The 112,500-nt window shown below is 42.8% G+C and overlaps 5 protein-coding genes across 7 annotated transcripts; 2 read left to right on the top strand and 3 right to left on the bottom strand.

Moving 5' to 3' along the window:
- Positions 1-12,899: 12,899 nt before the first annotated feature.
- On the bottom strand, positions 12,900-22,728 carry LOC129862026 (troponin I, slow skeletal muscle-like). Its single transcript, XM_055933315.1, has 4 exons — positions 22,610-22,728; positions 14,664-14,753; positions 14,113-14,283; positions 12,900-13,990 (listed from the first exon to the last, which is right to left on the bottom strand). Exons 1-4 carry the CDS (start codon positions 22,718-22,720, stop codon positions 13,907-13,909), a joined length of 456 nt encoding a protein of 151 aa, XP_055789290.1. The 5' UTR covers positions 22,721-22,728; the 3' UTR covers positions 12,900-13,906.
- Positions 22,729-31,316: 8,588 nt separating this feature from the next.
- On the bottom strand, positions 31,317-44,362 carry LOC129862024 (troponin I, slow skeletal muscle-like). Of its 2 annotated transcripts, XM_055933312.1 has the most exons (8): positions 44,119-44,362; positions 37,348-37,376; positions 35,925-35,979; positions 35,057-35,188; positions 34,798-34,887; positions 33,781-33,954; positions 33,492-33,575; positions 31,317-31,886 (listed from the first exon to the last, which is right to left on the bottom strand). In XM_055933312.1, exons 2-7 carry the CDS (start codon positions 37,356-37,358, stop codon positions 33,495-33,497), a joined length of 543 nt encoding a protein of 180 aa, XP_055789287.1. In that variant the 5' UTR covers positions 37,359-37,376; positions 44,119-44,362; the 3' UTR covers positions 31,317-31,886; positions 33,492-33,494. The 2 variants fall into 2 exon arrangements, with proteins under 2 accessions (XP_055789287.1, XP_055789289.1); XM_055933314.1 differs by lacking the exons at positions 37,348-37,376; positions 44,119-44,362 and adding an exon at positions 36,649-36,847.
- A 1,935-nt stretch (positions 44,363-46,297) lies between these two features.
- On the bottom strand, positions 46,298-51,853 carry LOC129862023 (troponin I, cardiac muscle-like). Its single transcript, XM_055933311.1, has 6 exons — positions 51,809-51,853; positions 50,714-50,845; positions 50,308-50,397; positions 49,776-49,946; positions 49,409-49,499; positions 46,298-49,103 (listed from the first exon to the last, which is right to left on the bottom strand). The coding sequence occupies exons 2-5, from the start codon at positions 50,816-50,818 to the stop codon at positions 49,413-49,415; spliced, it is 453 nt and encodes a 150-aa protein (XP_055789286.1). The 5' UTR covers positions 50,819-50,845; positions 51,809-51,853; the 3' UTR covers positions 46,298-49,103; positions 49,409-49,412.
- Positions 51,854-64,418: 12,565 nt separating this feature from the next.
- On the top strand, positions 64,419-80,420 carry zgc:136858 (uncharacterized protein LOC678543 homolog). The gene is made up of 20 exons (XM_055933310.1): positions 64,419-64,505; positions 71,757-71,839; positions 71,962-72,062; positions 72,194-72,308; positions 72,638-72,812; positions 72,913-73,024; positions 73,614-73,720; positions 74,220-74,346; positions 74,550-74,670; positions 75,420-75,505; positions 75,719-75,858; positions 76,009-76,068; positions 76,171-76,234; positions 77,789-77,883; positions 78,097-78,225; positions 78,615-78,729; positions 78,987-79,124; positions 79,408-79,574; positions 79,722-79,804; positions 79,906-80,420. The coding sequence occupies exons 2-20, from the start codon at positions 71,829-71,831 to the stop codon at positions 80,105-80,107; spliced, it is 2,148 nt and encodes a 715-aa protein (XP_055789285.1). The 5' UTR covers positions 64,419-64,505; positions 71,757-71,828; the 3' UTR covers positions 80,108-80,420.
- Positions 80,421-80,530: 110 nt separating this feature from the next.
- On the top strand, positions 80,531-97,060 carry LOC129862021 (CCR4-NOT transcription complex subunit 4-like). Of its 2 annotated transcripts, none has more exons than XM_055933309.1 (13): positions 80,531-80,794; positions 82,641-82,847; positions 83,487-83,684; positions 86,074-86,160; positions 87,890-87,991; positions 88,294-88,419; positions 88,823-88,950; positions 89,092-89,322; positions 91,654-91,711; positions 91,966-92,224; positions 92,767-93,321; positions 93,753-94,013; positions 94,466-97,060. In XM_055933309.1, exons 2-13 carry the CDS (start codon positions 82,674-82,676, stop codon positions 94,855-94,857), a joined length of 2,571 nt encoding a protein of 856 aa, XP_055789284.1. In that variant the 5' UTR covers positions 80,531-80,794; positions 82,641-82,673; the 3' UTR covers positions 94,858-97,060. The 2 variants fall into 2 exon arrangements, with proteins under 2 accessions (XP_055789284.1, XP_055789283.1); XM_055933308.1 differs by having other exon boundaries at positions 93,753-94,016.
- The last annotated feature ends 15,440 nt before the right edge of the window (positions 97,061-112,500 follow it).

The following is a 112,500-nucleotide window of genomic DNA, read 5'->3' as shown; positions in this document are numbered from 1 at the left end:
CCTGCTCATTATGTGTAAACCCTGCTCATTATGTGTGAACCCTGCTCATTATGTTATGTGTGAACCCTGCTCATTATGTGTGAACCCTGCTCATTATGTGTGAACCTGTGTGAACCCTGCTCATAATGTGTGAACCTGTGTGAACCCTGCTCATTATGTGTGAACCCTGCTCATTATGTGTGAACCCTGCTCATTATGTGTAAACCCTGCTCATTATGTGTGAACCCTGCTCATTATGTGTGAACCCTGATCATTATGTGTGAACCCTGCTCATTATGTGTGAACCTGTGTGAACCCTGCTCATTATGTGTAAACCCTGCTCATTATGTGTAAACCCTGCTCATTATGTGTAAACCCTGCTCATTATGTGTAAACCCTGCTCATTATGTGTAAACCCTGCTCATTATGTGTGAACCCTGACCATTGTATGCAAACCCTGCCCAAATGTAGCCTACACGTTGTGTGCTCTTGTAGAAAAGCAGTAACTCCCCATTGCCGACCTATAGTTATTTATTACTGGGCTAATAACTCGCTAACTAGCAAAGAATATCAACAAATGTGCGCACGCGCGACTCTGTGCTCTGATCTGAAAAGCGCCTTAACTCCCAGGTGATTGAAAGACCACTCGTGGACTACCACAGCCAATATAATTCTACTCCGTTGTGCTCTGGCTCTGCCTACAACAAAGTCACAGACTCAATCTTGTAAAATTAGATTCGTTTTGTTGCATTGAAAAGGGGCTGATACAGTGTTGATTCGATCACAGAAAAAGCGCTGATGTATACAGTCCAAACTGGTAGGAGAACTCAGTGAAGTTCAATCTATCTCTTGCGTCTCTGCGCTGCATGACATTTATTTTGAGCGGCAATCTTCGAAGAGGTGCGCGGCCGCGAACGTGCGCAGCGTAGAGGGACATTGAACAAAACTGTTTCAGTCAATATAATGTGTTACAGCTTTTAGTAGGGATGAGGGAGGGTGTCAGCATCTCATCCTGAACTAAACATGCAATTAAATTCTAATTTCTAAGCTGACTTTATGACAGTGACACAATGAGAGAGAGCAGTCTCAATACTGGTGCACACTGAGGAGAGAACCACCTGAGTTCAGAGTTTCACAGGGGTTAAACACACCTGAGACCTGAGACCTGAAGACGTGCAATAGGCAGAGTTGCAAAGAAAAAGCCATATTTCAGACTGGCCAATAAAAATAAAAGATTAAGATGGGCTAAAGAACACAGACAAAAGAACACAGACAGTGGACAGAGGAACTCTGCCTAGAAGGCCAGCATCCCGGAGTTGCCTCTTCACTGTTGATGTTGAAACTGGTGTTTTTCGGGTACTATTTAATGAACCTGCCAGTTGAGGACTTGTAAGGTGTCTGTTTCTCAAACTAGACACTCTAATGTACCTGTCCTCTTGCTCCTCTTTCTATTCTTGTTAGAGCCAATTTGTGCAGTTCTGTGAAGGGAGTAGTATACAGCATTGTACGAGATCTTCAGTTACTTGGCAATTTCTCGCATGGAAAAGCTTTCATGTCTCAGAATAAGAATAGACTGACAAGTTTCAGAAGAAAGTTCTTTGTTTCTGGCCATTTTGAGCCTGTGATCAAACCCACAAATGCTGATGCTCCAGATACTCAACTAGTCTAAAGAAGGACCGTTTTATTGCTTCTTTAATCAGAACAAGAGTTTTCAGCTGTGCTAACATAATTGCAAAAGGGTTTTCTAATGATCAATTAGCCTTGTAAAATGATAAACTTGGATTAGCTAACACAACATGCAATTGGAACACAGGAGTGATGGTTGCTGATAATGGGTGTCTGTACACCTATGTAGATATTCCATAAAAAAATCTGCTGTTTCCAGCTTCAATAGTCATTTACAACATTTATAATGTCTACACTGTATTTCTGATCAATTTGATGTTATTTGAGTGGACAAAAAAATTGCTTTTCTTTCAGAAACAAGGACTTTTCTAACTGACCCCAAACTTTTGAACAGGAGTGTACACTGCTGCCATCTAGTGGCTAATATCAAATTTGCACCTAAACTGGAATAATACAATGTGGCCTTTCTCTTGCATTTCAAAGATGATTTAAAAAATATATAAATGTGCTTTTTTCTTTGTATTATCTTTTACCAGATCTAATGTGTTATATTCTCCTACATTAAATTCACATTTCCACAAACTTCAAAGTGTTTCCTGTCAAATGGTATATGCATATGCATATGCTTGCTTCAGGTCTTGAGCTACAGGCAGTTAGATTTGGGTATGTCATTTTAGGCGAAAGACGCAAGTTTGAACAGGTTTGAACAGGTTTGAACAGGTTTGAACACTAAGACACAGGTTTAAACAATAAGACAGCGGTTTGAACATTAAGACACCGGTTTGAACACTAAGACACCGGTTTGAACAGGTTTGAACAGGTTTGAACACTAAGACACCGGTTTGATCAGGTTTGAACAGGTTTGAACACTAAGACACCGGTTTGAACAGGTTTGAACAGGTTTGAACACTAAGACACAGGTTTAAGACACTGCCAAAGGCGCTTCAACAAAGTACTGAGTAAAGGGTCTGAATACTTATGTAAATGTGATATTTCAATTTTTTTCTAAAAATCTGTTTTTGCTTTCTCATTATGGGGTATTGTGATTAGATTGATGAGAGGGGAAAAACTATTTTAAATAAGGCTGTAACGTAACAAAATGTGTAAAAGAATTAAGGGGTCTGAATACTTTCCGAAGGCACTGTATATGCATGCAAAGTTTATACGTAAATGAAGACGTCCCTGTCCTGCAGAAAACCAAGGTCAGTTGTTTATTTATGTTCGAAGTCAGTAGCTTGGGAGAGACAGTTGGAACAGTTTATTTATCCACTGGCTACGGAACGCGTTTTGGCTCCTCCTGTCTCTATGATGTTTAACATTCATTGGCTATTTCTCTATACTTGTAGTTCACTAAGTGGACGAGAGACAGTTGACTTAAGGCCTATTATGAAACACTCATGGTGAAAGCATTAATAAAGAGCTTTCATTTATTTTACTTCTAAAAAAGTAAATATTCCTTTCTAATATGATGAAGCAACCTTATCGCCACAATTGAACTTCAGCAATCAATTCCAAAATATTTATGCATGAAAATAAATAAGAAACATAATATTGGAAGACTTTCTCTGGGCTCAACTACTTGTAAAGAAAGTTGGCACTATCCCATCAGCCTTGGAGCTATAGCTGCCCATATCCTGTAGCAGGCTTGGTGACGGATGTTAATGTAGAAAAATCTGGCAGAGCAATGAAAACAATCCTATAACTCTGTCTGATTCCACACCTGCAAAAACAAGAGAGGGGATCCGTGATGCTGTCCAGGTGGAAATGTCTGATTCTCCCTTTAAACAGTTGAAGGTAGATGGGAGATCATACAACTCAAAGAGCATTGGGTAAAACCTCAGGGCTTTAAATAAAGATGTGGGTAGGCTAATAACTAGTTTATTCCCATCAGGTCCGTAACCAGGGTTTGAGTATTAGTGAGGCTAATAACTAGTTTGTTCCTATCAGGTCCGTAACCAGGGTTTGAGTATTAGTGAGGCTAATAACTAGTTTGTTCCTATCAGGTCCGTAACCAGGGTTTGAGTATTAATGAGGCTAATAACTAGTTTGTTCCTATCAGGTCCGTAACCAGGGTTTGAGTATTAGTGAGGCTAATAACTAGTTTGTTCCTATCAGCTCCGTAACCAGGGTTTGAGTATTAGTGAGGCTAATAACTAGTTTGTTCCTATCAGGTCCGTAACCAGGGTTTGAGTATTAGTGAGGCTAATAACTAGTTTGTTCCTATCAGGTCCGTAACCAGGGTTTGAGTATTAGTGAGGCTAATAACTAGTTTGTTCCTATCAGGTCCGTAACCAGGGTTTGAGTATTAGTGAGGCTAATAACTAGTTTGTTCCTATCAGGTCCGTAACCAGGGTTTGAGTATTAGTGAGGCTAATAACTAGTTTGTTCCTATCAGGTCCGTAACCAGGGTTTGAGTATTAATGAGGCTAATAACTAGTTTGTTCCTATCAGGTCCGTAACCAGGGTTTGAGTATTAGTGAGGCTAATAACTAATTTATTACTATCAGGTCCGTAATCATATTCAAAGGACAGTATAGTAGTCTACATATACCTATGTCTACATCCCTCCAAAAGCACCACGATCTATACAGACGTGGGTTCAAATAGCATTTGAAATCTTGCTTTAGCCTTTCTGGAGTGCAAAGGTGGGTGGGTTTTTCATTTTTGGGACTTTTCTATTGTTTCCATTTCAACAGGCAGCTCAATCAAGTGTCTATACCCAGAGTGATGGTTTCTGGCATAGTCCCTAAATCCACTCCCTTTCATCCACTCCTTCTGGGCACATAAAACAGTGCGGAAACGCAGGGCAGCTCCTGCCTGTAACCGTCCGTAGTTCTCCTGACCATGAGATTAATTTGTCTGGGCTATGCTCATTTCAGATCACTTAACTGTATCATGATTTATTAGGAAAAACTGTAGCTCCTCCAACTGGTAGGATACAGACATTTATCATTATACACTACTGTACACTTAAGTTCCACAAGATCCATATAACATGACCATACTGTCACATCCTTGCCATTATTACCACAAAAAAAGAAGCAATCCGAGACAATTACTGAAAGAGGCATGTTTTCAGTTCCTTTATTTAATTTCCACCATACAAGCCATGAAAAGTCAAAATGTTCAAACTGAGTCCAATACTTCCTATCGTCATCATTTAGGATGACTGTGGGTATAACACATTACAGGACTACAGTATCAATATCATTTACACATTTACAGTTTTAGGGCTTAACTAAATGATAGTCAGCATTTCCTTAAATGACCCAAGATAATAACCACTATGACAGATGGATAGAGGATAAACATTTAAAAAAAGAGTTTCAAACACGAGACACACCAAACATTCAGTAGCATACATGCATGTCGCTCGTGTAAAAAAAAAAAAAAATCAAGCATCTCAATAAATGCCCCATAAAACCATGTAAAACAGATGTAACATACAGTACAACATTCATAAGGAGTGAATCATTTCCCCCTACATTAACAGTGGATAAAATGTATTACAATCACTACAAGTGGTTGTTGTTTGGTCATCAATTCACAATCATTTTTGTTATCGTCAACCTCTGAAATGTAATATATTAAGTTACACAAGAAAATATGATTTAAAGTGGATTTGTCTAAACATGTGCATCAGTCAAATCTTTAAAAACAAGCCACTATATTAATAATTGTACCCTCATAAAAAGGTGCCATCTTTAGTAGCACTGTATTTAATTGCAAATGCAGTGGTGTTCAGTGTAGAGCATGACCTAAACTATGTTAAGTATACTCTTAAGTTAACACTTGACTCAAATGTTTGTTGTCACTAAATGAAATAAGTCACAAAAAATGACATTGATAAGTTGGGTAGAGAAGAAAATGTATGATGGGGATATTTTCCTTTGAACAGTAAAAATTGAAATAAATGATACAATGATACAGCAAATCCTTAATCTGACTTTATTACAGCATGTAAATGTAGGTATTTTATGAATAAGCGCTACAGTTATTTCATATGAAAGTCTCTCAAACTAGCATGTAGCCTATAAGACGACATCACAGGAAGTTGGTGGCACCTTAATTGGGGAGAATGGGTTCGTGGTAATGGCTGGAGTGGAATGGTATAAAATACACCAGACACATGGTTTCCATGATTTTGATGCCATCCCATTAGCTCCGATCCAGCCATTATTATGAGCCGTCCTCCCCTCAGCAGCCTCCACTGGAAGACACGTTCTTATCAAGTTTGACCCATTGGTTTCAACAACATTTACAGCAATTCTATACTAAAAAAGCTTCACACAATCACCGCTCTGTCTTGGAAAGAATAGCCAGGCTGTCAGTCACACTGAGGTAATACTTGTTATAAAAAGGTGCTTTTAAAGAGTTCTGAGAAATAAATTAACCTGTACTTGTTAGTGCTGGCTCATCACCTGCTTGATTCTGTCAGTCATAATTCCCCTGTAAAAACTAGCTACATTGGCATTGCAAAAGTCCTACAGAAAATATTGGCAATGAAGGCACGTGCGACAGATCTTTCATAAAATTGTTTTGTTGGGGACACATCTTCGTATTTCCTCAATTCCAAAGAACCTCAATACAAGGGTCAGCCTATTATCTTGTTAATGATAACTTTGAGGGTTATATCTTGGCAAACAGAAGTTAAATCTAGTAAGCACAGCACTTAACAGGAAGACAAACTTTCTTGTTTCCACGTTGTACCAAATAGGGTCCAGTCCATACCACAATGATGCAGTCAGTTGACTACAATTCAGAATGACTAGAACCCAGTTGACTAAATTCTACAATCCAGGATCTAGAATGACTATAATCCAGTTGATTAGATTCTACAATCCAGAAAGAGTCTAGTCATTCTAGATTCTCGGTTCTCTAATCTAGCCAAACAGATTCTAGTCAATTTGGCTAGCTTAAAGAATTGATCATCTAAAATGACTAGAATCCAGTTGAGTATATTCTACAATCTAGAATGACTAGAATCCTGTTGACTATGTTCAGGCCGTTTGTTTGACCTTACCCTGGTCCTCCACCTTCCTGATGGCTGCCTGGATGGCTTTCTGGTCTCCCAGGAGCTGCATGGGTTTGGTGGGCCGGAAGTTCTCATCCAGCTCAATCAGAATGGGTGTCCCAGTGGGTAACGTCACATTGACGATATCAGCATCTGAAATACCTGTTGATATAAATATTGAATGTTGTGTTCTGTAAACTACAGTAAAACAACCATAAACAATAAAAGCGTTAGCACAGCTTTCGCCCATGCTGTTATGTAAAGCGCTAGCAACATGACCAATTAAAACCAAAATACACAGATAAAGTTATTCCCTTATTATGTGTACATCTAGATCTTTACACATTCGCAATTTTTTTGGTCCAGCTACATAACGTCGATAATTTATAACATAACGGCCTATAAAGTAACTGGCTGGCCAGCTACGACAACCGTTATCTCTATAAGCCTGTGGGGAAGATTAAAGGTCAAATCAAATCAAATTTTATTAGTCACATACACATGGTTAGCAGATGTTAATGCGAGTGTAGCGAAATGCTTGTGCTTCTAGTTCCGACAATGCAGTAATAACCAACAGTAATCTAACCTAACAATTCCACAACTACTACCTTACACACACACACAAGTGTAAAGGGATAAAGAATATGTACATAAAGATATATGAATGAGTGGTGGTACAGAACGGCATAGGCAAGATGCAGTAGATGGTATAGTGTACAGTATATACATATGAGATGAGTAATGTAGGGTATATAAACATAAAGTGGCATAGTTTAAAGTGGCTAGTGGTACATGTATTACATAAAGATGGCAAGATGCAGTAGATGATATAGAGTACAGTATATACATATGAGATGGGTAATGTAGGGTATGTAAACATTGTATTAAGTGGCATTGTTTAAAGTGGCTAGTGGTACATTTTTACATAATTTCCATCAATTCCCATTTTTAAAGTGGCTGGAGTTGAGTCAGTATGTTGGCAGCGGCCGCTAAATGTTAGTGGTGGCTGTTTAACAGTCTGATGGCCTTGAGATAGAAGCTGTTTTTCAGTCTCTCGGTCCCTGCTTTGATGCACCTGTACTGACCTCGCCTTCTGGATGATAGCGGGGTGAACAGGCAGTGGCTTGGGTGGTTGTTGTCCTTGATGATCTTTATGGCCTTCCTGTGACATCGTGTGGTGTAGGTGTCCTGGAGGGCAGGTAGTTTGCCCCCGGTGATGCGTTCTGCAGACCTCACTACCCTCTGGAGAGCCTTACGGTTGTGGGCGGAGCAGTTGCCGTACCAGGCGGTGATACAGCCCGACAGGATGCTCTCGATTGTGCATCTGTAGAAGTTTGTGAGTGCTTTTGGTGACAAGCCGAATTTCTTCAGCCTCCTGAGGTTGAAGAGGCGCTGCTGCGCCTTCTTCACAACGCTGTCTGTGTGGGTGGACCAATTCAGTTTGTCCGTGATGTGTACACCGAGGAACTTAAAACTTTCCACCTTCTCCACTACTGACCCGTCGATGTGGATAGGGGGGTGCTCCCTCTGCTGTTTCCTGAAGTCCACAATCATCTCCTTTGTTTTGTTGACGTTGAGTGTGAGGTTATTTTCCTGACACCACACTCCGAGGGCCCTCACCTCCTCCCTGTAGGCCGTCTCGTCGTTGTTGGTAATCAAGCCTACCACTGTAGTGTCATCCGCAAACTTGATGATTGAGTTGGAGGCGTGCATGGCCACGCAGTCGTGGGTGAACAGGGAGTACAGGAGAGGGCTCAGAACGCACCCTTGTGGGGCCCCAGTGTTGAGGATCAGCGGGGTGGAGATGTTGTTACCTACCCTCACCACCTGGGGGCAGCCCGTCAGGAAGTCCAGGACCCAGTTGCACAGGGCGGGGTCGAGACCCAGGGTCTCGAGCTTGATGACGAGTTTGGAGGGTACTATGGTGTTAAATGCTGAGCTGTAATCGATGAACAGCATTCTCACATGGGTATTCCTCTTGTCCAGATGGGTTAGGGCAGTGTGCAGTGTGGTTGCGATTGCGTCGTCTGTGGACCTATTGGGTCGGTAAGCAAATTGGAGTGGGTCTAGGGTGTCCGGTAGGGTGGAGGTGATATGGTCCTTGACTAGTCTCTCAAAGCACTTCATGATGACGGAAGTGAGTGCTACGGGGCGGTAGTCGTTTAGCTCAGTTACCTTAGCTTTCTTGGGAACAGGAACAATGGTGGCCCTCTTGAAGCATGTGGGAACAGCAGACTGGGATAAGGATTGATTGAATATGTCCGTAAACACACCAGCCAGCTGGTCTGCGCATGCTCTGAGGACGCGGCTGGGAATGCCGTCTGGGCCTGCAGCCTTGCGAGGGTTAACACGTTTAAATGTTTTACTCACCTCGGCTGCAGTGAAGGAGAGCCCGCAGGTTTTGGTAGGGGGCCGTGTCAGTGGCACTGTATTGTCCTCAAAGCGGGCAAAAAAGTTGTTTAGCCTGTCTGGGAGCAAGACATCCTGGTCCGCGACGGGGCTGGTTTTCTTTTTGTAATCCGTGATTGACTGTAGACCCTGCCACATACCTCTTGTGTCTGAGCTGTTGAATTGCGACTCGATTTTGTCTCTGTACTGAGACTTAGCCTGTTTGATTGCCTTGCGGAGAGAATAGCTACACTGTTTGTATTCGGTCATGCTTCCGGTCACCTTGCCCTGGTTAAAAGCAGTGGTTCGCGCTTTCAGTTTCACGCGAATGCTGCCGTCAATCCACGGTTTCTGGTTTGGGAATGTTTTTATCGTTGCTGTGGGTACGACATCGTCAATGCACTTCCTAATGAACTCGCTCACCGAATCAGCATATTCGTCAATATTGTTGTTGGACGCGATGCGGAACATATTCCAATCCGCGGGATCGAAGCAGTCTTGAAGCGTGGATTCAGATTGGTCGGACCAGCGTTGAACAGACCTGAGCGCGGGAGCTTGTTGTTTGAGTTTCTGTTTGTAGGCTGGAATCAACAAAATGGAGTCGTGGTCAGCTTTTCCGAAAGGGGGGCGGGGGAGGGCCTTATAAGCGTTGCGGAAATTAGTATAACAATGGTCTAGTGTTTTTCCAGCCCTGGTAGCACAATCGATATGCTGATAGAATTTAGGGAGTTTTGTTTTTAGATTAGCCTTGTTAAAATCCCCAGCTACGATGAATGCAGCCTCAGGGTGTGTGGTTTCCAGTTTACAAAGAGTCAGATAAAGTTCGTTCAGGGCCATCGATGTGTCTGCTTGGGGGGGAATATATACGGCTGTGATTATGATTGAAGAGAATTCCCTTGGTAGATAATGCGGTCGACATTTGATTGTGAGGAGTTCTAGATCAGGTGAACAGAATGACTTGAGTTCCTGTGTGTTGTTATGATGATCACACCACTTCTCGTTAATCATAAGGCATACCCCCCCGCCCCTCTTCTTACCGGAAAGATGTTTGTTTCTGTCGGCGCGATGCATGAAGAAACCAGCTGGCTGCACCGACTCCGTTAGCGTCCCTTGAGTTAGCCATGTTTCCGTGAAGCAGAGCACGTTGCAATCCCTGATGTCTCTCTGGAATGCTACCCGTGCTCGGATTTCATCAACCTTATTGTCAAGAGACTGGACATTGGCGAGTAGTATGCTAGGGAGTGGAGCGCGATGTGCCCGTCTCCGAAGCCTGACCACGAGACCGCCTCGTTTTCCCCTTTTTCGGCGTCGCACAGGGTCGCCGGCTGGGATCAGATCCATTGTATTGGGTGGAAGGCAAAACACTGGATCCGTTTCGGGAAAGTCATATTCCTGGTAGGAACGATGATGAGTTGACGTTAATCGTATATTCAGTAGTTCCTCCCGACTGTATGTAATGAAACCTAAGATTACCTGGGGTACCGATGTAAGAAATAACACGTAAAAAAACAAAATACTGCATATTTTCCAAGGAACGCGAAGCGAGGCGGCCATCTCTTTTCGGCGCCGGAAGAGAATCAATGTGGATCCAATGTGGATCTAATGGCAGTAGCCTGATGTAACATAAACCTAGTGGCCTTTTTGTACAAGTTCAACCGCGTGCCATTTCTGGAACTAATATACAGTATATTCCTCTCATCCAAATGAGAGTGAATGATAGTTACGAACTAGGTCTAAAACATGGAGGGCCTAGCAAACTCCAATACAAGGGCCTTTGTGGATTCAAACGCAAGTGAAAGTGGCCATGCAGCTCATACTAAAATCTGCATGAACAAAAGAGAACAATAGCAGTGCAGCAAAAGTCAATGGTAATAATGGTACTGCAACTGATGCAGTCCAGCCGAGCAGGGTTGGCACACAGAGACACACACAGACACACGAGGAGCCACCAGGCATACCTTCCAGGTGTTTCAGCAGGGCCCTGCAGCTATTCCCATGCCCAGAGATGAGCACCAATTTCCCCTGTTTGATCTCCGGCACAATAGTGCCGTCCCAGTATGGCTGGAGCCTCTCCAAGACATCCTTCAGGCTCTCCGACTTCGGAAGATCCTCTTTAGACACGTCACAGGTAGAATACCGGCGGTCATTGTAGATCTCCAGGAAGTACGGGTGTGATTCGTCGATAGGGGGCGGCGTGAGGTCATAGCTCCTCCGCCACTGTTTCACCTGCTCCTCACCATGGTTTAGGGCCATCTCAGCTCTATTCAGCCCAATCAGGGCACCATAATGGCGCTCGTTGAGTCTCCACGTCCTGACCACGGGGACCCACTCCTGCCCCATGGCTTCCAACAACAGCCAGGCTGTGTGGATGGATCGGCCGAGCAGGGAGGTAAATACTACATCCAGGTGGTAGCCTGCTTCCTTCAGGAGGTGACCGCACGCCAAAGCCTCCTTGACCCCGTCCTCACTCAGCCTCTGGTCCACCCAGCTGCAGAAGCGGTTCTCTTTGGTCCAGGCTCCTTCTCCATGCCTCATCACAAAGACTTTGTACTTGGACATCCGGAACGACTGTCTGGCAGCAGCAGCCTATACGGTACACAAACAATGGGTTTACAGTAACTAGATGAGGGTGATGCTGGACTAGTGCAGTCACATATAGTACTGTACTGTGGCCAGACACTTTACCACAGAAGTGAAAAACATTATTCAACAAGTCTCTTGATGAGTTTCATCGACCTAAATATCCAACAATATTTCAGTGGTGTTGTATATTATTAGCTATACACAACTCCACTCACTAGAGCCTAATATTTTACTGTTACTATGTAACTGCTGTTACTAAGCTTAATGTCAGAAGCAGTAGCCATGTCATTTATTCTGCGGCTGAGGGGGTGGGTCTAGTGGGGTCAGCAAATGTCCGGCATTTCGAGTGGTTAAAAGGCTACATGCCAACACAACGGGTTATATTTAACCCCAAATTAAACAGGGTAATTCAGTAACTAAACATGGAAATGTGGCTATTGCACATTCCATAATTAATACCTTTTACATCACATCAACAGTCAAATGGTTTAAATAAATAAATAAATAAAAAACAGCTAGCTGGGATGCCTTATGCACTTGTCATCTCATTGGTAGGCTGCTGGCGGGCATGCGTTTACGCGCAAGACTGTAAGACGGCAAGCTACAAAACATACATGTACCGGAACATGCATCATAATAATAGCATGAATACTCTCTTACCCTGCGAGTTACAAGTCCGTCCCAATAGTAGTTCGTGTAGTCGTGACTGTTGACAGTAATTTGGACAACCATCGAGAGCATTTAAGAAGTCCGCGATTGAAAGCTTGTGGTCCAATCGAAACGGAAAAGCTCACGTTTAGGGCGGGATTTGTGTCATGTGTGCTGCCCATATGTGGAGAGATGACAGAAAAGGGCTCTCTGGAACGGTCGTCATGGGGAAGAAGGCGTGGCATGACGGATTCTACTAGCTACATTGTAACAGTCACTGAACGTGGCTAGACAGTAAAGTATATTCTATGTCAATGTTTTGCTTGCCAAAAACTACAGTATGAACTATGATTGATCCACAATGCAAATTACACGCACACGCACACACACACACACACACGCGATCAACTTTGTGGAATAAACTGTGTGCAGCTGACGGTTGACCATACATGTGTCAATGATAACACAAGTAATTTATTGTCAGTAACACAATCATATTTGGATAACTTCTAACATCCAACATTTTGCGTGTCCATACCATATAATATACACTACCGTTCAAAAGTTTGGGGTCACTTTAGAAATGTCCTTGTTTATGAAAGAAAAGCACATTTTTTGTCCATTGAAATAACATCAAATTTATCAGAAATAGAGTGTAGACATTGTTAATGTTGTAAATGACTATTGTAGCTGGAAACGCCTGATTTGTTTATGTAATATCTACATAGACGTACAGAGGCCCATTATCAGCAACCATCACTCATGTGTTCCAATGGCACGTTATGTTAGCTAATCCAAGTTTATCATTTTAAAAGGCTTACTGATCATTAGAAAACCCTTTTGCAATTATGTTAACACAGCTGAAAACTGTTGTCCTGATTAAAGAAGCAATAAAACTGTCCTTCTTTAGAGTAGTTGAGTGTCTGGAGCATCAGCATTTGTGGGTTATAGGCTCAAAATGGCCAGAAACAAAGAACTTTCTTCTGAAACTCGTCAGTCTATTCTTGTTCTGAGAAATGAAGGCTATTCCATGCGACTAATTGCCAAGAAACTGAAGATCTCGTACAACACTGTGCACTACTCCCTTCACAGAACTGCGCAAACTGGCTCTAACAAGAATAGAAAGAGAAGTGTGAGGCCCCAGTGCACAAATGAACAAGAGGACAAGTACATTAGAGTGTCTAGTTTGAGAAACAGATGCCTCACAAGTTCCCCACTGGCATCTTCAATAAATAGTACCCGCAAAACACCAGTCTCAATGTCAACAGTGAAAATGAAACTCCGAGATGCTGGCCTTCTACAACATTAACAATGTCTACACTGTATTCCTGATCAATTTGATGTTATTTTAACGGACAAAAAAAATAGCTTTTCTTTCAAAAACCAGGACATTTCTAAGTGACCCCAAACTTTTGAACGGTAGTGTATATAATAACAACATTCCATAACATATTACATAAAGATAATACATTATTTACCATTGAGTGACTATAATTATCATATGATATAAATGTGATTTGGGTGCACACACAAAACATATGTACACATAACAACGCAAGAGACTCTGTAGCTACGTAAAACCATACAAACTAACTTTGTTCCTTGACTGTCATAATGTAAGTTAAACACTGAGAAGTCATAATGATGTCATCGTTCCACCCGTGGCTATTAGGATGCAGCAAACATCTTCTTTCTGCCCTCCATGCCAGACATGGCATCCACATTCTTACGCCAATCAGTCACTTCCTCTTTCTGTGAGGATGACAGAAGTATTGCACACACAGTTGTATTGCAGGTGCACATTACAAAAAAAAAAAAGTAATGAAAAGAAAGCATTGGGACAGGCTGCACTGTGCAGTGAATGTCCCTCTTACCTTCTCCTCCTCCTTCTTGACAGTCTTGAGGTTGGCCTTGAAGTCGACAGACTCTTTGATCTTGGCTCCCAGCAGGGCCCCCATCATGGCTTCAGCTGATACTCTCACCCTCTTCAGCTGAGGTCGCTTCTTGCCCTTCAGCTCAACGATCTTCATGGTCAGATTTTCAATCTATATTGCCACATAGCAAGGTGTCAAAAAAATAAAAGTCTCCATTTCTAAATAAAAGTTCCACATATCAACACAAATATTCACTCTGTGATAAAATTTCACATTTCACATAACATTTGGTAAGATTACCTGACTCAAAGCCACAAGAGGGTAGAACATATTTCAAACGTTGCTGTCTGTACATTGATTGTAAAAAATAAATGCATATGTTGGCTTTATGGTAAAAAAATGTTTTTACAATATCGACCTGAACAAAGGTTTATTATATACTATTCTTCTTAATAAGATATCCCATACTTGGATAGAGTATGCATTGAAAGATAATACATTGATGTGAACTGTTTGTAATATTTTAATTTGAGAATCTGTGGATCGGGTACCTCTGCGTCACTTTTGGAAACTTTCATTGCGACGTCGTACCGCTCTTCATCAACAACATCAATTTTCTGGTGCAGTTCTTTACAAAGAGTCTGTGAAGAGAAAGCAGATTGATATCTGAATATACCCTACTCATACCCGTTGTATTCATAGTACTTTTCCTGAACATAGCTAACTATACTGTAATCATACTCATAGTAACCTACAGATTTGGTCATTTTGATCACTCTGTTGTCCCAGAGAATTTTCCTGAGCCAAAGGATTTACCTGAATTCACTGAAAATCTGCAGTTCTCCTTCTCTCTCTCTCTCGCTCAAATGTTAAGCACCAGACCAAATACATGTCCTACTACTGTAGGTCCTATCAAAACGCATTTCCTGTTAGAAATTAATACTTTTTTTGAGAATAATCAAATCTTCCTGCGGCAGAATTACTTTACTTTACCAACCATTCCAGTGTTTTTTTAGTTTTTATTTTACTTGCTGTGTTGTACTCACTTCGCCTCCATGGCCTTTTTATATTTTATTTATTTATACATATATCTGTTTGCCTTCACCTCCCTTATCTCACCTCACTTGCTCACATTGTATATAGACTTATTTTTTTTCACTGTATTATTGACTATATGTTTGTTTTTACTCCATGTGTAACTATGTGTTGTTGTATGTGTCGAACTGCTTTGCTTTATCTTGGCCAGGTCGCAATTGTAAATGAGAACGTGTTCTCAATTTGCCTACCTGGTTAAATAAAGGTTAAATAAAATAAAATAAATAAATAAAATAAAATACTTCTGCGATGAAACTGATCAAATTAAGATCTGACACCTGTACATAAATATACCTGAACATTCCTAAATATACTTATACTCATAGTACTGTACCTGAATAAACATGACTATACTCATAGTACTGTACCTGAATATAGATGACTATACTCATAGTACATCATCTAAAGCAGAACATGTCAGCAGCAGCAGCTGAAAAGATGAGCTCCTACAAATATTGAAATTTAAATGTTTTTTTAGAGTAAAGTACATCGAAAAAAATCAAAAGAAAACTGCAAACTGAATAGGAGACCAAACAAGCAGCAAACAAAGAAGAAAGGCTTTTGAAAAAGTAACAATTTTTTCATAAAATTATACCGTTTTCTTAGTTAGCTAAGTTGTTTACCTGTTGCTAGGCAGTTGCTAGGGACATTCCTGGAAGAAGCTAGCTAGCTAACAAGGAGTGTCTAGTTGGCAGAAGTGAAGAAGGGACAAAGAAGGGACCAAGTGGGACAAAATAAGGACAGAAGAAAAGGGAAAGGGGGGAAAGGGGACATTAAGGTGAAGCAGTCCTCTAAAGACACAAAAGTCAATAATACAAGAAACAACACTTCTATTGCCTCTCCCTCTACGATACGCACTTCCGGGTTGGAGCGAGTAGTTGCATTCCGCTTTGCTCCACAGGTAGTATTACATTTCATTTCATTACAGTACAACAGTTTGATTTGTTTGATCTTAGCTGGCTACATAGCCGTCTTTGTATCCAAGATAATTGTGTAGTCTAGAGTAATTGTCGAGGTTACCTAGCCAGTTAGAGGTTACCTAGCCAGCTACACTTTCAAACAAAGTCAACAACGCAGCCACTGCTAGCTAGCCTATTTCACCAGCCAGCAGTACTATATCATTTTAGTCAATAAGATTTTTTGCAACGTAAGCTTAACTTTCTGAACATTCGAGACGTGTAGTCCATTTGTCATTCCAATCTCCTTTGCATTAGCGTAGCCTCTTCTGTAGCCTGTCAACTATGTGTCTGTCTATCCCTGTTCTCTCCTCTCTGCACAGACCATACAAACGCTTCACACCGCGTGGCCGCTGCTACTCTAACCTGGTGGTCCCAGCGCGCACGACCCACGTGGAGTTCCAGGTCTCAGGCAGCCTTTGGAACTGCCGATCTGCGGCCAACAAGGCAGAGTTCATCTCAGCCTATGCTTCCCTCCAGTCCCTCGACTTCTTGGCACTGACGGAAACATGGATTACCACTGATAACACTGCTACTCCTACTGCTCTCTCCTCGTCTGCCCACGTGTTCTCGCACACCCCGAGAGCTTCTGGTCAGCGGGGTGGTGGCACTGGGATCCTCATCTCTCCCAAGTGGACATTCTCTCTTTCTCCCCTGACCCATCTGTCTATCGCCTCCTTTGAATTCCATGCTGTCACAGTTACCAGCCCTTTCAAGCTTAACATCCTTATCATTTATCGCCCTCCAGGTTCCCTTGGAGCACATATGTCAGAGTCAAGGCCCGCGGGCCACATCCGGCCCGCGAGAAGGTTTTTTACGGCCCCTGGGATGATCTTGATTTATTATTAGAACCGGCCCGCAGACCGCAGCAAGCCTGCAGCCCGCAGATCTTTTACACGCACCAATACTACATTTCCCACAATGCAACGGTGACGCACCGAGCAGTAGGCTGCTTCATTTCAATATTTATTGGCACAGCAGTCGTCAGCATCACAGTAAAATTAACTTTCAGATACCCATCAAAAATGGCAAAACGGAAGGTGGACACTGAGAACCGGGGGTTTCAAACAAGGTGGGAGTCGGAGTATATGTTCACGGAGGTAGCTGGAAAACCTGTGTGTCTTCTGTGTGGAGAAAGTGTGGCGGTACTGAAAGAGTATAATCTGAGACGACATTATGAAACGAAACACGCGGACAAAAACAAGAATATGGACATGGAACAAAGGCTACAAAAGGCAGAGGAATTAAAACGAGGCCTCAAATCTCGACAGGCTCTGTTCAAAAAAGCCAAATCACAAGGCCAGGCTGCTGTCAAGGCCAGTTTTATTTTGGCAGAAGAGATCGCTAAATCAGCCCGGCCATTTACGGAGGGGGATTTCATCAAAAACTGCATGATTAAAGTTTGTGACGAAGTTTGCCCAGAAAAAAGGCAACTCTTTTTAAATGTGAGTCTGAGCAGAAACACCATTGCCGAGAGAGTAGACCAGTTGTCCATCAATCTAAAAGAGCAGCTTGTGAAAAAGGGAAAAGATTTCATTGCATATTCCTTGGCTGTGGATGAGAGCACCGACATTTCTGACATTGCCCAGTTGTCAATTTTCATCCGCGGAGTGGACTCCAGCCTAAGCGTGACAGAGGAGTTTTTGGCTTTACGTCCTATGCATGGCACAACTACGGGGCATGATTTGTATGAAGAGGTGTCAAGATGTGTAAATGAGATGGAGCTGCCTTGGGAAAAACTCGTGGGTTTGACAACCGACGGAGCACCTGCGATGTGTGGACACAGGAGCGGACTGGTGGCGAAGATACGGGAAAAGATGCAAGAGGAAAACGCGACAGGTGAGCTGACAGCTTATCATTGTATCATACACCAGGAAGCGTTGTGCGGTAAAGCCTTGAAAATGGAGCATGTAATGAGCATCATCACGCGCACAGTTAACTTTATCAGAGCCAAAGGTTTGAATCACCGCCAGTTCAAGGCATTTCTGACGGAGTTAGAAACGGAGCATGGTGATTTGCCTTATCACACAGAGGTGCGATGGCTAAGCCAGGGAAAGGTGCTTCAAAGATGTTTCGAGCTTCGTGAGGAGATTTGTCTGTTCTTGGACAGCAAAGGGAAAGACACAACACAACTCCGAGACGAAATGTTTCTGTGTGAAATGGCTTTTCTGTGTGACATTACGAGTCATCTGAATGCAATGAACTTGCAGCTGCAGGGTCGGGATCATGTCATCTCTGATATGTACAGTACAGTGAAGGCATTTAAAACCAAACTGACTCTGTGGGAGACGCAGATGCGGAAAGAAAATTTGAGCCACTTTCCCAGCTGCCAGACCATGAAAGAGAAGCTCTCTACCAGTGCGTTCCCGAGCGCACAGTTGGCTGATAAAATAGGTATGCTTGCCGCTGACTTTCGACGCCGATTTGCTGACTTTGAAGCACAAAAAAGCAGGTTGGAACTGCTCGGTAACCCATTTGCTGTTGACGTGGAAAGCTCACCACCAAACCTCCAAATGGAGTTGATTGACCTCCAATGCAATGATGCACTGAGGGCAAAATATGCGGCAGTGGGTGCTGCGGAGTTCGCCCGTTTCCTCCCCGACACAATGCCCCAGCTGCGCATCCAGGCTGCTCAAACGTTGTCTATGTTTGGCAGCACATACCTGTGTGAACAACTGTTTTCTTTGATGAACCTGAACAAAACATCACACAGAAGTCGACTTACTGCTGAACACCTCCACTCAATTCTGAGGATTTCCTCAGCTCAGAGCCTTACCCCGAACATTGATGAACTTGTGGAAAAGATGGGACACCACCAAGTATCACCCTCAACCTCAAACAAGTGAACATTACTGTGCAATCACATATTTAGAGTTTTTACTCAGTTCAAGTTTAAAAGTTAAAGTTTAATATTTGTTTTCACTGCATGTTACTTCTCCTTAAACAAAGTGTTGTTTTTGATTAATAGATTTTTGCACTTTATTTTATTGTATTTCAATCCAATTATATTTTAAAAATATTTCAGTTGAGTGGATGATAGAAAATTGCTATTATTGTTTTTTTCTTTGAAGTAAATTTAGCCCACTTTTGCTAAAATAGAGGCTACTGATGGTGCCTTGAATACCGGTTTCTTTCATTTAATGTTCATGTTATGGGGATTTTTATATAAAGGAAATTTGTCTTTTGTGTCTGTTGAAAATTAAAGATTACTGACAGAGCCATAAGAAAATATTGCTTTATTTATCTGATCATATTGGAATATATTTGTTAGGTTTTCAGTAGGTTCAATTAGGTTCACTAGACTATATGCGTCATTTAAATTTTTTTCAATGAACATTCGAACAGTCCGGCCCTCGGCTTGTAGCTAAATTTTTTATTTGGCCCTCCGTCCATTTGACTTTGACACCCCTGCCTTGGAGAGTTCATCAATGAGCTTGACGCCCTGATAAGTTCCTTTCCTGAGGATGGCTCACCTCTCACAGTTCTGGGTGACTTTAACCTCCCCACGTCTACCTTTGACTCATTCCTCTCTGCCTCCTTCTTTCCACTCCTCTCCTCTTTTGACCTCACCCTCTCACCTTCCCCCCCTACTCACATGGCAGGCAATACGCTTGACCTCATCTTTACTAGATGCTGTTCTTCCACTAATCTCATTGCAACTCCCCTCCAAGTCTCCGACCACTACCTTGTATCCTTTTCCCTCTCGCTCTCATCCAACACTTCCCACACTGCCCCTACTCGGATGGTATCGCGCCGTCCCAACCTTCGCTCTCTCTCCCCCGCTACTCTCTCCTCTTCCATCCTATCATCTCTTCCCTCTGCTCAAACCTTCTCCAACCTATCTCCTGATTCTGCCTCCTCAACCCTCCTCTCCTCCCTTTCTGCATCCTTTGACTCTCTATGTCCCCTATCCTCCAGGCCGGCTCGGTCCTCCCCTCCTGCTCCGTGGCTCGACGACTCATTGCGAGCTCACAGAACAGGGCTCCGGGCAGCCGAGCGGAAATGGAGGAAAACTCGCCTCCCTGCGGACCTGGCATCCTTTCACTCCCTCCTCTCTACATTCTCCTCTTCTGTCTCTGCTGCTAAAGCCAATTTCTACCACTCTAAATTCCAAGCATCTGCCTCTAACCCTAGGAAGCTCTTTGCCACCTTCTCCTCCCTCCTGAATCCTCCTCCCCCTCCTCCCCCCTCCTCCCTCTCTGCTGATGACTTCGTCAACCATTTTGAAAAGAAGGTCGACGACATCCGATCCTCGTTTGCTAAGTCAAACGACACCGCTGGTTCTGCTCACACTGCCCTACCCTGTCCTTTGACCTCTTTCTCCCCTCTCTCTCCAGATGAAATCTCGCGTCTTGTGACGGCCGGCCGCCCAACAACCTGCCCGCTTGACCCTATCCCCTCCTCTCTTCTCCAGACCATTTCCGGAGACCTTCTCCCTTACCTCACCTCGCTCATCAACTCATCCTTGACCGCTGGCTACGTCCCTTCCGTCTTCAAGAGAGCGAGAGTTGCACCCCTTCTGAAAAAACCTACACTCGATCCCTCCGATGTCAACAACTACAGACCAGTATCCCTTCTTTCTTTTCTCTCCAAAACTCTTGAACGTGCCGTCCTTGGACAGCTCTCCTGCTATCTCTCTCAGAATGACCTTCTTGATCCAAATCAGTCAGGTTTCAAGACTAGTCATTCAACTGAGACTGCTCTTCTCTGTGTCACGGAGGCGCTCCGCACTGCTAAAGCTAACTCTCTCTCCTCTGCTCTCATCCTTCTAGACCTATCGGCTGCCTTTGATACTGTGAACCATCAGATCCTCCTCTCCACCCTCTCCGAGCTGGGCATCTCCGGCGCGGCCCACGCTTGGATTGCGTCCTACCTGACAGGTCGCTCCTACCAGGTGGCGTGGCGAGAATCTGTCTCCGCACCACGTGCTCTCACCACTGGTGTCCCCCAGGGCTCTGTTCTAGGCCCTCTCCTATTCTCGCTATACACCAAGTCACTTGGCTCTGTCATATCCTCACATGGTCTCTCCTATCATTGCTATGCAGACGACACACAATTAATCTTCTCCTTTCCCCCCTCTGATAACCAGGTGGTGAATCGCATCTCTGCATGTCTGGCAGACATATCAGTGTGGATGACGGATCACCACCTCAAGCTGAACCTCGGCAAGACGGAGCTGCTCTTCCTCCCGGGGAAGGACTGCCCGTTCCATGATCTCGCCATCACGGTTGACAACTCCATTGTGTCCTCCTCCCAGAGTGCTAAGAAACTTGGCGTGATCCTGGACAACACCCTGTCGTTCTCAACTAACATCAAGGCGGTGACCCGTTCCTGTAGGTTCATGCTCTACAACATTCGCAGAGTACGACCCTGCCTCACGCAGGAAGCGGCGCAGGTCCTAATCCAGGCACTTGTCATCTCCCGTCTGGATTACTGCAACTCGCTGTTGGCTGGGCTCCCTGCCTGTGCCATTAAACCCCTACAACTCATCCAGAACGCCGCAGCCCGTCTGGTGTTCAACTTTCCCAAGTTCTCTCACGTCACCCCGCTCCTCCGCTCTCTCCACTGGCTTCCAGTTGAAGCTCGCATCCGCTACAAGACCATGGTGCTTGCCTACGGAGCTGTGAGGGGAACGGCACCTCCGTACCTTCAGGCTCTGATCAGGCCCTACACCCAAACAAGGGCACTGCGTTCATCCACCTCTGGCCTGCTCGCCTCCCTACCTCTGAGGAAGTACAGTTCCCGCTCAGCCCAGTCAAAACTGTTCGCTGCTCTGGCTCCCCAATGGTGGAACAAACTCCCTCACGACGCCAGGACAGCGGAGTCAATCACCACCTTCCGGAGACACCTGAAACCCCACCTCTTTAAGGAATACCTAGGATAGGATAAAGTAATTCTTCTAACCCCCCCCTTAAAAGAGTTAGATGCACTATTGTAAAGTGGTTGTTCCACTGGATATCATAAGGTGAATGCACCAATTTGTAAGTCGCTCTGGATAAGAGCGTCTGCTAAATGACTTAAATGTAAATGTAAATGTACTGTACCTGAATAAACATGAATATATGCATTACACTGTCCCTGAATAGAAATGACTATACTCATAGTACAGTACCTGAATATACATGACTATACTCATAGTACTGTACATGAATATACATGACTATACTCATAGTACTGTACCTGAATATACATGACTATACTCATAGTACTGTACCTGAATATAGATGACTATACTCATAGTACTGTACCTGAATATACATGACTATACTCATAGTACAGTACCTGAATAAACATGACTATACTCATAGTACTGTACCTGAATATACATGACTATACTCATAGTACAGTACCTGAATAAACATGACTATACTCATAGTACTGTACATGAATATACATGACTATACTCATAGTAATGTATCTAAATAATATTCCTATATTAATAGTACCTGCAGGTCCTGTACAGACAGCCCAGATAGCTTCAGTGCTGGGACTCGTTCACTCAGTGTGTTTTCTCTGTCAATCACCTTCTGCTCCTTTTCAGCCACCAACATAGCCATGGCCTTCTTCACCAGTTTGGTCTGGGAAACAACACCATATAATTACTTTATACTATAATGTATTAGCAGTGTAATTGTAGCATAACTGCTATGGTGTTTTATATATCTATGTATACGTTAGCCACAAATCACAACTGACACACATTATGGAGAAGTGTTGTTTAGTTGTGACTGTGACAGTAACAGGGAAGTAAGACAGAAAAGCTACCTTCAAGAAGAGTCTGCGAGATGCAGAGATCTTCGACTTTGGTTTTGGCTGAAATGAGGACAGAGAAGATGTCTTAAGCTCATTGCTAAAAAAAGATTAAACAATAATATTCATGATCAATATTTTCATGTTAAATTATTAATTGGCTTTTATGGACATTACCCTTGAAATGTTTATCTTTGTATTGTTGCTGCCTCAAATTAGCTGATGTAACAAGGGCTTTATATAACACATTTGACTGATTTGATCAAAAGTCCTGAAATCCAGAATCCAGAATATAAAATACCCGGATCTTCATGCTATGCTGCAACTGCACCTTCTAGGCCAGCGCAGTGAAGCATAAATTATTGTGATAATAGACCGGTATCCCTTCTTTCTTTTCTTTCCAAAACACTTGAGTGTGCTGTCTCTGACCATCTCTCTCTTTATCTCTCTCAGAACGACCTTCTTGACCCTAACCAGTCACAGAGACTCTCCGCTCTGCCAAAGCTGACTCTCTCTCCTCTGTTCTCATCCTCCTACTGTAGATCTATCCTCTCAGGGCTGGGCGTCTCAGGCTCTACACACTCTTGGATTGCATCCTACCTGGCATGTCGCTCCTTTATGTATTTGTTTTGAGCCGTTGGCGGTAGGTGCACTTGATTCAGCAGGCCTAGCGCTGGGAAGGCAAAGTGTTCCCATTTTGAACCATTTAATGTGTCTGAAGGTAGAACTCTGCATACCCAGCATGCCCAGAGAGCAAATCAAGTGCACTTACAGGTCTACCGCTGGCCAATCAGATAGCTCACATTATAAAAAACATGACCCAAAGAGAGTCAATGAATATAGCAAAGAGCTGCTGTTTTTATGAGTCAGTTCATGTTTGTTGTTATTCAGCATTGTCAACACTTTGTTCAACACTTTTATAAGCCATAAAATGTGCGTTCTCCCTACTTCCACTCACGCTACAACCAGCAGTGCAGCTGTAATGAATGAGTACAACCAGCAGTGCAGCTGTAATGAATGAGTACAACCAGCAGTGCAGCTGTAATGAATGAGTACAGGAAAGTGTTCCCAAAAGTGTGCATTGTTATTATTAGCGCCTTTTAATATCAAGGAATATTTCACTTTCTGGTAAAAAGAGTAACAACATGAATTGGTGCATGAGGCAGAAATGATTCAGTGCGACTTAAGTTTCGCTATCAGCTGGAAGACTGTTACCTTTTTTCAGCAAAGGGAGCTCTCTCCCTCCCCTCACTGACCATCAGATGCAGGTCATCAGCACAGTAAAAAAACAAAGAAGCTCACTCAGCTGTGCCTCACAAGTATTACAACAAATAGTCTATTACCAGTGTGATAATATACCTAAATGTTTTTAATATAATTTCAAAATGGTCTGAGAAGAACAAAATTGGCAGGGCAATTCAAGCACAGCCAATATGCAGTGATAATGTATTGGGCCTATAGCTTACTGTACATACCTCATTGCTACAGAACAGTCTTTAATTGGTTAATGTTGCATAGGCTTAGTTTTTTTAAGTCATGTAAAAAAAAAAATTGGAATGGTAGATCTCGGCTTGCGGTTTTACTCAGAAAGTGATCTTGGTGACCACTGCTCTACAACATCCGAAGAGTACGAGCTTTCCTCACACAGGAAGCGGTGCAGATTCTAATCCTTGTCATTTCCCGCCTAGACTACTGCAACTCTCTGTTGGCTGGGTTCCTCGCTTGTGCCATCAAACCCCTGTAACTTATCCAGAACGCAGCGGCCCGCCTGGTGTTCAACCTTCCTAAGTTCTCCCGTGTCACCCCACTCCTCCGCACACTACACTGGCTTCCAGTCGAAGCTTGCATCATCTTCAAGACTCTGTTGCTTGCCTATAGAGCAGCAAGGGGAACTGGCCCTCCTTGCCTTAAGGCTATGCTCAAACCCTACATCCCAACATCCCAATACACATGTTGTTGTCTCACCTAGCTGTCTTAAGATGAATGCACTAATTGTAAGTTGCTCTGGATAAGAGTGTCTGCTAAATGACTAAAATGTAAATGTAAATTACGTCTGTCAAGATGATCATTGTGTAAGGGCAGTGTTAATTTCTGCACATTTGTTCTGGTTAGAGTATGAAAATTCACTTACCGGCCTGGACCAACATCAGCCAATTGGAGAGAAAGAAACCAAAACCCCAAAAGAAGAAGATTGTCACATCTATGTTCTTTGCATATTGTTTACTGCAGTGACTATAGAATGTCTACACCCCCCTTGGGAGTCCTTCACATTTTATCGTTACAAAGTGGGATTAAAATTGATTTAATTGTCAATTTTTTTAAACGATCTAAACAAAATACTCTGTAATGTCAAAGTGGAAGATAAATTCGAACATTTATTAAATATGAATGAAAAATAAAACACTAATAAAGTATTCACACCTGAGTCAATGCATGTTAGAAACACCTGTGGTAGCGATTACAGCTACAAGTCTTCTTGGGTATGTCTCATTAGAGCATTGCACACCTCTATTGTGCAATATTTTCCCATTATTGTTTTAAAAATTCTTCAAGCTCTGTCAAGGTGTTGGGATCATGGTTAGACAGCAATGTTCAGGTCTTGCCATAGATTTCAAAGCAGATCTAAATTCAAAACTGGGCTTCTCAGGAAAATGTGCTGGTATGTGCTTGGTAAGCAACTTCAGTGTAGATTTGGCTTTTGTTGGTTATTGTCCTGCTGAAAAGTGAATTCCTCTCCCAGTGTCTGTTGTAAAACAGACTGAAGCAGATTTTCCTCTAGGATTTTGCATGTGCTTAGCTACATCCTATTTCTTTTCATCCTGAAAAACTCCCCAGTATTTGCCAATGTCAAGCATACCCATACCATGATGCAGCCACCACCATACTTGAGAATAAGAAGACAGTTACTCAGTGATGTGTTGTGTTGGATTTGCCCAAACATAAGGCTTTGCAATTAGGCCAAAAAGTTTATTCCTTTGCCATGTTTTTTTTTCCAGTATTACTTTAGTGGCTTATTGCATACAGTACATATGCATGTATTCTGTATATTTCTATTCTTCTTTTCACTCTGTGATTTAGGTCATTATTGTGGAGTCACTACAATGTTGTTGATCTATCCTCATTCTTCTCCCATTACAGCCATTACACTCTGTAACTGATTAAAAATGTCCAATTGCCTCGTGGTGACATCCCTAAGCAGTTTCCTTCCTGTCTTGCAGCTCAGTTCAGAAGGACGACTGTATCTTTGAGGTGTCTGGGTGGTTTGATACATCATCTATAGCATAATTATTAACTTGACCATGCTTAAAGATATATACAAGGGCTTATTTGTTATTGTTACCCATCTACCAATCACCGCCTTTATTTATGAGGTTTTCGAAAAGCGCCCTGGTCTTTATAGTTGAATCTGGGCTTGAAATTCAATACTTGACTGCGGGGCCTTATGTTGTATGTATGGGGGACAGAGGAAGGGGTAGTCATTAAAAAATCATGTCAACCACTATTATTTCATACAGAGTGAGTCCATGTAACTTATTATATGATTTGTTAAGCCACAGTTTTACTTCTGAACTAATTTAGGCTTGCCTAAACAAACAGTTGAATACTTATGTGACGACTATATTTTGTATTAATTTGTCAAAAACAATTATAATTTTCTTTTCACTTCGAGTATTTTGTGTGGATCAATTACAAAAAATTACAATTAAATCTATTTCAATCCCACTTTGTAATACAACAAAATGTGGAACAAGTTCAAGGGGATGTAGACTATCTATAGTCACTGTATATGTTGACAGCAATGCAATGAAATATGAGACGTTGATACTTACGCTTCAGACATGGTTGCAGTTCTCTGTGTCTCCTACATATTTCACAATGTAAAAAAGTTAAACAGTTACAACAGACTGAAAGGTGTTTTCAGAACTACATCATATTACAGTATTCAGCGCGCCAAACTATAGCTAAACTATTTTACATAAAACAATACATTTAGTAATATTCCAATCTATTCTAACAGATTATCAAATAAAAAACAATCTTGTTTCTTGATAACCACAGCAAATGACTGTAATAAAAACATACAACCTAAAACTACAATACATGACCTTAGAGTAATAAAATAATGGTTGAAAGTCAGTATCGTTAACACACAATAAATCTGTCAGAGTAGTATTTAGTCTTTATTTTATTCAGTCTTTATTTAATTTAGGATTTAGATACATATCTGACTAGTGTTTAGTATTTGGGGCATTATCAAAGAATGCTAGTATGCAGATTTAGAAAGGTCTTCTCCCAAGAGATCTCCTTTTTAGTATTGTGGACTTTAGACTTAATGAATTGTACACACAAATGTGAGGTCAAATAGCTAAACTGGTTAGCGATCTTCTGTAATATCTCACAAAAATCATATATATCAAACATACATAACAGAAAACAATTCTCTGGTTGTTTGCCAATTCATAAAATTACCATGAAATTTACCATGAAAACAAAAAAATGCAATAAAGTTCTGGTCTTACCCGATTGCAATAGAAATAGTTGGCAAACTAAAACAATCCTGACATAAATCACATGTACAAACTTCAACTTCAACTTGACATCTCTTTGTTGGGGTATCTACTTATACAGACAGCAAGCTACTGTCAAAAAATACACACAAAAAAAATCCTTTACCACAATCAGATTTGACACTTTCCTCCTTTGAGGTGTTGCGTTAATACTGGAAACTTACCTTTCAGGTAAAGAAAAGCTAATTTAATGTTACTAGTTGTCTTTGTGAGGCTGGAGGGATGAAAAGTGGGTTAATATATAGATTCTGGACCTCATGTGAGTGGCTCACCAAAATAGACCCTCTGTCCTCACCATTCTTATTATGTGTGACCTTCCACACATAGTAACTTGATTTGACTTTTAGTGGTGGTACTTTATATTCTACTGCATGTGATTTGAGAGTGTAAATAAATCTATATAATTGATACATTATATTTGGTGAACACAACCAAGAGCACTCAGAGAATATGATTCGTGTCACATAACTAACTGTACAATGCCATGTCGTTTGGAAATTAATATTGATCACACTGTACCCGGACTGTTTATTATAAGAATTAAACGTTCTCAAGGACTTAGATGCACACTTTTAGTTTTAGAACACCTTCTCATTCAAGGGTTTTTCTTTATTTTTACTATTTTCTACATTGTAGAATAATAGCGAAGACATCAAAACTATGAAATAACACACATGGAATCATGTAGTAACCAAAAAAGTGTTAAACAAATCAAAATATATTTTATATTGGAGATTCTTCAAATAGCCACCCTTTGCCTTGATAACAACTTTGCACTCTCTTGGCATTCTCTCAACCAGCATAACCTGGAATGCTTTTCCAACAGTCTTAAAGAAGTTCCCACATATGCTGAACACTTGCTGGCTGCTTTTCCTTCACTTTGCGGTCCGACTCATCCCAAACCATCTCAATTTAGTTAAGGTCGGGGGATTGTGGAGGCCAGGTCATCTGATGCAGCATTCCATGACTCTCCTTCTTGGTCAAATAGCACTTACACAGCCTGGAGGTGCGTTGGGTCATTGTCCTATTGAAAAACAAATTATAGTCCCACTAAGCCCAAACCAGATGGGATGGCGTATCGCTGCAAAATGCTGTGGTAGCCATGCTGGTTAAGTGTGCCTTGAATTCTAAATAAATCACAGACAGTGTCACCAGCAAAGCACCACCACACTATAACACCTCCTCCTCCATCCTTCACAGTGGGAAATACACATGCCGAGATAATCTGTTCACCCGCACCGCGTCTCACAAAGACACGGCGGTTGGAACCATAAATCTCTAATTTGGACTCCAGACCAAAGGACAAATTTCCACCGGTCTAATGTCCATTGTTCGTGTTTCTTGGCCCAAGCAAGTCTCTTCTTCTTATTGGTGTCCTTTAATAGTGGTTTCTTTGCAGAAATTCTACCATGAAGGCCTGGATCACAGTCTCCTCTGAACAGTTGATGTTGAGATGTGTCTGTTACTTGAACTATGTGAAGCATTTATTTGGGCTGCAATTTCTGAGGCTGGTACCTCTAATGAACTTATTCTCTGCAGCAGAGGGAACTCTGGGTCTTCCTTTCCTGTGGCGGTCCTCATGAGTGCCAGTTTCATCATGGCACTTGATGGTTTTTACGACTGCACTTGAAGAAACTTTAAAAGTTCTTGAAATGTTCCGGATTGACTGACCTTCATGTCTTAAAGTAATGACGGACTGTCATTTGTCTTTGCTTATTTGAGCTGTTCTTGCCATAATATGGACTTGGTCTATTACCAAATAGGGCTATCTTCTGTATACCACCCCTACCTTTTTACAACACAACTGATTGGCTCAAATGCATTAAGAAGGAAAGAAATTCCACAAATGAACTTTTAAGAAGGCACACCTGTTAAAACTTCTTTGGGAACGGGGGCAGTATTGAGTAGCTTGGATGAATAAGGTGCCCAGAGTAAACTGCCTGCTACTCAGGCCCAAAAGCTAGAATATGCATATAATTAGTAGATTTGGATAGAAAACACTCTGAAATTTCTAAAACTGTTTGAATGATGTCTGTGAGTATAACAGAACTCATATGGCAGGCAAAAACCTGAGAAAGAATCCAAACAGGAAGTGGGAAATCTGAGGTTTGTAGTTTTTCAAATCATTGCTTATCCAATATACAGTGTCTATGGGGTCATATTGCACTTCCTAAGACTTCCACTAGATGTCAACAGTCTTTAGAACCTTGTTTCAGGCTTCTACTGTGAAGGGGGAGAGAATAAGAGCTGTTTGAGTCAGGGGTCTGGCAGAATGCTATGAGCTCAGTCAGGCGTTCGCCCGTGAGAGTTAGCTGTGTTCCCTTTCATTTCTAAAGACAAAGGAATTGTCCGGTTGAAACATTATTGAAGATTTATGATAAAAACATCCTAAAGATTGATTCTATACATCGTTTGACATGTTTCTACGAACTGTAATATAACTTTTTTGACTTTTCGTCTGAACTAAGTGATCGCGCATTGAACATTTGGATTACTGGGCTAAACGCGCAAACAAAAAGGAGGTATTTGGACATTTATGGACTTTATCGAACAAAACAAACATTTATTGTGGAACTGGGATTCCTGGGAGTGCATTCCGATGAAGATCATCAAAGGTAAGTGAATATTTATAACGCTATTTCTTAGTTTTGTGACACCTCTCCTTCTTTGGAAAATGGCTGTATGTTTTTCTGTGACTTGGCTCTGACCAAACATAATCGCAAGGTGTGCTTTCGCTGTAAAGCCTTTTTGAAATCTGACACAGCGGTTGCATTAAGGAGACGTTTATCTATAATTCCATGCATAACACTTGTATCTTTTATCAATGTTTATTATGAGTATTTCTGTAATTTGATGTGGCTCTCTGCACTTTCACCGGATGTTTATTTGAGGCAATGCATTTCTGAACATAACACACCAATTTCAAATGAGGTTTTTGGACATAAAGATGAACTTTATCGAACAAAACACACATTTATTGTCTAACATGGAGTCCTGAGAGTGCCATCCGGTGAAGATCATCAAAGGTTAGTGATTAATTTTAATGCTATTTCTGAGTTTTGTGACACCTCTCCTTCTTTGGAAAATGGCTGTATGTTTTTCTGTGACTTGGCGCTGACCTAACATAATCGCAAGGTGTGCTTTCGCCGTAAAGCTTTTTTGAAATCAGACACTGTGGCTGGATTAAGAAGAGTTTATCTTTAAAATGGTGTATAATACTTGTATGTTTGAGGAATTTTAATTATGAGATTTCTGTTGTTTTGAATTTGGCGCCCTGCAATTTCACTGGCTGTTGTTGAGGTGGGACGCTAACACATATCCCAGAGAAGTTAATTGAAATGCATTCCAGGTGACTACCTCATGAAGCAGGTTGAGAGAATGCCAATGGTGTACAAAGCTGTCATCAAGACAAAGGGTGGCTATTTGAAGAATCTCAAATATAAAATATATTTTGATTTGATTAACCCTTTTTTGGTTACTACATGATTCCATATATGTTATTTCATAGTTTTGATGTCTTCACTATTATTCTACAATGTATAAAATAATAAAAAATAAAGAAAAACCCTTGAATGAGTAGGTGTTCTAAAACTTTTGACCGGTAGTGTACCTCTGTCAAAAATATTATATTTTGCACAAATTGGCAATAAATGTACAATATACACCCCAAGCCAATGGATATCCAGAGTATTTACTTCCTAAACAGAGAGAGTATATTAAGAGTACTGTCCTGTCTTCCACTGTTTGACTCGCTCTCTGAAAAGAAAAATGGTTGAATCCCAATCCCTACCACAGCAATCCATAATGCCCCCATAATCATTTCACAAGCAGTTGATTTACAATTGAGTAAAAAGTTTATTTAATTGGTATCGATTTTGAAACAAGTACCTCTTGATGGGGTGTATATAGACATTCAATAGTACATTTGTACAGTAGACAATCAACAATAGAGGAAAATAGCAACTTAGTGGGTCGAAGCAACGTTCTCCGACCTCAAGCTAACACTGCCATCATCAGGCAGTTGAGGATAATATTGTTCATCAAACAAGAAACTGCACTTGGAATACTACAAATAAAAAAGGATTGGCTTGTAACTTCCTGCATAAACGCATTGAAAATAAGGAAATGCATTTGCTCAAACACACTAATATTAAGTTTATTGTACACACACTATCTGTATTTCCTTCAACATTCTCATACAGTCATTTAAATCAAAACATTTATTTCACGTACAAAAAAGAACAAATGTTTGTATTGATTTATTTTTCTTCTCCATGTGTTCACTCAGTTATCTCCTACAGTTATTCTTCATACCTTCAGTTGCCCTCTCCATTTCTGTTGCATTGTCTTTTGTCTTCAATCATCAAAGCCATCATTGGAGGATAACGTGATAATCATCACTAATCTGCAAAACATTATGTATTATGTAAGTATTCACACTCCTTGACTTTTTGCAAATTGTTTTGTGTTACAGCCTGAATGTAAAATGGATTAAAGTGAGATTTTGTGTCATATGTGGAATTATAAGTCCCCATAATGTCAAAGTGGAATTATGTTTTTAGATTCGTTTTGAAATTAATTAATTAAAAAGGAAAATCTAAAATGTCTTGAATAAATAACACCTTTTTTATGGCAAGCCTAAATAAAATCAGGAGTAAAAATGTGTTTAACAAGTCACATAATAAGTTGCATGGACTCTGTGTGCAATAATAGTGCTTAACATGATTTTTGAATGACTACCTCATCTCTGTACACACATACAGATAACTGTAAGGTCCCTCAGTTGAGCAGTGAATTTCAAACAAATTATACCACAAAGACCATGGAGGTTTTCCAATGCCTCACAAAGAAGGGCACCTATTAATATTTTAGATTTTTAAAATTAAATAAATGTAAATGCAGATATTGAATATCTGTTTGAGCATGGTAAAGTTATGAATTACCCTTTGGATGGTGTATCAATATACCCAGTCATTACAAAGATACAGGCTTCCTTCCTAACTTAGTTGCCGGAGGGGAAGGAAACCGCTAAGGGATTTCACCATGAGACCAATGGTGATTTTAAAACAGTTACAGAGTTTAATGGCTGTGATTGGAGAACACTGAGGATGAGTCAACTACATTGTAGTTACTCCACAATACTAACCTAATTGACAGAGGGAAAATAATACAAAAATTCAAAAAATATGCATCCCATTTGCAACAAGGCACTAAGGTAAAACTGCGAAAATGTGGCAAAGAAATTTACTTTATTGTCCTGAATACAAAGCGTCATGTTTGGGACAAATTCAAATCAACACATCACTGAGTACCATTCTTCATATTTTTCAAGCATGGTGGTGGCTGCATCATGTTATGGGTATGTTTGTCATCGGCAAGGACTAGAGAGTTTTTTGGTGTGATAAAAATAAACATAATAAGCTAAGCACAGGAAAAATCCTAGAGGAAAATCTTGTTCCGTCTGCTTTCCAACAGACACTGGGAGACAAATTCACGTTCCAGTAGGACAAGAACCTTAAACACAAAGCCAAATACACACTGGAGTTGCTTACCAAGACGACACTGAATGTTCCTGAGTGGCCTAGTTACAGTTTTGACTTAAAAATGTCTGTCTAGAAATGATCAACAACCAACTTGAGTTTGAAGAATTTTAAAAGGAAGAATCTGCAAATATTGTACAATCCAGGTGTGGAAAGCTTAGAGACTACCCAGAAAGATTCACATCTGTAATCGCTGCCAAAGGTGATTCTAACATGAATTCACTCAGGGGTGGGAATACGGATGTAAATGAGATAATTCGGTATTTCATTTTCAATAAATTAGCAAAAATGTCTAAAAACATGTTTTGACTTTGTCATTATGGGGTATTGTGCGTGGATGGGCCAGAAACATGTTGAATCCATTTTAAATTCAGGCTGTAACACAACAAAAGGGGTATGAATACAATCTGAAGGCTCTGCAGGTTGAATGCTGGAATTGATCTTCTCAGTACAGATAATGTTTTGTGTACCTTTCAAGCATCAAACATCTTCTTTCTGCCCTCCATGCCAGACATGGCATCCACATTTTGACGCCAGTCGGTGACCTCTTCTTTCTGGGAGGACCAGAAATGTATTAGCTACACTAAATCAATCATTGAAAACAAACTACCTTTGAGAATAAACAACAAGTTCATAATTTGTCCATAGAGATGAAAAGGTTCTCAGATTCCAACCGCCCGTGATAGTAGCTAAATAACATGTAAAAGCAAGTAGACATCTTGTACAACGTCAAGCACAACGGGCATGCACCAGTCTTACCTTCTCCTCTGGTTTCTTGACTGTCTTGAGGTTGGACTTGAAGTCGATGGTCTCCTTATGCTTGGAGCCCAGCAGAACACTGAGCATAGCTTCAGCTGAGATCTTCACCCTCTTCAGGTTTGGCTTCTTAAACTTGCTCTGCAGCTCAATGATCTTTAGTCCTAAATCATGGATCTGACCAGAGCACAAAGAACAGAGGACATTTTTACATTTACATTTTAGACATTTAGTAGATGCTCTTATCCATAGTGACTTATAGGTAGTGCGTTCATCCTAAAGGAAAAATCCTCAGTCCACTGTTGATACAGTCCCAAAATGTTTTTCACATCATCAGTCAAGTTTTCAAGATGTGTCACTTACCATATCATCATGATTATGTGGCAAGTGACACTTAGCTTCTTGAAAGTCCAATATCTTGACAACTTGACTGCTGACATGCAAAACATTTGGGATTGTATCAACAGTGGACTGATGAAAAAAAGTGTTTGAGTTTATTTTTCTTGTAGAGTAGCTGAGAGAAGCAGCCACATATCACAGTCACAGTAAGCAGGGTTTTAGTTACTTTCAGGTACAACACAGGCTCGCACATTAACTGTGACCATTGACATCGTCTACGTCCCAAACGGTACCCTATTCCCTTTTTAGTGTACTACTTTTGACCAGGGCCCATATTTCTATCAGTCCAATTTGCACACTTAGTCCTCCCAGTTGTACAGTAACTAGTGTGTACTGTGGCTGACCTTCGCTCTAAATGTATGTTCTAAACTCATAACCACCGGGAGGCAGTGTTTTAACAGTGTCATCTTCAAATGTACAGTCCAAGCGCTCAAAAAAGGTGCATGTTGGACTGATAGAAGTAGAAGTGGTTTAAGTGTGAGAGGAATAAAGCAATAATTTGATGATATCTTAGCAGCACACTATGCCTTATATACAATCATCTATAAAACATTTCAACTATCTTTTGTCATTTCCCCCTGGATTGATTTGTTTTCTACAAATTATTTTGCGGTATCCTACCTCCTTGTCATTTTTGGTAACTTTGAGTCCCACGTCATATCGCTCCTCATCTACCACATCAATCTTATGGTGCAGATCTCGGCACAAATCCTGCAGAGAGAACAAAAGACAGCTAATTGATCATATTTTATTTTGTTACACTTTCTGTAAGGAATTTCAACTGCGTCATGCATTATAACACATTATACACGGCTTATATGGCGTTATAAATGTACTCATAACAGTTTTTTATACAATATAAATACAGTATACAGTATACCTGGAGCTGCTCCACAGACAAGCCAGACAGTTTGAGAGGAGGGACTCTCTCAGCCAGAGCTTCATCTCTTTCTCTCTTCTTCTCCTCCACCTCAACCTCTAGCATCTGGCCAGCTACAATCAGCAATCTGATCTACAGGAGAATAAAGCTACAGTCAGCAATCTGATCTACAGGAGAATAAAGCTACAGTCAGCAATCTGATCTACAGGAGAATAAAGTTACAGTCAGCAATCTGATCTACAGGAGAATAAAGCTACAGTCAGAAATCTGATCTAGAGGAGAATAAAGCTACAGTCAGCAATCTGATCTACAGGACAATAAAGCTACAGTCAGCAATCTGATCTACAGGAGAATAAAGCCACAGTCAGCAATCTGATCTACAGGAGAATAAAGCTACAGTCAGCAATCTGATCTACAGGAGAATAAAGCCACAGTCAGCAATCTGATCTACAGGAGAATAAAGCCACAGTCAGCAATCTGATCTATAGGAGAATAAAGCTACAGTCAGCAATCTGATCTATAGGAGAATAAAGCCACAGTCAGCAATCTGATCTATAGGAGAATAAAGCCACAGTCAGCAATCTGATCTACAGGAGAATAAAGCCACAGTCAGCAATCTGATCTATAGGAGAATAAAGCTACAGTCAGCAATCTGGTAACTACTGATCTTTAGGAAGGAGCATAAAGCTAGAGTCAGCCATCTGATCTATAGGAGGATTAACATCCAAAATAGGTTAAAAAGGGTCACAAGAGGTCAGGGTTCATAAGCTACACATTTATAGCATGTATTCTGTTTATATAACATTCATGTCGCAAATGTGAGACGACTTGTTTGTTTCTTGTGTTGACAATGGAATACAACGCTCACCTTCAAACCCAACCGTCGGGCTGAGGAGATCTTGGACTTTTCTTTTGGTTTTGGTCTGTGTCATTAGGAGGGGGGAAAAAGAGAGATAACATTTCAATGTGCTAACCTGTCATTTATATGTGTCTCATTATTAAAATACACACCAAGGTTATTATACTTTTGTGTTTTAATATTAGTTTTTATTTCTATTAGTTTTAAGATTTTTATTACAAATGCATATCCACTTTACTATTTATAAAAACATTTACATTACATTTTTATATTATTTAGTTTTTGTTTTACTGTTAGGGACAGAAAGTAACCTATGTGTGAGAGGAGCCATGTATGTGTAACGCTCGTCTGAAGAAGTAGACCAAGGTGCAGCGTGGTAAGTGTTCATGATCTTTAATACTCAGAACACCAAACAAAAACAACAAAAGGAATAACGAACGTCACCTTCTTCAGGCTTCACAGAGCTAACAAAAAACAAGATCCCACCACCGTAGGTGGGAAAACAGGCTACCTAAGTATGATTCCCAATCAGAGACAACGCTGCCTCTGATTGAGAGCCATATCAGGCCAAACACAGAAAACCAACACAGAAATAGAAAACATAGATTACCCACCCAACTCACGCCCTGACCAACTAAAACAAAAGACAAAACAAAGGAACTAAGGTCAGAACGTGACAGTACCCCCAACCCCCCCCCCCCCAAGGTGCGGACTCCGGACGCAAAACCTGAACCTTTAGGGGAGGGTCTGGGTGGGCATCTGTCCGCGGTGGCTGCTCTGGCGCTGGACGTGGACCCCACCATTGTCTTTGTCCGCTTTTTTAGCATCCTTTGAGGCTCAGGACTGAGGGGCGGCTCCGGACTGAAGGGCGGCTCCGGACTGAAGGGCGGCTCTGGCGGCTCCTGACTGGCGGGCGGCTCTGGCGGCTCCTGACTGGCGGCGGCTCCTGACTGGCGGGCCACCGTCTGGCGGCTCCTGACTGGCGGACGGCTCTGACGGCGCTGGACAGACTGTAGACTCCTTTACAACTCAAAAACGCCCAATATCGACGGTGCTGCTATTGGCAACGTCATCTTGTGAGTCTACCTTTAAATTATAAACTAAATCTCAATGTGATCTGCCAGATTCAGAAGCTTGAAAAGCCCATTAGAAGTTTTTTAAAAAGCTTTAAAATCCCATTGAAAACCCAATACGCTTTTCGACCCCCCCAAAAACTAAAATTGAACATAATTAATGTTTATTTTATCTTTGTTTGTTTTGGAGTCAAATATAATAGTTTTAGTATAGTTTTAGTTTCTGAAATGGGTTTGTTAATAATTTTATTTCAGTTTACTAAATAGTTTTTTCATGATAGTCATGATAGTTTTCGTTTTAGTTTCAGTTTTAGTTTACTATAATAACCTTGATACACACAGTGAACATGAATACTTACGCGTCCGCCATGTTTTCCTTCTTATCTTACTGAAATTTAAATAGAGAAAGGAGTTAGCATTTTTACCCCACATGAAAAGAAAAACAGTAAACCGAACATTCAGGCAACATTCAGGCTCATGTACTGTACATTTACATCCAGGTTAGCTTTTTTATCCATTGATGATTTTATTTTTTTATGTGGGAATAATTTTCCTTTATTTATATACTATTTTATTAATTTGGTTGAAAAATGTATTGGAAATACAATTCAATGAATGTGTCTTTCTCTTCTGCACCAATTGAGCTGTTGCCAATGCTGAGGATGGGGTTTGATGGTTGTATCGTCTTTGGGACAGCTATGTCACATACTCAGTGCATGTGTTGCCTCATTAAACCTCTCTTTAGATAATTTATTGTGCACTGCTGGTTAAGCCTGTGTCCAAATCCAAAAGAGGCCTCAGTCCATACTTGATGAAGGGAGTTATTTTATTGTAGCACATTTGAATTGTGTACAGTATGTGAGGCAGTAAAGGGTTATTGTTATTTCCAGCTCACATGACCTGATTGCAAAGGTCAACATTTCATACAATGAAATATTTGAGATATTATTATATATTACATATCATTATATTCTGGGAAAATGTCAGAGCATGTAACACCCAAATGACAAACCATTACAACACATTTTACATTTCAATCACAAAGGCTGTGCTGGTTACTTTGTTGCTCCCAAGTAAAAAGCAGAGTAGAAACAATGTGCCTAAATGTTATATTTAAATAGTTAAAATATAAATATTGTAAAACATTTTGTTGAAAATATAAGATTTACAATGTGAGGCGCGAACGTTTATCTCCATAGCTGACAAGAGTCTTTGCCTAGGTGTCAGTATATTCCATAGCCCACTAATTCAAAGGCATGTGAACTAATTAACACTAACTATCTTGCTGTCTATGGCAAAATATTAATCCAATGTGTCATCATATCATCAATTTCCTATCTGAATTCCAGCAGACCCTCCAGAAATAAATACAATTCACCTATACTGAAAAATCACACATTCCCATACTGTTTCCCACTGCCTCCTCAACACTCTTCCTGTATTCATAGTGGACCTAAAATGTAATACATGTATTCTACACAGAAGATGAAATATAAAAAATGAAGTTCCTTAATATCAAGCCAAAGTGGTCATTGAGAGGTACCCTACCTTAAAGATGCAGAATAGGCTGAGAGAGGGAGAGAGTGAGGGACTGAGAGAGGATAGGGGGGAAATCATTCAGATTTATAGTTTCTAACCCCTGTGTGAATGGCTCACTAAAATAGACTGCACTCTGTCCAAGCCACTCTCCTGCTGACGTTTACAAACATTATTCAGGCAAGAAAGGGCTGCAATAAAACAACTTATATGGACTTGGATGTTTGGGCAGTACCACTGTCTGTCTGTCGCGTGGTTCTGACGCCACCCGTTGGTGGCAAGTTAACATGAAACATTTATTGTAAGAGCCCCTCTAAAATCTTCCTTTGTGGCTTGTCTGTAGACTCCTACAGCATCCTATGGTTAGATGCCATAGGAGTCTACCAACTTGTCTCAGGGCAACTCTAGGCAATCAAATCCAATCAAATTGTATTTGTCACATGCACCGAAATACAACAAACCTTACCGTGAAATGTTTACTGACCAACCCTTAACCAACAATGCAGTTCAAGAAATAGAGTTAAGAAAATATTTTCAAAATAAAATAAAGTTAAAAAAATAAAATAAAGTAACACAATAAAATAACAATAACAAGGTTATATGCAGGGGGTACCGGTACCGAGTCAATGTGCGGGGGTACAGGTTAGTCGAGGTTATTTGTACATAAAGGTAGGGGTAAAGTGACGATGCATAGATAATAAACAGCGAGTAGCATCAGTGTAAAAACAAAGGGAGGGGGGGGGGACAATGTTAACAGTCAGAGTGGCCATTTGATTAGTTGTTCAGCAGTCTTATGGCTTGCGGGTAGAAGCTGTTAAAAAAGGGATAGGGGGCAGTATTTTCACATCCGGATGAAAAGCGTGCCCAGAGTAAACTGCCTGTTACTCAGGCCCAGAAGATAGGATATGCATATACTTTGTAGATTTGGATAGAAAACACTCTAACGTTTATAAAACTGTTAAAATAATGTCTGTGAGTATAACAGAACTGATTTGGCAGGCAAAACCCTGAGGACAAACCATCCAGGGGAAAAAATTATTGAGGTTATAGTATTTCCCAATAGTTTTCTATGGGAAGCCCTATTTAATAGGGACCTGGTTGCAGTTCCTATGGCTTCCACTAGATGTCAACAGTCTTTAGAAATTGTTTGATGTTTTTCTTTTGAGAAATGAAGAAGTATGGCTGTTCTTTGTAAGTGTCACTCTGAAGGTCTCTAGTATTTCGGTGCACGTGGACTGGAACGCGCTTCACGTTGTTTTTATCCGGTATGGGAAACAGTTTATCCCGTCTTAAATTTTATCGATTATTTACGTTTTAGGATATCTTAGGTTGGATTAGGAACGTTGTTTGAAATGTTTGGACCAAGTTTTCAGGTAACTTATTAGATACTTTGTAGTCATGTTGGGCGAGTTGGAACCGGTGTATCTTTTAATCAAACGCACCAAATAAATTGACATTTTGGGGATATAAAGAAGGACATTATCGAACAAAAGGACCATTTGTGATGTTTCTGGGACATTTTTGAGTGCCAACAGAAGAAGATCTTCAAAGGTAAGGCATTTATTATATTGTTATTTCTGACTTTTGTGTCGCCACCTGCCTGTGTCGCCACCAGCGCTGTCCCCAGATAATCGCATGGTCTGCTTTCGCCGTAACGCCTTTTTGAAATCTGACACTGCGGCTGGATTAACAAGAAGTTAAGCTTTATTTTGATGTATTACACTTATATTTTCGTGAATCTTGAATATTGATATTTCTGTAGTTTGAATTTGGCGCTCTGCAATTTCACTGGATGTTGTCAAATTGATCCCGCTAAAGGGATTGGCACGCAAAGGGATCACTAACAGATTTTAAGGAGACTTTTGGACCTAGACTTGGCGCTCCGGTACCGCTTGCCGTGCGGTAGCAGAGAGAACAGTCTATGACTTGGATGACTGGAGTCTTTGACAATTTTTTGGGCCTTCCTCTGACACAGCCTAGTATATAGGTCCTGGATGGCAGGAAGCTTGGCCCCGGTGATGTACTGGGCTGTACTGACTTGTACCACCTTGGGGCGGCCCATGGTGTTGAACGCTGAGCTGTATTCAATGAATAGTATTCTCACATAGGTGTTCCTTTTGTCCAGGTGGGAAAGGGCAGTGTGGAGTGCAATCGAGATTGCATCATCAGTGCATCTGTTGGGGCGGTATGCGAATTGGAGTGGGTCTAGGATTTCTGGGATGATGGTGTTGCTGTGAACCATGACCAGTCTTTCAAAGCACTTCATCTTCATGGCTACCAATGTGAGTGCTACGGGTGGTAGTAATCTAGGCATGTTACCTATAGACCCTCTAGGCCAAGAAGCCATTCTCACACACGTACATCTTTTGAACTCTGTACAAAGTAGGGACTAATGTCAACGGGAGTAGAGGTGTCCTAAGATGTATACCGTAACCATGTCCTTAATCTTGCTGCCCTTCCTCTGGTTACGGTTTCAAGTCTTACCTCACATTTAGAAACCTTAGGTGTTAATATCATCTTACCTTTTCTAGCGAATATTTCAATTGCTACAATAATTATATACTGTACGGTGATAAAGCACATCCTTGTCTCTTACACCCCTAGAAAATGTTATTTAAAAAAAATACTATTATTTATGTTTGTACATTCATGTATGATACAATATCTTACACGGTTCTAAGAGTCAGAGGCATCTGTTTGAATTTGGTCTTATACCAAAAATAATCAATCTCAGGGCATCTAATATTAGCACTGGTCAATACCAAGGAAACACATGGGGTGGGATAGCTAAGTGTTTGGTTTAGTATTAGTTTGAGTTGATTCTTTGCATGAAGTACTTTGATAGTAGTGTTAAGGAGCCCCATGTGTACAGTAGCTTCCTGATGTCAATTGTAGAGCTAGGAACTCTTCCTATATAACATACATGTATGTACCACATCACGTTTAAGTGTCTTTATGTGATAATTACCCAACACATCAGACCGCCACCTGTGACCTGAGAATAAGCCATATAAATCTTAGCGGTGCTTTATTTAGAGTGCGACTAACAGGTGTTCGTGTAAGGTGGCAGATCTTGATGTGTTGTAACCCGATCCAGCCAGAGTTCATTCTCTGTGTGAATGCAGTAAGTGGCGTCAATGGTACAAAGGAAATAACCACTTTGATATCCTCTACATTTATCAGGTCTTTGATATTCTTTATATTTATCATGTCTTTCATATCCTCCACATGTATCATGTCTTTGATATCCTGTATATTTATTATGTCTTTGATATCCTGTATATTATCATGTCTATATCCTGTATATTTATCATGTCTTTGATATCCTGTATATTATCATGTCTATATCCTGTATATTTATCATATCTTTGATATCCTGTATATATATCATGTCTTTGATATCCTGTATATTTATCATGTCTTTGATATCCTGTATATTTATCATGTTTTTGATATCCTGTATATTTATCATGTCTTTGATATCCTGTATATTATCATGTCTATATCCTGTATATTTATCATGTATTTGATGTCCTGTATATTTATCATGTATTTGATGTCCTGTATATTTATCATGTCTTTGTGGAATAGTCTATCTACTAGGTACAGTAGGTGGTGCCTCATGAAAATGAGTAGCCTGTCAGCATAGTAGTCAGAAGATATACTGTGGTATTGGACCACTTTTTTCAGTGGTTCAGTACAATTTTTCGGTGGATCATCTTAAGATGTCCATTGAGTGCAACCCGTAGTTTTACCTGGTCAGGTCAGACGGTCAGGATAAACTCCTGGCCCCACACAACACTAAACTAAACTCCTGGTACACAACCCCACGTGTCTATTGTCAATCACAACATCCTCGATAAAAGTCTTTATTATGCAGCCTGTCTCTTCGGGTATGTGAGTGATGGAATGGCGTCCTCTCAGGCCTGTGGCTAGACAGGCCTCTTCGAAACACATCATTGAACAATAGCAACCCTGAACCTGTGACCATCACTATGTTTGGAAAGGTCATTTAATGTGTCTCATGTCTTCTTTGATTTACAAACGTTGTTAAAACATAATGGCTGACTGACTGTTCTCTGAGGAGACCTTGAAGTATAAAGAGAGACTGAATGTGGATACAATGACCCGCTAGCTTATCGCTGAGGTATTCTCTCGAGTAAAATACTTTATAATACCCAGAAGAAGCAAAGTAATTAGTAAGTAAGTAATTTGTCAATCACCTGGCAAACTCCTTATTGATTGAACCCGATGAACCCCACTCGTGATAGGGATTGGGGATTGCAATTATTTCCCATGAACGAGGAATTCCCAGTAAGCGCGGGTCATAAGCTCGCGTTGGTTAAGTCCCTGCCCTTTGTACACACCGCCCGTCGCTACTACCGATTGGATGGTTTAGTGAGGTCCTCGGATCGGCTCTGCCGAGGTCGGTCACGGCCCTGGTGGAGCGCAGAGAAGACGATCAAACTTGACTATCTAGAGGAAGTAAAAGTCATAACAAGGTTTCCGTAGGTGAACCTGCGGAAGGATCATTACCTGGTTGCCAGCCGCCGGCATGGGGCTGTGCTCCGAAAACCAAACTCAAAAACATGACTAGAAAAATAATCTAATGGTGACACCTAGTTGCTCACCTAGTTGCCCTGACTAACCGTCCCTATAAATATTTGGCTAGTGGTGTTTTTGCAAATGATATCAGCGACCACTACCTTTTTGCTTGCATTAGAGATACCAAATTGAAAAACTATGGCCCTCGTATAATTGTGAAGACACATTTTTAAGTAATTCTCGCCCCCAGGTGTTCCTTCATGGTCTATATTATTCAGAGCTTGTTTCTACTAGCGGCATACCAGACCCTGTTTTGGGTCTTTCATTTTCTCATCCATTTTTACCTCTCTGGCTGAATAATATGCCCCTTTTAATCAACTCAGAGTCAGAAACTGAACTAGCCCATGGTACTCTCTTGTACTCTCAGACCTCCTCTTGATAAGAAATCAAACCTGGGCCAAGGCTAAACAAACTGTCTCGTTAGCCGACTGGCAGCTATTTAGGCAATTGAGAAATAGGTGCACTGCCTCGGTTAAACAGGCCAAATCAAACTACTTCCTTAGCTCTATGACAGACTGTTAGTGATCCCTCTACATTTCTAGAAAACGGTTAATTCACTGAAGTGGGGGTAATTCCTCTTCTTTCCTGACTATTTTTTTTGTATTTTTTGTATTTTGTTAGGATCCCCATTAGCTGTTGCAAAAGCAGCATCTACTCTTCCTGGTGTCCACGCAAAACATGAAACATTACATAATACAGAATGTAAATAGACAAGAACAGTATGGAAGACCGTTTGGGTCTTTACTATGAAACACCGTTCGGGTCTTTGCGTGTCAAAAAAGATACACGTCAAATAACACTTTGACGCGTCAAATGAGCTTGTTGACCAATCAGGACCTAAATATGACTGCACGTCACATAATAATTTAACACGTTCATTCATTTTGTATGTCGTTATTACACATTGATTACACTATCACTCGTATTTCATGTCACAACGATTCACCGATTCGTATGCTATGATGCTGGTAAAGTTTTGTCTCACGTACCTGCCGCTGCCGCACGAGCGCAGGCATTTCCCCAAGTTCTGGACAGTGCTGGTCATAAAAAAAGCTAGCTAACTGATGGATGCAAGCAGTGTTATTCCCCAAAAACATAGCAAAACGACAATCTGTTTCAGTAGCTAGCTCACTATCTATATAGGTGTCATTATTTAAAATATCCCTAATTTATAAGACAGTTCTTATTTGATTAATGGTGGTCGGACCCACCTACGTGAAGCTAGCCACAATAAGGATTAGCCACAATAGTGGATTTTGCTGCTCGCCTTCAAACTAAAACTCGGTCATTGACAGGGATGCAAATGTGTACAAATAGTGGAATCATGCTATAATTGAATAGATCATGCTAAATGAGGTTGTTATAGAAATTCAACAAAAGACAATAATTTGTTAATTTGACAAAGATCTGTAGCAATTACACTGGATGTATTAGACTTTAGAATTGCACTGGGGGCGTACTTATTTCACTGTACAGCCTTACCTATGGATTGTGGATCAATTACATGGGGTATCAGTCTACTCATTGACACCCAGAGAACATTAGCGTCGTGGCTCTTATTGCGGGACTCTAAAACCACTGTGAATTGAGCCACATTTGTTGTTACTAGTCAACCTACTATGTATACTGAACACTGTTCCAGAGGAAAAACTATACAACGTGGGAGGAAAAGCACTTGGGTAATGAGTAGACTGATACCCCATTTCATTGATCCCCAATCCTCAAGTAAGGCTGTACAGTGCAATATGATTGTCAGTCCGCACAATAGGCTGACTGGGGAGGTGAAATCCCCCGCAGTCAAAGTCCCTGATAAAGAGCTATGGCGCTAATATCTGCGTTAACTCTTCACAGTTGTGTTCTGTGGGTCTAACCGAGTAGACTGATACCCCATTGCATTGCTCCACATTACAACACTCCAACCTTGTTAAACATTATTTCGTCTAAATATGCCTTGATCGCACCAATTGTAACCTTCTGCGGCTCTTTCAAATAGGGACGTTTAATTTGAAGGCCAACCGCAAATTCCACTATTGTGGCTAATCCTTATTGTGGCTAGCTTCACAACCCGGTCCAGTCAAGCCTCACTAGCCAAAGGAAGCTAGCTGGTTGCTTATAACGTTAGCTTTGGCCAACAAATGCTAGCTAGTTATTTACAGTACATGAACTGAAGTTCAACAACAAGTGGCTAACTAGCTAATACTTACTCACATGGATTCCTAAATCACTGCTAATTATATTGAAAATGACTGCAGTTTCTACTGGTCATTGTTTTCAGGCTGGTTGCATTGGTGCTAGCTAGGTACCAAGCTAAAGCTAGCTACCCCAGAAGTTGCTAATAACATCTGTAAAAAAAATTATAAAATTATTATTATTAAAAATTATTATAATTTGATCCTGATCTTATTTCAAATGCTCACACAGACGTTTTCCCATTCAGTTGAACAAATAATGTCTTATTACCAACGCGGTATTGTAAACACATCGTTCGTGGCCAGTGTGTGCTTGTTTGCTGACTTTTATTTTTTGTACAGCTTTCACAGTGTTACTGATCGTAGTGGTGGATCTTGGCTTGCATGTGAAAATTCAGCACACACAACATTCTATGATAGAATTGTGTTATTTGACGTGTCAAATGTAAAGCTTGTTTGAGCATTACAGTGTTATTTGACGTGTATCGTTTTTGACACGCAAAGACCCCAACGTCGTTCCATAGAACAGCTCAAGGACAGAACTACATACATTAAAAAAGGCATGCGTAGTCTATCAGTACATACACACAAACTATCTAGGTCAAATAGGGGAGAGGCATTGTGCCGTGAGTTGTTGCTTTATCTATTTTTGTTAATACCAGGTTTGCTGTTCATTAGAGCAATATGAGATGTAACAGAGTTGCATGCAATAATGGCTCTATGTAATACTGTATGCTTTCTTGAATTAGTTCTGGATTTGGAGACTGTGAAAAGACCCCTGGTGGCATGCCTGGTGGGAAAAGTGTGTGTGTCAGGGCTGTGTGTAAGTTGACTATGCAAACATTTTGGGATTTTCAACACGTTAATGTTTCTTATAAAAAGAAGAAGTGATGCAATCAGTCTCCTCGACAGGATATCAGTCTGTGAGACACCAGACTGCAAAACTATCAAGCTCTATTTATTAAATAGTGGAGTGGCATTTACATTCATATCAAATAAATAAGTAACTTTTAAACCATTCAGTCAAATGTAGCAGTGTGTACACCAATTCTGTACATTCAGTCAAATTTAATGTAGGCTACACCAAGTCTGTACATCAAAATAACATGGCTTCACTCTCTCAATAGCAATTATCTTTTTTTATTTTGCTAAATCAACTGAAAATGTACAACTTTTCAGATACTGTACAGTTAATATCATCACATTCCTGGCTCTGACCTGAAATATCTATTCAGATGATATTGACAGTTATAAATCCACCTACAGAACTACAATCCCTTACGGAAAAACACATGAATTTCACATGTGAAGTAAATGTGGTAACATGAAACTACACATGTGAAAAGATGATCTCAAGTGAAATAAATGTGACAACATGAGGATGCAAATTTCAACATGTGATGCCATGACACTTCACCTGTGACAACATTTGAACGTTTTTCACATGTAAAACTGCAAATTAAATTTTCACGTGTGAATGTTTCTTACATGTGAACTTGCAATTCCACATATGCTAGTCCTCCAATACCCCCAACAGAACACATTTGTATTGTGACCCTGGACAAGCACACCTCATTCAACTCATTGAGGGCTTGAGGATCAGTTGAATCAGGGGTGCTTGTCCAGGGTCCCTATAAACATGTGTACTGTTGGGGGTACTGGAGGACCAGGGTTGGGAAAGACCAATGTAAAGTTGATGGGTGCAGAGGGTCCCGAGGTCGGGGCGGGAGGACAGTCTAAAGTTATACTGTTACACTTGTCCAGGGTCCCTATAAACATGTGTACTGTTGGGGGTACTGGAGGACCAGGGTTGGGAAAGACCAATGTAAAGTAAGATAGGGGTTTAATGGGGGTACTGGAGGACCAGGGTTGGGAAAGACCAATGTAAAGTAAGATAGAGGTTTCATGCACTGCAGCCTGCATCATATGTCATGACAACAATAGAAGGGTTGGCTATACATTCTGCTATACAGAATGGGACCAGGCTAGTGAACCACATTACCGTGCACTTAGTTAGTACTTATTCCACATACACTTATAAGGAGTCGACTGAGAATGTTTTGTAGGTGGATAATGAATGACCTCGGGGAAGTGAAATCATCGTATTATCCTAAAATAGAAGTCAATGATGAAGACTGTGACAAATTCGATTTTCACATGTGAAAATGCAATTCCACATGTGAAAGTTTTTCACATGTTAAAATGCTGAATTTCATTTTCACATGTGAAAGTTTTTCATATATGGAACTGCAAATTTCACATGTGAATCTGCAAATTTCACAAAATGTTATTCTCCTCACATGTGAAAAACTGGTGTTAAATTATGAACTCTAAATGTAATATATATGGTTTCACATGTGAAACTGCACCTTTCACATTTTCTTTTGATAGAGAAGTAATGAAATGGTAGGGGGGGTTTAAGGTAAATGGTACGTTGTTCAGCTAAAATAGTGCAAAAACCTTTCATCAATAGAAAAATGATTACATTTTACATGATCACTTAGTAGACTTTTCAATATGACCCCAACTGGGAATTGGGGTACGCTGACCTTTCTGCTGCGCCACAAAGTCTGTACCCTTCTCAGAAATCCCCTACACATTCAGCACCTATAATACATCTCTGCACTTAGTAAAAGAGGGCCATCTGCACTGCTATTTCAGTTATCATTTAATCTGACTATTCTCTCATCATTGATTTAGTTTACTTATTTCAGCAATTTGAGGGTTTTCTGTATAATTGTCTGATGTTGATGAATCACTATGATAAATATAATAGATTTTCTTGAGTGTATTATACAAAGCTAAGATTCACTTTGAAGTCCAAAGTGTAGGAATACAGGTGAAATCAGTCATTGACACAGACATGGTGGCATGGCAGGAAGGTGAGGACATGTTGAATAGTAATTACTGTATAAATAAACATACAGGAGGTTGGTGACACCATACTTGGGGAGGACGGGCATGTGTTAATGGCTGGAGCAGAATAGGTGGAAAGGTAACAACATCAAACACATGGTTTCCATGTGTTTGATGCCATTCCATTCGCTCCGTTCCAGACATTATTATGAGCCGTCCTCCCCTCCACTGAAATAAACATGCACAATATAATCATGTGTGTCAAATACGTAAGTTGAAAACACTGCAACTATTTTGTGACAAATTATTGTATGCAGGGCATCATCACCTGTGAAATCTCATGTGAAAAATATACACAAGTGAACATTTGAATCCACATGAAACTTCATGTGAAATATAATTTACATGTGAAGTGTTCCAAAACCACATTGGTTCACATGTGAAATATAATTTGATATCGTGAAAATCCAAGTGAAATTTATTGTGAAATATCCTCACATGTGAAGTGTTCCAAAACCACATTGTTTCACAATAAACTTTTACATGTGCAAAACGTGGAAATTTCACATGTGAAATCATGTGATTTTCCACTTGAAATCATGTGTTTTTTACATAAGGGATACTACCAGTACATCATAAATAACTGATTCTATCAACACATAATTTATAACACAACTATCTATAACATATCTACAATATATAATATCAACAATATCCCCTGTGAACTAGCAAACTCTCATATCACATTAAACAGGGGACACACATGTAAAATTGACATGGTTGATATGGTTGACATGATTCTTTATAAAATTCATTTCATATCACAACATGAAATTCACATCTCATCTAGAACTGACCTCCTCTCTCTCTTCTTCGTGGGTTCTTACAGTCTTGGCATACTTCTCTCTTAATGGTGGTACAACATGACCCTGCAATAATATTAGAATCGAGATTAGCACTCCTTGACAATATATCATAAATGCAAAAGACTCTTTCCATTGTCCTAAAGCAGTGGTGTGAAACTCATTCCATGGAGGACCTAGTGTCTGCAAGTTTTTCCTTTCAATTAAGACCTAGGCAACCAGGTAAGGGGAGCTATTTACTAATTAGTGACCTTAATTCAGTCAAGTACAAGGGAGGAGTGAAAACCCGCAGACACTCGGCCTTCCGGGGAATTAGTTTGACACACGTCCTAAAGTGTAATTTAGCTAATGTTGCTAATCATAATCAATACCTGCTTATTTTCCAGCATCAAACAGCTTCTTTCTGCCCTCCATGCCAGACATGGCATCCACATTCTTACGCCAGTCAGTCACCTCTTCTTTCTGAGGAGACCAGATATCATATCATTAGGTTTGATTAAAAAAATACTATCAGATTTCTGTTTTTCATGGACCCTTGGAAGATTAAGGTTGCATCCCAAATGGCACGCTATTCCATATATAGTGCACTACTTTTGACCCCTATTCTCTATATAGTGCACTACTTTTGAGCCCTATTCCCTATATAGTGCACTACTTTTGACCAGTGAGCACTATATAGGGATTAGGGTGCCATTTGGGACAACCATAGACCTCATTGTTGTCTAAAAACAAACAAACCTTCTCCTCTTCCTTCTTGACTTTCTTGAGGCCGGATGTGAAGTCAGCCTTCATTTTGCCAGTGTCGGCCACGGCTCCCGACAAGGCGTCGGCGGCAGACTTTTTCACCCTCTTCAGAGTAGGCTTCTTCGACCCCTTAATCTCATCGATCTTCTGGGTCAGCGACTTAATCTGTGGACAGCGTTGATGATGTTCTGCTTTTTAGTGTCTGTTTGTTGTGTATTTATTGGTGTTGTGTATGGCTGGTGCGATCAGATCAGATCTCCCTTAAAAGGGATTAATAAAGTACAATCTTATCTTATCTAGCATGTGTCCTATCAGTCAATTGCTATTGCTGTTAATTATTAGGAATACTTTCCTTCGCATGGAGGCACAAGACAAGGGTGTACACTCTCACTGTTTTTTATTTAATATAGCGAGGAATGGAATAATGTAATTACTGTAAGATACATTCTAGAAGATGAGTCATCATTGTGGACAGGTTTATGGTTGGGTGAATATATCAAACACAATAACAGAGAACTTAGCATACCTCTAAATCATTTTTCCCCACTTTGATTTCCATGTCATATCGTGCCTCATCTACGATATCAATCTTTTTGTGTAGGTCTTTACAAAGGTCCTGCAAGAATATGATATCATGTAGAAAAGACAACCAACAACACATTACAGATAACGATATTATTGAAATTACAGATTATTTAAAATATTTAGCCAATCAATTGCAAAAGAAAGAATTTATAGTGTATAGAGAACTCTATCAATTTTATATTAGCAGATTTGTTGAGTAAAATATTTTTATGAAGGATTCTCTGCCTCTATAACCACCTCCTAATATGCATGGATATACTGGAATATATTTTATAGTATATATGGTGTATTATAGATATATTAAGTATTAGAGATAAATGAAGTATTATAGATATATAAAGGCCTACCTGTAGCTCCTGCACAGACAGGCCAGACAGTTTGAGGGGTGGGGCTCTCTCATTCAGAGCGCTCTCTCTTTCACGTTTCTTGTCCGCAACCTCAGCCACCAGCATTATCCCTGCCTTTTTCAGCAGTTTGGTCTGAGGAAAGACAACACCAGCAGTTAACCCCTGCCAATTTTCCTTCTCACAGAATGACACAGATTTGTGTTTTACACCAACAGTTAATCGCTTTTAATGTGGCATTTGGTATACAGGTAAACATCTCTTTTCAATTGAAGTTAACACTGTTTATCATGTATTAGAATTCATTCTCAATAAAAGGTATAGCTGCACTCTCAGGAAAAAGATTCTATCTAGAACCTTAAATAGTACTTTGGCTGTTGCTTTTTGGTTGCAGGTAGAACCCAGGTAGAACCCTTTTTGATTCCATGTAGAACCCTTTCCACTGTTTTCTAAGTGTGTGTAAGGGTAAATGAGCATTTGTTCCCATTCTAAATTAGTGGTTGTCCCCAATAGTGGTTGTTCCCGTTCTAAATTAGTGGTTGTCCCCAATAGTGTTTGTTCCCGTTCTAAATTAGTAGTTGTCCCCAATAGTGGTTGTTCCCGTTCTAAATTAGTGGTTGTCCCCAATAGTGGTTGTTCCCGTTCTAAATTAGTGGTTGTCCCCAATAGTGGTTGTTCCCGTTCTAAATTAGTGGTTGTCCCCAATAGTGGTTGTTCCCGTTCTAAATTAGTAGTTGTCCCCAATAGTGGTTGTTCCCGTTCTAAATTAGTGGTTGTCCCCAATAGTGGTTGTTCCCGTTCTAAATTAGTGGTTGTCCCCAATAGTGGTTGTTCCCGTTCTAAATTAGTGGTTGTCCCCAATAGTGGTTGTCCATATCCGGCTCAAAGGACCAATAAGCAGCCAGGCAGTCGAAATAAAGGGACAACCTAGGGATTCAAAGGGCAGGTCCATGACTGAAGACCTGGAGAGACTCAGGATTCAATGTGTATCCATATTGTAGGGGTATATGCAGATAACTAAGGCCTCCTTGTTTCTGTGGATTCTGTCATCGACCTACTACCGTCATCAACACAGCGAGGCCTGAGAGTGAAACCTACCTTTAGGAGCAGCCGGCGTGTTGCCGAATACTTTGGCTTTTTCTGAAAGAGACAAAACATTTTCACTATAGACAATATATACACCACTGACCTCTTCAGGCCTCTGTATATAAGCAACTGCTTTAGATGTGTTGATGTGGATAAAGAACAAAGTACTCACCGGTCTTTTTCCACCATTGGTAAAACAACAATAAGACAAGAGCAATTAATTGACTGTACATAACATACATTTTGACCAAGTTTTGGATCAAGAGAGGTTAAAGTCGTCTACTCACCCTTCAGACATGGCTGCTGTTGGTCAGGTTACCTGAGGAACCGATTCAAACATACGTTACAAGCTTTATGGAACATTTATGCTGATACAGTAATCTCCCACAGATCATTTAATGATTACAGTTAGGCCGGGTTGTCCCATAGGACTGATGGGGACAAAATGTCAACGTGCTTACACCATGGGATAATACTTCCCTTTGTTATCAAGGGCTAAGGTTGTATGAGAGCTCCTGTCTGGCTATATTTGTCTACTACATTTCTCCCGTGCTTTCCTTTGGCCCAGATAATTGCCAAGTAGCAGCTGTGGCCTTGGTTATGCCAGTCAAAGGACTGGCAATAGAAGGCCTGTCGATAGAAGACCTGACAGGAAAGAGGTTTTGGCAGCACACTGAGGATGATCTAGCTGTTTTCCCATCTCTCTCTTTCTTCTGTTTCTTTCTGTCTCTGGTAGGAAACAGATTTAATGTGACTCTCCTTTTAACTTCCCTGTTACACATGGCGGATTGTGTTGAAATATAGCAGAGAGAACCTTGCAATTCATGGCTGACAGTGAAAAAATCTTGGATGAAAAAAACACATTATCTGCTATTTTTCCTTACCTTACACTCTTAGAATTTTTTTTTTTTAAAAGGGTTATTTGGCTGTCCCCATATCAGAACCCTTTTTGGTTCCAGGTAGAAAGGCCCAAAAGACCCAAAAGGGTTCTACCTGGAACCAAAAAGGGTTCTTCAAGGAGTTATCCTATGGGGACAGCTGAAGAAACGTTTTAGGTTCTAGATAGGACCACTTTTTCTAAGAGTGTAGATAGAATAAGACATGAGAATTACAGGTTCTGTACCAGAGCATGGCAGTATAATGAAACCTAAATGCAAAACATGCAGCCTATGATGCTAAGCCTGTCAATGACTGACAGTGTGCTCAAGTCAAGGTAAACTAGTAGAGGAAGAATGGCCTTTGACCCCAGACTCTTGACCACTAAAGAGGATTCAAGCTGTGAAGTGGTTGTAATGTAACCTGCCATCAGACTTTTGGCAATTGGGGTGTGTATAAGCTTCAGGTTACATGTTTTTCTCTTTGGGGCGACAGGTAGCCTAGTGGTTAGAGCGTTGGGCCAGTAACCGAAAGCTGACAAGGTAAAAATCAGTTGTTCTGCCCCTGAACAAGGCAGTTAACCCACTGTTCCCCAGTAGGCCGTCATTGTAAATAAGAATTTGTTCTTAACTGACTTGCCTAGTTAAATAAAGGTAAAAATAAAATCAGTCAGTCATTCATGGTGTTGGCCCAGAGAGGGACAAAATAAGTCACACACAATCGGACGATTGCTCTGACTAAGACACACATACAGCAAAAGTAGTGGCATAACACAGATTCCATGACGTAAATACGAACAGCAGCAGTAGTGTCCGTGTCACAGCTGGTCACAATGATATGCAATCTTCACTAATCCCCGGCATTAAAACAATGGCTGCTCCACCGGCCTCAGCACATTTATACAGTGTAGAGAGAGCCTGAAACACACCCAGCCAAATGCACTGCTGTCTCAACGTTACTATGCAGGAGCTACGGCTGGGCTCCGTTCTTCCTTCTACTGTATCTTGCAATGTCAGAAGTTTTACCGTTAAGTGACCCTTTTTAATGTAAATCTGATTTACTTACATAACTTTACACAATACCCATTTAATTTTGCGTCATTTTATCACTTGATTATTGTATCAAACTTACCTTCAAGGTGAGGACAATCAGAGAGAGTGAGAGGAGTGTCAGAGGACAGAGGAGAGGAAAAAGTATTTTATGATTTGAGATGATAGATTTATGGATTGAAAGCCTCATGTGAATGGCTCACTAAAATAGACCCCCTGCTACGCCTCTCCTAGTCCTGACATTTAACATTTAATAGAATGCATCACTCTTTGTTCCCCAACCTAGTACACATCCGTTCCCAGATGATGTACATATAAAAGCTGTAAACAGTTCACACACGTGAGCATACATTCAGTTACACACACAGTTACGCACGTTGCACACACACACACACACACACACACACACACACACACACACACACACACACACACACACACACACACACACACACACACACACACACACACACACACACACACACACAGTACTATGAAACTACTTCTGAAAAATAAATAATTCTAACAAACCCGGCAGAACAGTCTGATATCTAAGACCACCTTCTGTAAGACCATAAACATGGAACCATCAGCTGATGCCAGTTTCTCTAGCAAGATAGATTCTTAGGCACAAGGTCTAGCTAGAAATCATTGCTCAGGGTCATGAGTGCTTCACACAGGGATGATTGGCTTGTATCATACTGTAAACAGAGATGCAGTGTAATAGAATACAATTAAAGTGGCTCTATGTCTTTCAACACAGGTAATCCTTATGTGAAATACCAGTACATAGAGCTTCACACCAAACACTGTTATAAAGATCACCACCGCCACTGTTCCTATCTAGCTGTAACAAAACACTACTGTCACATCTATTTTTACATTAACGATTTTGGATCAAAATAAACAAATATCATGATGGTGTCTGTCTAAACTAGATTGGAGTGTCCATTTGATTTGATACAATGCTCAGTGCTCACGCACTAGTACACCCTCTTCTGTCAGAGGTAGGCAACCCTGGTTCTGGAGCGTCGCAGACACTTCATCTTTTTTATTTTAACTGACCTGAAAGACCGGGTGTGTTGAATTTAGGCAATTGCTAAACTGATCAATTAGCTCAGTTGGTCAGGTGTGGTGCCTAGTTGGAACAGAATCCTGCAGGACCTGCTGCATTACAGGGACAGGGCTGCCCAGCCCTGATCTATGTAATGGTACCAAATAGCAGCTAGAGGGCAGGTGTCAATCTTTAGCCTGGTCCCAGATCTGTTTGTGCCGTCTTGCTAACTTATTCGGCCATAGGAAGACATAGGAGTTGGCAACTCAGCACAAACAGATCTAGGACCAGCCTAGTCAATCTGCCATAGTGTTATGTAAATTGATCTGACTAGAGCTTTGTCTACATCCCAAATAGCACCTTCTTCCCTACAGAGTTCACTATGGGCGCTGGTAAAAAAGTTGTGCACTATGTAGGGAATAGGATGCCATTTGGGACAGAGCTCTTAGCTCGCTGTCAGTGAACAGTACAGAAACAGCTGTGAGAAGAGCCAGGACTGAACACACACAATCCCTGGTCACAGGTCAATCTTTAGGATTTAAGCCCGATAATGAAACAACTGACGCTGGGATATTTGGGGTTCAGTGTAGATAAGCCGGCAACGTGTTTGTAGATCACAGTGTTGAGCCTGTGATTGAGGTTGAGAATGTATACAGATCCTTTGGGGATTCGGCTGAGAGAACATTCCAACACATTCCCACTTAGCGTTGATGAGTAATGGTGTGTTCTCTGGATTAGGAGTAGCAGGACTAGACTACAGTTAAATATACAGTAATCAACACATTCATTTTTATATATGAGTTATTGGATGTATTTTTATGAATACTAAGAGGTTTCAAATTCCAAACATTGTATTTTTCTATAGTGTAGAAATTGGCCTATATACAGTCAGAAAGGCATAGATTGGCTAATATCCATATGATCCAAATATACCAAAACCAATCTAGAATACTTGGTACAGGATACTGACTAGACAGGGCAAAGACATCTTCACTCTAGTGGTTGATGTTTGATAAGAAAACAACCTAATTTGTCATTTCCTGCAAATTATGATGTTTATCAGTACAAATTCACGAGAGACAGTACATTTACCTCAAAGCATTTCCTTGTTCAAGCCTGCACATGTCCTCCTGTAAACTACCTGTATTTCATTCTCAGAATTGAAGGCTTCACATTGTACCATCACAACACATCTCCAATACATGTTATCCTGCGTTGTCAGGGACGTGCAGAACATTTCTCGAGGAGAATGGACCTGTACTGCGTTTGGTTGATCATCTTTGGACTGACTCTGACGTCAACTCTCACGATTCTGGAATGGCCACCCCTGAACTGCTCACAACCGGTATGTTTTAACCACAGTTGTTCTTTACTGTAATTAACTGTAAAAATGGATCGCAAATGATCAAAACACTGTGACTATGCCCACTGGAGAGCGCCCGTCACGTGACACATTCCACTCCATTGTATTTGACTAATTTGGCGCAATACAGGCAAACACACTTTGCAAATGTTTTTTGTTTGTTCATGTTTCAAGCGTATGCCTGCTAATAGTAGACATGTCCCAAGTTTCTATATAAAATATCACACGCGAGAAGGAAGTTAAATTACTAATTAATTTTTAAATTGATCTGTACTCAGAAGCGAATTGTAGTGATTACACGCCTATGGACAGATAAGGCGAGTGCACACCAGTCACGTCACATATTTATCCAGCAGACGCTCAGGAATTTGGATGTTCTATTTTCATAGCCACTGAGGGTTTTTTCCTGATCTTTATTAATTTAATGTTTATGTGATGTTATTATGTTCTGAGATGTTGAAATGTATAGGCGAATACATTGAGAGTATTGATTATATAATAAGATAATGTCATCGAAGAAATACCTGTTTAGGTGCATTTTGGATTCTACCAGTTTTAAGGGTTAGGTTTTTCATCTGTTCAGGTTGCTTATAGAGCTCCACAGTGGAGGTGTCATAATACCCATAAAACCTAGTGGTCAAACAGAGAAATGGTTCCAATCTTTTTTCCACCATCAATATTTCCCATGGGGGATTTTAGAAACACAAAATAAGGGCTGTTTTTTTGTATAGGTTTACCGTGACGTGACGTTTTGATAACCACGTAAATCTCTCGGACAAGGTGACTCTTATCAATATATTCAGCTCCGAAAATGCTAACTAGCATCAAAGTAGACATCATCAAATCCCTGCAAGCTCCTGCATGTCATCTCTAGCTGACACCTTTGCTAACAGGTATTGTGTCAATTTAAAACTTGCACAAAACAATTCATAGAATTGTCAATTTAAAGAAATGTAGCCAATTTATTCATTACTAAATTTAGCTAACATTAGATAGTTAATCCAGAGATTCCTAATTTTGCCTCAATTCGGCAGTCTCCTCCAGATCATCATGGTATTTGTAGTTCTTTATGATAGCCACATTAGCAGATAATTATCATTTCATTTTTGTGGGGTAAATACAGGTGAATATATTGATAAAAGTCCCCTTGTCCTAGAGAGATTTACACGGTTATCAAAGCGTCACGCCAGGATAAGCCTACACGAAACACAGCCCTATTTTAAGCGTTTCTAAAATGAATGGTGGAAAACAATTGGAACCATTTCCTTCTTTGATCTCTAGGTTTTATGGGTATTATGACTCGTACTGTGGTACTCTATTCAGGGGAGTATTAGGCTGTTTGTTATTTAGCAATTCTACGTTTATATGCCAGTATTCGTCAATGTTTTTTAAATATCCACGTATCCAGCTCACCTTCTGCACCTGGAAATAAATACCACAATTTTGCACCTGATCTGACTCTTTATGCTTCTCAATCGGACCGCCTGACAAGACCGCCTAGGATCCATTATCTTCCGCTCACTTCATTGTATTTGTTGTAATTGTCTATTGCATAGTATATCTTTTTTATTTTTGTTTTTCAGGATCTTCAATGCAGCGTTCAAATTAGTAAGTGTCATCTGACTATGGGGGAAATATCTCGTCTTGATTGTTGTAAAGACAGGGTACAAAGTTGGAAAAACCCAAGGGGATCTCTGTATTATAAAAATGGCATAGTGAAATGGTAAATCATGACATGTGCAGTTGAACATATATATTGTTAACATGTACAGTATTTTGTTCAATACATTTCAATATGTTCAATGATGACAAACACTGTTAATACAGATCATTCATTGTCATACCATCTATTGAATGTGCCAGATAACTGTTCAGATGAGGGCTGGATTAAACCCAGACACCAGGCGCCTAACGGTCCAGTGTGGCACTCAGGTTCACAGCAGCATGTGTTTGTGAGGAGAGGGGAGAGTGGTGATCTGCTGTCCGTGATCTCTCTGAGCTGGAGCCTTCAGGTCAATGGTAATGTACACAGCGGTTCTCTTATTATTTGATAAGCAAGGAAAACTAGACGCTTGCTTCTGCAGTTGTGCCGTTGAGCAAGGCATTTCATCCCTAATCAGTTCCTGGTGCGCTGCACTGCGTTGTGGCAGACCCTGTCCTCTAACCGCTCCAACGATAATGTCATCGTCATCTTCTTCCTCCATTTAATCAACAGGAGGTGTAAACGACATCCTTGGTACCGAGGTGCACGTCACTGAAAAGGACAGTAATCAAAGCATATGTGTCCGATACATCTTCCATAACAAAATCCACAACATGATGAATAACTGGACGCCGGTAAAACAATGATACTGGATGTGAATCTAAGTGATGGAGGTTTCCTGAAAGGTTGAAATTAATAGTCAGATATGAAAAGAACCTTCTGCTTTGTTAGACTGATATCTATTTACTTGACTTTCTTTTAGTGGACATTTTCCTTGGACAGAGTTGTGGTGGACCCGGAATACAAGTATTCTGTTTCGATCTACAACTTACCAAAACCAGACCTGGGGAATTACAGTCTTGACAAAATCGTTACAGTCCCAGGTGATGCAGACATGGAATTCGATTGGAAAAGTGATTAGGTTAAACTTGTGAATGTGTATTAAAATGTATATCTGTATGTTATCATGATCAGGATGCAAGGATCCAAGCATAAAAGCAGCCAAGGTGTGTTTGGAAAACGGTAAGGCTCACAATTACAGTCAGGTAATAGTTCATACAGAAAGTAATCAAGGGCTTGTATATATCTACAACAACACTGAGTATGTTGCATCATTCCAGGCAGTCTTTGGTATCCCCAGTTGTCCTGGACTGTGGCAGTGGATGGAGGAGAGAGACTGATCATCACAGTGGGTTTTAATACAGCTGAGTTCTCTGAGGAATACCAGATATCCATCAAGAACACTCAACACTCACAGCATGTCACGAGGGTAGGTATCTGTGGTCAACAACACTCACAGCATGTCATCAGGGTAGGTATATGTGCTCAACAACACTCACAGAATGTCACGAGGGTAGGTATCTGTGGTCAACAACACTCACAGAATGTCATGCGGGTAGGTATCTGTGGTCAACAACACTCACAGCATGTCACGAGGGTAGGTATCTGTGGTCAACAACACTCACAGCATGTCACGAGGGTAGGTATCTGTGGCCAACAACACTCACAGAATGTCATGCGGGTAGGTATCTGTGGTCAACAACACTCACAGCATGTCACGAGGGTAGGTATCTGTGTTCAACAACACTCACAGAATGTCATCAGGGTAGGTATCTGTGGTCAACAACACTCACAGAATGTCATGCGGGTAGGTATCTGTGGTCAACAACACTCACAGAATGTCACGAGGGTAGGTATCTGTGGTCAACAACACTCACAGAATGTCATGCGGGTAGGTATCTGTGGTCAACAACACTCACAGCATGTCACGAGGGTAGGTATCTGTGGTCAACAACACTCACAGCATGTCACGAGGGTAGGTATCTGTGGTCAACAACACTCACAGAATGTCACGAGGGTAGGTATCTGTGGTCAACAACACTCACAGAATGTCATGCGGGTAGGTATCTGTGTTCAACAACACTCACAGAATGTCATCAGGGTAGGTATCTGTGGTCAACAACACTCACAGAATGTCATGCGGGTAGGTATCTGTGGTCAACAACACTCACAGAATGTCACGAGGGTAGGTATCTGTGGTCAACAACACTCACAGAATGTCATGCGGGTAGGTATCTGTGGTCAACAACACTCACAGCATGTCACGAGGGTAGGTATCTGTGGTCAACAACACTCACAGAATGTCATGCGGGTAGGTATCTGTGGTCAACAACACTCACAGCATGTCACGAGGGTAGGTATCTGTGGTCAACAACACTCAATGATGAAACAATGGTAATTGATTACTGTGTTACTGGAATTTATTACCGTGTCATGATTTCTTCCCTTCAATTCACGTTTCAGGAGAATAGAACATCATTGAATGTGACTTTTGAACTGGATGTATGGCAGCTGCCTCCATGTGAAATGCTAATTGTGGTAAGTTTCATTTCCTATAGCATCAATTTGTTTTTTATTTCACTGACTGACCTAAAACCACAAACACACTTTTTTCTCTCAAAAGATTCAGCCATTTTTCACACGGTGCAAGAGCAACTGTTTACATCACCAGACAAAGTGTGACTACTGCTCCTGTGAGTAAAATGTATTTGGCATCTAAATTACTTATTTTGTCCAAAGGTCATCTCATTGATTTTCACTTTTATCTTTGTCTGATAAATTTATTGTACCCCCCCCCCCCCCCACCCAGACTATCAAAGGCCTCCCACTTACAGCCGATCATTGATGATAAAAGCATTACTGGGGCTGATCATGGCTGGTGGTTTCCTGACTTATTTGCTGCAAAAAACATCCCATACAGGTCTGTTGGTTAATAGATTAACCTTTCACTAAATAAAAACAAAATAGTAAACTACATGCCTCAACTGGTAAAATATCGTTCATATTTCTGCACACTTACGTAGTATTACTCTATTCCACTTCTTCTTCTCCTTCCTAGATCCAGGAAGCCAGCTCCTGACCACGCCCAGAGGTGAACTGGAGAGAGTCCAAGTACAAGAGAGAAGGAGAAAAGTCCTCATCATCTACTCTCTGGACCATCCTCTGTACATGGAGATCGTCCTGAAGCTCTGTGCTTTCCTCATGGCTAAGTGCGGCATAGAGGTGAGAACGAGGACCACAATGGACATTTTGATTGTTGTCTGTTGACATTATTGTGTTTTTAATCCTCTATGATTTTTTTTATGTATGTATTGTTGCTAGGGCATTTCTATGGGATGGTTCTAGCCTAGTCCTGGATTTTAAATCCTACTCAATAATGAATCTCCATTGAAATAGCATAATTAAATACTGTAGGCTTAATCTGTGTCCGGGAAACCAGCCCTATATGTACTTTCAATTTGACTGATTTAGGTGGTGCTGGACCTGCTGGACTCTGCCCGGCTGGGCATTGTGGGCAGTGTCCAGTGGCTGGACTGGCAGAGGGAACAGATTGTTAAATCCTCAGACAAGATCCTAATCTTGTGTTCGCGGGGGGTAAGGGCCAAATGGAGAGCAATGTGTGATGGTGCCGAAACCCGGGTGATCCTGAGAGAGGATGTACGTTCCCCCATGGGGGACATGCTCAGCCCTGCGCTCAGCCTCCTGGTACCCAGTTTTGTGAGATCTGGAACGTTCCAGAACTACATGGTGGCCTACTTTGAGGACGTTTGTTCCGAGGAGGATGTTCCGTCTCCGTTTAACATCATAGTGAGGTACTGTCATAGGGAGGGAGGGAGGGAGGGAGGGAGGGATACCTGCCATGGCTCATTCCTGTTCCCCTTTACAGATACAAACTTATGAAGCATTTTGAGGAGCTCTTCTTCAGGCTCCTGGATAAAGAGAAACATGAGCCAGGACGAGTGAATCGCATTGAAGGTATCACCGAGGACGATTATTTTCACTGTCCCTCAGGGAAAGCATTGCGGGACGCGGTGGAGGCTTTCCATGCCTATCAGCTGGAGCATCCAAACTGGTTTGAGGATGAACTAGTAAAGGACACAGATGCGGACGTGGAAGTGGAGGAACCTTCCCTGGAGCATCATGCTATAGAACAACCAACTGAGAGCCCCATCACCATCAGACAGAGTGTGCCAGAGTGCATAGAAGATGGACCTTCCACTCTCATCAATGATGTGACACCATCAGAGAGGGATCACACGGTGTACTCTGCAACTCCTCACATGACAGAGGGACTCAAAGGTCCCACTTCGAATGAATCCAAACCATTTCCTCTCTCGGCACACACACATATATATGTTTCCCATCCAGCTGAGCAAGATGGGTCCTGTAACTCTGTCTTGGTAGGTTGGGATCCCTCTGTTAGCACACTTAAAGAAGGAACAGCAGTGTAATTTCCCTGATGCCGCTTGGGAGTGATCCATCCCCAAGCCCATGCAGTGCACCACATCATCATCTTGAAGACATCTTGGGTTCAACTAATGTCTGTATGGGGTCAACAGGGACATACCAAAGAGAGGTCTATGAGGGGGTGTCAGTGTCACATACTGCAACTCATCTAAGGTTACAGGCCCCACCACTAGCATATGTGGACCCTGTTGCACGGTGTCTTCCTATGACCTTTGAGACTGAGAGTGAAGACCGCACACGTGTAACAGTCGAGGCCGAAACTCATAAGGCTCTCAGTTGTGGAGTGAGGGGAACATGGAATGTGTCCAGGACAGAACGAAGTAACTACTCTCAAACCCACCTGCAACTCAATACAGTTTATAGGCATTTAACATTTTGGTCATTTATCCAATGCTCTTAACCAGAGCGACTCATAGTCAGTGCATTCAACTAAGGTAGGTAAGACAACCACATATCACAGTCATTGCATGTTTAAAACCTTCCTCAAAAAATCAGCTATCACCAAAATCAGTGCTAGTTAAAAAAGTGTTTGTGCAAGAAAGACAAGTACAACAGTAAGGTGTTCACAGAGACTCACTGTGTTTAGCTCGCTCTACCATTATCCTGCTGTGTTCAGTAAGTAAGTATTTCATTGTACTGTGTACACTACACTGTATCTTATGCATATGACAAATAGATTTGATCAGGTAACTCTGTAGAAGGGACAGTTTTATATTTACTGGTGTGGGGGAGTGGTCCAAAATAGGGGAGGGTTGTCGAACTGGTTGTGTAGTTTTTTATTTGGCACAGAGGAGAGTAGTTTTTCCCCCCGCTGGTTTACATTACCCAACTTTACTGTGCAATCCTGGTCATTTTTTAAAATATTTGTACTGTGTATATATTTATGTATTTTCTTTTTTACTGACAAATAAAATCAATCAATCCAAACTGTGCAGCTGCCATTTGATAAATTGAAAGAGACAACTGTTTAAAAACACCCCAAAAGTTTAATAATATTCTGAGATTGTCAATCCAAGCCTTTGATACTGGGTAGACCTACAAGGTTGGGAGGGATATATTTTCTGCATTGGTGGAAAAAGTACTCAATTGTCATACTTGAGTAAAATTAAAGATACCTTAACAGAAAATGACTCAAGTAAAAGTGAAAGTCACCCAGTAAAATCCTACTTGAGTAAAAGTCAAAGTATTTGGTTTTAAATATACTTAAGTATCAAAAGCAAATGGTATTGCTAAAATGTACTTAAGTATCAAAAGTCAAAGTAAAAATCATAAAAAATTCCTTATATTAAACAAACCAAATGGCAAATCATTCAAATCAAATGTATTTATAAAGAACTTCTTACATCAGCTGATGTCACAAAGTGCTGTACAGAAACACAGCCTAAAACCCCAATCAGCAAGCAATGCAGGTGGAGAAGCACGGTGGCTAGGAAAAACTCCCTAGAAAGGCCGGAACCTAGGAAGAAACCTAGAGAGGAACCAGGCTATGAGGGGTGGCCAGTCCTCTTCTGGCTGTGCCGGCATCATTTCTTATTTTATTTTTATCGACGAATTGCCAGGGGCCCTCTCCAACACTCAGCTATAATTTACAGACGAAACATATGTGTTTAGTGAGTCCGCCAAATCAGATGCAGTAGGGATGACCAGGGATGTTCTCTTGATAAGTGTAACTGTAAAAATGTAACCAGTACTTTTGGGTGTCACGGAAAATGTATGGAGTAAAAAGAACATTATTTTATATCAGAATGTAGTGAAGTTAAAAGTAAAAGTTGCCACAAATATAAATAGTAAAGTACAGATACTCCAAAAAACAACAAGTAAAAATACTTTTAAGTTCTACTTAAGTACTTTACACCACTGATTTTCTGTTTGTCAAGATTGACATAGTCTATTTATTGTGGTGTTGAAAACACAACCCATGATTTTGAAGTGCCCGAAGTCAGTATGTTTTGTTTATTGGTTGTGTAGTATATTGGCACAGAAACCTGTTGGTGTAAAATGTGTTGTGTTGGCCTAGTGAAAGAGGCAGGGAGAATGAGCTTGCATGGAATCAACCATATTTTATTTCATTACTCATGTGTTTCACTATATATTCAACTTTTTGATACAAGAGTAGCTCTGATCTTATCAAATTTTGTGTGCATTGATAATGATGGATATAATTTTAGATATAGTTTTCTTATTCATATCATGTTAATTTCAAATTGCATAAACTCAGTCAAACTGGGTGAATAGATACAGGCCAGAGTTGTAAAGGCAAGCAAACTGTGTCAACAAAAAGCATGGCAGGGTCAAAGTTCACTCACTTTTCTGGGGGAAAAGTCTCTCATTCCTGAGTTTCTCACACACTCTAGAAGGTAAGCATTAAGAGCAGTATTGTTGGTAATGAGCTGATATGAATGATGGGAAATTGAATGCCTAGTGCCATGTATACAATATGTTCGTGATATCAATGAATGAGTATGCCTTAAATCATAACGGCATATTTAGGGATTTTGGCAATGAAACCCATTATCTACATCCCCAGAGTCAGATTAACTCGTGTAAATTCTTAACTAGCTTTAGCGCATTTGCTCTAGTTAGCATTGGCTCTATTCACGAGTTAGCTGTGTTGTTGGCTAGATATTGAACAAGTGTCCTGAAGAGAGAGCACAGTTTCTATGCCAGGTGAAATCGCGCATCACTAGCTCATTGTTATGGATGTATCCAAATAAATGTAGCTAGAAAACCGCTTTAACAAATGCAAATACAGCTACTTCGTTATTTTGGCTGCACTGTTTGACATGACTGTAAATTAGCTGTAGTTGACTAGCAAGCAAGGGATAAGAACGTTCCCAGCCAGTATGGAAATGGACCATTTAGAACGAACGACTTGGGTCGCGTCCAAAGATGCAGAACAGAAAGACAATGACTGAGGCGCGTCTCTGGTAACCGAACGACCAGCAACCATATGTGTCATAACTGTATCTTGTGAAAGGATGAAATACTATGAATAAATTCATCAATAACGTTCATGAAACTATGTCAATCATTTTAACATGTTGGTAACCCGTCCGTTAAAAAGCTGGCACGTTTGCCGTCCTGAGACGAACAACAAGCGTGCCAATAGATCCTCCAAACACCGGCTTCTCGGGCATTATCACCTAAATGTATCACTGCTGGTCTAGCATAAAAGGCAAACTGTGACGATTCAGACTTTATTATTTAAGTGGTAACTTGTGGAATAGACACCGTCTGGAATGCAGTTTTAACCTATCTGTAACGGCAGTCTAAGTCATCCTCCTCCTCAGACGAGAAGAGGCGAGAAGGATCTGAGGACCAATGTGCAGCGTGGTAATGTTCCATTATTTAATTAACACAAAACACTATACAAAATGACAAAACAAACGTCACAGTCCTAGCTGGTGCAGACAAAACACAAAGACAGGAAACAACCACCCACCATCCCCAACACAAAACAAGCCACCTATATATGATTCTCAATCAGGGACAACGATTGACAGCTGTCTCTGATTGAGAACCATATTAGGCTGGACACAGAAGCAGACAAACTAGACACACAACCTAGAATGCCCACCCCAACTCACGCCCTGACCATACTAAACAAATACAAAAACAAGGGAAAACAGGTCAGGAACGTGACACTATCAGCATTCGGGATTAGACTCACCCCATTGTATAATTAAGCAAACACACCCAGGTTGGCACCGTAGGGGTCCACTTTGGGCTGTAATAAAAGGCCCGGCTTGGGCTACATGCACTGGGCCCGTGGGTTTTTGCTCATGGGCAAATAGTTGGCCCCTAATTGCTGGCAGCCCTTATTCAGCCCCAAGTAAGTGTGGGCAGCCCAGTACCAGCCCACAAGAAGCCCTTATGTTGTTGGGCCAATTATGGTCCAAATAAAAGTTTGATGGCCTAGTGATAAATTCCCAAATATTACCCGCATTCAACCCAAACAGCTGCAGTAAACCTGTTCATTCTGGAGGTATAAAAAAGAAAAAAGACTCCAAAAAATGTAATAAACAAATGAAATACCACATGTTCAAATTCAATAGATTTTATTGTCAATATTAAATAACAGGTAAGTACCTCAGCGTCTGAATGGACATCAAGTAAATACAATTAAAAGGGCAAGATTTTCTAACAATTGGCTAATATAATAAAATTTATATTTATTTCTGAGAAATAAGCATAACATTGCGTATTTAAGTTTAAGACTTGAATGGAGTCTTTAGCTTAAAAGTACAATATTAATTAAGAAAGTGTGCTTTCAAAGTGAGTTTACAACTTCAACATGCACAACATTGACATTTCATTAACATAACATGAACATTTAATGGTTTAAATATACAGAGACACACCACAGACAATTACAAATACATCAGCTGCTGGACAGAGTATAAAGAATGTATTTATTCTCATGTATACTCTGTCCAGCAGCTGTGAGAGCTGACAGACAGTTTAGTTTCTCAGGCTGTGTTCACATCAAAAAAAGCTGAGGTTGACTGTGGGGATAAAATGTAAACACAATCCCCATTTTTGACCTTGAGCTTGGGTCCAGCAACCAAATGTTTAGACGTGAACCTGATGGACTAGGCTGATGCGTATCTGTACACAAACAGCATCTGAGACAAAGTAGTTCCAGTGTTCGTTCTCTCCACCTTTCCGCCCCTACTCTCTTGTGCTCCCCTTGCTCTCTTTCACCCGTCTTGTCTGAGTGTGTAGTTAGCTCCTCCCATTAGTCTCTCTCAGTCCGTTAGAGTGCAGGTGAGTTGGAGTGATGAAGGGCCACCTCACTGACAACTCTGCAGTGAGCACCACAGTCACCCACTTGAACTATACCCTCTGTTAGAGTGAGACGAGTCTCAGACAAGACGGGTGAAAGAGAGCAAGGGGAGCACAAGATTATCTGAGATGTTGCTACACAGGAGAAAGAGAAGGGATGGAATGGTGGAGAGAACGAACACTGGAACTACTTTGTCTCGGAGGCTGTCTGTGTACAGGTACGTAACAGCCCAGTATCAGCCTAGTCCTTGAGGTTCACGTCTAAATGTTTGGTTGCTGGACCCCAAGTTTAATGTCAAGTCAGCTCTACCAGTCAGCTCTCGCAAAGCAAATTTATTGAGCTCACTCTTCCCCAAAGTCTTGTGTCTGTTGCCTCATATCTTTCAAACCACTCCTTGCGTCCACCTGCACGGTCACGTGAGTTCATCAACCAGATCTTGATCTCCTCTTCAACTGTTGCATCTTGAGGCCTGGGTTGGATAGGGCTTTTCCTGACTGTATCTGGAAAAAATGCACATTTGTAACAGTGAACAGTTTTACTGTACTATGGTTGCTAGGTTGTCACAATGAATGTGTCATGTATTTCCACACGTTAAGGGACCTTGTTCGCTCCACTGTTAGGCAACAGGGATTGATCACAGAAGACTGAGATTCAGTGTAATTTGGTATGGTATGCAATATGATGATGACCAGACTCTGCGGACCCGGTGACAGGTCCAGTTGAAGACCCTATAGTATACAGACATATTGCAGGGGTCATATCATAGGATCGCCATATATCACAAGAAAGCTACGGGTGTCTAGTAGGAACATGGCAGAAACCACATTTTACACTACGATAACCCCCCCCCCCCCCCCCCCCCACATATAAGCAGCATGTGTCATGCTTACTATAGCCAAAAAAGGTTCCCATGGCGACACATTGATATTCTACATAATTAACATGTCAGGCCATAGTCGGAGATGGAGTTGAAACAGTTGCAGTTTCAAACATTTAAATCACGGATGTCTAGGTGCTCGAAAGAATGTGAAAATGTTTGAGATTCCCCCGGATGTACCTGCAACAACCTTCCTTAGCCCCAGGTTGTGAAAGGGTCTTTTGTCATTCGTGCCTTTCCAGTTGAGCTGCCAGAGCATGACTTATCATCCTTCTTGTTGTCGCTTGGACATCATAACCTCCAATGGTCCCCAGAAATGTAATCTAAAATTAAGGGAAATAAATCAAAACTAAAATGTGTAAAGGAAAGAGACACTATTAGTATGAAAATAATTACTGTATTGAGTGAGTTTACCAAGTCTTCTAGACTTTGGTGATCCTCAATTTTTTTGTTCCAGGCAATCAAGTTCATCATAGTTTTGTAAGGGTAGGCTGATGTCGTCATAAAGTGACCGCTGCTGTAATTGATTGAGAGAGATCTGACACCATTCTCTCAAGTTTTATCAGTCTGTCCTTAATTTCTTCAAGCGCATTGACCAAGTACCTATCAATACCTGACAAAGTATCTAATCACAAACTTTGGCCACATGTACTCAGCGAGACTGAAAGCCCAATTGCGTTTTTATAATTTCGGCTTAGCAAAGAATTTTGCAAGACATACCTGCAGACAGAGAGTGGCTAGCAGGCGCTAAAGGATGGCTTGGAGTCAGAGCGTCTTGCAGATTGGGGGTGACTCAAAGGAAGTGAGTTGCTCACAGGGTTCATAGGGTTGCTGGTAGATGGAGAGTTACTGGAAGGTGAAGGTATTGGCAAACGTATTGGTAGTGGTGGCACTGGAAGCACAGACTACTGGACACAGGTATCTTGCACTTGGAAATGTCTGTTGCCTTTTCGGAGGGGCTGGCTCCAACTCAATGTATCGCTTGTTTGGTCTGGTGAAAATAGAAAATGATTTCACATACATACCAAGATCACAAAAATATTTATGTAAAGATGCTTCTCATCTTTGTTGTAATTATAACTGCTATTTATTTTATAGCACTCGCAAGCCAAAAATTGCCCACAACTTGTGTACATGTCATACCACATGCAGGACACACACAGTTGACGTGTATCACATCACACAATTTTCATGAGGTGTATATAATTATTCAAGATTTACTGTATTGTCCTAATAAATCAGAGGGTATGGAAACAAATAGATCTTACTGTCTCGACCGTTGACTACGTTCAAGTTCTTCTGGGTCGCTTAGTAAAACCATTTGTCTCCGCTTCTCTAGATTTGAATCTTGCCTCTTCACAATCAACTGTAAGAAAGACAAATGTATTTAATTTGGCAGCTGTTCGCACTTTGGCACGTACTGTACAAAAAATATATATTCACCCCTTAATATGACATGATGCTGTTGAAGACGTTATTCTTTCAGCACACCATATGGGTCCAATCTAGTGCTATTTGCATGTTCTTATTGTATTTGTGGGTGACCCTACATGCAGAAATAATTCAGAAAAACCTGCTGTGCTTAAAGTTGTCATCTCATATGAAATCCATGTTTCACCAGGTACTTCATGAGTCACTAAAGCTCTCTTGCGTTTGTTCGGATCGGTATAAGGGGGCCATAACGTTATGGATGAGTCCTCCTGTATCCATGTATTACTAACAATCCCAACTGAATGATCCAGAAACTCCACAATGTGATACTGTGCCGTTAGTAAATAATATAGATCTCTGTAGGACAATTGAAAAATAAGAGTTTGAGAAATTCAGTAAATAGGTCAAACAAAAAACGCTAAACCTTGACTATGCAGTAAGGGTGTGGCTGCCCAATATGTGCCCATCGCGATCAAAATATCCAATAGGTGGTGAACTTGGTCTCTTAGTTGAAGATGGAGTGCTTTATAGATGCCAATGTCTTTTGAATACAGGGGACTGGAGAAGAGTAACAATAATGTCAAGAACTTCCTGAAAATAATGTACTCCTCCCCTGTGCGATCATCTCGTAGGATGTTCTGTACCAGTCCCAGGTCTCCGTTAACCATAACACAGTTGTCCCCAGGGGTTGTGGGAATGCTGAACTGTTCAAATATAGCCTTTAGAAACTGGGTGCAGTGAGGGAGTAAGGGAATGGTTTGGCCTCTATATGGCCTCTATATAGTCACTATATAGAGGCCAAACCATTCTCATTCCCATTCCCTCCCGTGTGATCTTTTCAGAGAATGTTTCTTGTCCTCGGTTCTCTTTGTCTTTATGGATGGGAGTGTCCTCACGAGTAATTTGGTGATTCATTTCTTTGAGAACAAATTGTTGTTTCCGGCAGACTTTCTTCAACTTTCTCATAGTGTCTTCTTTTCCTTTTGAAAACTATCTAAGGACCCAAACCTCCTCACATCCTCTGCCAAGAGTCAGATTATGGACATTGTAGACCAACTCTTCAATGCCATACAAATTCTCAAACTCACTGAGGAAATGTTTGAGGTCATCTGCATAGCCACAGTAGTAACAGCACAAGGCAGGGAAGTTGCTGTAGTGGGAGAAGGAAAGGATGTCTTGCAACACAACAGGGCCTGTGTATAATAAGAATTGGTGGAATTCGGTTCCTTTCCATCTGTCTATTTCTTCCAGTCCTCTTGGTTCTCTGAAACTCCATTGGCATGTGCTGTCTGATTTGACACCATCCTCTCAGAGGTGGCGCTCACTGCCCGAGATCCCAATCTACAAGAAAAATCCCCTTTCATCCAAAAATACATCAACTTCCGAGTTATTCTAAGACAAACAAGGTGCATGTAGTCAAGAATGAACATTGTGACCATGCCCTCATAGCCTGGTTCCTCTCTAGGTTTCTTCCTAGGCTTTGGCCTTTCTAGGAAGTTTTTTCTAGCCACCGTGCTTCTACACCTGCATTGCTTGGCCTAGCTAGTTAACGTTAGCTATTCTTTCTCCTTAGTGTTGTTGGCCAGACAAGCGATGTTTCCATCAGTAAAATATTCAAACCATTTAGTCTAGGTATCTTACCCGTTTTACTAAGTTAACAGATGTTATGGCTGAGCCGATCGCTTACCTGTCAGTTTGAAGTCGACCTATCCCTCAAAATCCCTCATTTAAACGCGGGCTTGCGTACGTCTTTAAAGAGTGCGAGTCCAATCCCAACCGCTCAGTGGTGGCCCATAATGTTCTCGACCGCGAGGGGCCACTGATGGCTGATCTCACAGCCCCATCTCAGCCCAAAAGGGCCCGGCTCAGTCATGTTAGCTGGGTAAGGCCCGAGGAGGTGTGGTATATGGCCAATATACCACGGCTAAGGGCTGTTCTTTTGCACCGTAGAGTGCCTGGAGACAGCCCGTAGCCGTAGTATATTGGCCATATACCACAAACCCCCGAGGTGCCATATTGCTATTATAAACTGGTTACCAATGTAATTAGAGCAGTACAAATAAATGTTTTGTCATATGGTGGTATAGGGCCTGATATACCACGGCTGTCAGCCAATCAGCATTCAGGGATTGAACCACCCAGTTTATCATGTGTAATAAGGCCTTTTTTGTGTGTGAACATTATACATTATGTGACCTTAACTTTGACAGAGCCCTTTCCTCAATTATTTTTTAAGTAGTAGTTCTATTAAGTTACAATTGACTGTGTTTTGCTCTACCACTATGACTTAATATGAATAAGTATACCTTTATTGGAAAGGGACTTTGAATCGGTTCTTGAATGTAGCGGGATAAGAATACAAAACACTCCACTTATTTCACAATGTTGCAGGCAGCACTGATATTTCGGGTGTAGATTTACCGCTGTGTGCCCCAATAGGGGGGTTTTACTTTATCCCAACTAACTAGAGCATGGAAATCTACTTAATGGGTGAATTGTATGTGTGCCTTGCAGTGACGTGGTTGGCTACGCTGCTGCTTTTGATGCCGGGAATCCAAGGCTGAGAAATCTGTTTTGTTTTCCATCATGAAATTAAGGTAACTCCCTGTGGTTACGTTTTTTTCTGTAACTTGAATATGCAATTTTGACAAAAGTTTGGTATATTTTTGTTGTTTTAAAATGTTATTCTTGAATTCTGATTTGTTTATTCTGCTGTCAGTGTTTCCCTTAGATATTCTGAGTTGAGGTTGCTGAAGGAAGTATCGGCACAACTCCTAAAACGTGGCATCTCAACATTTCACAGTAGATTATGCAAAAACGGTAAAGTCAGCCCCTGCTATAATAATGAAAAAATATTAAAAGACTGACTTTGAATTTACCCTCATTGTAGTATTGAAGTCGGATTCAAATATTTCTATTCTTTAGATTTCTAAAAAAAGTATATCCCCCAGATGGTCTCTTCCTTGTCCACCCGGCAGTATCCCAGGCATTGGCAGAAAACAGACCAGTGGTGGCGCTAGAGAGCACCATCATCACCCATGGCATGCCATACCCACACAACCTGAGGTATGTGCTGCAAAGATGTCAAAATGGGAAGGAGTTTGTTAGACAGAAAGTTCCTGATATAAAATATAATCCATGCTATCAAGCTTATTTATTCTAGCAACCTTACATGTACCTCATTTAGCAGATGCTCTTAGTCAGAGAGACTTACAGGAGCAATTACTGCCTTGCTCAAGGACACATCGCCAGATGTTTCACTTAGTTGGCTCAGGGAATCGAACCAGCAACCTTTCTGTTTACTGGCCAAACGCTATTAACCACTAGATTACCTGCCGCCCTTAATTCAGTATTATAAGTTACTGCTTCAACAGTCACTGTTTTTCCTCATTCAGCACAGCCAAAGCGGTAGAAGCCATAGTAAGGTCAGAGGGAGCCATTCCTGCCACTGTTGGGCTGCTCCAGGGGAGGGTTCGTGTGGGGTTGTCTTCAGAAGAACTGGACTACCTAGCACGGAGTAAGACGTCGCTGAAAGTGTCCCGTCGAGACCTGCCCTACGCCATCAGCAAGGTGAGCACCTGTCAAGGTTTGGACAAACAACTGAAAAGCCACTCCATTCAGTCTTATTCAGATTGAATACCTTGCTTACCAGAGTGTGTGTGTTCTCCAGGGTCTCTGTGGTGGCACTACGGTTTCAGGCACCATGATAGCAGCACACAGAGCCGGTATCCATGTCTTTGTCACTGGGGGTGTTGGAGGAGTGCACCGAGATGGAGAGAATAGTAAGTGCAATATCCCAAAGTGAAATGTAATTGGTTGGAAGCTACTGTAGCCTCAGTGAAATGTTATTGGTTGGAACCCACTGTAACCTCAGTGAAATGTTATTGGTTGGAAGCTACTGTAGCCTCAGTGAAATGTTATTGGTTGGAACCTACTGTAGCCTCAGTGAAATGTTATTGGTTTGAAGCTACTGTAGCCTCAGTGAAATGTAATTGGTTGGAAGCTACTGTAGCCTCAGTGAAATGTTATTGGTTGGAACCTACTGTAACCTCAGTGAAATGTTATTGGTTGGAAGCTACTGTAGCCTCAGTGAAATGTTATTGGTTGGAAGCTACTGTAGCCTCAGTGAAATGTTATTGGTTGGAAGCTACTGTAGCCTCAGTGAAATCTTATTGGTTTGAAGCTACGGTAGCCTCAGTGAAATGTTATTGGTTTGAAGCTGTTGTAGCCTCAGTGAAATGTTATTGGTTGGACGCTACTGTAGCCTCAGTGAAATTACATCATCATACACAGCAGGGAGACTTCATGTTTAGGATACAGAAATAGAAAACAACAAAATGTATTGAAATTGTTAACTGACCATCTTCTCAGGTATGGATATCAGTGCAGATCTGACAGAGCTAGGCAGGACTCCCATTGCTGTGGTCTCAGCTGGAGTGAAGTCCATCCTCGACATTGGCCGCACCTTGGAGTACTTGGTTAGTGGTTATTGCTAGATGGTTTTATACATGGTCAAATGTAGAGGTTCCATTGCAAGAGGTTCCATTGCAAGAGGTTCCATTGCAAGAGGTTCCATTGCAAGAGGTTCCATTGCAAGAGGTTCCATTGCAAGAGATTCCATTGCAAGAGATTCCATTGCAAGAGATTCCATTGCAGGAGATTCCATTGCAGGAGATTCCATTGCAGGAGATTCCATTGCAGGAGATTCCATTGCAAGAGATTCCATTGCAAGAGATTCCATTGCAAGAGATTCCATTGCAAGAGATTCCATTGCAAGAGATTCCATTGCAAGAGATTCCATTGCAGGAGATTCCATTGCAAGAGATTCCATTGCAGGAGATTCCATTGCAGGAGATTCCATTGCAAGAGATTCCATTGCAAGAGATTCCATTGCAAGAGATTCCATTGCAAGAGATTCCATTGCAGGAAATTCCATTGCATCGCAAATAATTATTAACAATTGTGTGCTTTCTTCAGGAGACACAGGGTGTGTGTGTCGCCACATTTGGGACCTCCATGAATTTCCCCGCTTTCTTCTCTCCACAAAGTGGGTTTACCTCCCCTTACCACGTCAACAATGCTGAGGAGGCTGCAGATCTCATTGGTGACGCAGCTCAATATTTTACGTCTGAGTAGCAACATTTTCAACTGACTCGAAATTGCTGTTATTTCAGGGTCATTCTGAGCTGATAATCTAGGCATGATTTTAAGATATTATAAAGGGTCATGCATGCTTATGACAAATCTTACAATGTATTGTGACTGCATCATAATGTACTATACCTGTCTCTTTCCCCTGGCCTACAGCGGGTAACCTGTCCCTGGGTCTACAGAGCGGCCTGCTGCTGGCTGTGCCCATCCCTAAGGAGCATGCAGCAGCTGGACAACAGATTGAGAACGCTATACAGGCTGCACTGGCAGAGGCCAAGTAAGGAAACACTGCATTATAACATAATATGATCTCTCCACCTGACTTGACTGTAGTTGAATTAAGCAATAAGGCCCGAGGAGGTGTGGTATATGGCCAATATACCACGAGTAACGGCTGTTCTTACGCACGACACAACGTGAAGTGCCTGGACACAGCCCTTAGCCGTGGTATATTGGCAATATACCACAAACCCCCTAGGTGCCTTGTTGCTATTAAAAAACTGTTTACCAACGTAACTAGAGCAGTAAAATTAAACGTTTTGTCATACCCGTGGTATATTGCCTGATATACTACGGCTGTCAGCCAATCACCATTCAGGGCTTGACCCACCCAGTTTATAATCCCCAATACATGTTTTTGGAAATGTATGTTGCCTACTTAGGTAGGCACAGTGATGCCGAAACATTGGTAAATACCCATTAAATTTCTGGGTGTTTATGTATGGAGTGTGCGACCTCCACACAAATACATTTTTCTGGGTGTGCGCCAGCTAATGTTTTTTAGCCTACTTAGGTATTGCTAAAAAGCTCTATTTATTGAGCACTTCTCATGGTCTGTCTGTGCTGGTGTTGTTTTCTGAACATTTATTTCCTGATCTCTAGATAGCCGCTTGCATGACTGACAACACAGGAAGTTGCTTATCAGAGTTTCTGTTTGGTTGCCTTGATATGACAAGAAAAGTATCAGCATTTCACCTCAGCCACACGATTAACTCTCTGTTGCCTTCGTACGCATTTCCCCTGTAGTGTTAAAGGTATCAGAGGAAGAGATTTGACGCCCTTCATCCTTCAAAAGGTCAACGAACTGACCCGTGGAAAGTCCCTCCAGGCTAGTATCCTTCTCTGATCAGTAACATGGTGTGAGAAAACCATGCTGCAGAGAGAGAGGGAGGGAGGGATCATATCAGAGTCATTCTTAGTGTAAGAAAATGTTAAAAAAAAAAAAAAAAATCATAATTGTGGTTTTTAAAACTTGTTTTATCGATGTATAACTGAATGTTTGTATCATCATTACATTACGGTCCCTTAATCTGATATTCCCAAAGATATCGCTCTCATTCATAATAATGCCAGGGTAGGCAGTCAGATAGCCTGTGCACTGTCTAAACAAATGCAGAAGAAGACTTGGACACCTGCTCCTCACGCAAAGGAGAGAGAGAAAGATTCGGACTCTCAGCCAAACATTGTGAGCACTGGTCAGATGTTCATCATCAATACACGTGAACCAATCACTCTTGTCTTGTAGAGCACATCATTTTTCTTACTCTAGTTTTAGCTTGATGGACAGTGTGTAACATGCTTACTGTACAATAACACTGTGGCTCTTACATCGCAGGTTGTCATAGGTGGTGTGAATGTGGATTTTATTGCCAAGGGGAAAACAGATAAGCTAGTGGTACGTTCACACAAACTCTGCTAATGTCAAGCATCTACTACTGCATGTCTGGACCATTCAAATGATGTCAATGACACAAGGGTTTGTTTGATTGCTCAACAGTTTGGACAGACGAATCCTGGAAGTGTCTGCCAGTCATTTGGTGGAGTAGGAAAGAACCTTGCTGGTTAGTTATTTAAAGCAATAAGGCACCTCAGGGGGTTGTGGTATATGGCCAATATACCACGGCTAAGAGCTGTTCTTATGCACCACGCAATGCGGAGTGCCTAGATACAACCCTTAGCCGTGGTATATTGGCCATACATCACAAACCTCCGAGGTGCCTTATTGCTATTATAAATTGGTTATCAACGTAATTAGAGCAGTACAAATAAATGTTTTGTCATAGAATGCTGTTCATTGACTACAGCTCGGCGTACAACACCATAGTGCCCACGAAACTCATCACTAAGCTAATGACCCTGGGACTAAACACCTCCCTCTGCAACTGGATACTGGACTTCCTGACGAGCCGTCCCCAGGTGGTAAGGGTAGGCAACAACACGTCTGCCACGCTGATCCTCAACACTGGGGCCCCTCAGGGGTGCGTGCTCAGTCCCCTCCTGTACTCCCCGTTCACCCACGACTGCATGGCTAAACACGACTCCAACACCATCATTAAGTTTGCTGACGACACAACGGTGTTAGGTCTGATCACCAACAACGATGAGACAGCCTATAGGGAGGAGGTCAGAGACCTGGCAGTGTGGTGCCAGGACAACAACCTCTCCCTCAACGTGAGCAAGACAAAAGAGATGATCGTGGACTACAGGAATTGCAGGCTGAACAGGCCCCCATTAACATCGACGGGGCTGTAGTGGAGCGGGTCGAGAGTTTCAAGTTCCTTGGTGTCCACATCACCAATGAAGTATCACGGTCCAAACACACCAAGACAGTCGTGACGAGGGCATGACAATACCTTTTCCCCCTCAGGAGATTGAAAAAATTTGCCATGGGTCCCCAGATCCTCAAAGTTATACAGCTGCACCATCGAGAGCATCCTGACCGGTTGCGTCACCGCCTGGCATAGCATCTGACCGTAAGGCGCTACAGAGGGTAGTGCGAACGGCCCAGTACATCACTGGGGCTGAGATTCCTGCTATCCAGGACCTATATACTAGGCGGTGTCAGAGGAAAGCCCAAAAAATTGTCAGAGACTCCAGTTTTCTCTGCTACCACACGGCAAGCGGTACCGGAGCGCCAAGTCTAGGACCAAAAGGCTCCCTAACAGCTTCTACCCCCAAGCCATAAGACTGCTGAACAATTAATCAAATGGCCACCGGACTATTTACATTGATTACCTCGACTAACCTGTACCCCTGCACATTGACTCGGTACCGGTACCCTCTGTATATAGCCTCGTTATTGTTATTTTACTGTTACTTTTTATTATTTTTTACTTTAGTCTACTTGGTAAATATTTCCTTAACTCTTTCTTGAACTGCACTGTTGGTTAAGGGCTTGTAAGTAAGCATTTCACGGTAAGGTCTACACTTGTTGTATTTGGCGCATGTGACAAATAAAGTTTGATTTGATTTCAGCATTCAGGGCTCAAATCACCCAGTTTATAATGAGCCATTATGTCTACATAGCTCCTATATGTGGAAAAAAGGTTAATTAAACTTTTGCATTGAGTGAAACACTTTAATGTTGACTTCTTGTGTGATATTTTACCCACCAGACTCTCTGAGCAGAATGGGCCAAAGACCTCTCTTCATCTCAGCTATTGGAACTGACTCTCACAGTGATGCTGTGCTGAACTACTGTCGGCACATGGTATGTATGTGGAGAAGATTTCGAGAGGTGTTCTGAGTTGAGATCAGCACGTTTCCATTAAAATCAGAGTTGTGCTTGTTACTTATCTCAACTATAAATCGGGCCCTTAATGAGTGGTAACAACTGATTGTTATGACCATATGCAAAGCGGAATTAATCTCTCTCCCATAGTATTCTGGCATGACATTCTTTCCTCTTTTGATTTTCCTTTAGAATACCAGTGGTGTTGCTGTACTTAAGGAGCAGCGGACTGCTACTTATTGTGCCGTGATCACTGAGAGCGGGGATCTGAGTCTGGGATTAGGCGACATGGACATTCACCAGCAAATCACAGAGCAGTATGTGAGTATTTCTGGGGCTCCCAAGTGACGTAGCGGTCTAAGGCACTGCATCTCAGTGCTAGAGGCGTCACTACAGACCCTGGTTCGATTCCGGGCTGTATCACACCCGGCCGTGATTGGGAGTCCCATAGGGCGGCGCACAATTGGTCCAGCGTCGTCCGAGTTTGGCTGGGGTAGGCCGTCATTGTAAATGTAACTGACTTGCCTCGTTAAATAAAGGTTAAATAAAAAATAAATATTTCTGAAGCAGGTACTTCATCTACATTTAAACTATAAAAATAATCTGATTTACTACACATAAAAGTACACATATCTAATGTTCTTGTTCATTATTGTGTTTTTTATAGAATAGCACTGAAAAATAACAACTTTGCCCATCTCTACATACAGGTGGCCCAGTTTGAGGACAAGCTCTCAACAGCCTCTCTCATGTGTCTGGACGGCAATATACCCATCTCCACCATCAACTATGTTTGCTCTGTCGCCAAGAAGCATGCAGTGCCAGGTTAGCATGTAGAGCTGAATGCTTTGACAGTCATCAATAGTGATCGATCACCATTTTCTTACCATCAGTGCATCGCTGTGTGATCAGGGCCCATATTCACAAATAATCTGTGTGGGAGTGCTGATCTAGGATCAGGTCCTCCTTCCCCATGTCATCTTTTTCATTATGATCTAAGAAGGCAAAACAATCCTATTCAGCACTCCCACTCTGAGACACTATATGATTACAGACCCTGATGTGATAAACTTGTGTTGCAGTGTGGTATGAGCCAACTGATTGTGACAAGGCCTGCAAGCCTTTCCTGTCAGACAGCTGGAAAGCCCTGGCCTACACCTCCCCCAACCTGGCTGAGCTGTGTACCATGAACAAGGCATTGGGCCTCCCGACACCTGCAGGTACGATAGTCAGTTATTCCTGCACTGAGATCATTTCTGGAGCCTACTGTATATAATATGGAATTAGCCTGGACGAAGCTATATTTGTGCTGTGGAGCCAACTCCTATGCTTGGCGTAACAGTGACCATAGGAGTTGACACTTCGCAAGACATCACAAAGATCTGAGTCCGGGCTCGATATAATAAGTAATGCACACACTATGAAGTCTTTGTATGACAGCTCATCATTATGCACAAACTCCTGTCTGATTAATGAGAATGAGATCTTGTCTTGTGGTGTCAGTGCTGCCTAGCTCTGTGGAGGAAGTGCTGAGCTGTGCCATGGATCTCGCACGCCCCCTGCTGGACCACCTGCAGTGTGTGGTGGTGACCCTGGGGGCCATGGGAGTGCTGCTGTGTGGAGAACATAACGATGGGTCTGTAGACCTGCAGCCTAGGAGAGGAACAAGGGTAAGATGATTGTATGTATGTGTGTATGTATATATGTGTGTGTGTGAGCTCACATTCTCACATTGTTTCACTTCTAAACTAAACGTGAGCATCTTGACATCTTTATATCTCCGAACATTATGGTGATAATGTTTTCTGGTTTTCCAGAAGGGTCGGCTATGTGCCGTCCACTACTCTGCTCTGGCTCACACCGCAGCTGAAATGGTGAATGTCTCAGGAGCCGGAGATAGGTCGGTAGCTATCTTGGGATGGGAATAAACCATAAAATGTATTTTTATCTCCATAGGTGAAATGTTGGTTTCCCACACACCCCTCTCTTCCCTCTCCTCAGTCTTGCAGGTGGGATATTGGCTGGTATGTTCCAGAGCAGAGACACTCACAGCTGTGTTAGGATGGGGCTCCTGGCAGCACGCCTGTCACTGGCCTCCCCACATCCCGTCTGCACCACTCTGACCACAGACTCTGTGGACCCAAACAAGGTCCAACCACCCCAATCCTGGCCTCAACCCAACCTCCTGTGGATGGAGGAGTGAAGAAAGATCCATTATTATAATGTTATTATCTTGTGCAACCGTCAACATAACTTTTCAATGTGTAGTTCAGGGGTGTCAAACTCATTTTATCCTAGGGGCTGCATTCGGTCTTCATCGAGGTCCAGAGAGCTGCACTAAAAATTGGTTATAGATCCTCGCGGTCAAAATTTGCTAAATATTGTCCATTGTTTTGGGAATTTATTATGCTCCCTGACTGTCTAGCTTTTATTTCTGTGATTGTTTGACACCCCTGGTGCTGTTAATTTGTATACATTTTGTCATAATTTTCAATAAAATACCTTTAATGCTTCGACTTACAATACTACTGTATTTCAAATGGCCTATCATAGGAATGTTGACTTAAAATACAATTAACTATATTTCCCACAATGCACTGTTGATAACCTTCTGCGCCGCCGCAGAACGTACTGAACGCTTACTTCATTCACTCCTCCCTATTTTAATGCTAGCTAAAATGGTGGTTAGAGCGTATCTTCTTTACAGATAAAAAAAACAAAACAAGAGAAGGACAAAACATCTATCAAGCCTTTTGAATTATAGTGCAATAATAAGCCTAACATAATCTCAAGTGTCTATACAAATCTGGACAGTTCAGAGACATCAGCAATCCCCGCCCAATTTGGTGTGACTGTCCATTTGGAGTGGAATCCCTGTAATACGTACAGGGTAAGTAGCTAGCTAGTCGAAACTATTATTGTAACTGTCTGCTGATAATTTCGTGGTAACATAACATTTAGCTCCGTGGTGCATAAACGAATTTATACAGTTTCTGCCTCAATGACATTCTTTGCATTGACGCCTAGCTAGTTGTGGATTTAATGAAATGTCAATGGTTTACAGTGTCTGAGTCTGTTAGCTCGCAAGCTAACGTTAGTAGGCCGCAGTCGCTAACTAACTAGCTAACTCCGAATGCCAGCCTAGATTCTGAAGTTAGCTTGTTTGCTAATGTTAGCCTTTTAGCATTTTCGTTGGTTAACAAGCTGTCACTTTGTATTCACACGACAGTGCCTGTCATGTGAACGTTGGGTATTTACTCAAAGCAAAATGTCAAATGGACGGCATTTTACTCGTTGACTTGAGTCTTACTCATATTTTATTGTTTAGGCACCTGACCGGCTTTTTGCGAGCAAACTAACATATGTTATGCCGCGAGCTAACACAGGAGAGAATCGTTGCAAACCATTAGCAGCATGCTAACGTTAATTACCTAGCTATTTGGCTTTATAGTATCAGTCATCTGACAATTGCTGCTTATAGTACTTGTACACCTGCATCATTTGTTGAGGGGACAGGGGCGCGAATGTTGGCTATGTCCGCTGTAGTTTAGCAACGGATTTAAATATGCGTTTGACCAATTGTATTGTATTGGAAAGTACCTAATGTTAGTTTGTTAACTAGTGTTACCCATGGAGCTAACATTAGTTTGCATGTAGTCTAGCTAGTTTGTCAATGGCCGTTACTTGTAACGTTAATCAGCTAGCTAGCTCACTGGTAGAGTGACTTCCAGTTTGCAATCTACTTCTATTAAAGACCAGCGCGAACTCCTTAACAAACCCCAATATTCAATAGGCCTGGTTTTTAATCAGTCTTTGATCTATTACAGTGACAGCTACAAGAAGGTACGCCCTCCTACTGTCAAAACATCACATAATGTGTTTGTGGCTGGCTGGCTGGCTGTCCTTACCACAATCTGCTACTTTCGTATCAAGCTGTTGACCTGTAACACAGGCAAAAGTTGGTGATGATCCTCATAACATTCAGCTTAGGATACTAAAATATTAAGACACCAGTACCACTTGTTAAGTGAGCAGATCTGATTTAGGCCTGAGTTTTGCATTGTCACTAGTGTACTATTAATGTTCTCCACTATCCAGATTTCCAATCCAACCTTTTTTATGCGAGGAAAGTATGTCAGATAATGTCTCTACAGGCTTGATGGAAACAGCAGATTTGTTGTTAAATTTTAAAAAATGTCGACAAAACAAAATAATCTACAAGAGGTGATCTTTTTGTGTTGGTAAAATTAATTATGTGAGAAATTAAGGTGTTTATGTGCAAATATTGATATAACAGCCATATCAAACTAACTTGATGGGAACACATCTCTGGATGGAAAATGCGCATCTTTCTTTTTATGGGGATTTTTGAATATTTGCATGCAAATCTGTTGCCAATTGGATGGAAACCTATCATTTGTTGACCATTTATTTACCTATGTAGAAAATAGTCAAAATAGAGTTTGTGAAAAGCAGAATTATCTTTCCAGTCTCTATCATATCTCATCTGCACATGAAAGGAAATGTCTATTTATTGCTGCACTTTTCGACAATGACTTCCTTTTTATCCATCATTGTTTCATGTGTGTGTGTGTGTATCGGTTTTATTTTGTCAATGCTTTTAATGTTGTTTATTGTTGAATCCTGACAGCACAACACATTTCCCAATTGGGACAATAAAGATAACTTGATATCTTACTAAAGCTCCCATCCTGTACTACGCTCCTCCCTCCCAGCCGTGACACCTGCTCCCTTCACCGTGACATAGGATGTCCCACAGCCCCGAGATGAAGGATGACTCTATGGAGTGCCCTTTGTGCATGGAGCCGCTGGAGATTGACGACGTCAACTTCTTCCCCTGCACCTGTGGCTACCAGATCTGCCGCTTCTGCTGGCACCGCATCCGCACAGACGAGAACGGCCTCTGCCCTGCCTGCAGAAAGGTATGTAATCTATCCTAACCCCTAGCCCTTCTGCTGGCACTGTATCCGCACAGACAAGAACGACCTCTGCCCCGCCTGCAGAAAGGTACATAACCTATCTTAACCCCTAACCCTAGCCCTTCTGTTAGCACCGCATCCGCACAGACGAGAATGGCCTCTGCCCCGCCTGCAGAAAGGTACTTAACCTATCCTAACCCCCTAGCCTTTCTCCTACACTTCTGCTGGCACCGTGTCCGCACAGACGAGAATGGCCTCTGCCCCCGCCTGCAGAAAAAGGCTGGCTCGGTGGGGTTATGGAAATGTGACCTACAGTCTAGTACAGGGCTTTTCAACCCTGTTCCTGGAGAGCTACCCTACTGTAGGTTTTTGTTTCAATCCCAGTTGTAACTAACCTGATTCAGCTTATCAACCAGCTAATTATTATAATTGGGTGCGTTTGATTACGGTTGGAACGAAAACCTACAGGACAGTAGCTCTCCAGGTACAGGGTTGGAGAGTACTGACCTCGTATAATGTAATACTACTTTATTCATCCATCAGAGACAGAAATGATTCTACTCAGCTCCTAACTCTCCCCAGAAGGATATACCTATAGTCTGTACAGGTGAGTTTACCTGTCTATCTGCTCCTACCATCCAGCCGTACCCAGAGGACCCTGCAGTGTACAAGCCCCTGTCACAGGAGGAGATCCAGAGGATAAAGAACGAGAAGAAGCAGAAACAGAACGAGAAGAAGCAGAAGGTGACAGAGAACAGGAAACACCTGGCCAGCGTCAGGGTGGTGCAGAGAAACCTGGTGTTTGTGGTCGGGCTCTCTCAAAGGCTTGCAGATCCAGAGGTGAGACACCTATGAGCTTACTACATTAATATACATTGAGTGTATATTAGATGTCCTTTCCATGACATAGACTGACCAGGTGAAAAGGTGGATCCCGTATTGATGTCACAGGTAGCCTAGTGGTTAGAGCGTTGGGCCAGTAACCTAAAGGTTGCTAGATTGAATCCCTGAGCTGACAAGGTGAAAATCTGTCGTTCTTTCCCTAAACAAGGCAGTGTTCCTAGGCCGTCATTGTAAATAAGAATTTGTTCTTAACTGACTTGCCTAGTTTAATAAATAAAATTAAGGGGAGGAGACGGGTTAAACATTTTCAACGCTTTGAGACATGGATTGTGTATGTGTGCCATTCAGAAGGTGAAAGGGCAAGACAAAGTGAAGTGCCTTTGAATGGGGTATGGTAGTAGGTGCCAGGCCAACTGGTTTGTGTCAAGAACTGCAATGCTGCTGGGTTTTTCACGCTCAACAGTTTCCTGTGTGTATAAAGAACAGTCCACCACCCAATGGACATCCAGCCAACTTGACACAACAGTAGGAAGCATTGCAGTCAACATGGGCCAGTATTCCTGTGGAACGCTTTCAACACCTTGTAGAGTGTGTGTCCTCGTGAATTGAGGCTGTTCTGGGGGCAAAAGGGGAGGTATTCCTAATGTTTGGTATACTCTGTGTAGGTATACTATATCAGTATAGGCCAATCAATCAAATTTATCAGCTGATGTCACAAAGTGCTGTACAGAAACCGAGCCTAAAACCCCAAACAGCAAGCAATGCAGGTGTAGAAGCACATGGCTAGGAAAAACTCTCTAGAAAGGCCGGAACCTAGGAAGAAACCTAGAGAGGAACCAGGCTATGGGGATTTGGCCAGTCCTCTTCTGGCTGTGCCGGGTGGAGATTATAACAGAACATGGCCAAGATGTTCAAATGTTCATAGATGACCAGCAGGGTCAAATAATAATAATCACCGTGGTTGTCGAGGGTGCAACAGGTCAGCACCTCAGGAGTAAATGTCAGTTGGATTTTCATAGCCGATCATTCAGAGTATCTAGATCTTTTTAGTTTTTGTTAAGGTGGCAAAATTCCAGGAAACTTTCCAGAAATTCCCAATTTTTCCAAAAATTGGGAATCCTACCACTAGGATTTTTGGAAAACCTGGGAAATTTGTGAGTTTCCTGAATTTGGCATCCCTAGTTGAAGTACCCTTTTTGAGCATTTTCCTCTTGAAGCCTCATCGACCCAGAGTCCATCATCAATAGTGTAGGAGACATCTAGGTAATTAGTTGTTTTTAGTATGTTCATATTTTCTGATCTGATTTCAGCTAAATGCCATAGGTTTCTTCTATAAGTAAGGTGATATACTATCCCATCCCTTCTACAGTTAACTCATTCATACTTTCTTTTTTGCCTGGGAAATTGTATTTTTTGCTGCTTATGCGCTGAGTACATAGTTTTATTGTAGAGTATTTGACGTTCACAGATGCCGGTGGAGATCAAAAGCACTTAGCACATTGATTGGAAATAGTTTTTAACACGTCGTTTTAAATCTACTGAAGTCCCCACCCCTCCACTTTGCTTCAGTCATTTTAAAGGGATACTGCGAGATTTCGAGTCTTGGGGTTGTATTTCTCAGAGATGTATAGAGGTCACAATTGTTGTATCTGTCCCATTATGGTGTCTGTGAGCCTGTGGGAAATGCCATTGAGACGGATACAAAGTTGCGATCTCTATACATCTCTATGCTACAATGGGACAGAAAATGAGGAAGTGGATCATCTCTTTTTTTATGGTTATCACTAAAATGTATGAATATATAAAATATTGATTACTATGTGTAGATTATTAGCATTAATAAATAACTACCCCAGCTTTACGGTAGTTAGATTTATTTTCCTGCTTTTGAGAGGAGCTGGCTACTGTACCGGGAGACTTCCAGCAATTGCGCTAAACTAACTTCAATCATCTCAACTGCACACAGAGACATAAAAATTGTATCCATGAGTTGTTCACTCTAACCCTGTTCCTGGAGAGCTACGGTCCTGTAGGTTTTCACTCCAACCCTAGTATAACACACCTGACTCTAATAATTAGTTGGTTGATAAGCTGAATCAGGTTAGTTATAATTTGGGTCTGAGTTAAAACCTGAAGTGTGGGGGGGGGGGGGTTGCTCTCCAGGAACAGGGTCGGAGTGAACCTAAAGGAGGGGTTGCTCTCCAGGAAAAGCGTTGGAGAGCCCTGCTTTAAGTAGTTGGACAAAGATATTCAGAATTTCATCTCACTATTCTGTTACTTGATCATATTTCTGGTTTACTGACCTAGCTATATTTGTTTTCCCTCAACTGTGTTTATGAAGCTTTGTTTGTGAAAAATGTCTCCATCTCTATTCATTTCTGCACAGGTTCTAAAAAGGCCAGAGTATTTTGGGAAGTTTGGGAAAATACACAAGGTGGTCATCAACAACAGCACATCATATGCAGGTTCACAGGTAAGAACTGGTTCTGTGTGGCTCACTTGGGAGGAGGGTGGGTTGTCAACGGGGAACAGTCGTGGGTTCTATCGCCATAAGGATCACATACTAAAATAAAAACGGTACCAGTCAAAAGTTTAGAACACCTACTCATTCAAGGGTTTTTCTTTATTTTTTACTATTTTCCACATTTGTAAAATAATAGTGAAGACATCAAATCTATGAAATAACACACATGGAATCATGTAGTAACCAAAAAAGTATAAAACAAATCAAAATATATTTTGTATTCTTCAAAGTAGCCACCCTATGCCTTGATGACAGCTTTGCACACTCTTGGCATTCTGTCAACCAGCTTGACCTGGAATGCTTTAAACACAGTCTTGAAAGGGGTTCCCACATATGCTGCGCACTTGTTGGCTGCTTTTCCTTGACTCTGCGGTCCAACTCATCCCGAACCATCTCAATTGGGTTGAGGTCGGGTGATTGTGGAGGCCAAGTCATCTGATGCAGCACTCCATCACTCTCCTTCTTGGTCAAATAGCCCTTACACAGCCTGGAGGTGTGTTTTGTGTCATTGTCCTGTTGAAAAACAAATTATAATCCCACTAAGCGCACACCAGATGGGATAGCGTATCGCTGCAGAATGCTGTGGTAGCCATGCTGGTTAGGTGTGCCTTGAATTCTAAATAAATCACTGACAGTGTCACCAGTAAAGCACCATCACATCTCCTCCTCCTCCCTCCTCCATGCTTCACGGTGGCAACCACACATGCGGAGATCATCCGTTCACCTAATCTGCGTCTCACAAAGACACGGTGGTTGGAACCAAAAATCTACAATTTGGACTCATCAGAACAAAGGACAGATTTCTACCGTTAAGTCCATTTCTTTTGTTTCTTGGGCCAAGCAAGTATCCTTCTTATTGGTGTCCTTTAGAAGTGGTTTATTTGCTGCAATTTCTGAGGCTCGTAACTCTAATGAACGTATCCTCTGCAGCAGAGGTAACTCTGGGTTTTCCTTTCCTGTGGTGGTCCTGATCAGGGCCAGTTTCATCATAGCGCTTGATGGTTTTTGCGACTGCACTTGAAACGTTCAAAGTTCTTGACATTTTCAGAATTGACTGACCTTCATGTCTTAAAGTAATGATGGACTGTCCTTTCTCTATACTTATATGAGCTGCTCTTGGCATAATATGGACTTGGTCTTTTACCAAAGAGTGTTATCTTCTGTATACCACACCTACATTGTCACTCAACTGATTGGCTCAATGCATTAAGAAGGAAAGTCCATAAATTAACTTTTTAAGGAACACCTGTTAATTGAAATGCATTCCAGGTGACTACCTCATGAAGCTGGTTGAGAGAATGCCAAGAGTGTGCAAAGCGGTCATCAAGGTTACTTTGATGAATCAGAGATTTAACACTTTTGGTTACTACATGATTCGATATGTGTTATTAAATATGTTTGATATCTTCACTATTATTCTACAATGTAGAAAATATAAATAAAAATGGTTGAATGGGTAGGTGTCCAAACGTTCGACTGGTACTGTACATACTCACTGTACTGTCAATTACTTTGGAGGAAAGTGTCAGATCATAAAAAGTGGGATTGAATTTAAAAGCAGGTGTGTTCCTCTCAAATGTAAATAGTCAGGTTGTTACACACACATCTCTAATAAAAAAGCTGTGTTTTCTTACGACCTATTCTGAATATTATTATTATTAACTTTTCTGATCCACAGGGTCCCAGTGCCAGTGCCTATGTCACCTATATCCGCTCTGAAGACGCCCTCAGAGCAATACAATGTGTAAACAATGTAGTGGTGGACGGCAGAACACTCAAGGTGACCGAAACAGACATTCAGGGCCACTTTCTTGGACACAAATTAAACCAAATTCTGGATAACAATTCTCAATTGAGAAATTCCATTGAAGGTGCATTTTAGTCCAGGACTATGCTTAATCTGTCTGGGAAACTGGTCCTAGAAATAACTGTTGACTTATTGTAAGGAACGTTATCAAATAAAGTACTGTCTTAAATGCTATATGACCTTTGTCTTATACGTAATAATATGATTTAAAGGGCAACAACTGAAGAGAACATTCATCAACACATTTTTCACTCATAATATTTTTTTAAATGCAGGCTTCTTTAGGTACAACAAAATACTGCAGTTACTTCCTCAAAAGCATGCAGTGTCCCAAACCAGACTGTATGTATCTACATGAGCTGGGGGACGAGGCAGCTAGCTTTACTAAAGAGGAGATGCAGGTAAAAAAATATATATTCTTCCTGTGTGATTTGTTGGTGGGTGAATAGAGATGCCTAACAACTTTCTCTTGACGTCATGTACTGTTCTTGCCTGTGTGTATACCTTGTCCCAGGTTAGATCTGGTTCTTTATTTCCTCTTGGATGTTTTAGTATTGGCCTTTTCAACCATGTTCTTACTTCAAGTGACTTTGGACCTCAGCATTAATGTTATTTGAAGCTAGCCTGGTCCCAGATCTGTTTGTGCTGTATAGCCAATTCCCAATGTCGTTGTCATGCTAGATCTGGGTCTAGGTGGAAGCTGCGACACAGTTGAATTGAGTAGGTGTCTGTGGTGAACAGTGGGAGCTTTGTGTGTTATGATTCACTGCTTAAATTACTTAACGTTACTATGTTTGTCCTTAGGCCGGGAAACACCAAGAATACGAGCAGACACTACTCCAGGACCTCTACAAAATGAACCCCAGCTTTCTACAAACGTCAACGTGTGCAGGGGAAAAGTCAAAAAGCAGATCTTCAAATTCTACACAAAGGTATGTTTGGTATTTGGCTCTCCCCAACAGCAAATATTTGCCCTGGAGGCTGTGGCACTAACCGCTTGACCACCTGAGGCTTCTATCGATTTCGTCCACACAACATCTCTTTATTGGATGTTTGTTCATCTATCACAACAGACCCAACAATGGCAAAGATGGGTGGCCGATTCTATCGGGGTACGGTGGCAAACTGGCCAATGGCCTGTCGGAGGACAGGAAGTCTCCTCCGCTGCTAGACTGCTGCCTGGACCCAGAGGGCATGACCTCCGATGGGTTAGGACTTGGCCTGGGGCTGGACACCGAGCTGGGGATGGGGTCTGGTCAGGGTGCTGCCCTGTCCCCCTTCTCCTCTAACTGTGACAGCAACAGGTAATATGGAACAGGGCTTCTCAAACTTTTTGGGTCATGGACCACTTTTGTGATAGCACCCCCTCATAATCAGAACATTACTCGAGTGCCATTTAAAAAATAGCCTACAAGGAATTTTACTATGATGTCTGCATTACATGGCCAGGCGAACCAATTCTCAGCCCCGAGGAAGGAACATTTTAAAAGGCCCGCATTTTGGCATCGGAGAAAATATTGCAGATTTAAAGCGAATTTTCCGTAATTCTACACTTTTTGGTCATTGGGGCAGGTATTATTATTTTTATTTTTTCTGCTTTCAAGCTAATATCCTGCAATTCTACACATTTTGCCATGAGGCAGAGAGAACTTTGTAGTTTTTAAAACTTAAATTACAGTGCAGTAAATAAAAATTGAGGGAGGAATAGTATTGAGTTGAAAAATGTATAATTGGAGTGCTGTGGATACCAATATGTCTGTGAGCCTCCGAGGCCCATGTTGCCCATGTATGTTGAACATACATTATAGATTAATAATATTACACTTTTTAAATTTATTCCATGGATCCCTTGGCCAAAATTCTCTTTTGTAATATTCATTAAATAACTTGTGTGGGTGGATGCATATAGATCGAGAGATCTGGCCACAGACCCCCTGCAGTACCTGGATCCCACTTTGAGAACCCCTGATATGCAGTGCCTTCAGAAAGTATTCATACCCCTTGACTTATTCCACATTTTGTTGTTACAGTCTGAATTCAAAATGGATACTCCATAGTGACAATGAAAACATGTTTTTAGAAATTGGTGCAAATTTATTGAAAATAAAATGCATAAATATCTCATTTACATAAGTATTCACACCCCTGAATCATCTTTGGCAGTGATTTACAGTTTTCTTGGTCAATCTCTAAGAGTTTTCCACACCTGGATTATACACTATTTGCCTGTTTATTATTTTCAAAATTCTTCATGCTGTGTGAAATTGGTTGTTGATCATTGCTAGACAACCATTTTCAGCTATTAACATAGATTTTCAATTAGATTTAAATCAAAACTGTAACTCGGTCACTCAGGAACATTAGCTGTTTTCTTGGTAATTAAATCCAGTGTAGATTTTGCCTTGTGTTTTAGGTTATTGTCTTGCTGAATGGTAAATTCGTCCCAGTGTTTCGTGGAAAGCAGACTGTACAAGGTTTTCCTCGAGGATTTTACCTGTGCTTAGCTCCGTTTTTTTTTTTTTTTTTTTTCCTGAAAAACTCCCCATTCCTTAACGATTACAAGCACAGCCATAACGTTATGCAGCCACCATGCTTGAAAATATGTAGCGGTACTCAGTAATGTGCTGTATTGTATTTGTCCCAAACGTAACACTTTCTGTTCAAGACAAAAACGGGAATTGCTTACCACATTTTTTTTTTGCAGTATTACTTTAGTGCCTTATTGCAAACAGGATGCATATTTTGGAATCTTATTTTTTCCTGTACAGCCTTCCTTTTCACTCTGTCATTTAGGTTAGTATTGAGGAGTAACTACAATGTTGTGGATCCATCCTCAGTTATCACAGCCATTAAACTCGGTTTTAAATTCACCATTGACCTCATGGTGAAATCCCTGAAATTGTGAGGCATTGGAAAACCTCCCTGGTCTTTGTGGTTGAATCTGTTTGAAATTCACTGCTCAACTGAGGGACCTTACAGATAACTGTATGTGTGTACAGAAATGAGGTAGTCATATAAAAATCATGTTAAACTCTATTGCACACAGTCGATGCAACTTATTATGTGACTTGTGAAGCACATTGTTACTCCTGAACTTATTTAAGCTTTGCCATAACAGAGTTTGAATACTTATTGACTCAAGACATTTTAACTTATATTTTTTTATTAATTTGTAAAAACATTATTCCACTTTGATTATGGGTTATTGTATGTAGGCCAGTGACCCCCCCCCCCCCAAAAAAAAAATCGAAATTTTTATCAATTTACAAAAAGTGTAAAGTCAAGGGTGAGAATACTTTCTGAATGCGCTGTAGAAGAATAAGACTTTATTAGTCCATTTTACAATGACAACAGAAATGTTGACATGTCACAGGCAATATATACTGCAGGGTTAAACCAAGCTTACTGAGAAGGCAGGCAGTACTCTTCTGTACTGCATGGTTACACATTCACTATAGTTGCTGGAAATGTGCTGAAAAGGGCTGTGTGAACAGAGAATCCAAGCCAGCCTAGTTTGGTTCAGGTCAGAACAATAGAGTGAAAAGGTTTTAACTCACAGGCCAAACTGGTCTCCTTTTTGGTCCGTTTTAAATGCTGGTGGTGGGCCATGAAGATCATAGTCTGTTTCTCTTTAGTCCCAGCGACAAACCTCCGGAATCAATAAGTATGGTGAATGGAGAGACTTTACAACAGGTACGAAGACCTTTACTAATGACTTAATTTCACATGTAGAAGTACAGAAATATGTTTTTTTAAATGTGTTTTCAAGATTTGTGTATAGATAATTACTATATTACATGAAGAACATATTGACGGTATTTAGGGAAATGATTGTTAAGTATATACAGAGTATACAGTTTCTTCTGAGCCATTTTCAAATATAGCTGATTATTTCTTACAAATGTTACATTGTCACAGACATTACCAATGTCCCCTCCCCTCTCCAGATGCCTAACAGTGAGTCCCCCTCTCCTCCGGGGCTGACCAGACCCCCCAGCAGTCTGGTGGTTCCTATCAGTGTAGTGGACCTCACCGCCCGCTCGCCCTTCGAGGGGGCTTCTGCAGAGTCCCAGTCCTTGTTCTCAGACAACAGTAATTTCAGACAACCCAACCCCATACCGTCTGGCCTGCCCCCCTTCCCTAACACACCTAGAGGGGGATCCGACTGGCCCATGACCCCTGAACCACAGAGCCTCTTCGCATCAGGTGGGTTGTGTGGGGTAGACACTGAGACACAAACACTGTTTAGTAGACGATGCTTCCTTTAAGTGCAGTGTCGCCTCCCGGGTGGCGCAGTGGTCTAAGGCACCGCATCGCTGTGCCACCAGAGATTCTGGGTTCGAGCCCAGGCTCTGTCGCAGCCGGCCGTGACCGGGAGGTCTCATCGCGCACTAGCGACTCATGTGGCGGGCCGGGTGCAGTGCATGCTGGCCAGGTGTACGGTGTTTCCTCTGCCACCTTGGTGCGGCTGGCTTCCGGGTTGGATGTGCATTGTGTCAAGAAGCAGTGCGGCTAGGTTGGGTTGTGTTTCGGAGGACGCATGGCTCTCGACCTTCGCCTCTCCCAAGTCCGTACAGGAGTTGCAGCGATGAGACAAGATTGTAACTACTACCAATTGGACACCACAAAATTGGGGATAAAAAAGGGGTAAAAAACAAACAAAAAAACTGCAGTGTCTGCTCCACTGTGTTTTCAGCTTTGAAACATAACCACTAGATAAGTTTTCCATGGTTCTCTCCCTTCCCCAGACACAATACCGGTCTCGTCCTCCACAGACTGGCAGGCGGCCTTCGGCTTCGGCTCCTCATCCAAGACACAACAGCAGGACGACGACCTAGGCTTCGACCCCTTCGACATCACGCGGAAGGCCCTGGCTGACCTCATAGAGAAGGAGCTGTCAGTCCAGGACCAGCCCAGTCCGCTGGGGTCCCCCGGTCCCTTCAGCCTCCACCACCCCGGGTCACACCACGGCCTTCACGTGCCCCCCTCCAACCCCAACCATTTCCCCAGCAGCATTGGACCTCCACCCCGACTTTCTCAGCTCCACCAAAGGCAAATTTATAGTTCCTTTAGTTTCCCTGGTTCTCAGAGTCAGAGTAGTCATCATGGTGGAAGTCAGGCTGCCCAGGCCGCCACTGCCTCTCGGCATCCCTGGATGGACATGTCTCCCTCGGCACGCAGCAATAATCACCTCTCACACTTGAACCACTCGGCCAACGCTGGAGGGGGACACGGAAACTTCCTGGACTTGAGCATGCCTCCTCAGCGCCACAGTACAGGGCTGGGAGGGATCCCCATATCAGGTAGGTTGTTATAAGACCCTGGCTCTGTCTTCTGGGAGTGTTGAGGTTAGGAGTCAGTTATGTTATGTCTTGTCAATTCAGGAAGTAAACAAAACTTGAAATTGGCATTTCAGTTTAAATCCTGAATGGACTGAATTGAAATTCAGTTTACCCCAAACCTTTTTGAGTCATGATTAATACAGTCTGTCCAGTATGACTGTAACAAGCATTGAATGTCAAAACATGTCATCGTTTTGCCTATTTCTTCCATGTTTCCTGCAAGGTCAAAATGACAAATTACATGTAGATGTAGTTCTGTGTTTTGGCCACAAGATGGCAGTCCAAAGCCACCTGAAGATGTGGATTAATCAAAAATTTATATTAAATGAAGAAAATCAGCACTGCTTATTTTCTAATTTGTCCGTAATTAAATAAATATGTTCTCTCTCTAGAAAGCAGCTGTTCTATAGACGGCCTCAATGTGAAAGAATGGCAGGCTGGCCTGAGAGCTCTCCTCCCCAACATCAACATCAACTTCGGCGGTCTCCCCAACTCCTCCTCTTCCTCCTCCTCCTCCTCGTCCTCCAGTGTGAACCACATCGGGCGGCCCAACCACCTGGGGGGCCTAGGGGGGCTCCACGGGACAGGGGGACTATCACACAGCCTCAGCTGGGACGGTACGGCCAGCTGGATGGACCCAGCCATCATCACAGGTAGTGAGTAACCCCAGACGTATTTATTACACAGGTACAATACGATGATGATAATGACTTTATTCTGTCATATATAACATGCAGATATCTAACAACTATTTACATTAACTTATTAAGATAGGTTTGAAAGTGTTATAAGCAGAGTTGGACATGTCATCTTTATTTAGCCAGGATACTCTACTCACCAACAATAGTCACTGTTTTCCAGGGAGATCTGTAGACAGCACTAAAGATACTAAATGGAAGTGCGTCTCCTACACCATGGTTTCTCCAACTGGTTCCGAGGGCTCCCTCTAGGTGCACGTTTTGGTTTTTGCCCTAATCAAAGGCTGATGATGAGTTGGGTATTTGAATCTGCTGTGTGGTGCTAGGGCAAAAACCAAAGCATGCAGAGTTTGGGAAACTCTGTCCTACAGTTCCCACTGACTCACCCATCTCTCTTCTCTCTTCAGGCATCCCAGCCTCGACAGGTAACAGTTTAGACCTTCTCCAAGAGGACCAGAACCCTCCCCACTGGCTCAAATCCCTCCAGGCCCTGACAGAGATGGACGGCCCTGCCCTGCCTAGCTCCTCTCTCCCCCAGCAGCCCCAGAACCAGCATCACCAGTCCCTCCACAGCCACCACCACGGCCTCCTAGACCAGGCTGCCTCACACCCACACCTCCCCCTCCACCACAGAGCTGGCTCCGGCTGGGCCCCTTACCTTCCCAGCCTGGCCCAACCCACACAGGCCAACCCCAGCCAGTTTCACAGCCCTCCCCCAGGCTTCCAGACAGCCTTCAGACCCCCAGGCCAGAGCGCTACAGAGCTGCTAAACAGCACCACCGCTGGGGACCGACACTAAAGACAGATTACAACAGTGTCCCAACCCAATACAGATACAGTGTACACACACCAATCTGCAGATTATCAAATTATGAAAAATGATTAGCTAACAAAATAACAAGGCTGCTTTCTTTGTCCTTTCAACTTCTATCTCTTTTTTTTTTTTTTTAACTGACGGCCTGTTTGTTCCTTTATTTTTTTTTCCGTGGCACATGACATGCATTACTAGGTACCCTCCCTTTTGGTCTGCTACCGACCAAGTCAATGCCTTACTGTGAGCTCCAGTAGTCAGGGGTGTGTTCAGTAGTAGTGAAACATTTTTAAACGGAAAGTGTTTCTTATTGGACAGATAAACCCATGTAGTCCCTGCCGGTTTCACTTCGTTTGGTGCATAATGAATATGACCCAGGTGAATTGTTTGGGATCAGACACTGCTGTGAGCTTCACTTGAGGTCCGTCCTTTATGATCTAGACGAGCACGAAGAACAGGAGCACTACTAGGTTTGTTGACACCAAAGTCGATAACTACAAACGGCACAGGAAACGAGACGTGGGTCATTTTATGAAGTTAACTCGTGATTAAATATGAAGTGAAGTCACGATTACTCTTTGAGGATGAAGCAACAAAAGGAATGGAAAATCTGCTCTTAAAGCTTTGCCCCAAATACCCTCATCCTCCCCACTTTCAACAGAACAGGAGACCTGAATGAAACTTTACCCTCCCTCGCTGCAGAGAAACCCTGGAGTGGTTAACTTTGGGCATGTGAGAAAATGCCTCGGTTTAACGGTTTAAGATGTACGGTTGAGAATCTTTAGAGAAGTATTGTCGAGGGACTTGTTGTAGTTGGTTCAGATGACAGGAAATTCTGCAGACAGAGATGGGCAGACTAAGACGTTAGGAGGGGTGAGTTAAGGGCACAGGCAGGCTATACATGCTACGGTTGCCATGTTAGACACACGGTCACAATGGTGACGTTCCAGGCCGACTCGTTTGTAGTAGTGCTGCACTCAATGCAGCAACCAATGATCGGCCTTTGAAGTCGGTGTCAGACTGCTATATCATATGTGGTTAGCTGAGAACTGATCAGCTATAGCTGATTTAACTGGTTAGCTGAGAACACCTATCCAGGCGTTGTGAGATCTGGCAGGCGACTGCAATGTAGTTTGCCTGGAACGGGCCGAACCAATGACTTGTCTCATGCAGGTCATTAAAACCAACGTTCTTCCCTTTGGGGTCAGGGGTCATGGTGCCCCATCCTGTAGTAGAGGGAAGATTCAGTTGAACCTCTGTATCAGAGGAAGTAGCACCACCTAACAGGAGGGCTGGCCGACAGGGGTTAAAGAGTCTCGCCACCGTTCTCGGGTCGGAAGAAGAATAGGCCAAGACTCGCGATACCAATCCTCGGCACGTTAAGCGCTAATTCTGGTGAAACAGAGCGGTTGGCGTCGAAGCTAGAACAAAGTACAATATTTAAAGACTGTTGGTAGGGAAGTTACAGGCTAATACTGGGACATCCTGAAATCCAGGATTTGGTCTTATACACAGTGCCACTGTGTGGCACCTCCAGTAGCTTAACCCTTATCAGGAGAACTACCAGAAAGCAGACAAAACAGAGAAATGAAGGGGTTGATGAAAAGGCTTCCAAGATATGCAGGTCAAAACTAATACTAATAAGGGTAGCCAATAGCGTTAAAAGTTTCCGCCTTGTTAGACCCGTGAGGGCTTTCAACGAGGCCTTACCATGAATTAATGAGGAGCTTGAGTGATTGGCAAGGGAGATAGTGTCACAATGTTCTGATATGTATCTGTATAAAACGTGTGAGAATGGAAATAATGCAATGTGATATCGTAAAGTGCTACAAGACGAGCTGACAAACAACGGCTTGCAATTTAATCCAAGGAGCTCTCTGCCTTTCTCTGGGCCAAGAGAATGAATAACCTCTCCTCCCTTCACAGCCTCTTTCTTTTAGTCTTAACTCATGTTCTCTCCATCTTTCTCTCTCTCGCTCTGTTCATCTCTCTCTCTTTCTCCTGCTGTCCCCTATTAAAAACAGTATTCACCAGAAACAAGAACTGATCCAGGAGAAACTCAACATACTCAGTTGTACTACCGTGGTTTTAAACATGATGCTGAGTTAAACACTCATTGAGGAGCTTAAAGGAATTGAACTGTCCTCTGCAGGTCTGGAAAAAGAAACCTTAAATAAAACGAAAAAACTCAGTGCTCCATTTGGCTCTTTTTGTTTCACAGATTCACACTTTGTCACGTTTCCTTGTCGTTAAAGTATTACATTGACTGTTCTTAACTGTCATAACATGTTGATACAACCAGTGTTACAACTCGTAGGGTCTGTTTCCTGGACACGGATTAAATCCTATCCTGGACTAAAACCCTATTTCAATGGAGAATGTCCATTGAGCATGCTTTCTACTCCAGCGCTAGACTTGTTCTGCGCCCGGGAAACAGACCCCTAGTGTTTCTGATGTAACGTAAGCTTGATCTCCACAGGAAACAGACCCCTAGTGTTTCTGATGTAACGTAAGCTTGATCTCCACAGGAAACAGACCCCTAGTGTTTCTGATGTAACGTAAGCTTGATTTCCACAGGAAACAGACCCCTAGTGTTTCTGATGTAACGTAAGCTTGATCTCCACAGGAAACAAACCCCTAGTGTTTCTGATGTAACGTAAGCTTGATCTCCACAGGAAACAAACCCCTAGTGTTTCTGATGTAACGTAAGCTTGATCTCCACAGGAAACAAACCCCTAGTGTTTCTGATGTAACGTAAGCTTGATCTCCACAGGAAATAGACCCCTAGTGTTTCTGATGTAACGTAAGCTTGATATCCACAGTGCGAAGACCTGCATTTTAAGACCAGTAGAAAATTTGAATGATCTTAAATGTGACACCACAAAAACTCAAGTCAGTGAATCGTTACTTAAATGTTAAAGAGAGATTTCTTCAGGACTGTATTTTTACTTTCTCTCCACTAGGGGGCAAAGTGTCTTCACTCCCTGCTGAGGCTCTGCAACCCAAATTTAGGTTGTATCCCAAATGGCCCCCTATTTCCTATATAGTGCACTACTTTTGACCAGAGCCCTGTATTGTACTACAGAGGGGATAGGATGCAGTTTGAAACGGAGACCCTGTCTAACCCGACAAAAGTTGGAGACGCTCAGTGGGATGTTGACGCTCGGGTACTGAAGGTTATCTCTGAGTACATTGTCTTCGTTGTTTATCCCCTGTAAAACCCCTGTAATTGTTTTTAAATCTATCCCAACTGATATCAAATTGACATTGTCCTACATTGATTTATTGACTTTGAAATGCTGGCAGGAGTATGTGGCCAACTAGATGGTGCTTTGAGAGGTAGAGGGTGTGTGTTCTTGCATACTATATGCAGTCCTCACCCACCTCCTGTGCAGTGCAACCTGGCCCACGCAGCCAGCCAGCCTATGCAGTACTATGTAGATACCTGCAGCAGAATAGCAGTGTACTGCTATAGCTCACTGTCCTGTAGGACCTCTGACAGATTAAAGGTAACAGTGGGGCAACTGATCCTGTGACATCACTACTGTCCAGTTATGTACTGTGGAGACAGAATCACGGTGTGACTTCAACACCTCACGCTGGTAGAATAATGTTTACCTTTATAATTTAATGAATGTTTTTTGTATTAGTTACATAAGGGATAGTCAAGGATATGCTAATGCATCATGACTTTATAAGAATCCAACACTGATTATTGTTTTACTTCCTGTCTTTCCTGTGAGATCTCACTCCATGCGTTAATTCATGTACTGCGGTGACAAAATTGTAATGTTAGGTTATTATTCTTGCCTGTGGGTGTTTGATGAATGTCTCTACTGTTCATGAATTAGTTTAATCCAAAGCAAGGTTAAAATGGCAGGACTCCAACATTGTCGCTGTTACCTGTGGTCTTCCCAGTGTGATTTATCGAACCCCAGGCTTCTAGAATGTTGTTCTGAACTTTCTTGTTAATCAATGTCTTCCTACGAGTTAAATCTGAAGCAAGTCAGAGATAATCAAGGTTATGCTAATGAATCACAATATGAGAATCCAACCTTGTTCATAAGTTACCTATGGTCTTCCCAGACTGTGTAGCTTACAACACCTTGTGCAGCCATGTTTACCCTCTTACCTAAAGCTGTACATTTGTAACGTCCTCTTATTTAAATGCAGTGTTACTTGCTGAGGCAAGGTTATGCTATGAATCCAACGTCGTCCATAATGTTACCTCTGGTCTTCCCACTGGGACTTCTACACACTGCCGGGATATTCTTGCCTATATTTATCATTTTCACGGGAGGCAAAGCAGTGTTTGTTATCCTCTTCTATTTGCCTCTGGTCTTCTGGGCATTGTAGCCTATTGTTCCTCCTGGAGCTGAGGTGTGTCCAGGCCGGGGTGGCTGGAGCTGTCCTCTGATACTAGCCCCCATGGCACTAAAGTCAGCCCGGCATTAGGTGTTGTTCAATACTTTCAGCCTTATAACAATAAAGAGTTGTAGATCCATAGTTAAACGCTTAGTGATTTTTCGGTCACAGGAGGGGCCAAGTGATTTAGGGCTGGGGCGACTGGAGGTTGGAAATGCCCTCTGAGACAAGTCCCCCGGCCCCCGCTGATGCCTGGCCCCTAGGGCCTGCACGGCTGTCCCAGCACTGACCCCACGGACCAGCACAGTCCCCATTGCCGGCCAGGTGCTGAGGAGACACTACCAGTTAACAGAGGAAGGTGAGTCAGTGAATAATGCAGACATCCAGCAGATTCTGGGGCAGTGACAATGAGTCAGCAACACAGAGGCAGTAGAGGGGGAGGCACTGCTCTCTCTCTCACTACTATGTTGCCGATCGGACACACAGGCACTCACGCCACACAGACAAGCAGGAAAATAGAGTGCTTTCACACAGCAAGCACCTCACATACTCACAGCTGAAGTGATACTGCACAATTTATGCCTGATATGTATTTAGGAATTATATATATTTTGTATTTAGGAATTATATATATTTTGTATATAATTTTTCTTAAATGATTTGTATTAAATAAGTATTACTTGTAGGTTAGAATCTGTAGTGGAAACTAAGTATAGGTGGTGGGCCACAGGGTCAGGAAAGTCAGTGTAGGAAATCCAATATAGGGTGTGTTCGTAAATTCAATCTGGAGTGCCAGAGTGCACTCTAGGTGTTCGTAAATTTAGAGCGTTGTCAGATTGTCCGTTTGTAAATTCAGAGAAGCTCTGGTCGAGGAGTAGGGTTGGTCCGAGCGTTCTGACCTCACAACGGCAGTCAAGCACCCAAGCTAACTGGCTAACTAGCTAACGTTGGCTAGCTTTCTAGCTACTTCCAGACACAAATGAGAGAACAGCTCACTGACCCTTTTACCCTCCCTAGCAGAGCTGGTTAGGCTGTTTTCATGTTATCCAGAGCATTGGTGATTAACTGCTGCTGCCAACAATTTAATTACGCCTTTTTTTGCCGACGTTTAACTGACATCGGCCATATTCAACGGGTGTTGAGCGTTTGTAAATTCATCAGTTATTCTATGCTCTGACACACTCAGACGAGAGTGCTCTGAAATCAGATTAGATAACCAGAGTGAATTTACAAACACACCCATTGTTTATTTATTTTTTATATAACTTCTGTGTATGAGTTGGCCAATCAGATTCCTCTAGTTAGCTTTGTCTTGGGCAGGGCCAGGTAGGAAATATGCTATTTTGAGTGGTGAGTACAAGCTGGCTACTTTTAAGTGTTTAAAAAATAATTAACTTATTCATTCCCAGAATTTGCTGAAATGGTGTATTCACGCTAGTTACTGTAGTGCTGCTTGCTATGGGAGTACTACAGGAACAAAGCGGTGGGTGGTAATGCATGTATAACAGTAATGGACATAGCGATTAATCATACTCTAATTATGCCATCGTTGTTAGCATTATTTTGGGGAGATTACAGTTTTTTTTGCTGCAGCAAAGAAAAAGCTTCTGATCCTGGAATTTAGTTGAGTATCAATCAGACACACACACAGCAGTCACTTAAAATGCTGAAACCAAGGTTTTCCTGCTTCCTGGAGGGACTGCTTGCTGCAGAGTGTGGGGAGAATCTTTCTAGCTGCAGAGTGGAGGGTGTACTCTCTCTCTCTCTCTAGCTGCAGAGTGGAGGTTGTACTCTCTCTCTCTCTCTCTAGCTGCAGAGTGGAGGGTGTTCTCTCTCTCTCTAGCTGCAGAGTGGAGGGTGTACTCTCTCTCTCTCTCTCTCTAGCTGCAGAGTGGAGGTTGTACTCTCTCTCTCTCTCTCTAGCTGCAGAGTGGAGGGTGTTCTCTCTCTCTCTCTCTCTCTCTCTCTCTAGCTGCAGAGTGGAGGTTGTACTCTCTCTCTCTCTCTCTAGCTGCAGAGTGGAGGGTGTTCTCTCTCTCTCTCTAGCTGCAGAGTGGAGGGTGTTCTCTCTCTCTCTCTCTCTAGCTGCAGAGTGGAGGGTGTACTCTCTCTCTCTCTAGCTGCAGAGTGGAGGGTGTACTCTCTCTCTCTCTCTAGCTGCAGAGTGGAGGGTGTACTCTCTCTCTCTCTCTCTCTAGCTGCAGAGTGGAGGGTGTTCTCTCTCTCTCTCTCTCTAGCTGCAGAGTGGAGGGTGTTCTCTCTCTCTCTCTCTCTAGCTGCAGAGTGGAGGGTGTACTCTCTCTCTCTCTCTCTCTCTCTCTCTAGCTGCAGAGTGGAGGGTGTTCTCTCTCTCTCTCTCTCTAGCTGCAGAGTGGAGGGTGTACTCTCTCTCTCTCTCTCTCTCTAGCTGCAGAGTGGAGGGTGTACTCTCAATTCAATTCAAGGGGCTTTATTGGCATGGGAAACGTGTTAACATTGCCATAGCAAGTGAGGTAGACAGTACACAAAAGTGAAACAAACAATACAAATTAACAGTAAACATTACACATACAGAAGTTTCAAAACAATAAAGACATTACAAATGTCATATTATATATATATATACAGTGTTGTAACGATGTACAAATGGTTAAAGCACACGTTAAAATAAATAAGCATAAATATGGGTTGTATTTACAATGGTGTTTGTTCTTCACTGGTTGCCCTTTTCTTGTGGCAACAGGTCACAAATCTTGCTGCTGTGAAATATGCTGCTGGAAATATGTGTCTCTAATATTTTTATTTATTTATTTTTATTTTACCGTTATTTTACCAGGTAAGTTGACTGAGAACACGTTCTCATTTGCAGCAACGACCTGGTTACAGGGGAGAGGAGGGGGATGAATGAGCCAATTGTAAACTGGGGATTATTAGGTGACCATGATGGTTTGAGGGTATGGTCATACATTGGTTAGGAAGTGCAGCTCAGTTTCCACCTCATTTTGTGGGCAGTGTGCACATAGCCTTTCTTCTCTTGAGATCCATGTCTGCCTACGGCGGCCTTTCTCAATAGCAAGGCTATGCTGACTGAGTCTGTACATAGTCAAAGCTTTCCTTAAGTTTGGGTCAGTCACAGTGGTCAGGTATTCTGCCACTGTGTACTCTCTGTTTAGGGCCAAATAGCATTCGAGTTTGCTCTGTTTTTTTAAAAATTCTTTCCAATGTGTCAAGTAATTATCTTTTTGTTTTCTCATGATTTGGTTGGGTCTAATTGTGCTGTTGTCCTGGGGCTCTGTGGGGTGTGTTTGTGTTTGTGAACAGAGCCCTAGGACCAGCTTGCTTAGGGGAATCTTCTCCAGGTTCATCTCTCTGTAGGAATGGCTTTGTTATGGAAGGTTTGGGAATCGCTTCCTTTTAGGTGGTTGTAGAATTTAACGGCTCTTTTCTGGACTTTGATAATTAGTGGGTATCGGCCTAATTCTGCTCTGCATGCATTATTTGTGTTCTACGTTGTACACGGAGGATATTTTTGCAGAATTCTGCATGCAGAGTCTCAATTTGGTGTTTGCCCCATTTTGTGAAATCTTGGTTGGTGAGCGAACCCCAGACCTCACAACCATAAAGGGCAATGGGCTCTATGACTGCTAGAAGTATTTTTAGCCAGATCCTAATTGGTATGTTGAAATTTGTTCCTTTTGATGGCATAGAATGCCCTTGCCTTGTTTCTCAGATCGCTCACAGCTTTGTGGAAGTTACCTGTGGTGCTGATGTTTAGGCCGAGGTATGTATAGTTTTTTGTGTGCTCTAGGGCAACGGTGTCTAGATGGAATTTGTGGTCCTGGCGACTCTCTCTCTCTCTCTCTCTCTCACGCTGGAGAGTGGAGGGTGTACTATCTCTCTCTCTCTCTAGCTGCAGAGTGGAGGGTGTACTCTCTCTCTCTCTCTCTCTCTAGCTGCAGAGTGGAGGGTGTACTCTCTCTCTCTCTCTCTCTCTAGCTGCAGAGTGGAGGGTGTACTCTCTCTCTCTCTCTCTCTAGCTGCAGAGTGGAGGGTGTACTCTCTCTCTCTCTCTCTAGCTGCAGAGTGGAGGGTGTACTCTCTCTCTCTCTCTAGCTGCAGAGTGGAGGGTGTACTCTCTCTCTCTCTCTAGCTGCAGAGTGGAGGGTGTACTCTCTCTCTCTCTCTCTAGCTGCAGAGTGGAGGGTGTACTCTCTCTCTCTCTCTCTCTCTCTCTCTCTAGCTGCAGAGTGGAGGGTGTACTCTCTCTCTCTCTCTCCCTCTCTCTAGCTGCAGAGTGGAGGGTGTACTCTCTCTCTCTCTCTCTAGCTGCAGAGTGGAGGGTGTACTCTCTCTCTCTCTCTCCCTCTCTCTAGCTGCAGAGTGGAGGGTGTACTCTCTCTCTCTCTCTCTAGCTGCAGAGTGGAGGGTGTACTCTCTCTCTCTCTCTCTAGCTGCAGAGTGGAGGGTGTACTCTCTCTCTCTCTCTCTAGCTGCAGAGTGGAGGGTGTACTCTCTCTCTCTCTCTAGCTGCAGAGTGGAGGGTGTACTCTCTCTCTCTCTCTCTAGCTGCAGAGTGGAGGGTGTACTCTCTCTCTCTCTCTCTAGCTGCAGAGTGGAGGGTGTACTCTCTCTCTCTCTCTCTCTAGCTGCAGAGTGGAGGGTGTACTCTCTCTCTCTCTCTAGCTGCAGAGTGGAGGGTGTACTCTCTCTCTCTCTCTCTCTCTCTCTCTAGCTGCAGAGTGGAGGGTGTACTCTCTCTCTCTCTCTAGCTGCAGAGTGGAGGGTGTACTCTCTCTCTCTCTAGCTGCAGAGTGGAGGGTGTACTCTCTCTCTCTCTCTCTAGCTGCAGAGTGGAGGGTGTACTCTCTCTCTCTCTCTCTAGCTGCAGAGTGGAGGGTGTACTCTCTCTCTCTCTCTCTCTCTCTCTCTAGCTGCAGAGTGGAGGGTGTACTCTCTCTCTCTCTCTAGCTGCAGAGTGGAGGGTGTACTCTCTCTCTCTCTCTCTAGCTGCAGAGTGGAGGGTGTACTCTCTCTCTCTCTCTAGCTGCAGAGTGGAGGGTGTACTCTCTCTCTCTCTCTCTAGCTGCAGAGTGGAGGGTGTACTCTCTCTCTCTCTCTAGCTGCAGAGTGGAGGGTGTACTCTCTCTCTCTCTCTCTCAGCTGCAGAGTGGAGGGTGTACTCTCTCTCTCTCTCTCTCTCTCTAGCTGCAGAGTGGAGGGTGTACTCTCTCTCTCTCTCTAGCTGCAGAGTGGAGGGTGTACTCTCTCTCTCTCTAGCTGCAGAGTGGAGGGTGTACTCTCTCTCTCTCTCTCTAGCTGCAGAGTGGAGGGTGTACTCTCTCTCTCTCTCTCTAGCTGCAGAGTGGAGGGTGTACTCTCTCTCTCTCTCTCTAGCTGCAGAGTGGAGGGTGTACTCTCTCTCTCTCTCTAGCTGCAGAGTGGAGGGTGTACTCTCTCTCTCTCTCTAGCTGCAGAGTGGAGGGTGTACTCTCTCTCTCTCTCTCTAGCTGCAGAGTGGAGGGTGTACTCTCTCTCTCTCTCTCTCTCTCTCTAGCTGCAGAGTGGAGGGTGTACTCTCTCTCTCTCTCTCTCTAGCTGCAGAGTGGAGGGTGTACTCTCTCTCTCTCTCTCTCTCTCTCTAGCTGCAGAGTGGAGGGTGTACTCTCTCTCTCTCTCTCTAGCTGCAGAGTGGAGGGTGTACTCTCTCTCTCTCTCTCTAGCTGCAGAGTGGAGGGTGTACTCTCTCTCTCTCTCTAGCTGCAGAGTGGAGGGTGTACTCTCTCTCTCTCTCTCTCTCTCTCTAGCTGCAGAGTGGAGGGTGTACTCTCTCTCTCTCTCTCTCTCTCTCTAGCTGCAGAGTGGAGGGTGTACTCTCTCTCTCTCTCTCTAGCTGCAGAGTGGAGGGTGTACTCTCTCTCTCTCTCTAGCTGCAGAGTGGAGGGTGTACTCTCTCTCTCTCTCTCTAGCTGCAGAGTGGAGGGTGTACTCTCTCTCTCTCTCTCTCGCTGCAGAGTGGAGGGTGTACTCTCTCTCTCTCTCTCTAGCTGCAGAGTGGAGGGTGTACTCTCTCTCTCTCTCTAGCTGCAGAGTGGAGGGTGTACTCTCTCTCTCTCTCTCTCTAGCTGCAGAGTGGAGGGTGTACTCTCTCTCTCTCTCTCTCTAGCTGCAGAGTGGAGGGTGTACTCTCTCTCTCTCTCTCTAGCTGCAGAGTGGAGGGTGTACTCTCTCTCTCTCTCTAGCTGCAGAGTGGAGGGTGTACTCTCTCTCTCTCTCTCTCTAGCTGCAGAGTGGAGGGTGTACTCTCTCTCTCTCTCTCTAGCTGCAGAGTGGAGGGTGTACTCTCTCTCTCTCTCTAGCTGCAGAGTGGAGGGTGTACTCTCTCTCTCTCTAGCTGCAGAGTGGAGGGTGTACTCTCTCTCTCTCTCTAGCTGCAGAGTGGAGGGTGTACTCTCTCTCTCTCTCTCTCTCTCTAGCTGCAGAGTGGAGGGTGTACTCTCTCTCTCTCTCTCTCTAGCTGCAGAGTGGAGGGTGTACTCTCTCTCTCTCTCTCTAGCTGCAGAGTGGAGGGTGTACTCTCTCTCTCTCTCTCTAGCTGCAGAGTGGAGGGTGTACTCTCTCTCTCTCTCTAGCTGCAGAGTGGAGGGTGTACTCTCTCTCTCTCTCTCCTCTCTCTCTCTAGCTGCAGAGTGGAGGGTGTACCTCTCTCTCTCTCTCTCTAGCTGCAGAGTGGAGGGTGTACTCTCTCTCTCTCTCTCTAGCTGCAGAGTGGAGGGTGTACTCTCTCTCTCTCTCTAGCTGCAGAGTGGAGGGTGTACTCTCTCTCTCTCTAGCTGCAGAGTGGAGGGTGTACTCTCTCTCTCTCTCTAGCTGCAGAGTGGAGGGTGTACTCTCTCTCTCTAGCTGCAGAATGGAGGGTGTACTCTCTCTCTCTCTCTAGCTGCAGAGTGGAGGGTGTACTCTCTCTCTCTCTCTCTCTAGCTGCAGAGTGGAGGGTGTACTCTCTCTCTCTCTCTAGCTGCAGAGTGGAGGGTGTACTCTCTCTCTCTCTAGCTGCAGAGTGGAGGGTGTACTCTCTCTCTCTCTCTAGCTGCAGAGTGGAGGGTGTACTCTCTCTCCTCTCTAGCTGCAGAGTGGAGGGTGTACTCTCTCTCTCTCTCTAGCTGCAGAGTGGAGGGTGTACTCTCTCTCTCTCTCTCTAGCTGCAGAGTGGAGGGTGTACTCTCTCTCTCTCTCTAGCTGCAGAGTGGAGGGTGTACTCTCTCTCTCCTCTCTAGCTGCAGAGTGGAGGGTGTACTCTCTCTCTCTCTCTCTAGCTGCAGAGTGGAGGGTGTACTCTCTCTCTCTCTCTAGCTGCAGAGTGGAGGGTGTACTCTCTCTCTCTCTCTAGCTGCAGAGTGGAGGGTGTACTCTCTCTCTCTCTCTAGCTGCAGAGTGGAGGGTGTACTCTCTCTCTCTCTCTAGCTGCAGAGTGGAGGGTGTACTCTCTCTCTCTCTCTAGCTGCAGAGTGGAGGGTGTACTCTCTCTCTCTCTCTAGCTGCAGAGTGGAGGGTGTACTCTCTCTCTCTCTAGCTGCAGAGTGGAGGGTGTACTCTCTCTCTCTCTAGCTGCAGAGTGGAGGGTGTACTCTCTCTCTCTCTAGCTGCAGAGTGGAGGGTGTACTCTCTCTCTCTCTCTCTCTCTCTCTCTAGCTGCAGAGTGGAGGGTGTACTCTCTCTCTCTCTAGCTGCAGAGTGGAGGGTGTACTCTCTCTCTCTCTAGCTGCAGAGTGGAGGGTGTACTCTCTCTCTCTCTCTCTAGCTGCAGAGTGGAGGGTGTACTCTCTCTCTCTCTCTCTAGCTGCAGAGTGGAGGGTGTACTCTCTCTCTCTCTCTCAGCTGCAGAGTGGAGGGTGTACTCTCTCTCTCTCTCTCTAGCTGCAGAGTGGAGGGTGTACTCTCTCTCTCTCTCTCTAGCTGCAGAGTGGAGGGTGTACTCTCTCTCTCTCTCTCTCTCTCTAGCTGCAGAGTGGAGGGTGTACTCTCTCTCTCTCTCTCTCTCTCTAGCTGCAGAGTGGAGGGTGTACTCTCTCTCTCTCTCTCTCTCTCTCTCTAGCTGCAGAGTGGAGGGTGTACTCTCTCTCCTCTCTCTAGCTGCAGAGTGGAGGGTGTTCTCTCTCTCTCTCTCTCTCTCTCTCTCTAGCTGCAGAGTGGAGGGTGTACTCTCTCTCTCTCTCTAGCTGCAGAGTGGAGGGTGTACTCTCTCTCTCTCTCTCTAGCTGCAGAGTGGAGGGTGTACTCTCTCTCTCCTCTCTAGCTGCAGAGTGGAGGGTGTACTCTCTCTCTCTCTCTCTAGCTGCAGAGTGGAGGGTGTACTCTCTCTCTCTCTCTCCTAGCTGCAGAGTGGAGGGTGTACTCTCTCTCTCTCTCTCTCTAGCTGCAGAGTGGAGGGTGTACTCTCTCTCTCTCTCTAGCTGCAGAGTGGAGGGTGTTCTCTCTCTCTCTCTCTAGCTGCAGAGTGGAGGGTGTACTCTCTCTCTCTCTAGCTGCAGAGTGGAGGGTGTACTCTCTCTCTCTCTCTCTAGCTGCAGAGTGGAGGGTGTACTCTCTCTCTCTCTCTAGCTGCAGAGTGGAGGGTGTACTCTCTCTCTCTCTCTCTAGCTGCAGAGTGGAGGGTGTACTCTCTCTCTCTCTCTAGCTGCAGAGTGGAGGGTGTACTCTCTCTCTCTCTCTAGCTGCAGAGTGGAGGGTGTACTCTCTCTCTCTCTCTCTAGCTGCAGAGTGGAGGGTGTACTCTCTCTCTCTCTCTAGCTGCAGAGTGGAGGGTGTACTCTCTCTCTCTCTCTCTAGCTGCAGAGTGGAGGGTGTACTCTCTCTCTCTCTCTCCTAGCTGCAGAGTGGAGGGTGTACTCTCTCTCTCTCTCTAGCTGCAGAGTGGAGGGTGTACTCTCTCTCTCTCTCTAGCTGCAGAGTGGAGGGTGTACTCTCTCTCTCTCTCTAGCTGCAGAGTGGAGGGTGTACTCTCTCTCTCTCCTCTAGCTGCAGAGTGGAGGGTGTACTCTCTCTCTCTCCTCTAGCTGCAGAGTGGAGGGTGTACTCTCTCTCTCTCTCTAGCTGCAGAGTGGAGGGTGTACTCTCTCTCTCTCTCTAGCTGCAGAGTGGAGGGTGTACTCTCTCTCTCTCTCTAGCTGCAGAGTGGAGGGTGTACTCTCTCTCTCTCTCTAGCTGCAGAGTGGAGGGTGTACTCTCTCTCCTCTCTCTAGCTGCAGAGTGGAGGGTGTACTCTCTCTCTCTCTCTCTAGCTGCAGAGTGGAGGGTGTACTCTCTCTCTCTCTCTCTAGCTGCAGAGTGGAGGGTGTACTCTCTCTCTCTCCTCTAGCTGCAGAGTGGAGGGTGTACTCTCTCTCTCTCTCTAGCTGCAGAGTGGAGGGTGTACTCTCTCTCTCTCTCTAGCTGCAGAGTGGAGGGTGTACTCTCTCTCTCTCTCTAGCTGCAGAGTGGAGGGTGTACTCTCTCTCTCTCTCTCTAGCTGCAGAGTGGAGGGTGTACTCTCTCTCTCTCTCTAGCTGCAGAGTGGAGGGTGTACTCTCTCTCTCTCTCTCTAGCTGCAGAGTGGAGGGTGTACTCTCTCTCTCTCTCTAGCTGCAGAGTGGAGGGTGTACTCTCTCTCTCTCTCTCTAGCTGCAGAGTGGAGGGTGTACTCTCTCTCTCTCTCTAGCTGCAGAGTGGAGGGTGTACTCTCTCTCTCTCTCTAGCTGCAGAGTGGAGGGTGTACTCTCTCTCTCTCTCTAGCTGCAGAGTGGAGGGTGTACTCTCTCTCTCTCCTCTAGCTGCAGAGTGGAGGGTGTACTCTCTCTCTCTCTCTAGCTGCAGAGTGGAGGGTGTACTCTCTCTCTCTCCTCTAGCTGCAGAGTGGAGGGTGTACTCTCTCTCTCTCTCTCTAGCTGCAGAGTGGAGGGTGTACTCTCTCTCTCTCTCTCTAGCTGCAGAGTGGAGGGTGTACTCTCTCTCTCTCTCTCTAGCTGCAGAGTGGAGGGTGTACTCTCTCTCTCTCTCTCTAGCTGCAGAGTGGAGGGTGTACTCTCTCTCTCTCTCTCTAGCTGCAGAGTGGAGGGTGTACTCTCTCTCTCTCTCTCTAGCTGCAGAGTGGAGGGTGTACTCTCTCTCTCTCTCTCTAGCTGCAGAGTGGAGGGTGTACTCTCTCTCTCTCTCTCTAGCTGCAGAGTGGAGGGTGTACTCTCTCTCTCTCTCTCTAGCTGCAGAGTGGAGGGTGTACTCTCTCTCTCTCTCTCTAGCTGCAGAGTGGAGGGTGTACTCTCTCTCTCTCCTCTAGCTGCAGAGTGGAGGGTGTACTCTCTCTCTCTCTCTAGCTGCAGAGTGGAGGGTGTACTCTCTCTCTCTCTCTAGCTGCAGAGTGGAGGGTGTACTCTCTCTCTCTCTCTAGCTGCAGAGTGGAGGGTGTACTCTCTCTCTCTCTCTCTAGCTGCAGAGTGGAGGGTGTACTCTCTTCTCTCTCTCTCTAGCTGCAGAGTGGAGGGTGTACTCTCTCTCTCTCTCTCTAGCTGCAGAGTGGAGGGTGTACTCTCTCTCTCTCTCTAGCTGCAGAGTGGAGGGTGTACTCTCTCTCTCTCCTCTAGCTGCAGAGTGGAGGGTGTACTCTCTCTCTCTCTCTCAGCTGCAGAGTGGAGGGTGTACTCTCTCTCTCTCTCTCTAGCTGCAGAGTGGAGGGTGTACTCTCTCTCTCTCTCTCTAGCTGCAGAGTGGAGGGTGTACTCTCTCTCTCTCTCTCTAGCTGCAGAGTGGAGGGTGTACTCTCTCTCTCTCTCTCTAGCTGCAGAGTGGAGGGTGTACTCTCTCTCTCTCTCTCTAGCTGCAGAGTGGAGGGTGTACTCTCTCTCTCTCTCTAGCTGCAGAGTGGAGGGTGTACTCTCTCTCTCTCTCTAGCTGCAGAGTGGAGGGTGTACTCTCTCTCTCTCTCTAGCTGCAGAGTGGAGGGTGTACTCTCTCTCTCTCTCTAGCTGCAGAGTGGAGGGTGTACTCTCTCTCTCTCTCTCTAGCTGCAGAGTGGAGGGTGTACTCTCTCTCTCTCTCTCTAGCTGCAGAGTGGAGGGTGTACTCTCTCTCTCTCTCTCTAGCTGCAGAGTGGAGGGTGTACTCTCTCTCTCTCTCTCTAGCTGCAGAGTGGAGGGTGTACTCTCTCTCTCTCCTCTAGCTGCAGAGTGGAGGGTGTACTCTCTCTCTCTCTCTCTAGCTGCAGAGTGGAGGGTGTACTCTCTCTCTCTCTCTAGCTGCAGAGTGGAGGGTGTACTCTCTCTCTCTCTCTCAGCTGCAGAGTGGAGGGTGTACTCTCTCTCTCTCTCTCTAGCTGCAGAGTGGAGGGTGTACTCTCTCTCTCTCCTCTAGCTGCAGAGTGGAGGGTGTACTCTCTCTCTCTCCTCTAGCTGCAGAGTGGAGGGTGTACTCTCTCTCTCTCTCTAGCTGCAGAGTGGAGGGTGTACTCTCTCTCTCTCTAGCTGCAGAGTGGAGGGTGTACTCTCTCTCTCTCCTCTAGCTGCAGAGTGGAGGGTGTACTCTCTCTCTCTCTCTCTAGCTGCAGAGTGGAGGGTGTACTCTCTCTCTCTCCTCTAGCTGCAGAGTGGAGGGTGTACTCTCTCTCTCTCTCTCTAGCTGCAGAGTGGAGGGTGTACTCTCTCTCTCTCTAGCTGCAGAGTGGAGGGTGTACTCTCTCTCTCTCTAGCTGCAGAGTGGAGGGTGTACTCTCTCTCTCTCTCTCTAGCTGCAGAGTGGAGGGTGTACTCTCTTCTCTCTCTCTCTAGCTGCAGAGTGGAGGGTGTACTCTCTCTCTCTCTCTCTCTAGCTGCAGAGTGGAGGGTGTACTCTCTCTCTCTCTCTCTCTAGCTGCAGAGTGGAGGGTGTACTCTCTCTCTCTCTCTCTCTAGCTGCAGAGTGGAGGGTGTACTCTCTCTCTCTCTCTCTAGCTGCAGAGTGGAGGGTGTACTCTCTCTCTCTCTCTAGCTGCAGAGTGGAGGGTGTACTCTCTCTCTCTCCTCTAGCTGCAGAGTGGAGGGTGTACTCTCTCTCTCTCCTCTAGCTGCAGAGTGGAGGGTGTACTCTCTCTCTCTCTCTCTAGCTGCAGAGTGGAGGGTGTACTCTCTCTCTCTCTCTCTAGCTGCAGAGTGGAGGGTGTACTCTCTTCTCTCTCTCTCTAGCTGCAGAGTGGAGGGTGTACTCTCTCTCTCTCCTCTAGCTGCAGAGTGGAGGGTGTACTCTCTCTCTCTCTCTCTAGCTGCAGAGTGGAGGGTGTACTCTCTCTCTCTCTCTAGCTGCAGAGTGGAGGGTGTACTCTCTCTCTCTCCTCTAGCTGCAGAGTGGAGGGTGTACTCTCTCTCTCTCTCTCTAGCTGCAGAGTGGAGGGTGTACTCTCTCTCTCTCTCTAGCTGCAGAGTGGAGGGTGTACTCTCTCTCTCTCTCTCTAGCTGCAGAGTGGAGGGTGTACTCTCTCTCTCTCTCTCTAGCTGCAGAGTGGAGGGTGTACTCTCTCTCTCTCTCTAGCTGCAGAGTGGAGGGTGTACTCTCTCTCTCTCTCTAGCTGCAGAGTGGAGGGTGTACTCTCTCTCTCTCTCTAGCTGCAGAGTGGAGGGTGTACTCTCTCTCTCTCTCTAGCTGCAGAGTGGAGGGTGTACTCTCTCTCTCTCTCTAGCTGCAGAGTGGAGGGTGTACTCTCTCTCTCTCTCTCTAGCTGCAGAGTGGAGGGTGTACTCTCTCTCTCTCTCTCTAGCTGCAGAGTGGAGGGTGTACTCTCTCTCTCTCTCTAGCTGCAGAGTGGAGGGTGTACTCTCTCTCTCTCTCTAGCTGCAGAGTGGAGGGTGTACTCTCTCTCTCTCTAGCTGCAGAGTGGAGGGTGTACTCTCTCTCTCTCTCTCTAGCTGCAGAGTGGAGGGTGTACTCTCTCTCTCTCTCTAGCTGCAGAGTGGAGGGTGTACTCTCTCTCTCTCTAGCTGCAGAGTGGAGGGTGTACTCTCTCTCTCTCTCTCTAGCTGCAGAGTGGAGGGTGTACTCTCTCTCTCTCTCTAGCTGCAGAGTGGAGGGTGTACTCTCTCTCTCTCTCTAGCTGCAGAGTGGAGGGTGTACTCTCTCTCTCTCCTCTAGCTGCAGAGTGGAGGGTGTACTCCTCTCTCTCTCTCTAGCTGCAGAGTGGAGGGTGTACTCTCTCTCTCTCTCTCAGCTGCAGAGTGGAGGGTGTACTCTCTCTCTCTCTCTAGCTGCAGAGTGGAGGGTGTACTCTCTCTCTCTAGCTGCAGAGTGGAGGGT

Source organism: Salvelinus fontinalis, chromosome 9, assembly GCF_029448725.1.
Source record: "Salvelinus fontinalis isolate EN_2023a chromosome 9, ASM2944872v1, whole genome shotgun sequence".
In the NCBI taxonomy this organism is placed as follows: domain Eukaryota; kingdom Metazoa; phylum Chordata; class Actinopteri; order Salmoniformes; family Salmonidae; genus Salvelinus; species Salvelinus fontinalis.
Note: the sequence above shows the minus strand (reverse complement) of the source record. Positions and strands in the feature narration are given on the sequence as shown.

Bases quoted from the DNA above. Each gene is read 5' to 3' on its own strand.
- LOC129862026 (XM_055933315.1), bottom strand. From the start codon at position 22,720: ATGGCTATGTTGGTGGCTGAAAAGGAGCAGAAGGTGATTGACAGAGAA. The intron at 14,754-22,609 runs GTACTATTAATA...TTCTCTTCACAG, and splicing joins TGTCTGTACAGGACCTGCAG to ACTCTTTGTAAAGAACTGCA. The intron at 13,991-14,112 runs GTAAGAGGGACA...TCATCCTCACAG, and splicing joins TCAAGAAGGAGGAGGAGAAG to AAAGAGGAAGTGACTGATTG.
- LOC129862024 (XM_055933312.1), bottom strand. The intron at 33,955-34,797 runs GTAGGATACCGC...TGCTCTGGTCAG, and splicing joins TTACCAAAAATGACAAGGAG to ATCCATGATTTAGGACTAAA. The intron at 33,576-33,780 runs GTAAGACTGGTG...TGGTCCTCCCAG, and splicing joins TCAAGAAACCAGAGGAGAAG to AAAGAAGAGGTCACCGACTG.
- LOC129862023 (XM_055933311.1), bottom strand. From the start codon at position 50,818: ATGCTGGTGGCTGAGGTTGCGGACAAGAAACGTGAAAGAGAGAGCGCT. The intron at 50,398-50,713 runs GTAGGCCTTTAT...ATATTCTTGCAG, and splicing joins TGTCTGTGCAGGAGCTACAG to GACCTTTGTAAAGACCTACA. The intron at 49,947-50,307 runs GTATGCTAAGTT...CGCTGTCCACAG, and splicing joins TGGGGAAAAATGATTTAGAG to ATTAAGTCGCTGACCCAGAA.
- zgc:136858 (XM_055933310.1), top strand. The intron at 72,309-72,637 runs GTATGTGCTGCA...TTCCTCATTCAG, and splicing joins CCATACCCACACAACCTGAG to CACAGCCAAAGCGGTAGAAG. The intron at 79,575-79,721 runs GTAAGATGATTG...CTGGTTTTCCAG, and splicing joins AGCCTAGGAGAGGAACAAGG to AAGGGTCGGCTATGTGCCGT.
- LOC129862021 (XM_055933308.1), top strand. From the start codon at position 82,674: ATGTCCCACAGCCCCGAGATGAAGGATGACTCTATGGAGTGCCCTTTG. The intron at 86,161-87,889 runs GTAAGAACTGGT...TCTGATCCACAG, and splicing joins CATCATATGCAGGTTCACAG to GGTCCCAGTGCCAGTGCCTA. The intron at 88,420-88,822 runs GTAAAAAAATAT...GTTTGTCCTTAG, and splicing joins TTACTAAAGAGGAGATGCAG to GCCGGGAAACACCAAGAATA.